Raw genomic sequence first — 143,024 nt, forward strand, 5'->3', positions numbered from 1 at the left:
GCTGTGTATTTGCTATTCTTGCTTGTGATTGAAAGAGCAACCTGCACTCAAATCCTCCTTCAGGTAACTAGGAACTGTGCAACTTTTGTCACATAGCTTTACCTATTTGAGTTTATACAAGGGGACTTCAAAAAGTTCAAGAAAATTGTGTAATAGAACAACATATGCATGTATTTAACAATAGTTTTGTACCCAAACAAACTTATCTTTTAATTTTGTTTTTCCACAAACTCTTTGAAATGATTTTGCTTTTTCTTCCACTGGAAGTTTGGGGTAGTAGGTGCAGGCGTCTGGCAGAGCAGTTAAGATGTCACCTGGGGGGGCCAGTGCTGTGGCATAGCAGGGTAAAGTGCTGCCTGCAGTGCCGGCGTCCAATATGGGCACCGGTTCAAGTCCCGGCTGCTCTAATTCCAATCCAGCTGTCTGCTATGGCCCGGAAAAGCCATCTAAGATGGCCCCTGCACCCATGGGGGGGACCCAGAGGAGGCTCCTGGCTCCTGGCTTTAGATCTGCGCAGCTCCGGCCGTTGTGGCCAATTGGAAAGTGAACCAGTGGATGGAAGACTTCTCTCTCTCTCTCTCTCTCTCTCTCTGCCTCTCCTTCTTTCTCTGTGTAACTCTGACTTTCAAATAAATAAATAAATGCTTCTTGGGATACCCACGTCTCATGTCAGAACTCCTGGGTTCATGTCCCAGCTCTGCTCTTGATTTCAGTTTCCTGTTGCGGAGCAGCATGTGATGGCTGGGAGAGAGCATGTGATGGCTGAAGCAGTGAGGTCCCTGCCCTTCACGGGGGAGACCTGCGTTACATTTCTAGCTCCTGGCTCCAGCCTGGCCCAGTCCTGTCTATTGCAGGCATTTGAGGAGTGAATCAGCAGATGCAAGCTCCATCTCAGTACTGTCTTTCTATCTCTCCGCCTTTCAAAGACAAAAAAAACCCAAAAACCAAACCAAAACAAAAAAGATGGAAGTACTAATACTCACCTCAAAGGATTAAGCAAAATAAGCCTGGAGGAATAATGTGGAGAACATAGAGAACATTAAGACATTAGGCTCCATGAAATGATTCTGGTGGCCTGGATGGAGGTGAGAGTCCAGCCTCATGACAGGGCTCGTGGTAAAGAAAAGAGGAGCAGAAAGCCCAAGAGCAGGACAGACCCAAGAGGATCCTATCTAAAGCCATAGTGATGAGGCCAGGAGCAGAGGTGGGGAAGGCACGTGTTGAACAGAAATATATTTTTGGTGAAGTGCTCTGTGCCTTTTCTCCTTGAATCTTTAAGAAAGTTACCCAAGTCATACTATATACTTGGTGTGCTGGATTATTATTATTTTAAAAATTGCTATTGATTTTAGGAGCAGATGCCCCCCCCCCCAAAGTGCTCCCATCTTCAAGTTTGTTCCCCAAATGACTGTAATAGCCAGGGCTGGGCCAGGCCAAAACCAGAAGTTTGGAACTCCATCTGTGTCTTCCACATGGGTGGCAGGAGTCTGAGTACTTGGGCCATCTCCTGATGTTTTCTCAGGCACATTGAGCAGGGAGTGGGATCAGAAGTGGAGTAGCCTGCACTTGAACTCAAATGGGATGCTGCTGTTGCAGGCAGTGGCTTAACCTGCTGCACCACAATGCTGGCCCCCAGTTGGACTTTGCCAAAAGCTGGTGAAAGGGTTGAATTTTGGATCAAGATCATGAGGGGACCAAAACAGGATCTTCTTCAGGTGATAAGTGCTTAAAACGGTGGCTACTGCCATCTGCTTTATTATAGCAGGTGCTTCAGTAGACAAATGAATGAGCTGTGATAGGGCAGAAGAGTATAGAGCTCAGCTAGCCTGGGTGTGTCTGGCCTTAATTACACTATCCTTTTTTTTATGTATTTGTCTTTCTGAGAGCAGCTTATTTCACTTAGCATAAGTTTATCCACACTGCTTATCCTCATTGTTCGAATGATATAATGCCTTTCTTTTCTGAGACTGAATAATATTCTATTTTTCTATGGGTGTATACCATATATTCCTTATCCATTCATATATTGATGAACATCTGGATTGGTTACACATATTGATTATTGTGAATAATGCTGTAATGAATATGGAAATGCAGATACATCTTTGAGATTCTGACTTTGATTATTTTGGATATAAATGCAGTAGCGGGATTGCTACATGACCTGGTAACTCTAATTTTTTTTTAATTTTTTTTCCTTTTTTTTTATTTAGTAAATATAAATTTCCAAAGTACAGTTTATGGATTACATTACCCCCCCCCCCATAATTTCCCTCCCACTCACACCCCTCCCATCTCCCGCTCCCTCTCCCATTCCATTCACATCAAGATTCATTTTCAATTATCTTTATATACAGAAGATTGATTCAGTATATATTAAGAAAAGATTTCTTCAGTTTGCACCCACACAGAAACACAGAGTGTAAAATACTGTTTCAGTACTAGTTATAGCATTACTTCACATTGGACAACACATTAAGGACAGATCCCACATGAGAAGTAAGTACACAATGACTCCTGTTGTTGACTTAACAATTTGACACTCTTGTTTATGGCATCAGTAATCTCCCTAGGCTCTAGTCATGAGTTTCCAAGGCTATGGAAGCCTTTTGAGTTCTCCAACTTCGATCTTATTCCAACAGGGTTATAGTCAAAGTGGAAGTTCTCTCCTCCCTTCAGAGAAAAGTACCTCCTTCTTTGATGGCCCGTTCTTTCCACTGGGATCTCACTCAGAGATCTTTCATTTAGGTCCTTTTTTTTTTTTTTTTTTTTTTTTTCTCCAGAGTGTCTTGGATTTCCATGCCTAAAATACTCTCATGGGCTCTTCAGCCAGATCCGAATGCCTTAAGGGCTGATTCTGAGCCCAGAGTGCTATTTAGGACATCTGCCATTCTAAGAGTCTGCTGTAATTACACTATCCTTAAACACTTGTTCCAGCTAGAGATTTGCTAACAAGAGCCTTTGTTTAAATATCAGAGCTCCAAAATACTTACAGCCTAGGCTCTAGAAAGTTCTGTCCACTGGGATTCTGCATGACTCTGAGCTGGATGAGCCCTTGTGTTTATTAAAGGATGTTCTGGGAACATAAAGCTGTTTGTCTTCATGACAAGCCAAGCAGCTCTTGGCCAGTCAAGTTCTCTGCCACATGTCCTCTTAAACTTTCTAATCCACATACAAGATTGATTTTAGCAGCTCCTTGACATTCGCATTGAACCCTATAATGTTCTTTGCTGGGCCCCTCCTTTGCATTGCTGTATCCCACTGTGTTCACTGCCGTTTGCTGCAGTATTTTCTTCTTGCTTTTTGAATCTGTGCTTATTACCGCTTCCTGCTTCTTTCTTGGACATCACCATAGCAGGGGGTACCACTCTGAGCTTGAGAAGGGTCCACCAGTTGTGGTGGAATGAGAAGGCCATGCCAAGATGGCCGCTGGCAAGTGAGCATCAGTTACTAAGGAATGGCTTCGGAACCCACCTGGCAAAGGAGCCTGTCTGGCAACAGGCTGTGATTGGTTAGGGCATAAACTGCCTCTTGACCGGATTGGCTGCCTTGGCTATTTAAGCTGCTGTACCAACTGAAATAAACGAGTCTGCGAGCTGCTTGCCTCTGGCCTGCTTTCACCCGACTCCCGGGATCTATGTGATGACTCCATGCCTCTTGCCCCCACCGCGCTCCTCCTCCCAGAACGAATCCACCACAATAACCAGTTGAGACTTGTCCAGGCTTTGCTGTTGGATGTGAAAACAGCCTCCAGAAATCCATCTATGGAGTCAGTCTCCTGGTGTGGCAGAGACTGGCTGTGTGTTCCCCTAACTCATTTCCTTTTCTTTCTAGCCTCACACCTTCCTGGCACACATATACTGTGTTGGAGTGCTGACCAAATAAACACCGGCAGAGATATTGTACACTCGCTGCAGCCCTGGCCTCTAATGATTTGTGATTCAAATCGCCCAGTGGAGGACTCCAAGGCTCTGGGGTTGCAGCAATGCTGGATGGAAGGACCCTGGGAGGATTAGCATTGCCTACCCCATCCCTGCTTTGACTGTGTCATAGCAGACATGAACTTGTATTTTTTTTGACAGGCAGAGTGAACAGTGAGAGAGAGAGAGACAGAGAGAAAGGTCTTCCTTTGCCGTTGTGAACTTGTATTTTCTAAAACCACCAAAATGTCGCAGATGTTTGTTACAGCAATTACCTAGCCCTGATTGACTCACTAAGTAAAAATGGAAAGCTCTATCTAATAACAAAGACTGCATTTGCCCTCGAGGGGTAGGCAGCATAGCATTGGTCATTTTATAATACAGTGTAAGCCAGAAAGAGGAGAGAGGCAGCCTTCCCCGGTTTCCACTGCACTGCACTGCTTTTCTGTTTCACGACACTACAACACTACGTGGCTGTGTGACAGACCTGCATGGAGTTGACTGATGAGAGGCAGAGGAAGCAGTAACAGTTTTTGAAAGGAGGCAGAGAGGAGTATGGGTCTGGCATGCTAATGTGTCTGCGTGGTGAAATCCAGGATGGTCGGGACCAGCAGATGTGCACATGGTGTTCAGGGAATGGCAAGTATTAGATAACCAGTTTGGATCATCCCTTAGTCAAGTGCAGGACACTCAGAGATTTGGAGCTTTGAGTTGATTCTCTGATTTGGAGAATCACAGGGTAAAAAGAGCCAGTATGTCTGGGTTCTTTGTGTCATTTGAACCTGAGCGGGTTGGGGAAGAAAACTCCCACTACTGATTCATGTAGGGAGAAGAGAAGGTGCTCTTTTGGCTTCCGAGGTGATTTTGCCTTAATAGGCACGCTGTCCCTCCCCAGCCACCTTTGTTTTACTGTTCAGAGTGGCAGCTGGGTTCAGAAGTTAGGGAGGTTCTTCTGTTTGTATGGTCTGTGGTCTCAGAGCGGGGAGGGGAGGAAAAGGCATTCACACCCTGCCAGGCAACTGGAGAGGAGCCCACAGGTGTTCACTATAGGAAAGTCAAGGATCCTGACTCATGTGGTGGCCACTCGAACTTTTTTCTCTAACTGAAAGAAAAATTCAGTTGCTCCTCAATATCCATGGGAGAATGGTTTCAGGACTGCCCCCCCCCCCGCCCCCGCCAAATATCCAAATCTGAGAGCACTCAAGTCCCTTATATAAAATGGTGCAGTACTTGCATGTAACCTGCACAATCCTCTCACAAGCTTTAAATCTTCTCCAGATTACTTGTAAGACCTAAAACCATGTAAACGCATTGTAAGTAGTTGTTATACTGTAATGTGTAGGAAATAATGGCAAGAAAAGATGGGTACATGCACAGTTGGAATTAAAAAAAATTTTTTGACGCACAGTTGGTTGAATATGAGGGATGACTGTACATTAATTTTTAAAGTATTTGTTTATTTGTATCTACTGGAAAATGAGAGAGGGAGAAATATTGATCTTCCATCCACTGGCTTATTCCCCCAAATGCCCACAACAGTTAGAGCTGAGCCAGATCAGGGCCAGGAGCCCAGAAATCCATCCAGGTCTCCCATGGTGGTGGTAGGGGCCAAGCACTTGAAAGATCATCTGTCAGAGTCTGCATCAGCAGGAAACTGGAGTTACGAGTAGGAGGTGGGATTTGAACCCAGGCACTCTGATGTAGGATACAAGCATCCTCACCAGCATTTTAACCACCAGGCCAAACACCCACCACGTAAGCTTATACTTCCATCTTTAAATGTTTATTTTTTTTTTTTTATTATTTTCATCCACTTTAAAGGCAGAGTGACAGAGAGACAGACAGACAGAATCTTCCATCTGTTGGTTTACTTCCCAAATGCTGACAACAGCCAAGGCTGGGCCAGGCCAAAGTCAGGAGGCTGAAACTCCATCCAAGTCTACCATGTGGGTGGCAGGGACCCAGGCAGTTGAACTGCATTCTCCCACGTTGGATAAGCAGCAAGCTAGATTGGAGGAACAGTTTGGACTTGAATGGATGCTTTTATCTGGGATGTGGGCATCCCAAGTGTTGGCTTAACCCACTGTGCCACAATGCCCTTCCCATACATTAAATTTGAGAAACACTGTTTTGAAGCTCCAGTTTCTACTTTTAAATGGAAAAGCCATGTGGAAGGATGGGAGTGATTTCTAGAGGGGTCAAGGAAGACAAAATGGAGAAGGACCAGGGAGAAAGGGAGGGAGGAATTCCTTGGCATTTACTTCCCCCTTGAAAATTTTGGGAGGGACCAACACTCTGGCTAGGCATCTGTTTGTGGCGCCAGCATCCCTTATGGGTGACGGTTCTAGTCCCTGCTGCTCCTCTCCTGATCCAGCTCTCTGCTTGTGGCCTGGGAAAGCAGAAGATGGCCCAAGTGTGTGGGCTCCTGCACCAGTATGGGAAACCAGGAAGAAGCTCCTGGCTCCTGGCTTCAGATTGGCACAGCTCCTGCAGTTGTGGCCATTTAGGGAGTGAACCAGCAGATGGAAGACCTTTCTCTCTCTCTCTCCCCCTGTCTGTAACTCTGCCTCTCAAAGAAATAAATAAAATATTTTAAAAAAATATAATAACTCATATTTATGCTTGTATTTTTTTTAAAAAGATTTATTTATTTACTTAGGAGGCATAGTTACAGACAGAGAAAGGTAGGGACAGAGTGAGGTCTTCCATCTACTGGTTCACTCCCCAAATGGCCACAACAGCCAGAGCTGAGCTGATCCAAAGCCAGAAGGGAAACTTATTCTGGGTCTCCCACTCAGGTGCAGAGGCCCGAGCACTTGGGCCATCTTCTGCTTTCCCAGGCCATTAGCAGGGAGCTGGATTGGAAGTAGAGCAGCTGGGACTTGAACCAGTGCCTATATGGGATGCTTAACTTACTACACCTCGGTGCCAGCCCCAATAAATAAAATGTTTTTTAAAAAAAATCTCTTGGGAAAAGCTGGAGTGATTCTGGAGAGAACTGGAATGCCAGATAGATTAGGTGTAGGAATCTGAGGGCTGGAGGTGCCATGTCTGTTGGCTGTGTATACATACACAGTGTGCACACAGGTGCTAGGGGAAAATATATGTTGAGGCAGTTTTTAATCAAACCTTAAATGACACACTTTTGTTTTACTTGAATGACACAAGAAGGGACTCTCCTGGAATACACTTTGTCACTAAGAGAAATGGACAGATTTTTCCCTTTCCTCCTATCCTGTGAACCTGGTTGTTCCAGTCTACCTGCACCTTCTCTGAGAAACTCAAGTTCTTGTTCTTCTGCCATGAAAATGGCATTTCCTACATCCTGTTCACTTTTAAAGGTTATTTTTTCCAGTCTTGATATCTCAAGAATGCATTCTGATGAACTAATCTGATACCAGACAAGCAACAACCGGTTCATTGTGACTTGTAGCATTGCTCCTCTTAGGTGACCTACATAGATGTTTCATCTTGCTTGCAGAGAAGAAGCAAACACAAGAAATTTGATGTATTGTGGAATGCTTAAATAATGAGTAAATCATTACATTACCATTAAATTTACTATTTGTTATTAAGTAAATATTTAAATTTTGGGACTGGTGTTGTGGCAAAGCAGGTTAAGCCCCTGTCTGCAGAGCCGGTGTCCCGTGTGGGTGCCAATAGGAGTCCTGGCTGCTCTGCTTCCCATCCAGCTCCCTGCTCTTGGCCTGGGAAAGCAGCAGAAGATGGCACAAGTGCTTGGGCCCCTGTCACCCATGTGGGAGACCGACCTGGAAGAAGCTCCTTGCTCCTGTCTTCAGCCTGGGAATGGCTGTTGTGGCCATTTGGGGAGTGAACTAGTGGAGAGAAGACCTCTCTGTCTCTCCCTCTCTCCGACTTTTAAATAGTAAACAAACAAAAAAGACAAAAAATTAGGCTATTTTTAAAAGATTTTTATTTATTTATTTGACAGGTAGAGTTACAGAGAGAGAGAGAGAGAGAGAGAGAGAGAGAGAAAGGTCTTCCATCTGCTGGTTCACTCCCCCAAATGGCCGCAACGGCTGGAGCTGCGCCGATCTGAAGCCAGGAGCCAAGTGATTCCTCCTGGCCTCCCATGCGCGTGCAGGGGCCCAAGCACTTGGGCCATCCTCCGCTGCCTTCCTGGGCCACAGCAGAGAGCTGGACTGGAAGAGGAGCAACTGGGACTAGTAGCTGGTGCCCACATGGAATGCCGGCGCTGCAGGCGGAGGATTAATGCCCCCTCCCCCCATTTAGATTATTAAAACATTGACACATTATTAATAAAAAGAAGAGCTAGCATTAATAAAATTCCAGGTGCCAGGCACTGATCTAAGTGCTTTCCATGTATACATTCAGTTCTCAGGGCCACTCTATGGTATAGCAATCATTTCATTTCCATTTTGCAGATGAGGAAATTGAGGCATGGAGCGATCAAGCAATACGGTCTAGGTCTAGCAGCTGGAAAGCACTGGAATAGGGATCTGAACTCAGGAGGCCTGGCTTCAGGGTCCCTGCTCTAACACAGCCGGTGGCGTATGTTTTTCCATGGTGAAAAGGGAGGTGGCGACGGTTGCTGTGTCTCACGCATTCCCAAGGCACAGTCTCAACTGAAACTTCCCAAGGGAACGAGGCGACCTCCAAGCAAGTGGTATCCCGGAGCTTCTATTCTGACCCCGAAGTCATCCACCTTTCTAAATCTGTTTTCTCTTCCAAAAAGCAAGGAGGGTGAGACTACCCGGCCTCTAAGACCCTGCCAGTTCTTAGGTAACACAGCCCTTACACGGCTGCATTAAATGGCCAACCTCAGGGTGCTGGCTTCTAGGACCTTTTAAGCTAGAAGCTGCTGAGCGGACCTGGAAAGAGCTTGGGGCAAGAAATGAGACTGCAGCTCCGGGAAACTTTAACCTGTGCCTAAGAAACCTAAACACCCTTGCCAGGTGCCTACTGTGTGCGGCGCGTGGCAAACAGACGATACATTCGCGCGGCAAGCTTGTGAGGTAGGTAGTACTGTCTCCATTTTTAAAACGAAGCCGAAGCTTACACGCACCAAGCGCCTTGCCCAAGATGGCCCAGGTAGCAAGGATGCAGGGAGGACTCAAATCCAGTCTGTCCGATACCAAACCCCACGCGCATTTCACAGCCCACGCCTCCTTATATGTCTATCTCGTTCCAGTCTTACTGCTAAGCCCACGTCGTAGCTATCGTCTGTCCCAGTGAACTGATGCGGCGAGCGGGGCTCGCAGCGCCCGAGGGCCGTGGGCGTGCTCGTGGGCGGGGCGGCCGAGGCGCCTCCCTCAGGCTCGGCGTCCCCAGCGGCTCCCACCTTTCCAGGTCCCAGCCCCGCGGCGAACTACACTTCCCAGCGAGACGCGGGCGCGCGCACGCGCACCGGGGCCTCCACCATGGCGACCGTGCTGTCCAGGGCGCTCAAGCTCCCGGGTAAGAAGGCGTCGCAGCCCCTCGACCACCCTGCCCACGCCGGGCTTGGGAAGACGGGGAGGCGAGGCTGTCGGGGCAAGGCCATGCGAGGCCTGGGCGCAGCTGCTGGCGCCCGGAGGCGACGCGGGCGCAGTCCCCGCGGGCTGGGGGGTCCCTGCTCCACCACGAGGCGGGAGGGGCGCCCGGCGGATCGGGGGTTGCAGGCGCGCGGCAATCGGGGGAGACCCCGGGGAAGGGCGGCCGGGGGCGCGCGGAGCGGGTGACCGGGAGCCGACGGCAGCCGCTCCGGCGGTGACCGTCAGAGCGCGCTTCGCCGGCGTCTCCTGCGAAGGGTTGGGGAAGGGAGCATCCTTCCCCGAGCGCCGAGGACGAGGTACCGCGGAGGACTGCGGCAGCTTGTGCCCTGTCCCGGATCTGGGCGGGAGCAGGGGGCGACTGGGCAGCTGGTGACCCTCCGTGGGACGGCCTCTCCTCGTAGTGACAGCAGTGACGCAGCCGTGAGCTAGGTGGGACAGGTATGTCTCTTCCGAGTTTACAGAAGGGGAAAATAGGAAAATTAGGAAAATGGCTAATTAGGTTGTCCAGGGTCACCCAGGCAGTGCTGGAAACCTTGAACCTCAGGGGTCTTTTGTCTGTAGATCCCGAGCTTTTGGTACCACTTGGTCAGCTCCTGGCTGTCCAGGCCGAGCATGGGGAATGATTTGGCACCTGTAAGTTGCAGCGAATGTGTGGAATGTTCTTTAAGGAAACACTAGTGCCGGTAACAACTTCCAGAGCTGATTCAGTACTTTGGGCAGCAGCTCCACGCTTTTATTTATTTATTTTTCCTTTCATTTCTCTCTCAAGCCGTCAGAATAGGACTGTACAGTTAGAAACTTGCTGTTTTGATAGAAGTGCGTGTATTCTGCCTGTGTAAATTGTAAACATGAAGGCTTTCGAAAAACTTGCTGTTCTGCCTCAATAAATGTTGACCATTGGAGATAAACCTGTGTTTGCAGGTAGCTTAAGTTGTTAGAGGGAAAAGGAGTTGCTTTCGCTGGCATGGCTGGGTGTTGCAGTATCCAGTGTGAGGTTACCGGGGCCTTACACAGTGCCTGTGTGCTAGGGCCTAACAGTCTGCAGCATTGAAACAGGCCTGGAGCCTGGGATGATGACACATTGAGTGTATGATGAGCATAAGTACCTGTTCCCAGACTTCACGACCTGGGACAGATTTGTTTTTCACAAGGGCTCACAGGGACATTGGAAAGAACGTTGATAATATCTGTCTTGGAATGTGTGCATAACATTGACATGAAATGGAAGACATGTCCCTATACTTGCAGGATTGGTTTCCTTTGAAGAGGATAGCCTTAGTGTAGGGTGATAGCTTCCCAAAGGGGCAATGAAATGTTAGATGTGCTTAGTTTTCTTTCTTTTTATCCTTTATCATTTACAAAATTTTTTTTCAGCATAGGCAACTGTTATTCTTTGATGATGAGAATACAAGAAAGTCTTGCTTTAGAAACTCTTGAGTTGTGGCATTGTTACTGTCGGTAACTAGGGCTGGGTAAAAGGATTCCCGTAGCCTTGCCCTTGGACCTGGGTTTGGAGGTATGTCATGCTGTGGCTGTATGTGTAGCCTTTTATGTGAACTGAGCTTTCTTTTCAATTGTAGTTTTGTTTGTCTCCCTCCTGCGCCTTCTCCCTTCCACTCAAAATACAAGTTTTAGCTTTTGTATTAGAAGTTGCTTCCTTACAGTTCTCACTGGGTACCCTATAATTGGGGCTGCGGAACTGCTGTTTGGGCTGCTGTGTCATATTACCTTGATTAACAGCCTGACTATTTTTGTGTGTGTGTGTGATGGCAGCTAAGAGAAGACGGGCTCAGGTTCAGATCCAGCCTTCAGCTAATTAATTCCTTAATCCCAGCAAGCTTTGGTTTTCTTTTCTTTTTCTTTTTTTTTTTTAATGGCCGCTATGGCCGGCACTACACCAATCCGAAGTCAGGAGCCAGGTGCTTCCTCTTGGTCTCCCATGCTGTGCAGGTGCCCAATCACCTGGGCCATCCTCCACTGCCCTCCTGGGCCACAGCAGAGAGCTGGACTGGAAGAGGAGCAACCAGGACTAGAACCAGTGCCCATATGGAATGCCGGCGCCGCAGGCAGAGGATTAACCAAGTGAGCCATGGTGCCGGCCCTGGTTTTCTGATCTGCAATGATAGTGTCACTGTGGAACAGTCACTTTCTGCACATGCTAGTCTGCATATTTACCTTTCGGAATAGTGAAAGGGATGGATGTACTTAAGAGGCTTATTATTAACCTTTGAGACAGGCTGATGACTCAATAAATGTTAGCGATTGTTGTTAGCGCCTTTAGCACCATGCTCACTGATGAGTGTGATACCTGAAGAAGGCCCGACGCAGTCATGAGTGAGCTAATGATGGCAACCTCAGGAGGAAGGAGCAGTTTCTAGGAATGTATTTCAGTGGCTCCCATCCTTTCACCAAGTGCAGGATGGAAAGCTGGCTCTCATGCATCAGGTGAGGTTAATTAGTAACAGGCGCATAGTGTTGACATGCGTAAAGCCTGTGGCACAGTTATCCTGCTTTAAAGTTTGAAGGTCAAACACTGAAGGGGCTATGAAAGCATAATATTATTGTTAAGGTTTGTTTTATTATGTGTAACCTAGAGTGATTATGTGCCCTTGGATAAACTGTGCCATGATATGAATTACTTACCTTTAGTTGTACTAAAGTGTATGGTATAGTAAATGTATAGATTAGCATATATTATAGAATAAATAGGCTTTGGTAGCGTGCCGTGAAAAACATTTGGGGATGGTATAATTGCATCACTTTCTCATTTATGTTTGCCTCTGCATCGCTTTGTAAATGCTGTTAACCAACACCCCTAGTCTACTCAAGAGGAAAACCAGTGGTGGTAGAAATCTCATTTATATTGATGTATTGTGGGGTTAATGCCATCCGCCTTATTCTTGGAAACCTTTGCATTCATTAAAAATCTCTCTCCCTCCCCTCTCCCTCTCTCTCTCCCTCTCTCCCCCTCTCCCTCCCCCCCCTCTCCCTCTCTCCCCCTCTCCTCCTCTCTCCCCTTCTCTCTCCCCCTCTCTCTCCACCTCTCTTTCCCCCCCTCCCCCTCTCTCCCCCTCTCTCCCCCTCTCCCTCTCTCCCTCCTCTCTCCCCCTCCCCCTCTCCCCCCTCTCCCCCCCCTCTCTCCCCCTATCTCCCCCTCTCTCTTCCCCTCTCTCTCCCTCTCCCCCTCTCCCCCTCTCTCCCTCTCCCCCTCTCTCCCTCTCCCCCTCCTCTCTCCCTCTCTCCCTCTCTCTCCCCCTCTCCTTCTCTCTCCCCCTCTCCCTCTCTCTCCCTCTCTCTCCCTCTCCCTCCCTCAAGTATTACTTTCAAATAAATAGATAAATCTTAAAAAAAAAAAAAAAATCTGGGCCGTGGCAGAAAGCAACAAGAGTAAGGGCTGAGTGTCCTAAGCTTTGAAGCATGGATTTGATATCAAGCTCCTCAGGGTGAGTAGGACTGAAGGAAACTCAAAGGGCTTCTTCGTGCTTTCTTCTCTCCTGTTGTCTTTATGTGAGTATACAGAGGGAGAAAATGTTTAGTTAGGGTTTCTCTAATCAAAACCTGCAGTCTTGGAGCAGGTTAGCGTAGTAGTTGAGATACCCGCATCCCACACAAGAGTGCCTGGGTTGGATTCCTGCCTCTGGCTCTGGTTCCTGAATGTAGCTTTCTGCCAGTGCAGACCTTGCAAGGCAGCAGTGGTGGGTCCCTGCCACTCATAAGGGAGACTTAGGTTGTGTTCCCAGCTTCTGGCTTTATCCCTAGCCCAGCCCTCTCTGTTGTGGGCATTCGGAGAGTGAACCAGTGGATGCAAGATCTCTCTCAGTTGTCTGTCTCTCTGCCTCTCAAAAAAAAAAAAAAAAAAAAAAAAAGAACTGGCAGTCTGTAATAATCAGGCTGAGGCTTGTTTTTACATGATCTGAATTATATATAACATGTTATTGTCAAAATAAGTGGTTAGCCTTCTTGAAAGGTTGGTGAAGAACTGGCCCTGAATCACCTGTGGTCTTCCAGAGGAAGACACAGGAGACGGGTAGCTCTGAGCTCTCTCACGCTGGCCTTTGTGCTTCAGAGATGACATGGCCAGGTCAGAGTTCTGGAACTTTTGCCACCTGTCCTTTCTCTGAGGATGTGTTAGGTATTGCTCTTTCAGCATTGTATGTTCCTGGGGAGAACTTGCCTGTGCTTTGTTTCCATCCTTGGTGACTTCGCTCTTTCCTTTGGCCTGGCTGCCCTGTAGGATTCCTTTTTGCCCTTGAATTCCAGGATGTGTCTCGGAAGTGATAATTTTGTGTGCATTTGTTTGGGGACTCTCTGAACTCATTACTCTGCAGCTTTAGGGCTTTATCGCAGGAACTTATAAAAACATCTCTTTGAAATATTGCTTTTGGTTTCATTTTCTTTTCTGTTCTTCAGTTATGCCCATATTGGCTTACTGTTTTCTCAGTATCTGTCACTTTCTGGTCTTTTTAAAGCCTTGATCTTTTCTATGGGAGCCACACAGACAGCCAGTATAGACTATAAAGCCAGACTGCCAGGGTTTAAACTTGCTGTTTAACCATGGCTCACTTGCTTCAACTTCCAAACTTCAGTTTACAAATATCCAAAATGGAGATTGTGCGTCCATCTGGAAGAGTTATTTGGATTTACTGAGAGAAGACATGGAAGGGGCTGGAAGAGTGGATATTAAGTGCTCATTGATGTTACTTCCATTTTGTTTTCCTTTTGCCTTAATTTTCACATGGTTATCCTTTGTGTCTCAGACTCTGTTTTTGGCAATGTCTAATTCTTTATGCTGATTCCCATCATGCTTTTTTTTCTTTTTTTAAAATTAAAAAAAATATTTGACAGATGTAGTTAGACAGTGAGGGAGAGAGAGAGAAAGGTCTTCCTTCCGTTGGTTCACTCCCCAAATGGCCGCCACGGCCAGCACGCTGTGCTGATCCTAAGCCAGGAGCCATGTGCTTCTCCTGGTCTCCCATGCAGGTGCAGGGCCCAAGCACTTGGGCCATCCTCTGCTGCCTTCCCGGGCCACAGCAGAGAGCTGGACTGGAAGAGGAGCAACTGGGACTAGAACTGGTGCCCATATGGGATGCCAGCGCCGCAGGCTGAGGATTAGCCAAGTGAGCCAAGGCGCCGGCCCATCATGCTTTCTTTTCTAAACTCATTGTGTTATTTTCTCCCGCTGTTTCACCTTGCCCTGCTTGTTTACTGTTTGCCTTTTCAATTGAATTGTCATTTCTTCTTAGAAAGATGATATCATCCCATGAATTCCTATTTCAGCGGAAACCATTTTTAATTTCTTGAACTCTGTTGAGTGTTCACTGTTTCTTCCATCTTGATATGATTGCCCAGCATTCTTTCTTTGGCTGATTTTGTTCGCTTTATTTCACTGTCATTTCTTCCTTGAATATTTGCAGAACTCTGAAGAATCTTCTGGAATGAGTACCAATGGTAGCGGTTCCTTGCTGGTTAATGCTTGAATTTAAATGGGGCAGTTGTTTTCCAGCTAGCAGTTGGCTGATGCCTGGGGAGAGAGCCGAGGGCAGAAGGGAGCAGGAACTGAATCTAGGCTAACTCAGATCCTTTTCCCACTGCTCTTCCTTGTCATGGCCAACCGGAGGCTACCTCCTTGTCACAGGTCTTGGAGTGCTGATGGAGTGTTTGCTTCTGTTTGTTGTGCCAATTATCCGTGTATTGCCCCGAACTCCAAATTCACCTTTGTTTCTTGATCTCTGAAAGGGAATCTGGGCCCTTTTCAATGCCAACTTTGTCTTTCTTTGGTTATTGTCTGTTCTGCTCCCTTCTTTATATTGGCTCTCCTGTCATTGCTTAATAATTTTATAATGTGACACTTAACCCTCTTTGAGTTTGTTGACTGACCTGTGTTTCCTGATGGGTCTAGTATGCTTGTTTTTTTCTTTCTTTCTTTCTTTCTTTCTTTCTTTCTTTCTTTCTTTCTTTCTTTCTTTCTTTCTTTCTTTTTTTTTTTTTTAAGAGCCTCTTCAGAACTGATTGTGCCTCCAGTTACTTTCCTGACCTGATGTCCTGTCAACTTTCCTTCTTGCAAAGATATCAGCTTGCAGTGTTTCTCATTCAGTCTTACCTCGTTTTTAACTACAGGGTGTTGAAGGGGGTTATTGGTGCTTCGGGGACCCCTGTCCTTGTCTTTCCAAGCGGGAGATGACTGTTTGGGCTCTGTGTCACAAGGGAGGTAGTGTAACTTGTTGGTGAGAACAAGTGGATTCTACAGTGAAATACCTGGGTTTGAATCCTGGCTTTTCTTCTTGTTAGTGCTGTGATCTTAGGCAGCAGTTTACCTCTATTTTTTAGATTTCTTCTTGATTAAATGAGGATAATACCCACCATGTAGGGTTGTGAGGGTTAAATGAAGCAATACATGTGAGATGATTAGACCAGTATCCAGGATAGTAGGCACTTAATGAGTTTCCAGTTATCATCATTATCATTAATTCTTTGAATCCTGCTCATTGCTTAAGATCTGCAGAAAGATTTGCCAACTCTTACTGTGCTTCCTCAATTCTTAGGAATCTTTTTTTTTTTTTTTTTAAAGGTACAGAGGAAGAGAACAAGGGAGCTACTGTCTGCTGGTCCACTCCCTAAATGCCTGTAATGGTTGGGGTTGGGCCAAGCTGAAGCCAGGATTCAGGAATTCAATCCAGGTCTCACCTGTGGGTGGCAGGGACCCAATTACTTAGGCCATCACTGCTCTCTCCCAGGGTTTGCGTTAGCAGGAACCTGGAATTGCAGGTAGATCTGAGACTCAAGTCGAGGTACTCCAGTGAGGGATGTGGGCATCCTAATTGCTGTCTCAACCACTGCCCCAAATGTGCACCTCTGGTTCCATTCAGGAGTAGTTGTTCATAAGTAGTTGTTTGGGAATGAAGCTGTTTTCTTTCTTTCCCCCATTTTATTTGAAGGAAGAGAGTATGTCAGAAATGCCTTCCTTTGCTATCATCAACTAGAAACCTGTAATTTTTCAACAAAGACTAATTCAGTAGCAGCTGCCATACCTCTCAAGGGTTGTTTATGAAGTATTATTAAGGACTTTTAAAAGATTTTACATTTTTGTAGCATATAGAGCCAAGTTCTCTTCCTTCTTGTCTGTGAACTATCATTGAGTAATATAATGTGATAAAAATGAGTTTCCTTTCAATTCTTTTGTTAGCGGGTATTTTATTAATGCTACCACTTCGGCAAAGATGCTGTTTTAGGCTGGTGTGATTGTTGCAGATATGGAAACTGATTAGTGAGATTGAATTAAGTAGATGTTGATACTGAATTTTTCACTTGATACTAAAAATCCAATTGCACAATTACAGAATGGTCTGAGTATGCGTTTAAATGCTTGGGAGTTTTGCTTGAATTGGTGATGTTCTGTGACTGCCAACAGAACTAAGATTACAGTAATTGCTTGGTAGCATATTTTCTGGAGTAGGGAGAACTGTCCTTCCCTCCTGTTCTCTTGTCAGACCCCACCTGGGATTGGATGCAGTTCTGGGCACCATCCTTTATCCAGCACTGACAAATCATTCTGTCCAGAGGAGAGTGACCAAGGTGTTGAGCGTAGCTGAGACAGTACTTCTGGGTTGAAAGAGGTAGAGATGTTTAACCTGGAGATGGGGAGACCTGGTGAGGTCAGTTGGGAGCCAACAATGGTAATGGTAATGATAATAATAGAAGCTAAAATTTTTTGAGTATGGTGATAAACCAGCCACTAGGAACCATGCATATATTATCTTATTTAATCCTCATAACAATTATATAAAGTAGGAATAGTATTCCATTTCATATAAAGGAAAAATGAGACCCAGGAAGTTAAGAAATTTGAGGGCATGTGTATAATAAGAGAGAGAGCGAGGTTGGGCTCCATGTTTGTTCACTTGTGAAGAGTGAGCTCTCAAATACTGTGTGATTAGTCTCTGTGGCTGATAGTGTCAAGCTTCTGAAGGACTTGGATGTGGCCGAGGAATCCAGAAATTAAAACGAGGACAGATAATGGGCAGCCACCCAGAAGCAGATTGGTGACTCAATGTAAAGAATCGTTTTCCAGATTGGAGGACAACGGTTTGCTTAAGGCTGGATACATGTGGGTGAATGCCAAGTGACTGCCTGGTATGTGTTTGGAAGGAAGGAGTAGTAGGTTTGGAATAAGGGGTGGAGAGGGTTATGTGATCTTTAGAGTCTCTGCCAGCTCTGAGATTTGAGGAGTCTGTGTGTGTTTTCTCTTTGTTAGATAGTCTTTTTGAAAAATTGTTTTTAATTGTGGTAAAATAAACATACCATAAAATTCACCATCTGAATTCTGTTCTTGTTACTGTAACAAAGTGCCTGAGGCAGGCAACTTTATAAAGAAAGAAGTTTTATTTAGCTCACAATTTTGAAAGTTCAAGGGCATGACACCTGCATCAGCTTAGCTCCAATGAGGACCCCCTTGGCTTTGATACATGATAGCCATGGCAATGCAGGAGCCTGTGCAAGAGGACGAGATCATGTCTCAGTACAGGGTGCCAGAGAGCCGGGAGGGGCCAGGCTTTGGCTTTTATAACAACCCTTGAGAACTAACCAAGGCCTCATGAGAAATGTTCTCCTCCCTTTGCAAGGCAGGACCCCCAGTGACCTGGCTTCCCACTGGGCCCTACCTCTTAAAGGTCTCACCTCTGCCCAAGCTTCCAGTGCATGGAACTTTTATTTATTTATTTATTTGACAGGTAGAGTTATAGACAGTGAGAGAGAGACAGAGAGAAAGGTCTTCCTTCCGTTGGTTCACTCCCCAAATGGCCGCTACGGCTGGAGCTACAAGTACTTGGACCATCCTCCACTGCCTTCCTGGGCCGCAGCAGAGAGCTGGACCAGAAGAGGAGCAACCGGGACTAGAACCCGGCACCCATATGGGATGCCAGCGCCACAGGCAGAGGATTAACCAAGTGAGCCACAGCGCAGGCCCCCCAGTGCATGGAACTTTGTGGGGCACTTAAGTCATCCGCAAATCAGAGCACCCTCTTTGTTGTTTGTAAGTGCACAGTCAGGAGTATGTCTGCACTGTTGTGCAGTCAACCACCAGAACCTTTTCACCTTGTGAAGCAGAAATGCCACATTGACAAAAGGTGACTCCCCACACTCCCTGCTCCAGACCCTGGAGACCACCGTTCTTCTTTGTGTGTCTCTGAGTATGACGACTCTTGATGTCTTACGTAAGTGGAAGCTCACGCTGTTTGTCTTTTAGACTGGCATGATATCTTCAAGGTTAATATGGGTTGTAGCATGTGTCAGAACTTCCTTCTCTTAAGGCTGAATAATATTCCATCATACATATATTCCATGTTTTGTGGCTCATCATCAGGTATATTTTAGTTTTTTAAAAAATAAAGCAGGGGCCTGCACTGTAGCTTAGCCTGTAAAGCTGCCGCTTGCAGTGCTGGCATTCCATATAGGCGCCGGTTCAAGTCCCAGCTGCTCCATTTCCAGTCCAGCTCTCTGCTGTGACCTGGGAAAGCGGCAGAGGATGTCTCAAGTCCTTGGACCCCTACACCCAGGTGGGAGACCTGGAAGAAGCTCCTGGTTCCTGGCTTTGGATTGGTGCAGCTCCAGGCATTGCAGCCATCTGGAGAGTGAACCAGCGGATGGAAAACCTCTCTCTCTCCTTCTCTCTCTCTCTCTCTGTCTCTCTAACCCTGCCTTTCAAATGAATAAGTAAATCTTAGAAAATAAAGCAACCTCTTTAGAACATATTGGAGTTATTTTAATAACTTGTGGCTATGTTTGCAAATTACTACAAATATCTGAGATGGTTAGGGAATGGTATGCACTAATTAATAAAATAATTGATTTGTAATAAAATAATTTGATTTGTAGAGCAGCAATGTGAGTTGTAGGAGACTGTCCTGAACCTGATGACCTTATGACATATCCTGGAAGTACTGTTTTGAATTACATTCCTAATAATAGGTTTATTTTCTTATAATTTGCTCCTTTAAAAATTAAATTGAATATTTATTAGATAAAATGATTAGCTTTGATAATGAAATAAAATATCTTCCTTTTTTTGGAAAGTAGTAAATGTTGCAAAAGTACTTCTTTGGATATTCATTTTTAAAAAACAGTCATTGATTGATTTAGTATGTGCCAAATACTAAACTTCACACTGGAATTTGACTGCCCACCTCTGGCCTCCATGCAGTGTTTTATTACTTCATTCCATGAGTTGAGCAAACTGAGATATAATCTATGAAATGACATCATTGCAGTGACCCAGAGACAGAGATTTGCACCAAGAATTCTTCTTGGGATCAGTGTTTATATTAGCACTTGAGACACTGCTTGGGATGCTTGCATCCCAGATCTGAGTGCTGGGTTTGACTCCTGGCTCTGCTCCGGATTCCAGCTTCTGAGTACACATCCTGGGAAGCAGCAGGTGATGGCTCAAGTAACTGAGTCCCTCCCACCCACCTGGGTGACTCCACAGTGAATTCTGTTTCCACCTTGTCCTGACCCCAGCCTTGGCTTGTTATGGGCATTTAGATTAGGGAGTGAACCAGGGGTTAGAAATGCTTTCTTCCTCCCTTCCCCCCTTTCTCTCTCTCTCTTCCTCCCCCTTCCCCCTCCCTCCCTCCCCTCCTCTCTCCCCTCCCCTTTCCATCTCCCCTCCTCCCTCCCCTCCTCCCTTCCCTCCTCTCTCCTCTTCTCCCTCCCCTTTCTCCTCTCTCCCTCCCCTTTCCCCCCCTTCCTCCCTCCCCCTCTCCCTGCTTTTTTAATCAACTGGGTTGTGTTTTATTTATTTCTTTTTCAATTTCTGAGCAAAAGATTATACAAGAAAGTTTGTTAGTACAGTTAATTTCCAGAAAACAGAAACTTTCTTGGTTATATAGCATGAAGCAAGGCTGTAAAATCATTCAGTGAGGGCCAAGGGGTGGAGGGGTGCACTCAGGTTCCCTGTAATTTCTCTCTCTCAGCCACCCCAAATCAACATACAGTCAAAGTAAAGCACGGAGCTTGCTTTGCACACCAGCTTCAGGACAGGTCCTCCAAGCTGCACTCCTGCTCCACTGCCCACCCTCCCCCCAGCACTGTGGTAAACCCTGTTTACTGGCAGGGCGCTGGCGTCACAGTGGGAGCAGAGGCGAGGTTTCCGTAAAGCACCTCCAGCTGACGTGCAGCATTAACTAAGCTGTTTCCATAGAAACACTTGGGAAGCCAGAAATATTGGACTGCGAGGAGCAGCGCACAGAGCAGAATTGGAGCAGCGCACAGAGCAGAATTGTTCTCGAAAGTCTCCCAGGAAGGATTAGCATATCACAGCTCTAAGGAAATCTATGGTAGCCTGCACACTGGGTGTATGGGAAGTTGATTCAGGGGCCATGGTGTTGTTTATTACTGAGATGCCAGCAAGTAAGAGTATTCTTGAAGATTTCTTTCTTTTTTATTTATTTGAAAGAACAACAGAGAGAAAAGGAGAGAGAGAGAGAGAGAGAGGAAAGGACACTGAGGGAGAGATCTTTCATCTTTTCATCCCCAGATGGCTGGGGTTGGGCCAGTTTGAAGCCAGGAGCCTGGAACTCCTTTGAGTCTCCTACTTTGGTGGTAGGGACCATTGCCATTGCTTTCCCAGGAGTTTTAGCAGGGAGCTGGATGGGAAGTGGACTAGTTGGGACTCACATTGGCACTTCCTGTGGTAGTGGCTTAACCTGCTGTGCCACAGTACTGATCCCATTGGAAGTTTGCTGTTTTCTCTGTCTCAACCTCAGGGAGGCAGTCATTCTGGAGCACTGTGCTTTTCTTTGTCCCTCAAGCCCTCTCCCTCACCCCCATTGCTGGTGTATGTTTTACGAGAGCCACCCAAGCCCAGGCCTGATTTTTTTCCATCTGTTCTCCTAGGTATTTGCAGTTGCCATATGTATGAGGGGTTTTCAAAAAGTTCATGGAAAATGCCTATGATGAAAAAGTTATGCATGGATTTCACATGTTTTTGCCACACAAAAAAAAAACCCTTGTCATTTCATTTCCTGCTGTTTGATGTACCCTTATCTTAGTTTTTTGCTGCTATAATGAAATAGCCAAGGCTGATGCTTTATCAAAAGAAGAGATTTATTTAGCTCATGGTTCTGGAGGCTAAAAGCTAGGACTGGGTGGCCCCATTGACTTGGCCTCTGGTACGGGACCCTGGCTGCATCCCATACAGCACATGGTATCCTGGAAGAGGGAAGATCCCATGGTGAGACCAGAGGCAGAAAGGGGAGGGGCCTGACTTGTTCTTTTGTGCGGAGGTGAGGAACGTCCAGCCCATCAACTGTACACAGCCTGCGAAATCATTTAGTTTGACCCTGCCAAGGCAACTGCAGGCAGGACTCAAAATTTAGTACATCTACAGCAGGCTGATTTTTGGATTGATGCTTTTCTGTGGACTGTGAAGGGTATTATAAATGTGTAAATGGCTCTTGGCAGACAAAAGGTCCCCCACCCTTGTTGTGTAGCAACCCCCTTGTGGGAACTAACTCAGGGTCTCATGAGACCTACATTAATCCCTTCCCAGGATTCTCACAACCTCTCAACATCTCCACCCTGAAGACCAAGCTCTCCACAGTGAACCTTGGGGGCCACACTCAAGCCCTGTCATGCTTGGTGAGAACTTCTTCCTAGGCCTCCCTGACCTCCTGTCCTGGTGTCTTTCAGGGAAGAAGAGCCCAGACCTAGGGGAGTACGATCCCCTCACACAGGCGGACAGCGACGAGAGCGAGGATGATCTTGTGCTTAACTTGCAGCAGAAGAACGGAGGAGTCAAAAATGGCAAGAGTGCACTGGGGGAAGCCCCCGAGCCTGACTCAGACGTGGAGGCTGCAGGGGCTGCAAAACCACACCTTTCAGAAGTCACTGCGGAGGGGTTCCCCTCTGAGCCCCTTGGGGGCCTGGAGCAGAAGACGACGTCCTCGCTCGTGTCCTACGTGCGCACGTCTGTCTTTCTGCTAGCGTTGGGGGTCTCCATGATCCTGGTTCTCCTGTGTGCTTTCCTGATCCCCTGTCCCCCCCGAGATCTGCACAGCACTTGGAGCCGCCGCTTGGGCTCCCAGGCAGGTGAGCTGCAGGATCTTCCACCCTAGTTCTGTAAAACTTCATGGTCTGTCTGATGGCACTGAAATTTCCCTCCAGGTCTTACAAACTGACGCGTGTCCTACAGCATTCTGCTTGGTGTGTGTGTCGGGGAGGCGGGTAGTGGTGGGAAGGAGGTGAAGGCTGGAAATAAAACCACCAGATGGAGTTTACACCTGTAGACTCTTGGGAATCACTCTTTTGTGTTGTGGTCTTCACTGGGTTGCATCAGGTTGGCACTGGGTTGCTGGTTCCTGGAATGCAAAGCTGCAGGAGGGCCATTTACAGAGGAGTAAAGCCCATGGCCAGCCCTACTGAGGGCTGCTGCTTCTCTCTGATCCCCGGGCCTCTGCTGACTTCATTTAGGTTTGAAAATCATCTCATGTAAAAGCGAGTTGCCATCTTTTCTATGATTTTTGTCTCCCTTTGGAGCAGACTCAGTTAACCCTCTTGCTCGGGACTGGGGATTGTATGGGAGCCCTGCTGAGCAGCCCTGTCACTTGTCTGCTGTAGAGGGCTGTCCCCAGGCTCCTTGCGTGGTCTTGATTTGGAAATGTTTTATCTCTGATCACAGTTGAGTTCACTTCTGGAAAAGTTGCTGTCTTCATCTTTTGTTTCTCCTAATACGTGTGTAATATTTATATGCTGGGTGAAGATTCATAACAAGGTGTGGGTATATCCCCCACCCAGCTTAAGCTCTAGAACATTCTCGAGACCTTTGTGGTTCCTCCTGACCACATCTTACTCTGCCTAGCAGAGGGTTCTGCTATCCTGCATTTGGTGTTGGTTGTTCCTTTTCTTTAACGTTTTACCACACCAATAATAAGAGTGAGGCCAGCTTTTCCTGGGATTGTTTTATTTGCATTTATGGCATGTCTGCATTGCTGGCTTCTCCAACCCCCTGCCCGGGATATATGAAGCCAAAAGCAAACCCAGGGCACTAATTAGATTGTCATGCCTCGGGTCTTAAAGTCTCTAGCTGGTCTGTCTTCTTCTCTGCACCTTTCTTATGTTCGGTTTCTGTATAATGTGCAGGGTTTTTCAGTGTACTCAGTGGGAAGAACAGGGAGAAGCAAGTGTGTCTTGTTGAGGACCAGGAAGTCTGCCTGATTTCTCTGCAGGCACCATCTGCTTTCTGGCTTGGCAGCAGAGAACTGGGTGGCAGTAAATGCCCAGGACCTTTTTCTTTATTCTGTGTGTTTCAGGTGGGGACCTGTCTCCCTTGGAATTGGCTGATGTGAATGGAGATGGCCTGCGTGATGTTCTCCTCTCCTTTGTGACATCAAGGAATGGGAGTGCAGTTGGTAAGAGACATCTTCTTTTGGTTGTTTTTTTTTTTTTATAAAGATTTATTTATTCATTTGAAAGAGTTACAGAGAGAGAGAGAGAGAGATATCTTCTATCCTCTGGTTCACTCCCCAAATGGCTGCAACAGCCAGGGCTGGACCAGGCTGAAGCCAGGAGCCAGGAGCTTCATCTGTGTCTCACACATGGGTGCAGGGGCCCAAACACTTGGGCCATCTTCCACTACTTTCCTAGGCCATTAGCAGGAATAGCAGGGAGCTGGATTGGAAGTGGAGCAGCCAGAACTTGAACTGTTGCCCATATGGGATGCCAGTGCTGCAGATGGCGACTTTACCTGCTATGCCACAGTGCAGGCCCCTGTTGTTTTTTTAATGATTTATTTATTGGAAAGGTAGAATGACAGATATCTTTCATCCAATGGTTCACACCTCAAATGCCCACAATAGCTGGGGCCAGGCTGAGCCAATGCCAGGAATCAGGAACTCAAGTTGAGTCTCCCAAGCGGGTAGCAAGGACTCAAGTGCTTTAGCCAACATCTTCTGCTTCCCAAGAGCAGTAGCAGGGGAGCTGGACTGGAAGCTGAGTAGTCAGGACTTGAACCAGCACTCCAGCGTGGGATCCCATACAGTGGCTTAACCTGCTGCGCCACAGGGCCCAGCCCAGAGGTGTCTTTGAGGTTGCTCTAGGAGACGGTGAGCTAGGAGAAAGCCATCGGAGTTTTGTCCCTAGGAGCACTGCAAAAGAGGGTCTGCCGTGAGTAGAAAGTCACCCAGCTGCCATGCATGGGAACCCTGCATTTAAATAAAGTTCAGTGCAAGACATCTGAGAGAGGTATAGCTGGAGGGGACTATTAGTGGTCACCCAGGCCAGTGAAGAAAAAGCCAGAGAGAAGTGACTTATCCACACACCTCAGTAACTTAGGGTTCTCAAGTCCTCTCCCAGTTCTATTTACATCACTTCTTAGAGTATAAAGCACACCACCTCTGTACTCCCTCTTGCTCCTGGATCACACAGCTTTGCACACATACATCGTGGCTGGGTGTTTTCCTTTCCCTGCTCAGTTTACTCTTCTAACTCTTTGTATTTTGGGACATGGACACTGACCAGTGGCTTCCACCTGATCTAGGCCAGTAGGGTGCACAGGCAAGAAATTGTGGGGACCCTACTGGGCTCCCTGCAGGGTGGCAACATCTGTGACTGCGGGACGTAGCTCATCTCAGGGTGGCCTTCTTTCGGGACTTTCTTCTGGATTGCGAGAGTTGTTTCCTCTCCTTGTCCCTATGGACCTGCAAGCAGTAACAGTTCTCAGGCACTGTTCTGTCATTTGGGTGCCCCAACACGCTGCTCAGATCTTAGTGCAGAGTCTCCTTGTTAAGCCTTCCACTGCTTACCCTGAGTGTGCTGTTTGGGAGACCCCAGCTGCTACATGCATGCACTGAACAAAGGGTTGCATTTCTAGTGTGGGTACGCAGGGCTTTCTGTTTGTCCTGCAGCCTCACTGAAGTGGAGCTGAGCTGCATGCTGTAAGCTGATGCAGGAACTCTAGCTGGAGGCCAAGGATGCCAAGTCACTACTCTTTAATCATTTAGGCCAGAGTGGGGAACTTTTTTCCTGCCAAGGGCTTTTTGGATATTTATAACATCATTTGCCAGCCATGCAAAATTATCAACTGAAAAATTAGCCTACTATAGATATATTAAACTTCAAGCCCTGTCTGCAGTTGCTTTGGTAGAGCCCACGGGCTGGACATTCCCCATCCCTGAGTCAGGCCCTGGAATAAACATCCAGGTAAGTTTTGGAGATGTGATATATTGACACACCCTGGGCAGCGTTCTATCACAGACAGACCCTGCAACCTAGAGGTGGATTTTCAGATTATAGAACCCTGATTCCATTTTTTCTACTTGTGAACCTTCGCCATAAAATTTCCTCCTTCAGGGCCAGCTTTGTGGCATAGCAGTTTAAGTTGCTGCCTGCGATGCTTGCAGGCTGGTGCTGGTTTGAGTCTCTCTGCTCCACTTCCAATCCAGCTCCCTGCTAATGTGCCGGAGAAAGCAGTGGAAGATGGCCCAAGTACTTGAGTCCTTGCATCCATGTGCGGACCTAGATGAAAATCCTGACTACTAGCTTTGGCCTGGCCCAACCCTGGTTGTTTTGGCCAGCTGGGGAGTGAAACAGTGGATGGAAGATCTCTCTCTCTCTTTGTCTCTGCTCTTTCTGTAACTCTGCCTTTCAAATAAATAAATTTTTCAAAAAAAATTTTCCCCTATCAGATTTCTGATTCAGATTTTTGTAGTCAATTGGTATTTTATGTGGTGTACTGCATATCAAGACTGACAATGGCAGGGCCATGGGATGGATACAGGGTGGACCAGCCTGATTTGCCCACAGATTATAACAATGATAGCTGGTTTGTGGTGCTGTATGTATGCTATGCGCAATTTTAAGCATGTGACATCTGTGGATCAATTTATCCCTCAGTACACTCCTAGGAGGTGGAGTGACATTATGATCCCCTTCTGTAGACCATGGCAAGGCCAGGGAACTTGTCCCAAGGCTCAGAGCTGGTAAATGGTAGAGCCAGGATTCAGATCCAGGAGTCTGACTCTGGAGTTCATGACCTTAACTCTCAAGTCACACTGCTCTGCCCTTAACCTACTAAGCTCTGTGTCACTGCACATAGAAGGACTGAGGTTTTTTTTTTTTAAGATTTTATTTACTTATTTGAGAGGTAGAGTTACAGACAGTGAGAGGGAGAGACAGAGAGAAAGGTCTTCCTTCCCTTGATTCACTCCCCAAATGGCCACCAGAGCTGCGTCAATCCGAAGCCCGGAGCCAAGTGCATCTTCCTGGTCTCCCATGTGGGTGCAGGGGCCCAAGTATCTGGGCCATCTTCTACTGCTTTCCCAGGCCATAGCAGAGAGCTGGACTGGAAGAGGAGCAGATGGGACTAGAACCAGCACCCACATAGGATGCTGGCGCCATAGGCAGAGGATTAACCTACTGTGCCACAGCACTGGCCCAAGGGGCTGAGTTTTTAAGTTGTTCACCTGTTTATTGATTCATTCACATTTTGAATGCCCGTGGTATGACAGGTGCTATGTGCCTTGTCTGGGGGTTTGCTGGTGTTACAGAGTGCTAAACAAGTGGAGCCTGGTCTCTGCCTCAACCAGCTGTGGTCCCATGGGGAAGGGGCCACCATCAGCACTTAGGAACGGAATTGATATGGAATCAGCAGGACCCTTAAGAAGGAAGAGCAGCCCAGGTTATTAATCTTAGTCTTGTTGAGGTATCTGGAGTCTAACACATGTGACCACTGTTGTCACATCTGTCTGCTTCAGCCAGTGAGCCAGTTTGTCACTTGTTCTTAGGTCCCAGATTTAATTAGTGATGCCAGGAAGAGAGAGAATAAAGCTCTAAAGCTTACGTTTCCTTATTGGTATCAGTTGTTGCTCCAAGTGGGAGGTGTGTGAGATGATGCAAGGAGCCCCTGTTCTAAAAGTGAAAGTAAAACTGGCAGAAGGAAAGATACTGTTCTGATATTTTACAGAGGGACATGCAGGCTTACTGACCACAGAGGTGAGTGCCTCATCCCTGTGGGCTACCCTGGGACCTATGGGTTAGGTTTCCTGACTGGGGCCAATTCATTGGATTCCATGGACCTCTAGATAGCAGTGCCTTTTGATCATTGCTGTGGAGGATGTTTGGATTTATTACAACACAGATGTTCTTTTTCTACTCTCAGGGTGCATTTGCAGTGATGATTGGGACTAAGGTATTTGGCGCCTGCCCTGCACATGTTCTGGATCAGTCTCATGTTTCTGAGCGTACACTTCCTCCTTGGTTATTTGTTCCCCATAGCTGCTTTGCCATATTGTTGATTTTGCTCCTTTCTTTTATTGAGCAAATGATGGATTGTTACATGAGCTAGGCACTTTGCAAGGGGCTGAGGATACAGAAGTGAAGGAGACACCCTTTCTCCTTGAGTGTGTCACTATTTAGTGGGAGTGGTGTGTATGTGGGGGGCAGACAGGTGCACAGATGTGTCAGGAGAGGTGCGAAGTGCAGAAGTGGATGAGGCAGTGCCGAGGGGGCCTCAGCATCTTGTTTTCCGTGAGAAGTGTGTTGGGCAGAGGTGGCAAGTCCTCACTGTTGTTGGACTTGCAGGAAGGCGGCGAGCATACAGTGTGAGGGGCCGTCTTTCTGCCTTCTGCTTTCTACTTCCTGGCCCCTTGCTCATCTCTGCCTCTCCCGTCTCTGCCTCTGTTTCCTTCTTGCCTCTCAGGTGTCTCCAGGCCAGCTGCTAATCTGGTGTGCCTCTCCGGCATGAATGGCAGTGCACTGTGGTCCAGTCCCCTTCCCGAGGAGGCTCGAGAGATCATGTGTTTGGACCTGATGCCAGGAAGCCTGGCTGAAACCACCTGCCTTGTGACAGGGATACACAAGATGCTGAGTGCATTCAATGCAACCTCAGGTAAGGAGTGTTTGCCGCACAAGACCCTGAACCGTAACTTTGGACTACAACAGCTCAGTGGGGAGGGGACATTTCCATGCTAACATGGTGGGAAATCTGATTTACTGCTTGGGGAGGTAGATACTAAGGGAATCAGGGAAAAGGTTGGACAGATTGAGTAAACAGAGCCACAGTTCAACCTGTTTGGAGATAAGACGGGCCCAACCTGAGTTTCCCCACCAGAAACTACCCTGAGGCCTCTGCTTTATGAATAGCCCCTCTCTGTTCTCTCACAGAAGAAAACTGAGCTTTGTCTCTTCATACTTGATGCAGGTTAGTTTTGTGCATAAACTTGGACAGCAGCCACTTAAAATCTGTCAGTGAAGAAAGCAAGGTGTGCAGAGGCATATGGACTTGGCATTTTAGCATCTTGTTGCACTTAGATGTGAATGTACTTCAAAAAGTTTGTGGAAGGACCAGTGCTGTGGCATGATGGGTAAAGCCATTGCCTGTGACGTTGGCATCCCATAAGGGCACCAGTTCAAAAAAAAAGTCCTGGCTGCTCCACTTATGATCAAGCTCCCTGCTAATGCACCTGGGAATGCAGCAGGAGATGGCCCAGGTGCTTGGGGTCCTGCATCCATGTGGGAGACTCGGAAGAAGCTTCTGGTTCCCGGCTTCAGATCAGCCCATCTTCAGCTATTGTAGCCGTTTGAGGAGTGAAATGGTGGATGGAAGATCTCTCTCTGTCTCTCCCTCTGTCTCTCTGTAACTCTGCCTTACAAATAAATAAATAAATCTTTAACAACAACAACGAAAGTTTGGAAAATGGAATAAAAAAGTAAATTTATTTTGGTGCAAAAAATTTTGAAATCCATGCAGATGAGGAGTCTTAAAAAGGAACATGGAAAAATGGGTATTATGAAAAACGTATGCATGGGTTTAAAAGTGTTTTGCAGTAAAATAAACTTTAAAAATTATTTTTGTTTTATTTGAAAGAGAGAGCGAGTCTGAACACTTGATTTTCTTTCCTTTTTTTTTTTTTTAACTTTTATTTAATGAATATAAATTTCCAAAGTACGACTTATGGATTACAATGGCTTCCCCCCCATACCGTCCCTCCCACCCACAACCCTCCCCTTTCCCACTCCCTCTCCCATTCACATCAAGATTCATTTTCGATTGTCTTAATATACAGAAGATCAGCTTAGTATACATTAAGTAAGGATTTCAACAGTTTGCTCCCACACAGAAACATAAAGTGAAAAATAATAGATGATTTTTTTAAATGATGATGAAATCAGATCAGACCTATTGTCATGTTTAATCCCAGTGAGAGTCAAGTTGGGAGTTGATAATTTTTTTTTTTTTTTACAGAGGATCAGTTTAGTATGCATTAAGTAAAGATTTCAACAGTTTACACCCCCATAGAAACACAAAGTGAAATATATTGTTTGAGTACTCGTTATAGCATTAAATCTCAATGCACAGCACATTAAGGACAGAGATCCCACATGAGGAGTAAGTGCACAGTGACTCCTGTTGTTGACTTTACCAATTGACACTCCTGTTTATGGCATCAGTAATCTCCCTATGCTCCAGTCATGAGTTTCCAAGGCTATGGAAGCCCTCTGAGTTCTCCGACTCTTATCTTGTTTAGACAAGGTCATAGTCAAAGTGGAGGTTCTCTCCTCCCTTCAGAGAAAGGTACCTCCTTCTTTGATGACCTGTTCTTTCCACTGGGATCTCACTCACAGAGATCTTTTTGCCAGAGTGTCTTGGCTTTCCATGCCTGAAATACTCTCATAGCCCTGACTGTTAATGAACAACTTAATACATTATCCCTCTTAGTAGTTTTTTTGTCTTGTTCTACTTAATATGACTGGTTTAATTCTGTAATTAATACACAGTTATTCTTAAGTGTTGAAAATTAACTGAAATGTGATCCCTGTTAAACATAAGAGTGGGAATAAGAGAGGGAAGAGATGTATAATTTGGGACATGCTCAAGCTGACTTGCCCCAAATGGTAGAGTTAGAAACATACCAGGGGATTCCAATTCAATCCCATCAAGGTGGCATGTACCAATGCCATCTCACTATTCCAAGTGATCAATTTCAGTTCACAATTGATCATAATGAAAGGACTAAGAGTCAAAGGGAGCACATAAACAAGTCTAGTACCTGCTAATACTAACTGATAGAATAAATAAAGGGGAGAGTGATCCAACATGGGAAGTGAGATACTCAGCAGACTCATAGAATGGCAGATGTCCTAAATAGCACTCTGGCCTCAGAATCAGCCCTAAAGGCATTCGGATCTGGCTGAAAAGCCCATGAGAGTATTTCAGGCATGGAAAGCCAAGACACTCTGAACACTTGATTTTCTATCTACTGGTTCACTTCCCAAATGCTTACAACAGCTAGGGCTGGTAAGGCTGAAATCAGGAGTCCCCCACATGGGTGCTAGGGGCTCAGTTATTTGAGCATCACCTGCTGCCTCCTAGGGTGTGCATTAGCAGGAAGCAGGAAGTGGAAGTGGAGCCAGAACTTGAACTAGGCATTCCAAAATGGGATGTGAGTCCCCTAGGTGATGTGTTAACCACTATGCCAAAAGTCGGCCCCAACTTGGCTTTTAACCATTTTCCTCTAAACTTAAAGTACCCTCTTATATGACAAAAAGAATGAAAAAAAAAATGTAATGAAGCCTCCTTACAGAATCTTAAACACAGGATAATATGCTTGTAACACCTTGGACCATACATGCAAGAAGCTGCATAAATTATGACATTCTTCTCAGTCTTAGCGGTGGGAAATTGGTAGTGCGATTCTTTTGAGTGAAAAAAAATGCGAATTCAGTGAACTCTAGAACTGAGATCATCTTGAACACCTCTTGTGATTTCTCTGATGCTTGCCCCTGGATGGTCCCTTAATAGTTGTAAAAACCTCCAACAGGTCAATTCCTTCTCCCCAGAAAGTGGCCGTTCTCTCTTGGGGCCACTTCAGCACCTCCCTCTTGTGTAACAGATCCAGATGTGAAGTTATTACATGGTTTTTTAGCTGGATGCTTGAGGGTTTCTGATCAAAATCCCTGCTCCCCTACTCCTCTGTAAGATGAAAACTAAAGGAAAAGAAAGTAGGAGGCTGTGGTGTGTGCAGCCCCTTGGGCTTCTCTTTTCTGTCCTGGGCGTGTGGCCTGTCTTTCCCAGAGGCAGGAAGCAGTAATGGTGACCAGCCTGTTTGTCTTTCTCTAGGGAAAGCCATTTGGACTTTAAACCCCAGCTCCTTGTCGAATGGCACCTTGGCCGCCCCAGTTGCAGTGCTGCCGGACTTGGATGAAGACGGCGTCAGGGATCTTGTGGTCCTCGCCATCGGGGAAGTGCAGGTACACCTGGGATGTGGCTAGTGTTTCTTACAGGGAATGCTTACATTTTAGTTCTCTCTGTTCCTAGTGTTGTTATAAATGCTGTTTGAAACTTCCTTTTTTCAAGGGGTTTGGTTTAAATACATCTTCTTTGTGGGAGATTGAGTGCCTAAATAACCTCTATAAACCCATCTTTCCCAGCATTCTCATTGTGATTCCATGGACTGTTGGGTAGTGGATCTTTGGAGCCATCTCAGATTGCATCTAACTCCCCTTCACCACCTCATAGCCTTGTGGCCTTGGACAAGTCATGGAACTATCCAACCTCCTGTTTCTCCATCTGTAGAATGGGAATATCTTTTCTCCTTGTAGGATTGTTGTGTTAATTAGCGTTAGCATATTAAATGACCTGGTATAGTGCCTGTTTTTTTTCTGCCAGTTATAAATATTGTTAGTTTTACTGTGTTACATATATTGGAATTTTATTTCATTTATAATAGGACAGACTGATGGGCAGTTGATAGAGAACAAAAATCTAAGTCAAGTGATGAAACAGTGATCAAAGAAAGGAGGTTGTGGCACTTGTCTGGGCAGTGGCGAGATGCTTTGCTGCTAGTCCAGTGGCTGTGGAATTACAGTGCGGAATCATGCTTTGCTAGAACTTCCTTGCCCTGGAGTCAGTCATTCTGTGCATAGATACGATAATTGGTGTCTTTCTCCAAATTGCAGGAAGTGATACATTACAAACAGAATTACATCAATTTTAAGTTTTTGTTCCTCGAGCTTTTTTTTAGAGCTTTTGTCAGTTTCTCTAGGACTTTTCTGCAGACTTCTTAGTGTGAATCTGCCAGGGAAATGTTGGGGGCAAAATAACTGAACACCTGGCAAAGAGGAATCATCTTCGTGGAAAATTACGGATGCAGATAATTTTGTCTCTTTGGTAGCGTATCTTAATTTTAGCAGAGCGTGTGTTTACTGTTGTGTTTTCTCATGCTGCATATATGGAATAGTTACACATTCTGCAAGCAGGGCCCAGTGTGGTGGCACAGCAGCTTAAGCTGCTGCTTGAGACACCATCCCATGTTGGAGTACCTGTCCAAGTCCCAGCCGCTCTGGTTCTGGACCAGCAGATGATGGATCAAGTGCTTGGGCCCCTGTAACCCATGCGGGGGGCCTGATGGAATTCCTGGCTCCTGGCTTCAGCTTGACCCAGACCTGGCTGTTGCTGCCGTTGGGTAGTGAACTAGAGATTGGAAGGTCTCTCTTCCTGCTGCCTCCCCCCATCCCCGTTGCCCTGATTTTCAAATAAATAAATTTAATCTTTAAAATAAATAAATAAATAGATAAATATTTAAATAAATAAGTTCTGCAAGTACAGTTGTTTTGAATAGAATTAAATCTATCCAAATTTTATGGCTTTCTGCCAAAAGCACCACAAACTCAAAGTGCTCTGCCAGTTTGATGGGCATCGCCAGAGACTACCAGATGATGCCTTATGTTTGTGACATGAGAGGAAAGGAAAGATAATGAGCTAACTCTCTGGAGTTTTAGGGGAACTTTCTGTTAGTTGTCTTCAGCTCAAAGTGAACCCAAGTCAAGCATTCAGGAGTTACATAACTTTTTTTTATCCCAGTCATTGTGAATCAAGATATTGGAATCTAGAGGCAATTTCAGTGATTCCCCCCAGCAGGAACTGATTTTCTGAAGGTCCCCAAGGGGAAAGTGTGTCTGAAGGGGAGGGTTTTCTTTTAGTGGAATCATAGTCAGTACAGGCATAGCAAGGCATTGAGCAAGCTTATAGGCCCTGAACACTTCTGACAGTCTTGGTCCTATTACTCCATCTGGCTTCTTTGCCAGTGGTGGTTGATGAGAAGGTGGGGCCTTCAGACCCTGCATAATAAGGGGGCTGCTGTTGGAGGAATCGGCCTCTGGTCTCTCAGCTGCTTGGTGCCTCTTTCTTTATCTTTATTTTTTCTTGTCTGTACCCAGTGTATTGCTGGCTTACCTCGTAGAATTTACCCATTTGTACAGTGGTGTGCCAGTGTAGAATAGTCTCTCTTCTGTTCAAAAAGTAATAGTTCTAAAAAAGTCTTGGCACTGGTGTTGTGGCATAATGGGTTAAGCCACTGCCTGCAATGCCATCATCCCATATGGGCGCTGGTTCCTGTCCCGGGTGTTCCTTTCCCCATTCAACTCCCTGCTAATGCACTTGGGAAAGCAGTGAAAGGTGGCACAAGTGCTAGGGCCTCCTGGCTTCGGCCTGGCCCAGCACCAGCTGTTGTGGTTGTTTAGGGAGTGAACCAGTGGATGAAAGATAGTGTGTGCTCTCTCTCTCTCTCTCTCTCTCTCTCTAACTCTGCCTTTCAAATAAATAAAATAAATTTTTTAAGAAAAGGGAGGAAAAAAAATAGAAAAATCTTAAGAAGCCAATAATTTTAAAGTGGTAGCTTCATCTTTGTTCTGACCTCTATGCCAAGAACCAAGAAGCAGAGGAAGCTCCTTAAACTGCAGCTATATAGGGAGGGAAACCTATTAGGTCCATGGCAAGGGTCATTGCATTCTTGGCTCTGCTGTAGAGCCTGGCGGCCTGGGGAGAGCTGCACCTGGTTTGGGATGAGGGGGCCTGGTCTAGTCCGTGAGCAGGAAGGGACTATAAGAGCCGTGAGGTCATCCCTGTCAGGCCGCACTGTGCCCTGTGACTCGGCCTTCCCGATGCATTGGCTCCCATGCTCTCCTTGGGTGCCCAGGCTGGTGGAACAGCACTCATTGGTGAGGCAGGCCATTTCATCTGGGGCCAGCTCTGGAAAACCCTGCCCTGTTGATGAGAAAGCTGCCTTCTCAGAGGTTCTGTTCATTGTTCCAGCTTCTGTCCCATGGAGCTGCTCTGAATGAGACTAATCCCCTTTCTCTATGAAAGCCCTTGTGCCATTGGCCTGGTCCCTCTCAGCCTGCTTCTCTCTAAATAGCCCTGATTTCCATATCAAAAACCATATTTTATTTGTGGTTTAGCCAGTTATATCAACCTAAGGAAATTGTTACTTTTAAAAACTTAGTTTATTTTGTTTTGTTGAGAGAGAGAGACAGACAGACAGACACTGAGGCTGACACTGACTGAGACCTCCTAAACGGGTTTGCTCCCTAAATGTCTGGGAACCAGGAACTCAATCCAGGTCTCAATCTATGATGCAACTTGACTGCTGCACAAAGCATCTGCTCTGTTACTTCTTTTGATGCAAACTCTATATGAGACCATTTCATAAAGCTCACAAATGGAATTAAAAGATAATACACATTTTCCATGAACTTTTTGAAGAGTCCTTATATTTCTGTGTTTGCAGCCAAAGATTATAGTAGGCTAATAATCAATTTTTGTTTATGATCAGTTAAAGCACCCAAATCTTTCTTTTTTAAAAAAGATTTATTTATTTGAATGGCATGAGTTACAGGGAGGGAGGTCCTCCCACTGGTATACTCCCCAAATGGCCCCAATGGCCAGGACTGGTACATTCCAAAGCCAGGAGCCAGAAACTTCATCCAGGTCTCCCACATGGGTGGCAGGAGCTCAAGCACTTGGACCATCATCAGCTGTTTTTTCAGGTGCATTAGCAGGGTACTGGATGGGAAGCAGAGCAGCTAGGACTCAAACTGGTGCTCTGATAGAGGATACTGGCATTGCATGTGACAGGTTGACCCACTGTGCCACAGTGCCAGCTCCAGAAAGCACCCACATCTTTCAGTCAGTTTTAAATAGTTTTTAATTAATTAAACCAGTTTCTTTTTACAGATTGTGACTTACCTTCCAGTCTAAGGCCTTTTTGAATTTTGAGTTTGTCATACAATATACTAACTGTGCCTCTCGGCATCATGGCAAACTTGAATTCTGTTCATTCACGTCTTGATTAGAGAGATGATTGCAGAGTGCCATGATATTGCATTAAAACCCTCCCTGTAAGCCTAGTATTGACCCTGTAAGTACCTTTTTTCTGCATACGCTGCAAACCACACTGCTGTCTTGTCCATAAGCATGCATAAAATAATAAACCCTGTCAAAAAGCTTCACTGCAGATAAGGAAAACGTCCCGTATTTCCCAACTGGTGATTCTTCCCGCGAAAGAAAATCCTCCAGAGATGGAGTTGGGAAATGATGGCCTGCAGGCCACAGTGGGCCCCTTGCTTGTTCTTGTAAATAAAGTTTTATTTGGACACAGTCACGCCCTTTGATTCTGTGTTGTATGTGACTGCTTTTACCCTAGCACAGCAGAGCAGTGTTTATGACAGAGACCATCTGGCTGGCAGAGACTGAAATATTCACTGTTTGGCAGCTCACAGAGTCAGCTGATCTCGGTGTGTGAATGAAGCTGACAGTGGCCAGGGCAGGCTTCCACTGTTAGGATGAGACAGCTGTGCAGCATTGACTTGAGCTGGGGATTTCTGGGTGTGAGAGGAAGGACTTGGGTTCAGTCATCCTGAATCGAGCTCATGTCTTGGGGTGTTCCCTGAGTACCAGTTGTGCTTGAGAAAACTTACCTGAGTTGCGGTCAAGGTGCCCTTTGTACGCATCTAAGAGGGGAATGGACCTTTGGTTTCCTTTCTGACTCCCAGGTAAGCAAAGTGAAGCAGGTTCGGCTCTGTGCATTTCAGCTCTGGGAGGCATTTCTGAACAGCTAATGAGATGGCACTATCTGGGGAAGTTTGGTTAAGAAATCATATGGCTTCTGCTCACTGGACCACCCCCCCTCTCTTCTCCAGCCAGATCTCTGCTTCCTGCTGGTGTCTGGCCGGACAGGAAGTCCACTGGGCCGGCCAGTCAAGTACAACATCGTGGGAGTGGGGAATCTGATTGGTCCTCAGGTTTACATCACCGCAAATGGGGCTGTCTACATCCTGTTTGGCTTTGGTAAGAAGCAGTGCTCACATTCGTTACTGTTCTTGCTGGAGGGTGTGATTGGGAGACAGGGCAGCTTAGGACTTGCTGACACCTGATGCCAGCCCCTTTGTTGCCACCCACCGCGGGGTCTCTCGCTCTTCCCGACCCCACTGCCAGTTACTAATTCTGCTTTCCCTCGCTGCATTCTCTACAGAGAAGACTGTGTCCAGCATTGGCCTAATCACTTTGCCTCTTTCCCAAGGCACTTTCCCAGCCCCGTGCCCTGGGCCAGCCCGGGTGGGCTCTGCTAGACCCTTATGTCAGGCTCAGTGTCTTTTGCTCAGATCCTCACCCTGGGGTATTTCTGTTGAATTCAGCTTCTCAGTGTTGGTTCTTCCTGTGGTGCTAGGAAATATACAAGCTGTGGCTCTGCGGGACGTTTTTGTTCAGGCCCAAAATCGAGACAGCTCACCACCTTCCCTGCAGATAGAAGAGCCAGAGTGGGAGAGGCGAAGATCTGTCAATCTGTCTGAGCTCATCGACATTTACAGGTAGGGCAGGTGCCATCTGTGAACCCACACGCCTTGGAGTCTCTCAGTTTGGTTGGGCTGGTGAATATGTGGGCAGAGGTTTGGGACAAACAGTGCTGGCTTTCCTATACCGTCCTCTGATCCGATTAACATGCATGAAATGCCTTTTTATTTCAGTTGTTATTTCTCTCTTGTGTATTTGAAAGGGAAAGAGAATGAGAGAGAGAGAGAGAGAGACAGAGAAAATGAGTGAATTCTCCCATCCATCAGTTAGTTCACTCCTCAAATGCCCATGACAGGTGAGGTTGGGTCAAGCCAAAGTCAGGAACCTGCAGTTCAGTCCAGATCATGCATAATGGTGCAAGGGACACAAGTACTTGAGCCATCACCTGCTGCCTCTCTCAGGATGCACCTTCGCAGAAAGCTGGAGCTGGGAATTGAACCTGGGCACTCCAGTGTAGGACACAGGTGTCCCAAGTGGCATCTTAAGCACCACTGTGCCAGTTGCCTGCCCTAGAGACATTTTCTTCTCTTGGTAGTACAGTGTGTTTATCTCTGAGTGTGTGTCGCTGACCAGGATGAGTGATCCCTTCACACATAGGTTAGAGGCCTCTGAATCACAGAGGAGCAGGATGATGAGGCTGGAGACCCTCTAGGTAGGGTGGTTTATTTATTCAGCAGTGCTGAAGTACCTGACCTACTTCTGCCCTGTATTTTTCTCTTAGGTGAAGAATTATTTTGACACAAGCAAGCATAGCAGGCATGAAAACTTATTTTTTATTTTATTTATTTCTTAACTGAAAGCATGTATTTGTTCTAGGCAGTAGATTTTACCCATTTAATTCCAGGCATGGGTAGTAATTATTTTGTTCTTTTCTATCAGGAGTTTCAAATAATTTTCTAATGTCTTCTTTGGCAGTGTAATTTTATCTTAGTGAATATGACAGGTATTAAATGGAATGGTCCCAGTGGTACAGGGAAAGAAAGAATTTAGTGAAGGTAATGTCATGGGCTGCTGCCCAAGTTTACTGAAAAATTTTCAAGTCTCCTGTCCTCATGTCCATCTGCCTTCCCTGCCGTTATCTTTGCTCTGTTACTGTTTGCCTCCATGTGAGAGATGTTACCCTGTAGTACTCATATGAATTCCTATTGAACTTGCTTGTAATTTTCCAGGGATCCTTGATTCCTAAGGGCTCAGGATTCAGTAGGAATGACAGGGCATCTGTCTTGCTAAGGTAATGGTGAGACATGAACACCAGAGCATGAGTCTGCTGAGAGAAAAAGGCAAAATAAATGGCTTCAGGTGTCTTCTGCAAGCCACAGACTAACCTCTGGGGTCTGCTTGGTGCAGTGATGGCGTGGAGCTGCTCCAGTTGGTGAAGGCACCGGACTCCAACTGCAGCAACCTCCTGATTACAACCAGACAAGGCCTGGTCCTGCTTCGTGGCCAAAACCTGACACCCTATTGGACACTGAGCCTTCCAGGCCTGCGCAGGTTTGTAAGCTGTCCCTTCCCACATCTGCTGTTTTGAAAAATGAACTGCAGCACTTGCTTGATATATGTGGCTTATGCAAGAGAAGGGCAGGGGTGGGGGCAGGGGAGTCCTTGTTTTCCTGTGTGTCTCACTCACTATTGATGGCTTCCTTGTCCGTTGCCTGCAGCCAGCCTACTCCTGGATATTTCACCGATGATCAGACGCTAGACTTCCTTCTGCAGATCCAAGATGGAACTGGGATGAAAAAGGTAAAATGCTGGACTTAATCCATACATACAAGAAGTAAATGCTTTGTGTCCAACCATGTCCTATGCACATGAGGAATAAAAAGAACTTAAAATATGGTCTCTTGCTTCAGAGAACTCAGCCGCTCTAGCTGAACAGATAAAATGCAAACTCACAGTCAAGTGCCAAAGTAGGTAATCATGGAGCTTCTTAGGCACACCTCCTTCCTGTGCAGGAGTTACTTCTGGGTCCCTTGCTCACACTGAGGCCATAGTAGGAGCCTTCTGGATTCTCTTGGTGGGGAGGATCAGAAACAGGTAAATGCACTACTTCGGATCTCAGAGGCAGGCTACCGGTGGTGGCTGGTTTTTAAATACTCTATTTATTTATCCATTGATTGATTTATTTAGCTGCTTAACTACCTACTTGTTTGTTTATTTGCCTATTTCTCTATTTGTCATTTATTTTCTATCTATCTGTCTATTTATGAATGAAGCAGACAGAGCTCCCCAAATGCCTATAATGGCTGGGGCTGGGCTGGGCCAAGGCCAGGAGCCTGGAGTGCAATCCAAGTCTCCCACATAGGTAGGCAGGACTCCCAACTACATGAGCCATCACTGCTGACTCCCAGGGTCTGCATTAGCAGGAAGCTGGAGTCAGGAGTTAGAGCCAGGGGTCAAACCCAGGCTCTCCAACCTGGATGACTTAACTGGATGACTTACCCTGGAACCTGGATGACTTAACTGCTAGGCCAAATGCCCTACCCTGGTGACTGGGTTTTTGTGGGAAACTGTCAAAAGGAGGTAAATATGAGCAAGGCCTTTAAAATTGAATTGTGAGGGACTGGTGTTGTGGTGCAGTGACTTTAACCTCCACTTGCGACCCTGCCATCCTGTATCAGAGTGTAGGTTTGAGTCCCGGCTACTCTGCTTCCCATAAAGCTCCCAGCAAATGCACCTGGGAAGTGACAGATAATGGCTCACATGCTTGCCACCCATATAGGAGACTCAGATGGAATTCCTGGCTTCAGCCTGGTTCAGCCCTGGCTGTTGTAACCATTTGGGAGTAAGCCAGCAGATGGAAAAGCTCACTTTCTCCCTCTTTCTCTGATAAATGAATCTTTGAAATAATTGCATTGTATTTGTGTGGAATAGAAGCTTACCAGCTAAGGAACCCAGAGACCGAGGCTCGGGGGCAGAAATGATAGAGCCTGTATTAGGGCACTGAATGTGGATCTTTCTGGTTTGATGTGAGGTTGCATATTGTGAGGATATCAGGGTTGGACACAATTTCCATTCCTTCAACATTATAAGCAGAATACAAGAGGTTTTCTTTCCTTAGAGTTAATTTGAAAGGCAGAGTGACAAAGAGAAGACACACACACACACACACACACACAGAGATATCTGCTGATTCACTGCCCAAATGCCTGCAATAGCCAGGGCTGGCCAGGGCAAAGCCTGGAGCGAGGAACTCTATCCAAGTCTCCTATATTGGTGGCAGGAACTTAACTACTTAGGCCATTATCTGCTGTCTCCCAGGTGCATTGACAGGAAGCTAGATGGAAAGTGGGGATGCGACTCTATCCCAGGGCACTCCAATATGAAATGTAGGCATCCCAAGTGGTGGTTTAATCCGTACACCACAACACCTGCCCCAGATTACAGTGCCTTACAATTGCCTTTTTGTTGTATAATTGATCTAATTTATCTTCTCTGTAAAAAGGGTAAGTATATGTGGATAGGTAGATGTGCATTGCCCACTGTTCTTTCAGAGAGATAATGAAATCCAACAGTCATCCCCTCGAATGTGTGCCAAGTGCTATGCTAGATGCTGGAAACACAAATGAATGAAGGCAGGGCCCCTGGTCTTGTGTGGTTCACAGTCCCCTGTGGTACCTGGAGCACAGCACGTGGCTCTGCCGCATCATGGAAGGTGCAGCTGCCGAGGTTTGCACTTGTTGCTGGGACCATGGGAGCAGGTGGAGTGCAGGAGAGCCGGGCCAGGGCGTCAAGAGCTGCTTCATGTTGGTGATGAGAAAAGCTTTGGTGGATGGAGAGCTAAGGAGGGCCTGAGTAAGTGCGTTCCTGCCGGGAAAGTCAGAGTGAGGCCAGCTTTTCAAGGGCCCTAAAAGCAAGGCTGCAAATTTGGATGAGATATGGGAGGCCATGGGATGATTTGGTCACGGGCAGAGTTCAGATCTAGAGATGGAAGCGTCTCTCCAGGGAGTCTCCCAGCAGTGTCTGACTGTAATTCAAAGGATAGAGAGGATAGAGATCAGCATTTTCGCTGGTGTTCCAAGGGGGATTTAGGGGAGAAGGGTTTATCACAGATTGGTTAGGAGCTGAGATGCTAAGGGTTTTTATTGTTGGGTTTTAATCCTGACTTCATCACTTGTTGTTGACCTTAGAAATCGTGTATAATTTTGCCTAGCTGCTGTCTTCGTGTCTGTGAAACAGAAGTGAGAGCATTGCTGTCTTCCTGGGTTACTGTGCCAGAAAATGACAGAACTCATGGATGCGGGTTGATGGGCTTCCTTAGTGCAGTGTCTCTAGACTTCTTTCCCCACTCAACCTGCTGCTGGTCTGTCTTCGCCCTCTGCTGCTCAGAAGAGCTTGTCTCAGCCAGGTTGGCCCCAGGACGTTTTGTGATGCAGTCTGAGTTTGAGCTGAGATGGGCAGGACTCGGGACACTGGAAGCCAGGCCAGATGATAGGGGCCTGAGGCTTTCACTTCCTGCAGACCTGGGACACAGAGAAGACAGGGAGTGAGACCCTTGGGCTGGAGATTGGGGGGAATTGCTTGGCTGTTTGCATAGTGAGGAGCTCCAGATCTGTGGGGTCCGAGGTACTAGGGGAAGAGCAGATCCATGTGCAAATGCTGCCAGGGGTTGAGTTTGACCCCCTTAGTCATCCTGTGGAAGATGCCACCAGGCAGTGAAGTCCCTCTCTGCTTGTTTAATCTATTTCCCTTCGATCTGAGTGCACCCTAGGACGGAGCTACCTGTGCCCTGGTGTCCAAAGCAGACCCACAGAGCTTGTCACAGTGCATGGGACAGAAGACAGTCATGGACGGTTGTTCCTAAGAGGTTGCTGCAGCTGTGGGAGGGGAGGGGCAGGAATGAGGCGCTGCTGTTGGCCTTGAGTTTCAGTCCCACGGGAGCAGATGGCTGCTGTCTCTGCCCGAGACTTGTCACACACGTGCTAGCCAGTTCGCTCCCTGTCCTTGATCCTTCATCCCTCATCTGTGAGAAGAGGGGGCCTCGGTGATTTATAACATCCCCCTCCCACAAAAGCATCATACAGTCCTGTATGGACAGCAAGGGCTGCTGAGGTTTGGGTCCTGGTTCCTGTCGTGACACCCGTTCTGTTCAACCTGTTATGTGTGTGTGAGCGAACATCTGTGTGTTTTCTGTTTACTGTGCCCCGGCCTGCTGCTTCTCGGGGGCTGGCCGTATTCACCCCTCGCCCCCTGTTTTGCAGATGATGGTGGTGGATGGCAACTCCAGCTCCATCGCATGGAGTTACAGTGCCCCGTGCCACGTGAAGGACATGCCAGCCACCTCAGCACTTACCGCAGACCAGAAGTCCGTCTTCCTCTTCTGGGCAGAAGGGCAGTCCGCTGCAGCTCCGAATTCGGTGAGTCCCTGGGGGCGTCCCTGTCTGCAGGGCTGACTGGGGCTCAGTGACCTTCAGAGAGTTGGGGCGAAACAGGCCAACACGCACTTGAGAAAAGCAGGAGTCTCGTTTCCTCCCTAGCCACACTTGCCACCTTTGCCTCACGGCCCAAAGTGTGAATGCTGACAATAGCTCCTAACTACAGGCTGTAGCAGTGGGAGGCTGGATGAAGAATTTAAAAAAAATCCTCTCCAGAGGTCAGTGGGTTAAGCTGCCACTTGTTGACACTGGTGTCTCATATGGGAGCGTTGATTTGAGTCTGGCTACTCCTCTTCTGATCCAGCTGTCTGCTAATATGCCTGGGAAAGCAGCATGTGCATGATGGCCCAAGTGCCTGGGCCCCTGCCATCCATGTAGGAGACCAGAATGGAGTTCTGGGTTCTTGGCTTTAACCTGTCTCAGCCCTGGCTGTTGTGGCCATTTGGGGAGTGAATCAGTGATGGATGATCTCTGTCTCTTTCTGCCCTTCTGATTAATAAATTAGACTTTAAAAAAGATCCTTGGGGCTGGTGCCATGGCACAGTAGGTTAATCTTCCACCTGCGGTGCCAGCATCCCATATGGGCGCTGGTTCTAGTCCTGGCTGCTTCTCTTTCAATCCAGCTCTCTGCTATGGCCTGGGAAGGCAGTGGAAGATGGCCCAAGTCCTTGGGCCCTCGCACCCACATGGGAGACCTGGAAGAAGCACCTGACTCCTGGCTTTGGATTGGCGTGGTTCTGGCCTTTGCGGCCATTTGGAGAGTGAACCAATGGGTGGGTGGAAGACCTCTCTCTCTGTCTCTCTCTCTCATTGTCTGTAACTCTACCTCTCAAATAAATAAATAAAATCTTTTAAAAAAATCCTGTTTAGATACTAGATCCAAATTAACAGTTAATTCCTCTTTTTTTTTTTTTTTAAATATTTATTTGAGAGGCAGAGAAAAAGAGAGACAGATGGACACACAGAGAGAGATCTCCCATCCTTTGCTTCACTCCCCAAATGCCTACGTCAGCTGAGGCTGGACCAGGCTGAAGCTGAGAGGTAGAAGCTCAATCCAGTTTTTCCGTGTTGGGGCAAGGACCCATCTTCAAGCCAGCATCTGCTGCCCCCGTGGTGCACTTAGGCAGGAAGCCGAAATCGGGAGTGGAGCTGGGACTCGAACCCGGGCATTCCAACATGAGATGCAGGCGTCCCAAGCAGCATCTTTTTTTTTTTTTTTTTTTTTTTTTTTTGACAGGCAGAGTTAGACAGTGAGATAGAGAGACAGAGAGAAAGGTCTTCTGTTGGTTCACCCCCCAAATGGCCGCTACGGCCACTATGGCCAGCGCTGCTCCAATCCGAAGCCAGGAGCCAGGTGCCTCCTCCTGGTCTCCTATGCGGGTGCAGGGCCCAAGCACTTAGGCCATCCTCCACTGCCTTCCTGGGCCACAGCAGAGAGCTGGACTGGATGAGGAGCAGCTGGGACTAGAACCCGACGCCCATATGGGATGCCAGTGCCGCAGGCAGAGGATTAGCCAAGTGAGCCACGGCGTCCTCCCCCCCGCACCCCCAAGCAGCATCTTAACCAGGGTTGCAAAATGCCTGCCCCTACAAGACAATTCCTATGTGCTGCGGTTGTTGAGGAGAAGAAATTATTATGACTGACCTGGAGGGGCCGGAGGGAGTTTTGAGGAGGGGTAGAGATGGCTTTGGGGTGAGTAAACAGACCGCAGACACCTGCGCAGGAATGGGGACAAAGCAGTGGAGGGGAACATTGACTGGGCTACAGCCAGGAGGTCAGCAAGGAAGCGAGGGAGAGCAGACCTGACACGGAGCAGGCAGAACCCAGAGTCATCAGTGTGCTGCGATGTTTGAGTGGGGCTTGTGAGGCGGCGGCCTCCCAGGACAGGTACCTGGAAGCTTTAGCAAGGCCCACCCTGCCCTCGTTCCACAAGAAGTATCTTGACTCGGCTCTCACTGTGCACCAGACCCTGTGATCCCTGTGGGGCTGTAAGGACAAGAGAAACTGTCTCGGCCCCTGGAGAAGACACATGGTCCACGCGTGATGCGGGGAGCCTGATGGAGGCAGAGTCTTTTTTCTTTTTCAAAGATTTATTTTATTTATTTGAAAAGTAGAGTTACAGAGAGAGACAGAGAAATCTTCCATCCACCAGTTCACTCACCAAATGGCCACAACAGCTGGGGTGGACCAGGCTGAAGCCAGGAACCAAGAGCTTCTTCTGGGTCTCCCATGTGGGTGCAGGGACCCAAGGACTTGGGCCGTCTTCTGTTGCTTTCAAAAGTGCATTAGCAGGGAGCTGGATCAGAAGTGGAGCATCTAGGACTTGAACCTGCATGCATATGGGATGTCAGCATTGCAGGCAGTGGCCTTACTCACTATGCCACAGCGCAGGCCCCAGAGGCAGAGTCCTGAATTCATCAGCCACACACACTCTCAACAAGTGATTTAAGTTTTATTATTTTTTTTTAAATTTGAAAGGAAAGGTGGAGATACAGAGGAAGAGAGGGAGAGCACGCTTGCTTTCACTGGTTCACTTTCCAGATGGTCCATTAGGAGGGAGCTGGATGGGAAGAGGAGCAGCCAGGACTCGAATCATTGTTCATAGGATCCTGGCATCGCAGGCAGTGGCTTAATCCATTGCACCACATACTGGCCCCTCACCTTTTGAGCTGCTTGTTCTTTTTCCATTCATGAAGGTTCTGTTCTATCATTTTTTTTTTTTTTTTTTGACAGGCAGAATTAGACAGTGATAGAGAGACAGAGAGGAAGGTCTTCCTTCTGTTGGTTCACCCCCAAATGGCTTCTATGGCCGGTGCACTGTGCCGATCCAAAGCCAGGAGCCAGGTGCTTCTCCTGGTCTCCTATGCGGGTGCAGGGCCCACGCACTTGGGCCATCCTCCACTGCACTCCTGGGCCACAGCAGAGAGCTGGACTGGAAGAGGAGCAACCGGGACAGAATCCAGTGCCCCAACCGGGACTAGAACCCAAGGTGCCGGCGCCACAGGTGGAGGATTAGCCTAGTGAGCCACGGCGCCGGCCCTGTTCTATCGTTTTTAAGATCAGATGGAACCAAAATCTAGATATAATTCTAACCCTGCCACGGGCCTACCATGTGGCCATGGGCAGTTTACCTGACATTGTAACTTCCTGGTTTCCTTGTGTGATAACAGGGAGGGGACTGGACCAGGTGACTGTCCCGGTAAGCTTCTGTAAGTACCTGCAGAGGAAAGGCACGCTACAAAGAGCAGATGGGAAATGTAGATGGAGGCTCAAAAGGAGCCAGTTACTCATTTTGCCCGGGGCAGTCAGAGAGATTGTCATGAGAGAGATGGATTCAAGTGGGGCCCTACGGAAGGGAAGCGTGTTGATGTCCATGGGTGGGGAGCACGGTTGGGCAGTCCAGGGGGAACATGATAAGACCAGCAGCAGTTGGATAGAGCCGGAAAGGCGTGTGTTCAGGGTGATAATCAGATATGCTGCAAGCATGGGATGAGTAGGTACATAACGGCCATGGAGATCTAGAGAAGGCAGACTTCGGTTAAATGGTGTGGGGCTGTGGTTTTCATGCTTGGGAACTTCGGTCTCATCTGTTAGGCAGCCAGGAAGGAGTTTGGCTGTTGTTAGCCATCTTAGCTGAGCCAGAGATCCTGGGATCCTAAGGGTGTCCCTTAGAAAATGTGCCTTCTGTGTGGGCATGGGCAGGAGCAGGATTGCAAGCTTCCTGCCCACGTTTCTCTTCCCGTGGCAAACTTCCTCTTCTGGGGTTGAGAATTTGGAAGTGGAGGTGACACTCCCCCCAGGGCTTCTGTTTCCTCCATGAGGGAAGACCCAAGGTGGCCTCTAGATGCTCAGTGGAGCAGCTGTGTACTGACGTGCACAGAGGTATTGGTGTGCATTAACCGCCGTGTGGCTGCTTGTGCGTGCGCCTGCACAGACATCACACTGACAAAGGTAGTCCCCACATGCGTGTTTTCTGCTGTGGTGACTTGGAGACTGACACTTGGACCTGGGGATTTTTGTTTTATAATTGATTTACTTCTGTTTGGGCAACAATCTGTTTATTCAGGAACTGATATGTTTGTTTGTTTTAACTTTTATTTAATGAATATAAATTTCCAAAGTACAGCTTATGGATTACAATGGCTTTTTCCCTCCTGTAACTTCCCTCCCACCTGCAACCCTCCCCTCTCCCGCTCCCTCTCCCCTTGCATTCACATTAAGATTTTCAATTATCTTTATACAGTAGATCAATTTAGCATATATTAAGTAAAGATTTTAACAGTTTGTACCCACACAGAAACACAAAGTGAAAAATACTGTTTGAGTACTAGTTATAGCATTAAATCATTTTATAGCATTAAATCACATGTATAGCACATTTAGGACAGAGATCCTACGTGAGGACTAAGTGCACAGTGACTCCTGCTGTTGACTTAACAAATTGATACTCTTGTTTATGGTGTCAGTAATCTCCTTAGGCTCTTGTCATGAGTTGCCAAGGCTATGGAAGCCTTTTGAGTTTGCCGACTCCAATCTTATTTAGACAAGGTCATAATCAAAGTGGAAGTTCTCTCCTCCCTTCAGAGAAAGGTACCTCCTTCTTCGATGACCTGTTCTTTCCAATGGGATCTCACTCGCAGAGATCTTTCATATAGGTTTTTTATTTTTTTTCCCAGAGTGTCTTGGCTTTACATGCCTAAAATACTCTCATGGGCTCTTCAGCTAGATCCGAATGCCTTAAGGGCTGATTCTGAGGCCAGAGTGCTGTTTAGGACATCTGCCATTCTATGGGTCTGCTGTGTATCCCGCTTCCCATGTTGGATCGTTCTCTTCCTTTTTTATTCTATCAGTTAGTATTTGCAGACACTAGTCTTGTTTATGTGATCCCTTTGGTTCTTAGTCCTATCATGATCAATTGTGAACAGAAATTGATCACTTGACTAGTGAGATGGCATTGGTACATGCCACCTTGAAGGGATTGAATTGGAATCCCCTGGCATGTTTCTAACTCCACCATTTGGCGTAAGTCTGATTGAGAATGTCCCAAAATAAGATGTTTGTAGTTTTTGCACCTAATGCTTGCAATTAGCTTTGCTATCCAATGGAAAAAAAATTGCTTTTGGCTCACTATTATTTTATTTTATTTTTTTAAAGATTGATTTAGAAGGCAGAATTACAGAGAAAGAGAAATAAATCTTTCATTCACTTGTTTGCTTCCCAGTGGCCCCTCTGGGGAGCTTGGAACTCTGTCCTGGTCTCCCACGAAGGTGGCAGGGGCTGAAGCACTTAGGACATTTTCTGCTACTTTCCCAGGAGGATTAGCAGGGAGCTGGATCAGAAATGGAGCAGCCAAGACTTGAACTGGTGCTCATATGGGATGCTGGATTGCAGGCAGCACCTTAACCCTTTGTACCACGGCACCGCCTGGCTCACTGTGTTTAATAAGTGGATTTTGTCTCCATGAGCCCCACCTGCTGCCAAGAGTTGACCCTATATTCCACTCTTCACACAGGCAGAAGACTGGGGTGCCAGGTGGCAGGGTTCCAGTCTCTACATCAGATTCCCCTCTTGAAGGGCACGCGTTTCCTTTGTCTTGTGAGAAAGCAGTTTCTAGCCATAGCTGGTGGTGTGAAGAAGTTAGTAATTGGTAGTGTTTTGAGCTCTTTGAAATAGCTCTTGAAATAGCTTTGAAATCTCTTATATATGAGTTTCAAACACAACCTTCTTTAAAAAGAAAGAAGATTGATTTATTTATTGGAAAGGCAGAGTTAGAGAGCGAGAGAGGGAGAGACAGAGAGAGATTCAAATGGCCACAATGGCTAAGACTGGACCAGGCCAAAGCCAGGAGCTGAATCTCCACCCTGGTCTCCCATGTGGATAGCAGGGGCCCAAGGAATTGGGTCATCTTCTTGTGCTTTCCTAGGTGCATTAACAGGGAACTGGATTAGTAGGGGAATGGCCATATGGGATGCCGGCATTGCATGTGGCGAGTTAATCCTCTGTGGTACTATGCCAGCTCCAACAAACACATCTTTGTTGCTGGGATCTGGTTTTGCCACTAAGAGGAATGAGCTACCACCCTCTTCCCTCTTCTTTTTATCTGTGGGGATGTCCAGTGACCTCTTCTCTTCATTTTGCTGCCTGTTGCCAGGATATCGTGCCAGGAACTGAGCCACCCCGTGTTTACCACCTTCACCTCCTGCACCCAGCCTTCCCCTCCATTCTTCTGGATCTGGCCAATGCCACGGGCACCGTGACAGCTTCAGAAGGTGAGGCCCGGTGTTGATGGGTGTCTGGGTACCCGGGGGAGGAGAGAGTGTGTGGTTGTGTATGAGAATGTTGCTGCCTCGCCCCAGGAAGGACGTGGGTACGTCCAAGGACAGCAGAAGTACTTCTCTGGTGTCCCTAATGCCAGGGGCATTGCCAGGGTGGACAGTGGCACTGGGCTTCCAGAGCCCCTTCTGCTCTGAATTTGCCCAAACCGGCAAAGGGCGTCTACATTTCAAAGGCTTTGAGATGATGCGGCCACTCATGCCACACTTGTTGAGTGCCAGCTGTGAGCTAGGCTCAGCACTAGGGGCTGGCAGTACAAATAAGAGGAGGTTCTTGCCCCTCCTGAGGCTTGGGATTTGGAATTTTCCAAAAGGGATTTGGAGGTAGAATATGTTTTATCTGGGCATTGATTTAGTGGAGACATTTCTGTTTTTGAATAGTGAGCAGACACACTGAATAGAAATTGGAGCCAAGAGAAAAATCAAAGGAAAAAAAATTGCCCATAGTCTGGCCGCTACTAAACCACTTTAACATTTAGAAGAGTCTGCTTTCTATTATCTAAATAATGCTGTAAAGCAGTATTGGGATCACATGGTGGAGACTCTCACTTCAGGAAGCAGAGCCCTGGACGTGAGCTTGTTGGGGGTCCTCTGGTCTCACAGAGTCCTGGCCTCATGGCATTGGTTCTTCCCGCTGGGGGGCAAGGAAAGGGGAGGACCAGACTGGCTGTTGCCTTTCTTTCTTTCCACATCCTCTTGCTACTTGCAGCCTTGCTGCCTGCATGTGAACTCATTTGCCTTGAGTGGAAGCTGGCACTTCGATGTATTGAGGTGCCCTAGGAGCGAGAGCTGGTTTAGAACTTGCAGGTTCACCATGCGGGGGCAGTGTGTGTGCTGGGGGCTGCCCATGGGGAGTTGTCAGACACCTGTGATTGGATCTGAATGAGTAGTTTTCCTTTTTTTTTTTTTTTTTTTAGAAGTGGGGAGAGGGGAGAGAGAGAGAGAGAGGAAAGAAAAAGATATCATCCACTGGTTCACTTCTACTCACCTAACGCCCATAGTGGGCCTCCTGCTAGAGCTGAAGTTAGGAGCCAGGAACTCAATGCAGGTCTTCACATTGGTGACAAGAACCCAGTCACTTGGGCCATGACCTTGAGCTTTCCAGGGTCTGTGCTGGCAAGAAGCTGGAGCCAGGAATTAAACCCAGATGCGTTGATGTGCAACGTGGGCATCTTAACTGCTAGGCCAAATGCCTGCCCTTGCTTTTCAATGCTAGTATAAAATAGTATTAGTGAATATTATTACATAGTGATAATTAAGACTCTTAAAACCATTTTTATTGCAATTTTATTTTTAAAGATGAGACAAAATAAGTACTAAGTAGGTAAGCAGCTTACATGGCCAGGGAGTACTGACAACCTAGGATTTCTCAGGCTTGCTGGGGTGACTTTTTTAGCAGATACTTGCCACCGTGAGCATATCCTCTCATTTCCTGTGTTGAAGCTTTCTTGGAAATAGCTTTAGAGAAGCCAAGATGCCAAGGCCAATGAAAATGTGCTGCTTTGCTGGCTTCTAGCATCGCCTCTCTTTGCACCATCTGGTTCACGACCTGGCATTTGTTAGGTGCCCAATAAATTTTGTGTTGAGTAAATGAACGCATGGGTTCCTGAACCAGGCCTCTGCCCTGTAGAAGCTAGCCGTCCTTGCTGACTACTCGTTTTTGTCTTCCCCAGTTGGAATTAATGACCTCTGGAAGGATGCCTTCTACGTTACCAGGATGACAGGGCTGAACTCTGAAGGGCACCCAGCGCCCCTGGTGGTCAGCAAGCTTAGCCTGAGGTGGGCACTGATGGAGGGCCAAGTGGTCCAGCTAAAGGAGACCACTCCCAAAATTGGTCGTGGTGAGCTGCGAAGGTTCCTCTCCAGGATAAAGTTTGTTGATTCTCCCTACCAGGTGAGCGTCTACTAAAATAATTGGTCCCTCCTAAGAGTTTAGGATACCCACTACTAACTCCAGCTTTGCTCTTGAGAAAGTGGGGAAGGAGGAGCTTTCTTTAAAAAAAGAAAAATAATTATTTGGAAGGCAGAGCAACAGACAGTGACAGACAGACACACACAGAGAGCAGTATCTATCCACTGGTTCACTCTCAGATGCCTGCAACAGCTGGAGCTGGACCAGGCCAGGCTGAAGGCAGGAACCAGAAACTCAATCCAGGTCTCCCGTGTTGATGTCAGGGACCCAGGTCCTAGAGCCATCATCTCCCGCCTCCCAGGCTGCATACTAACAGGAAGCTGGATCAGAAGCAGAGGTAGAACTCTAACTCAGGCACTTGGATAGGGTGTCCCAAGTGGCATCTTTTTTTTTTTTTTTTTTTTTTTTTTTTTTTTTTTTTTTTTTGACAGGCAGAGTGGACAGTGAGAGAGAGAGACAGAGACAAAGGTCTTTCTTTTCTGTTGGTTCACCCCCCAATGGCCATTGTGGCTGGCCTGCTGTGGCCAGCACACCGCGCCGATCCGAAGGCAGAGCCAGGTACTTATCCTGGTCTCCCATGTGGGTGCAGGGCCCAAGCACTTGGGCCATCCTCCACTGTACTCCCGGGCCACAGCAGAGAGCTGGACTGGAAGAGGAGCAACTGGGACAGAATCTGGCGCCCCAACCGGGACTAGAACCCAGGGTGCCGGCGCCACAGGCGGAGGATTAGCCTATTGAGCCGTGGCGCCGGCCTAAGTGGCATCTTAACTGCTACGCCGCAACGCCCAGCCTGGCTGCTTTCCTGAGTATATAGGTATCAGTTCTCAGTTTGTTTGCATAGGATTCTTTGCTGAGTGTGGCCCATGACAGTGAAGAAATGGTTCTCATTTTCAGCCAGAAATGATACCATTCCCGTAAGGGACCATTTGGAAATACAGGGTCATGGTGTTTATGGTCCCAATGACTGAGAGGGGTCGACACTACTAGAATTGTCTGGCTGGAGCCAGTGACACTGCCAGCATGCGGGGCTTATAGCAGTTACATACTGAGAAGAGTTATCTCTGGATTATGGAAACACCAGGACCCTCCCTGCCCCGGGAGTTCAGAGTTTAAGAGCTCATCACGGAGGACGATGTCTGGGCCTTTCTGGAGGGAGGAGAGATACCAAGCACTGGGCTAAGCAGAAGCCCAGGAGAACAGCAGCATATTTGCCCTTTCCAAGTTTCCTCCGTCATACTGACACTTTTCTCTCTCCTGAGAGACAGAGGGTCTCTGACACCCCATTTCCCCCCACAGATCTAGTCTGATGGAGTCTGCAGTTTCAGAAGGGGGAACACAGCGGATGCCAGGGTGGAATCCCTCCTCGTCCTGGAGAGAAGACGTCAGCCACCTCCACCACCTCTGTGTGACTGGCGCGTGGCGCTTGGGGAGGTGCCCATCGCATGGCCTGAGCTCTGCCATCCGCACGCCTTCCCCACCTCCCGCCCCTCTAGGAACTCCGTGTGCAGAGTTTGCAAATGGGTTATAAGTGGTTTTTTTTTTTTTTTTGTATTTCTTAATTTATAAATTTTTGCTGGGAAACCAGTGAAGGCTATGATTAGCCTGCATTATGCTGTGTGCATGGAGTGTGTGTGTGTGTGTGTGTGTGTGTGTGTGTGTGTTTTGTTTGTTTTTGAGTGTGGTAAAATTGTTTTCCAGGTATGTCCTCAACTTCAGGGATCCAGTTCCTTGTTCTCTGTGAAATCTTTGTAGTCTGTTGTCTTGAGACTTGCAAGTGGCCTGATTGTGAAGGTCACTTGTAAGTTCTCCTCCTCTCCCCACTTTCCTGTTGGTTATTTCCCAATTGTAGATAGCAGGTGCAAAAGACTGAGGTAGCCACCCCAGCATTTTCACCTCTTCCTTGTCTTGTGTATCCTGTTCCCTTGTACTTTCCACCTCTACCTAGGAAGTGACCATAAGAATAACCTTTTCCCATCACAGAGGGAGCAAGAGAAGTAGTTTCAGTGACCCTCTCCAACCAAGTCCCCGTGCTGTGTTCCACGTGGCTTTGATGGTCCTGCCAGTCGTGACCATTTTCCTGCCGTAACCTCAGGAGAGAGTGTGTGCATGCTGTCTTCAGCGTAGAGGCGGCCAGCAGTCAGGAACCATGCAGGCCCATGAATTGCTGCTGCTCTCTCAGTGTCTTTTTCTAGAAGGCGTCCTCCTTGCCTCCTCTTGCTTTTGCTTCCTCTTTTATTCAGGGATATGTTTCTGGACTTTTCCTTCTGAGTCCAGTATGCAACCATTTTCCTCTATGCTCCCCTCCCTTCTGATAGACCCTTTGAAGCATTATATTTTGAAGAAATTTATAGGTAAATAACTTTGTAAATGGTTAGGTTCTTTAGAATTACCTCCAGGGCTTATTCCCCCTTCTTCTATAGAAATTTGTTCTATTAGGTTCTTCTCTGTACTTGTAGGCCACTGCTCGCATGGCAGAAGACTCCGCAGTGGCTGGTGGAGAACAGCTTTCTTCTTGAAGAATTCTGACCAGACATCCGTGAATGTAAATCAGGCTCTCTCATTACTTAGTTATCTTTTTAGCTTATGCTAATAAAGGGATTCCAGAAAATGACGGACTGCAGATTGAAAGGGATATCTGTTAATTGCCAATGAATAGGCATTATGACATCCCAGGAGGTCAGTAGTGATGGGTCCAAGCTGGCACGTTGTTCTGGCCTGCAGATGGCCCTTAACAAGGTTACTGGCCATCTCTGCCTCAGACCCACATTAGCAACTTTGGCTTCAATGCTTTGGGAGTTGTGTGCAGGTCCAGCTTGAATTTTGTGGCACAGTTAAAAGGAGACTCAAGTATGGGGATGATTCCCAGATCTTTTCTAGGGTTTGAGTCTATTTGATACTAAGGGCCTAGGATCTAGTGTGGTTTAGTGTAGAATTCTAAAGACTAATTCATAGTTGACTCCTGTGGCCTGACTGAGCCAGCTAGGCCTGACCAGGTTACTGACCAAGTTGCTGCTGGCTGGGAAGCTAGCCGTGCTGGACGGGAGTGAAATACAAGGTTGCTTACTGGGGACATGTTGGGGACCACTGTTTTGGGCAAGGGTGGTCCCAGAAACAGCCAAGAGGAACCTAGAAAAATGCAATGTCACTGAATTCGTTATGGTGCATGAATTTGCAGACTTAACATAGATTCTGACTGTGGTAAGGTTGCCTCCTCCCTTGCTGTTAAACACGGTGCCGGCTTCAGATTTCTTCCTCCTGCAGCTGGCACGGAAGCGGGTGAGTGGTGGCTGGAAATTGAGGAAGCTTCATCTGACCCACGGGGGTGCTGGTCTCTTGTCAAATGTGTCCCCAGACTTCCTTCTCCTCGCAGGCAGCCACTAGCCAGATGATGTCTGGGCTAGCAGGAGCTCCTTCCCTCCCCCTCTCCTGACGTGAGGGTGCCAGCCAAGGCAGTGTGAGCATGACTTAGAAATAGCGACGACTTCTGCAAATGCGAGGGTCTGCCCCTCCTCCCGGCCTCTCCTCTTTCCTCTCCTCCCAAACCTCCCCGCTCTGCCCTAGACAACCCCCTCACCGCTCCCCAAATGAGTGGCATGGGGATCCTAACAGCCCTGTGAATGTGAATGTGAATGTGAATGTGAATGTGAATGTGAATGTGAGCTCCCCTCATTGTGCACATGAAAGAAGAGCCAGCTGGTATATTGTCAGGAAGCACTATTGAAAATGTGAACTGTTACAGAACAAATAAAAACCGTGTTCCAGAATACGCCTGGTGCTGTTCTCATTCTTAGCCATCAGAGGTGGCTCATGTTCCTTATGGAAAAGAGAAAGGGCAGGTGGGTGGTTGGCAATCTAAATGGGGGAAATAGTAGGTAAGTTTCTTGGAAGGGAATCCAGAGACGAGCCAAGGCCATAGCCTCGTTCACTGGAGAAGCCCCTGTGTGATCCTCCACAGTCCCATCTGAGTAACCCTCGTGAGCCATTTCTGGAAATGAACCTGACCCTGTGACAAGGCTGGAAGAACCTCATGTTACACTACTCTTCAGATGGTTTCCAGGATCCTATTTAATAACAGTTATTGGTACCTGCTTTGGACACAGGACACTATGACAGGCAGATGGAGGACATCTGTCTCACACACCAAAGCACTCAGCAGTGTGCTTTGCCAGTGTGTGACTTCCAGAAAAATTCAAGTTCATCATGGAAAATGGAGCCACAAACAACTATTGCTTCACTCACCTCCATTTCTCTGGTTCCCAGACCAATAGCTGGATTGATAAGACCCTTACGGACAGGAGCTGTATTTTACTCCTCTTTTTATCCATTGCAGAGACCAGAGCCTGGCACACAAGCAGTAAAGGGAAGAAAGGAATTTGGGGTGCATGAGATATTGGAAATGGGTAGAACTAGACAGAGCCATAGAAGGAATGGGAGCAATGGCACCCAGGCACCCCTTTGGACTTGGACCTGAAGAGCCCCTGGTATTCTTAGCCTCTAAAAATGATGCTCAAGAGACAAACTTTGGCTTAAGCAGATGTTGATGAGAAACAACATGGAAGGTAGGGCTCAGCCAGCTCTCCAAATCCACTTAGTACCTAACACTGTTCTTCCTCTACAGCGGCCCCAGTCGCTTCTTTTAGCTCCTGGCTGGTCCCTTGTTGAAACCCCTTGTTTTGTAGCGCTGAATAGAAGTCAACTCCTTCAGAGACCGAGTGGGGCGGCTGATTGGGGTACTGGTGGTAGCTGGGCAAGGGCCCTCCCGGGTGGGCTGCACGTGACAGCTGCTGAAGGAAACACTGGTGGTGGTGCGGTAGGCACCCTGGGTTTTCTTTGAAGCTCTTACTGTGCCGGCACTTGAACTCCAGCACCATCCTGGTGTAGGTGTTGAAGGTGGTGACAGCTGATGCCATGCAGCAGGTGAAGGAGACCCAGGCCATGCTAGGGACAAATGAAGAAAAAAATTGGACAGTAAGAAACAAGCCATGATCGCCTCCTGTGGTGGGCTAGGCTGAGCCTCGAAGCAATTTAGGGATGATCTGCGTGTTCTGCCTTCTCCCACGTTTCAGGTAAGCTGTGAGCAAGAGCACTTAATTGGGTCCATCTTTGGGCATTTCTCAATGTTCTGAAAGACAACTGATGTAGAACTAAAACCAGACACGGAGAATTAAATGGGTTTGTTTCCACTGAATTGGTAACTTGTCAGCATCGCGCTATTTTATACCTGGTGTGCCTATTGTGTGTGTGTCTGTGTGTGTGAGTGTATTTCCTAAGCTACAGTTACTTCTGTAAAAATCTCTAAGATTCTACAGGCCTACAGCTCAGCCATATGCAGGGGACATAGCCTAATGCACTCCCTCCCTCTTTATCCCTTTTCCTCCCTTCCTCTATCATCCCAATACCTACTGCCAAAAATTTCCCTTTGGTTCCTCAGATGGCCAGTCAGAACCATTCCTCTCTTGCATCTTCCGTTGTTTTGAACTTAGCAAGTCTTAGGTTCCCCAGACTGGAGCCTCTGAGAGTCACTGAGCAAAGTATTTACTACAAATGGGCGGTATTTTGCTTGCACAAATGGAATTTGCTTATTATGAGAACAATGTGGTTCTTGGCTTAAGGAAGTTCATGATGGATAGAAGAGAAACTGGAGATTAAGAGAAACTGGGTGGATTCAAGAAAGGAAAACAGACACGAGGGAACTATATCAAACACATTCCTGCAAACTTGGAAAGTAAAAGCCCTAAATTGCCCCATGATTCTGGGAAGATTAGGAAACAGGAAATTTCGTGAGGTTAGGGAGGGATTCCATGAGGCCAAGTGATGGTCAAAGCCAGGCTACATGTGGGGACTGTGTGTTCCTATTTGTTAAACAAAGTAGATGCAGGCTGGGATGCTTCTGAGCCCTACAGTTTTAATGCCAAGAATGGCTTGAAGATGGACAAAGGTGAGACACGGTGGGCCTGGAAAAAGAAACTAATGTGATTGTTGGTAGAGTAGGCTAAAGACTCTTGAATCAATTAACATTCTATACCATGGAGGAAGGAGGAAGGGGCTAGGATCTCATAACGGCCATATTGAGGCTTTCATCCTGCCCAGCACTGTGTTTTTTCAGGGCTGTTACTGTCTGCAGGATTCACACCAGATAGCTAATGCAAGTCCAAACTGGCAGCTTTGCGGTGCGTGCTCCCCAAGGGAGAAAGTAGGAAGCTTTTAAATAAAGGAATTTTTTAGCTTGAGTGCTTGTTTTGTCATGCTTGTTGATCCTCTCTAAGAGAAATCTGTAATGACTGACCTCTTTGTTTTGACGGGTTAGAGAATGACTATGGTCTGGGAGTTTTATTTTTGTCAGTTTGGTAGAACAAGAATGGAGATAGGAGCAAGAAGTTGCTCTTGGCTTCAGGGAGTTTATAATGGATAGCTGAGAATTCAGCTTATGATCAATTCAATGGCATTGACAGAACTCAGTACAAATCTCAAAGCTAATTCTCCATTCTCTGCCCTCCAATACCTTGAATCATAAAAAAGGACAGAATACCATTTCCATAAACAGTACAAAATCAGACTCATTGTTCACAGACAATTGCCACAGCTGGCAAGCAGAAACACTGGACAAAACAGCCTCATGAAACCAACCAGAGGAATCTTCTCTGTACCTCTGAGCATGCAGGAAAGGGAACTCCGTGTCCCAGAGATCCAAGCCTGGGTCTGGTTGATAGGCTTCTGGGATGAAGAAAAGACAGGAGGACATAGGAGCAAGCATCTAGCTGAGGCTAGGAGATCTAATGAAGGGCGGCTGGGGCGGGGGCTGAAGAGGTTTGGGAAATGAATGAGAAACACTTACTAGAAGGCCCAGCCATAATTCCAAGTATGTGGTCTCCAGTCTTCTGGACCCAGGTTGGCAGTTGCTTGGAAGACTTGTGAGTACATCATATGGGCTACCATCCCTAGAAGGCCTACAGAGGGAAGAGGCAAGTAGAGCCCTTAGAGAAAGGCTCCCACCACCATCTCCTGTGAGCCTGATTTTAGAGTGAGGGCCTCAGTTTTACTCAGCCTGTGTTGGGGCACCCATTCTTCTTCCACCACCGCATTTCCTGGGAGATTGAGCTACCATGGCAGCTTCTCCTTGAATGCACATCTCTACAGTAGCTTACCCCAGACTTGAGGCTGAGAGCTGTGGGACAGCATTTAAGTCAATGCTGCACCCAGAACTGGGGCTCCCTTTGACTTCTTCCTATCCTTTCGTCTTCCTCTTACATACTCCTCTCACTTCATCCAGCAGAGGCAGGCTTGAAAAGCTGTGTATGTAACACAACTGGAAAATGAACCAAATGGCAGATTTTACGTACTGAGAAAGCCTGCCAATAAAGGAACTCTGAGGCGAGTCACTATAGCCCGGAATGATCCAATATACAGTTTCACTTGTAATTTCAGTTGAAACTAAAGATGTCTGTAATGCATCTCCTACTGCCAGCTTCGTACCACTTTGGGCTTTTCCTTCCTCTCTTCCAGGATGCATGGAGACTCAAGCCCTCCAGCCAGTGCTTCAGAGATGGCTGGGCAGCCACTCACCTGACAAAACAGACGAAATGGCAGCAAAGGCGCTCAGCTTGAGCCCACGGCCAGGGTTCCCAGTGAGGAGCAAGTCTGTTAGTAGCAAGAGGAAGCTGATGAATTGAAGTCCGATGTAGGTGATCTGGGCTCCCAGTGATAACCAGAGGATCTCTGTAAGAAACGGGAGAAAGAAGGCTACCTCACCTTGACGAGAAATACTGGACAAATGTGAGCATAGGAGTCCCACAGAAACCAAGAGCCCGATAGTGTCCGCCAAGGGGAGAGTGGACGGGGTGGTGATGGGCTGTAGACATGGCTAGGGAGGTCTGAGCAGAAACTGCTGAGGTTCCACAAATCCTTCAGGGACGTAACTGCTAAGTCACCTCTTTGTCTCTCTTGTTCCCTATTTCACTTGGGGACAATCATGTTGACTCTCTTCTCCTTCCCTTTATTTTACAGGAAAAGAAAAGTCTAAGCTGCTTCCATGGTTACTTGGCAACAAGAGAGGTTGGAGGGGTTGGTGATTCTTGATGTGAACTTTACTTCTCCCTGCACTCCTGTGTTGCGTGCATGAAAGCCGGCTGGAGGATGAATGGGTGTCCCCACCATGGGACTCAGAAGAAGAGAAGAGCAGGAGCTCACAGCGCAGGTAAGATCCAGAGAGGCCCCACTCAGTGGTAAATGAACAAACACATACTTGCCATGAGCCCCAGGGGGAGGTGGGGGAGGAAGGGCTTCTCCATCAACCGCTTCCCTCCAAATCGGAGAGCGGAGTGACATGGGCCTTGCAACGCGGCAAATTCCAGTAGTCCTTTCTCACCTCTCTCGGTTGGTGGTGTGAGTTCAAGGAAACTTCGGCACCTCTCCCCTGAAACATACAAGGTACAACTTTGTGGAGGTGCTGCCTTGGGTGGGTGGAACCAAAGCCTTCCTCAACCCCCATCCAGGGCAGTCTCCAGAAAAACACCTCCTGCCTACAGAGCAGGTGGGTAATAAATGTCTCTTTCTGGAAGCAGGGAGGAACATATGGATGGCTGACAGGCACAGGCTATAGTCATCCAAGATCAATTTCTCCTCCATTTCTGATTATGAAGATGTTTCCTGGCGAGCGCCTCCATGGGTGAATGTCTGTATTGCTCATGTTTGAAAGGGCTCACCACACCAAATGGTAGCAAAGTGTTTCCAGGATTGGAGTGGAGCAGGCTTAGGTGGCTCAATAAAGAATATAAATGCAAGTGCACGTACGTTTTAATTCCCTGTCCATCTCTTTGTTTCCCTCAGTGTAAATCAGAAGTAGCAGATCTCAAATTGCACATGACTCTTGATTAGGAAAAATTCACCACCAGGTGCTCTCTTCCCAGGCCACAGGGTGGCCTTTGCTCTGAGCAGGCAGACGGTGTCCCCAGCCCCATCTGCCCGCCTGAGGACTGCATCTCGATAACACACATGGACTCGGTGCCTGCGCGCTGGATCCCACCGGGTGGCAAGGGACCTGGGAGGGTTAGTCATCAGCTTTCCCAAGGGTGCCCCCTCAGTTACCCTCTAGGGGACTCCAGACTTTTAAGATTTTAAAAATTCTAACAATAATTTTTAAAATGAGAAGGTCCTTTTTGGAGGTGAGGGGGAGGAAGAGACTTTAAAAGATGATCTCCGGCGATCCTTTCTGCTACCAACTGAGAAAACCAAGGCCCATAAAAATGAAGTTACCTACAGAAGGTCACAGAGCTGGAGCCTCCCCTACAATACTCCTCCCTTTCTGTTTTGTTTTAGACAGCAATTCTAGCTTACGAGGACAGAAATTCTCGTAATGTGAAAGGTCTGGAAGCAACGCCCAAGGTTAATGCTATTACAAACGTGCTATTTTTAAACCAGCGAGGCTACTAAAGAGAGAGGAGGTGAACAACAGGACTTTTGACCTTATTAAAAGGGAAAACCCAAGGAGAAGGGACTCACTCAGGTGCTAGGTTGGGGGCTCTATACTCCCACTGCTGCCTCAGCCTTAAACGGTCTTAACTGATTGGCTTGCCTGCAAAGGAAGATCCCTTGTCCCCCCTAAAAAATACCGGGCAGCTGGGGAGATGGGGCTACCTGGTTCTTCCATGATTTCCTCACAGGATAGCCACATGCCACTGCGGAAGGTAAGGAAGGTGAACCGGTCATCCCCAGCCTCCCAGCTGTATTGCACCACCTCCTGGGATGATGCGTTGGGGATGCCGCCATCCACGGGCACCGGCACGTCAAAGCACTCGGTTGCCAGACCTTTCCCGCACACGGGCTTGGGCACCTTCTGTGTGCCCACAAACCAGTAGCTGCTGAGCAGGGATGTTGTGGAGAGGCTGAGTGATAGCAGGCTGAGGACGGCAGATAGGCGTGTCCGTTGGCCAGAGGAGCCCTGCGGGAGTTCCATCTGTAACACAGACACAAGGGGAGGGGAGGGGAGATGAGTGCCCGAAGACAGAGCCTCCTCAGACACACGTGGGCCCCTTCCCGTGGCTCCCCCAGCCTGAGCCATATCCCCCCACACCCACAGGCACAGTCAGCCTCTGAGAGCTTCCCAGGCACTCCGCTCTGGGAGTGGCCTGGAGCCGGCCCCATCAGATGATCTGCACCTTGTAGGGTTTCTACAGAAAAGGAGCAGTGATGTGCATAGATCTGATAATGGCAGGGACTGGACTCTGGCCAAGATATACAGCAAGACACAGAAGTAGGGGGAAACAGATCCACCAGATAGGACAAATTATGAGAATACTTTAAAAAGTTCACGGAAATGGAATGAAAACACGAGTTTATTTTGGTGCAAAAAAATTGAAATGCATGCCTATGAGGGGGTCTTCAAAAAGTTCATGAGAAAACTATGCAAGAGTTTCAAACTTTTTTTTTTTGCACTATTGATTTGTTTGCTTATTTATTTAAGATAGAGAGCCAAAGAGAGCCAGATATCTCTCTCTCTCTCTCTCGGAGTTCCTATAAATATATCTATCTTGCACATTAGCAAGAAGCTAGAATCTGAAGCAGAGCTGGGACTTGAGGCCAGGCACTGTGAAGTGAAATGTGGACACCCCAGGTGGTGTCCTAATGACTGTGCCAGGTGCCCACCCGACACGTGCCTTCTCATTCCGTTTTCCACAAACCTTTTGAAGTCCGCTCTTAGAATGAGGCATGCAAAGTCAGAACTGGATATGTATCTGAGTCTTCTAGTGCTGCCTTAAGAGCTGAAAATCGTGTGTATGGGGCCCCCAGCTGGCAAACCCTAGGAGGATGTGCCTGTGTACCTTTGTGGAAGAGCTACATCTTCCACTGGAAGTCGGCTTTGGAAGGACTTTGAGGCTTGGTTGTTGTCTCCTCGGTGGTGGTGTCTTCCCACTTATTTGTGCTTACATCCTAGCCCCCCCCCCCCTTCTAAGACTTACAAGTGCCATCAGGCAAATGTGTCATTTTTTTTTTTCATTTTTGTCTTCTCCACAGTGGCTGGCACAGTGTTTTGCACACTGGACACTCAATACTAAACTGATTATTAAACTCAGGATGGTCTGAAGGAGCATCAGATAACAATAAGCTCAGTGTGCGTATGCCACTGAGGCTGTTATAGAGAGAGCTTAGAAAAAGAGTTGGGAGTGCTCCAAATGCTCTTTGTGGTTGCTGTTTTTGGCTTTGTTTTCATTGAAAATCAGTAGCACTAACTTGCTGAGGTCTGTGTTACTGTAACAAAGTGAGTTGCTGCATGAACTCTTCTCTGCCTCAGAGGAGGAAAAATGTTCGGCAGTGCTCATGCCCTGGGGAGCACATGGAAGCTACAAGACATGGAGGATTAAGGGGGCAGTGAACCAGCTGGCATGCAGGGCCACTGAAACCCCTGGAGATGGGGTGGGCACGTGCTTGGTGCAGTGGTGAAGAACTACTTGGCACGTCTGCCTCCACTTCCAGTTCCAATACCCGTTTCCTACTAATGGACATCCAGGGAAATAGCAGGTGATGGCTCAAGTACTTGGGCCCCTGCCATCCACATGGGAGACTTGGATGGAGTTCCAGACGCCCAGCCTTGACCTGGCCTATCCCTATCTGCCGTGGCCACTGGGGGAGTGAACCAGTGGAAAGGAGATCCCTCTGTCTGTATCTGTATCTCTGGAGAGGAGATGGCACTTTTAAGCTCGAAGGGAGGTGAGATCTGGGCCATCTTCCATCAACTGCCACTGACACTGCAGACTCTCGGATGGGAGGTGGCTGCCTGGTTGTGACCACAGAGACACAGGGAGGTCCCCAGAGTCGAGCTCTCAAGGCAGCAACTGTGCCTGACTCAGAGTGGGGACACATAGTGTGGCCACAGAAAGAACCCCTGTTTTCTTTATAACTTCAGCCTAAGAGAAGAGGAAGATCATCTATGGATCAGCTTGCTCGGTGGTGGCCTGGAGCAATTGAATTTGATTTGAATTAATAAAGCAATCTGATAGGCCTCACACTCGGTGTTTGGGAGCAGGTTGTGCTGTTGGGCGCATACTTCCTGCCCAGAGAAGCCCACGCTTAGATGATGACAGATGCTTCTTAAATTGTCTAGAGATTTCTGGGGGATCCCTCGTATCAGAATTAATCAGCCCTAAATCTGCTTAGCTTAAGAGATGTGAATAAAACCATTGCTAAGTGGACAGGCTTGTAAATCTGCCTCTGTCATTACCCTCAGCTTAGCAGCTTTTACATTTAACAGAGAATATTATCATAGAGATATAAGTTTGTGCTTCATAATGTACAGGGACTCAGTTCATTCAACAGACAAAATATGTATTACTTGTGGCGATCAGAAATACATAAGGTTCACATATATATATACATACATATGTATATGTCAACAGACAAAACATTCAATAAAATAGCTTTTGTTATACAACTACTAATTTGATTTTTTAAAAAGTACTCAAAAAATTAAATCAACCAAGAATTGTCAGTCAGTCCTTGCAAGGCTTGGACTGACCTTGGCTAAGGATGAAAAAAACCCACAGCACCTGGGAGAAGGAAAGATCTTATATTGCTTGATATGGAGTTATGAATTGCCCTGTCTTCCAAAAAGAGTATGCTTTTCATGTTTTATTTATGAAAATAATATTTATTATAGTCATAATATATTCTTGTATCCATTGTACAAATAGGAAACGGACTTCCAGGTAATGCATACTCACTAATCATTCTGTATAACAGCTGAATTAAGGATTTAGGCAATCCTGAATGTCCTGATAGGGTTCATTGTAAGAAACAATTTTCAATTTTCTTTGGTTTGGAAATCAGTTTACTATCACATCTCATCAAACTGGAACTCTGTTCACAATCTCAGGTTACACACAGTTAGAAGTTATCCTCTTGGTTATTCAGAATAAGCAATAATGAAGCTCACACCAAAGTACATCCCACTTTGTGGCACCACCATGACACCTCCCTGAAGGAAGAGGAGACTTGAGAAATAATGGAAGATGGAACAGAGCACAAACTGAAGCTCACAGAAGCACTTTATAGAATGAGTGTCCACGCAGGACAGGCATAAAGGAACCCATACTCAAGAATCACCATCTTGGTAACTGATGATAATCTCACTCAAAACCCTGTCAAGAATTATCTTAAACTCCTAGAGTATCATGCCCATTATTACATATTTCATTCCTTTCCCCAAAATGTGCCCTTTCTCTCTAGGATCCACGTAGCTCTTGAGTCGGAAGAACAAATCTCATTTTGCGATGGTTTCCTTAAAGATCCTGAAGAATTAGCAGTCATCAGAAAAGCTTCATCTTTGCATAGGTGACACACGCCATGCAAAGGTGACTCTTGCCTCTCTAGAAAAAAAACCAAGTGGCTTCTCCAACACCCAAGGGGCTTAGATCACCAGGGAGTACATAGGTGTCAATATATCCGGAATCCTTCCATTAACATATTTTAACAGAAAAATTCAGCATCAGCAAAGGTTAGTAAGGACAACAAACGGGTGGGATAGGCACACCTCTTAAAAGAACCACATGCAAAATAGCTGTGGGAAGTATCTGCTAAGCAAGAAGAAGAAGAGGTTGGTTACCTTGGCCATGGTCAGCGTCTTGCGGTTTGTCTGGAGGGACCAAAGGATGCCATCTATGCTCCCAGTCCCTTTGGTTAAATGTGGCGAGAATGAAAGCTGCCTGCCCACCTCCCCCCTCTCCTTCCCAGCCCTCCCCTTCTATCTCATATATTTTAGATTGCCTCATGATTAAATGCTGCCTTGCAGGAGACATGGGCATTTAATAATTGACAATGCAATCACAGGCCAGCTGTTCTGGGAGATTACACAAGAGAGCTTGCCAATGGGGATCTGGAATTAAGCACGAAGAAATAGGGACCTGCCTTTGCAGAGGGACATGTCTTTCAAAAGTTATCTGGTGGTTTAGTTTCTACCTAACTGCCATTCCTTAGGTAACTGGTGGGAATGCATTGGGCTTGGTTTTGTGGGCAGACATGGAAATTATTATGGGGTCACCAATTCTTTAAAAGTGCTGTTGAATAGGGTTTTACATCCCTTTTGAAGGCACTCTGTTCTCTGCAATGTCCTCAGGAACACAGTGATAAGAAACAACTTCCTTGGGCCATGGGTGGTCTCTGACTTCTGGCTAGTGTTGTTAGGATTATGGAAAGTGCCACGCTCCACACCAGATGCTGAAGGCGAGAGAGCGGTGGAATGCTGGGGATGGGCATGAGGACATGGATGGAGTAGGGTTGGAGATAAATACCAGCCAGGGTCAGTACTGCTATGGCCGTATACCATTTCTTTTCCAACTGTTAGGCAAGGAAAGAATATTTTTTACTTTAAAAAGTAATCCTGCAAGTCAACGAGTTGATTAGCATCTTGCCACCAGTTAGAAGAACAAGTTGTTCTTTCTGTCTTCAAAATTGCACACAGCCATTGGAGGACAAGTTTGGGAGGCATTCTGCAAGTGCTTGGGATTCCCTAAACACTCTGTGGACTTCATCTGCCACACCTTGGTCGAAGCTTTTCCTTCTGTCTCCAGTGCCTTGCATTCCTCCTACCTGGGGAATTGCTTGCCTCATCAAGACTGGAATGAAATGTCACTCATTCTTTGAGGATGTTTCAATTTTTCCGAGACAGATAGTTCCTTCCTCTTTGTCCTTGTCACTCTGCTCTCAACACTTTCTAAATTCCATTCTGATTATTTGTCATAACTGTGAATTCCCCCAAAGGCCCCTCCTTCATTTTAAAGTGACACTCTCAAATAGGACCAAGCATCAGAAAGATCTCTGGAATGTGGGGGACTATGCCATTTCTTGAACCCCACCCTGAGATTCCACAGTAGTCCTGGGGTGAGTCCCAGGAATTGGTCATTTTAAAAAGCTCTTAATATCCATCCAGGAAATTAATGGAAAATGACACCTGTTTGACTGATTGGGGTTTAGTTTTAATGCAACCCTCTAAATCCTGCTCTGCCTTTTCCCATCTCTCCCAGGTAAGCCACGAAGTCATGTTTCTCCCTTACTGTATTTGTGCAGTTAGTTTAAGGGATCAAAATCAGGTTCCCTTTAACTTCAATGTTTGTCCATGTCTGTCCAAGTGAGTCTCTTTGGATCCTGCTTTTGTCACCCAATATAGTCTCAGATTGATGTGAACGAGCTAAGTGGATAACATGGACGGATGTCCAGGCACGTTTTCTGTCTCACCCAAACGACCCTTTATCCGGTCTGACAGAACAAGCAGGAATTCTGTGATCACTTTTACAGTTGAATTGGCTCTGGGCTTCCTGGCTCCACAGAGCCAGGACAACGCTGGGTGGTGCTATCCCCTCACACTTCTTTCCTCTTCCTGCTTCCTTCCACATCAGGGAGATGTGGGTGGAGGTGGCCCCTCCTCCCTGTAGGACTGCTCTTTTTCCTCCTCGGGCCTGCTCCCTGCACACCCGTGCAGGAGCCCATGTGTCAGCCTGATGGAATTCACCGCTCACAGTGAACTCTGGGGGCATCCAGCCACTCCCTGGGGCACGTCTTGTAGGATTGCTTCCTGTAGCACATTTTTGTGTGGCCAGTTCCACTTTGCAGTGACTCCAGAGATCCTCAAATACTTCCCATGGGAAATCCAACAGCACACTATCAGAAAATACGGGCAGCCAAGGCTTCCTGATGAGCTTTCCTCACATTTTTCTGTCCTGAATGGTGTCCTCATTCCCTCTCCACCCCAGACCCCTGAACACTCCTTTTTCCTCCTCTGCACTTACACCCTTCAAATACTTGCAGACACTTCTCATATCCCGCTTGAGTCACTGGTTTGGCAGCCTTGTGTCTTTGGTTTTTATTGCCTCTGCTCATAAACCGCACCCCTTGTGCCTTAATAGCCTGAAGTTTGCCTTCTCCAGGGAAAAGGGGATAGGAGGGTGGAGTCATTCATGTGTTGCACGAGGAAGCCCAGAGGTAGATTTAGAGTGAGTGGGAGGAAACCCCAGCTTTGTGGCTGCCCGCTTGGTTGGGCCCCTTCCAAGACCCTGCTACCTAATTTCTACTTGTAATTTTATTTTTCTTAAAAAAAAAAAAAGATTTGATTTTAGGACTCCACAAAGCCTGGATCCTCCCAAGGAAGCGGTGTGTGTTTTGTGTGCGTGCTGGCCCGGCTGTTACACACGACTAGTCTTGTGCTACCCCCTCTCCAAGGACTCTGTGCCACAATGTCCAATTTCCTCTTTGTGACAAAACATGGGTTTCTCTGCCTGGCCGCAAAAATCGGAGCCCAGCATCCCACTCACTTCCTTTCATTGTAATTTGGGCATGTTAATATTTTTTTTCTTCCCTTTCCTCTCTCAGAAAAAGTAATTGCTAGTCAATGCAACATAAATATAATTAGGCTAGGCTCCGAAGCTCATGACTCAGTACAGACACAAAGATTCCACATCTCAACACAGTATTTAACTTTTGTGTGTTCCCATTTCAGGGTGCCTTCCACAAGGATATGTATGCACCTCACCATTTGTGACATCACAAAACCTAGAGGTGGGACTGAGCTGATTTACTGAGGTTCTCAGTCACTATTCCTGGGGGTGTTTGAAAAAAACTCCACATTTATTAGGTAGTTGCAAGGTGAAACAATGGTCTTGGGCACCAGCTGTCCTTTGTAAATGGGATTCAGTGCATTGCTTTGTGAGTCCGCTGTGGATTAGAGGGGATCCCAATGATCGAATGATCAGTAATGCTGAGCGTCAGCAGGTTGTGCACAACATCATTCCTTCAGTGCCACAGCCTGGGGGTAAGGATCCCAGTGTTTGGTTGAGTTTGTTTATTATTTGAAAGGCAGAGTTACAGAGAGGCAGAGAGAGAGAGAGAGAGAGAGAGAGAGAGAGAGAGATTCTTCCATCTGCTGGTTCATGCCCCAGATGGCCGCAACAGCAGGAACTGGGCCAATCCGAAGCCAGGAGCCAGGAGCTTATTCTGAGTCTCCCACATGGGTGCAGGGGCCCAAGGACTTGGGCCATTCTCTACTGCTTTCCCAGGCCATAGCAGAGAGCTGGATCAGAAGTGGAGCAGCCGGGACTCGAACAGGCGCCCATAGGAGATGACGGACGGCACTGCAGGCAGTGGCTTTACTTGCTATACTTGCTATGCCACAGCACCAGCCCCAGATTTTTTTTTTTTTCTATATCATCCACACTGGCACTTCCTTTAAGTTTCATTGACCTTCCCTGGCGATGATGCCTCTGTTCACCCTGGAGACAGATTTCTGATCCATGTTTATCAACTCCTTTCTGTTACTAGAGGAAAGACCGGAGTCCAGTGTAACCGTTTTGACTGTCAGTGAGTTCTCTGCTCCTGTTCCAGCACGCACCTCTCTCATGGGAATCATCACACGGCTGGCTTGTGTATTAGGATGCTCATGTGACTTTAAGTTGCTGGATAGAGTAGCAGCTGTGTTTTACTCATGGTTGAGCCTCAGGACCTAGCACTGTTTTAATACTCACCAATGAATGAAAGAGGTTCGCAACACAAATAAGCCTCAGGGGTTCACTTAGGGAGCCTCCAGGTAAAGATGTGAATGAAGCAGTGTGTCCAAACAGCGACCAGATGATTCCTCCCGACTCACACTCACAAGAGCCGAGCGGCTACCAGTGTCCGTAGATCCAGACACACCCTACGCCTTTCTACGCAGATGCCCCGAGTTTCACTCGATTCCCTGCCAAGAGATTTCCTCCCACCTGTGGAAACATTCCTGCTTTTCAATGAGCAAATCCCAGAAAACAGCAATGATTTAATGAGCAAGCATTCTCTCTAGTTCACAGAGACCAGGGAACAAACAGAGCACTCAAAGGCCAGACTGGAAACTCTGTTTCGTCGTTTCGCTGGCTGGGTGATTCCCTACTCATCAGAGCCCCACTAGATGTGTCTGAAATGTCACTCCAGTGCCGATGCTGGAGTCCTTCACCGGTGGGTGAAGGCAAGCACACGGGAGGGAAGGGCAGAGTGTTTGCCACCAAAACACTCTTGCTGGGTGGCCAAAATGTCTACAACGGCCACAGGACACAGCTCTGAGATAATTAATTATTCTCAGCTGTAATCAGTGTCAAGGATCCACAGAACTCCAAATGCTCAGGGAAAACGACCCCAGTCTTTCTAAGGTGGGTGCGGGCGCTGGAACACTTGCACTCGCGTCAGCCCGGGGCCTCTCGCGCGCCTTTCCCTTTCCGCTGCTGCTGCATTGTTGGAGCGCTTCTGCGAATGCAGTCACTTCCAGGAGGGGAAGCCGTCCGTCGTCCAGGCCCCAGCAGCTGCAGTGAATCACCGGGCCCGCCATATTCGCACATCCTGTGGGGCAATCGCTCACGCCGGGAACGACACCCTCGGGGCTCGGGCTTGCGGGCTCTCGGGGACCGCGGGGCGGGGGAGGGGGGCAGGGTGCGGCCGCCGGCGGGCGTGGTCTGGTCTTCCCATCCCCATTTCCGTGAGCTCCCCCCTCATAGTCCTTTCCCTGCTCGCGCCCTCGCCGCGCTCTCGCGTTGCCTGCGCCCCGCCCTGTCCTGGCGGTGAGTAACCGCCCTCCCCACCCTCGGTTTACTACGGGCCCTGGTTGCCTAGCAGCGGGAGCGCGTTGCTAGGGCGCCGCGCAGGGGCGTGGTTTACATTGTGCGTCAGGCCCCGCCCTAGCGGCGGCTGCGCTCTGGACCTCGGAGCGGGTGTGGCGGGGCGGCGGCGCGTCTGCTCCCGTGGGCCTCCTCGTGTCCGCTGAGAACCGGGACCCGAGGCCTTCTCAGGGGGGGAGGGCGGCGCGCGGGAGCAGGCCGGCGGTTGCTGTGGAATCCAAGGCATGCCCTTCCTCTCCTCCGGCTCCTCTCACGAAGGAAGGGCGCGCCGCTGCCTCCTTTGTGGGGCTGCAGGCCCCCGGGGCCCTCAGCGCCTCTGAATTGTGGTCACTTCTCTACCCACGACCCCCCCAGGGGTTAAATGTGCCCTCAGGAGTCAATGAGGGAAAGGGTTGTGGTCCTAATGGGAGCCAGACTTTACACACAGCTCCGGAAGGAGAGACGCCGGCTCCACTCCACTCCACAGGGGACAGTTCAGGTCCGGGGCCTTCGACCTGCCCCAGGCCGCAAACCTAGCAATGCCGGGCGGGCGTCAGCACTCAAAACTCTCCCAAGGCTGTGCACCTGACCCCGTCCCAGCCTGCCGCCCAGCACGGGCAAGGCCCCGTCATCTTTAACAAAAGTCACAGGTTACAGGCCAGGCCACAGAAGGGATTATGTGTACCTGTACTTTATACTTTTCAGGTGCCTGTCAACAAACAGACTCTCCCATATTCCCTGCTTCACTCAGAACACCGATGGTAAAAACAATAAAATGGACTCTAGGCCACCACTGGCTTTTTCTGTAGCAGCACATCCACTTCTGAGGGCAGCCTTAATTATGGTCTGTGTACTTCTGGCGGGGTCTGGGGGGTGCTGCTCTGCAGAGCCCACCCTTGTTGCCCGAAGTGCCTCTTGCTCTGGTCCTGCCTGGCCTGGCTGCTCTAACTCCCCACTGCGCCACGGCACGCAGCCTGGCACCTCTCCTTCCTGTCTGTGTGTTTGGGTTTCCTGGCTTCCCTGAATTGTAAGCTTCATTTATGCTCTCCTGAGAAGGGCAGGAGCTTTGAGAACGAACACCGTTAAGTAGCTCTCCGAGGCGGAAGCTGGCAGCACCCTGTGTAAAGGGAGGCTGGTCCTTTCTGAATGTGGGCCCAACACAAGCTCAAGCCGAGCCATCTCTGCTGGCCGTGAGCCTCCTCGAGTGTCCTGAAGGATCTCTGGGTCCCGAGGTTGTACAGTCCTCTCTAAGTTATAGAGCTGAGCTGGCTTCCAAGTAGGACCTCCCCATTCTCTGGCACAGAGCTCAGTGTTTGCCCTTTCAGTTCCCTAGGCTGATCCCCATCTCCGTCCTTGTCCTAGCACTGAATTTTGGCCACTGGAACCAGACAGATGGAAGGCAAAAAGAAGAACTGTAGGGTTTTCAGCAGCCTTAGGAAGGAAGAGAAAAAGGAAGAAGAAATAGAAATTTTAATGGGAGACAAAAGAGCAATAGGCCAAGGTATGGGCATGCCAGACTTATCAATTAAAAATCGGGCTCGAGTAACAAATTTTCATTCCATTTTGCGTAATCCTGTTGTGTGGTCCCAAGTGCCCTGCTGTGGGCCTGTGAAATATATGATAGTGAAGGATTAGTATCACCTGTATCACACATAAGAGATCTCAGAATCTGTACCTACCTCCTGGGTGAGATAAACATTTTGAGTTAGTTGAGAGGGACTGGTCATCCACTGTTGATCTGAGGCAAACAAGGTTCTGTTGCGTTCTTGCTGGATCTTGATCAGCTGGGTAGTGAGTGCTGATGTAAGGATGAGCCAAGTCCCCTCTTGCCAGCAGAGGGATGTGGTGGTGTGGGTGGTGGGCTGGAGAGGATGGAAAGGATGTCCCTCAGGCAGGACACCTGCTTAGGTGTGGCTGGGTGACCCAGGGGCCCACTCTGTGATGTCACAATGGCAGGCAAGGATCTCCCTGCTATGGCCCCGCCTCCTCTCTCACCTCCACGCCCACCCTGGGCATGCTGGGTATCCATCTAAGGTCTGGTATCTTCCCAGGCCCTCCAACTCAGTGCTTCTCTTGCTGTGTGTGAGAATTGCTTGGGGAGTTAAGTGTGAATTCTGAGGGTCTGGGGTAGCTGCTGCTTGCTGCAGACCAGGCTACAGTGAGTTGTAAGGTTCTGGACCAGTACTATGAGAGGGAAACTCAGTGTTGGCCACATTTGTAGTTTATAGTCTTCTAGTAGCCGCATTTTACCAAGTAGCCCTCACACACACGCTGCAGTATGATGACATCTGACACAACGGTATGCCTAAAGTAGCATGTAGCCCTCCCCAAGCAGAGCTGGGTTCCATGGAAATACACATGACACTACTTCCATTTTAAAATTCACACTCAAGAATTAAAGAGGGCTGGGCACTTGGCACAGTGATTAAGCCACCACGTGGGATGCCCACCTTCCATATTGGAGTGCCTGGGTTCAAGTCCTAGCTGTGCTGTCCAACTAGCACCCTGCTAATGTGTACCCTGGAGCCAGCAGGTGTTGGCTCAAGTAGTTAGGTTCCTGCCATCCACATGGGGGACCTGAGTGAACCAGTAGAAGGGATCTCACTGTCTCTGTCTCTATCTCTGTCTCTCTCCTTCTCCCCCTCTCTCTGGCTTACAAAAAACTTCATTTAAAAAGGTTTAAATAAAATCATTCCCCTGGTTGCACCATGCACATCATAATGGCCTAATGGCTAGGAACTACCACATTGGCTAGTACATCAGAAAAGGTAATGAGGTAGAGAACATGCCGTCCTCGAGGACTAATGTCTAGGAATCTAGTAGACATTCTTTAAGATAATTTTAAGGAACATACAGATGGGATTTGGGAACTACCTACTCTGAAGCCCACGTCTCTGAGGCTTGAGGGAAGGGGGGCTATTGGTTTCCCTAGCCCTCCAGCTGGGTGAGCTTGGGCCTTCTGCCCTGTGACTTGTGTCTCTCTCAGTCCACCTCTGAGCTTTTGCTTTGTGGGGTTCCTTTTTCCTCTTGCCTGCTCCATCTACATCCTACATACCCTTCAGGGCACGTGACTCCAGTCTCAGTACCTTGTCATCCCCACTCTCGCCCTCACAGCCTTTTTACTCTTTTCTCTGAGCTGCATATCTGGTTTGGCTGTGCTGCATTTGCTTTGCTTTGTGTTAGACCGTTTGCTTTGCTTTCTGTTAGAGTGTTTCTCTCATGGAATTCTAGGCTGCTTGAGAACGGAGTCTACTTCTTCACTTCTGCAGTGCCTAATGTAATGCTAGGGCATAATACTTGCTCAATAAATGCTTATTATTTTATTGAAGGACCTAGGATGCCTAAGTAAGTGTCCAGGAGAGATTGTCCACCCTGGAAATGTCAGTAACTTGAACAGAAAGAATAACATGCCTTGTTCTTGGCATGACTCCAGTTGATCAAGATTTTGTTTCTCCCTAAATTTTGTTTCATTTAAAATTTAACATAATCCTGATTCAAATACTAATGAACATTTTAAAAAACCAAGATGAATTGATATTAAAGTTCATATGGGGATAGGCATTTAGCCTAGTGGCTAAGACACCAGTTAAGATGCATGCCTGTGTCCCAAATGGCATTTGTGGATTTGATGCCTGGCTCTGGCTCCCGACTTCAGCTTTCATGCCAATGCAGACTGGGAGGCAGCAGTGATGGTTCGAGTAGTTGGATTCCTGTCACCTACACATAGGGGATCCAGAATGAGTTCACAGCTGCTGGTTTGAACTTGGTACTCCCTCTGTTGTGGGCACTTGGGTAGTGAGCTAGTGGATGGGTGTTTTTCCATATGTTTGTGTCTCCGTGTCTATGCCTTTCAGATAAGTTAATACATAAAGATCACTGTCTCCAAGTATAAAAAGCTCTAAAATTTTTCATTTGGGGATAAAATACACAAGAGTAAGTAGGAAAACATGGCAAAGGAATAGCTCTGAGGTGGGCTTAGCCCTATTAGATATTGAAGCATTCTCCTAAATCTGTATGGTGCATGGCTAGACAAGCAGATTAACAGAATAGAACAGAAAGTTCAGAAATAAACACAGCTCCTTTCAGGCCTCCTGTCTATGACAGAGGTGGTGTCTAATCCTTAGAGCCAAGATGAGCCTTTTAACAAATGTTGTTGTTATAAACTGAATAGCAGTTTAGAAAAACATACACTGTGCTCATTTTCCCATGTCCTGTGAAAGAAAGTTTCAAATAAAATTTAAAATTATGCAAATACCAGAAGAAAATATGGACAAATTCCTTTATAACCTGCTGTACAGAAAGACTTTCTAACGATGACTAAAAATCCAGATAGTTGATAAAAAAAAGATGGATAAATTTGATACATTAGAAAAACACACCCCATAATTCTGTATGGAAAAAACAAAGTCACCATAAACAAGGCCAAGAGCAAATTGTATATTGGAAGAGAATATTTGTAATACATATCACAGGTAAAAAATCTAATATCTCCACTATAAGAGGACATTTCAAAAGGTTTGTGGGCCGGCGCCATGGCTCACTAGGCTAATCCTCCGCCTTGCGGTGCCAGCACACTGGGTTCTAGTCCTGGTCGGGGCGCTGGATTCTGTCCCGGTTGCCCCTCTCCCAGGCCAGCTCTCCGCTGTGGCCAGGGAGTGCAGTGGAGGATGGCCCAAGTCCTTGGGCCCTGCACCCCATGGGAGACCAGGAAAAGCACCTGGCTCCTGCCATCGGATCGGCCGCAGCGCGCCGGCCACAGCGGCCATTGTAGGGTGAACTAACGGCAAAGGAAGACCTTTCTCTCTCTCTCTCTCTCTCTCTCTCTCACTCTCTCTCACTGTCCACTTTCTATTATGAGAAAAGTGCATGGACTTCAAAAAATTTTTGTAACAAAAAATAAATTTATCTTTGAATTCTATTTTCCACAAATTTTTTTGAAGTACTTTCATATAAAGAACTGTTAAAAAGAGTGGGAAAAAAAAGTCAAAATTCTGTAGATACACGGGTCAAATTTGAGAATAGACAATTCACAAAAATAGACATACAAATGGTCCTAAATATATGAAAAAAGACATTCAAAATCACTTATAATAAATGTAAGGCAAATTAAAACTGAGATGAGCTTTCACTTTTCATGCACCAGACTGGCAAAATTAAAAAGTTTGTTAATGAGGCTATGGGAAAGCAGGCCTCTCATACATTGCTGGTGGCAATCCTACATGGTACATCCCTAGGGAGGAGAATTCGGTGACATCTGGCACAACCACGTGTGTACTCACCCTCTGACCCAGAAACCTACTTAAAATAATTTACTTGGAAGATACACCTCCAACCATATGAAAATACATTGCATAGAGTTATTCATTACAACAATATTTGTGGTCATAAAACAATGGAAACTACCTAAATGTCCAAGCATAGGGAACAGGTTGAATTCAATACATTACATACACATGGTGGGGTACTGTGCAGCTTTGAAAAAAAAGCAAAACTAAATGAGGGAGATTTCTATGAACTAAAATGGAATGATATCTAGGAAATATTAACTGAAAAAAATTAACTTTGAAAAATTCAAAGTACAGAAGAGGATTTAGAGTACCTTAACTTTTGTGAAAGAAGGAGGGGGAAATGCTACATGCACAAGTCATGTGAGTGTCTTACTGGGTGTATGCTTATCATTACCAAAAGAAACACAGGAAGGATCGTCCAGAAAACAATTAATTATTGGAAGGAGGGAATGGAAGTGATTCCAAGGGAGTAGGACTGCTCCAAGGACTTCTTTTTTGGTATAGTTTCCCATTTCAACTTGTAGAAGCATGTTCTATATATTCAAATATAAAGTTAAAGGGAACACACATTTAGCCTAACAGTTAAGACTCCTAAGGATTGGTGCTGTGGCGTAGCAGGTAAAGCTGTCGCCTGCAGTGCCGGCATCCCATATAGGAGCTAGTTCAAGTTCTGGCTGCTCCACTTCTGATCCAGCTCTCTGCTATGGCCTGGGAAAGCAGTAGAAGATGGCCCAAGTCCTTGGGCCCCTGCACCCACGTGGGAGACCGGGAAGAAGCTCCTTGCTTTGGATGGGCACAGCTCCGGCCGTTGCGGCCATTTGGGGAGTGAACCAGTGAATGGAAAACCTCTCTCCCTCTCTCCCTCTCTCCCTCTCTCCCTCTCTCTCTCTCCTTCTCTCTCTGTGTAACTTTGACTTTCAAATAAATAAATAAATCCTTTTTTTTTTTTTTTTGACAGGCAGAGTGGATAGTGAGAGAGAGACAGAGAGAAAGGTCTTCCTTTTGCCGTTGGTTCACCCTCCAATGGCCACCACGGCCAGCACGCTGAAGGCAGGAGCCAGGTGCTTCTCCTGGTCTCCCATGCGGGTGCAGGGCCCAAGGACTTGGGCCATCCTCCACTGCACTCCTGGGCCACAGCAGAGAGCTGGCCTGGAAGAGGGGCAACCGGGACAGAATCCGGCGCCCTGACCGGGACTAGAACCCGGTGTGCCGGCGCCGCAGGCAGAGGATTAGCCTATTGAGCCGTGGCGCCGGCTAAATAAATAAATCTTAAAAAGACTTCTACATCTGTCATTGGAATTCCTGGAATCGATTTCCTTCTGCTTCCTGTCCATTAAGACCCTGGGAGGCAGTGGTGATGGCTCAAGTAATTAGGTTCTCATCTACCACCTGGGAGTTCCTGGCTTCTAGCTCTGGCCCTGGCTCAGACCCAGCTGATGGGGCATTTGGGGTGTGGACCAGCAGACCGGAACTCTCTGCATTTCTCTGTCCCTCAGCAACAACAAAAACAGAAATTTTTTAAAAATTAAAACAAGATGGGAAGGGAAAGAAAAACCTAAAACTGAAAGCAAACTGAAACAAGTGCCCTCAATTGCATTCGAACAAGTGCTGTAACCACGTTAAAGGGGGAAAGCAAAGGAAAAAATAAATGCAAGGAGGCAGGAATGCAGTGTTTGACCATCCATGGTCAGTCTTGGGTGCGGTTGAGTGTGGGAGAATTGAACCAGCTCCTGAACTCTGTAGTGTAGATACCTTCTCCATCTTGGGGTCCATGTGTGAAACAGTTTGGAAACTATTTCAGGTGTGCTGTGGGACCGGGCAAATGAGGAAATATGTTAGTGTTGTTGTGAGTCAGCATTCTCGTTTTGGAAAACAGTGTCAAAATATGGAATGAAGAAAGGCAAGAAAGAGCCATATGGGGTAGATTGGAATAAAAAACATCCATGTGAACTCATGAATTCCTATACAAGGGTCTTTAAAAAGTTAATGGAAAGTGCTTTTTCTGAAAAAGCTGTGCAGGGATTTCAGACATTTTTTTGTACCAGGATGAACTTTCCCTCTCTCTCTCTCTCAAAAAGATTTATTTGAGAGAGAGAAAGTCTTCTATACGCTGGTTCATTCCCCAGATGGCCCCAATGGCCGGGGCTGGGGTGTACCACATGGGTGGCAGGTACCCAAGTACTGGAGCCGTTACTTGTTGCCTCCTAGGGCGGAACGCTGGATTGGACGCTGAGAAGCTGGGGTGTGAATAAAGCACTCCAATATATGATCTAAGCACCCCGTGCAGACGCTTAGCTGCTGCGCCACATGCCTGCCCTGCCTGAAGCTTTTGTGAAGCTCTTGAAAGTCAAGGCGAGTAGTCTCATCAGTAGCATATCCAAGATCTTCCCACTGGGGTCTGGAGAAGGCAGTGTCAATAGAGCTAGATAGACTTTAGCAGCAAAAGTGGTTGCATTAGGCTGAAACTCTCTCTCTACCACCACCACCAAAACAAAACAAAACAAAACAAAAACAAACCAGATCCAAATCCCTGGAACCTGTGAAGGTTACCTTATGTGCTAAAAAAGAACTTTTGTAGGTGTGGTTAAGGATATTGAGATGGTGATTATCCTGGGTCATTGAAGTGGGCCCTCAGTGTAGCCATGTATATCCATTTAAGAGGGAGGCAGAGGGGGATTTGATGCACACAGAAGAGAAGAGAAGGCATGGCGACTGCGGTGGTGGAGACCAGGGAGTGATGCAGCCATAGGCCAAGGGATGCTGGCAGCCACCAGAAACTGGAATGAACAATGAAAGATTCTCTCCTGAGTCCCAGAGGGCTGCAGTTCTATACATATACCTTCAGGAAGGCATGTGCTCTCCAAGTCTTACTGCTTTTAATTTGTAACAGAAAAATTAAAAATATAGGGATATTGTGTATAAAGCAACAAAAGTCTGAAAGACACAACTTGTTCATGACAGCCTTTCCTTTCTCCCTAGGTATGTGTTGCCCAGCTTCCATATTCACAGACAGATATGGCAGGGTCCAGAGAAGTGAGTCACCACGTCAGGCACCCTGAGAGTGGGTAGGACATGCATTCGGAGAACTCCAATGGAGTTGGGAATCTGCTATACCATCCAGAGGTAACTGCTGTTTAAAAACGGATCAGTGCTCCAGGGACACAAGGATCTGACTTCTGGCATCATGTGGCTTAGAGAAGATACCAGGGCCAGACTTTTCTCAAAGGTAAACAATTTCCAACTTGCCTGTGAGGATTCTAAACCATCTCATTCTCTACTGGGTAAAGGACAGAATTGTTAACATTTGGGCATGCCACTACCCATATGGCAAAGAGCAATTAAGCATGCATAGATTGCTCTCCTGTTCATACTGCAGGCCCAAGGCTAAGTATGATATTCTGGTTTTCCCTTTTGATGCAACTAGTTGTTGGTGTCATAGAAAGATGATGGGATGGGTTGTAAGTAAAGCAGAGTGGAGGGCTAGTGCCTTACTCTCAAGTAAGTCATTGGACCTTTGGGAGATAATCCATCTTTTCAGATGGGACTAATAAAATCTTTCCTATTTATTTCATAAGGATGTCATAAAGTTAAAAAGAAGAAACATAAATTTCTAAGTTTTGGGTTTAGACAGGTCTTGGTTTAAGTCCTCTATTTTTTTCACACTTATAAGCTAAATGACTTCGGGCAAGTTTATTCAAAATCTATCTAGTCCTCAGTTTCCATACCTGAAGAGTGGAGATAATAAAGGCTACTTTATGAAGGTAAGTTAATAAACATAGCAATTCTAGAAGTACCGTGCATAGAATAAGCAGTTAATGGAAGTCATTATTATCAATGACCCTAATTGACATAAAAGGGATTAAAAAGTTAAAAAGGAATTGTACGGAATTTTAGCTGTAGTAGTGCATGTTAAGCTTCTGAAATTAAAACATGCAGGTGAAAATGTGCAAGTATGGTTTGATTTAATAATGGCAGCAAGCAAGGCAAATAGGCTTGTTCTAGCAATTAGTTTCAGCCAAAGAAGTAGAACCAATCCCTAATGCTTTTCCCTTGGTTGAGATATCGTCCACCTATATTTAGACTCATGTCCTGGCATTCCGTGAAGGATGTTATGCCCTGTGTATCTTGATATACATCTCCTACTTCCTTTGAGGAATGTAAATTCCTTGAGGGCAAATAAAGACAACAGTTTCTCCATGGCCATAAAAACCCCACGGGGCTTGGTGGGACCGTGTGGGTGTTCAATATATGAAGTGCTAATTGGTGCTGCAGGGAAGCTGGGATTGTTATTGACTTTTCCACCAACCTGCTTCTGGGGAGTGGTGTGTTGCATATATGGGGAGCTTGTGGGAGAGGCAGGAGATTTACCAGGAATTTGGAGCCTCTTACAGAGGAGCATGCTCACAGCTGTCTCCCTGGGGCTTTCATCCATAGAGGCTAAAATGAAAGTGAATTCTGGCAAGTAAAAAGAGGATTGGTTCTGCCTCCTTTTGTTCTCTTTTGAAACACTGTCTTTCATTAACTGAGACACCAAGGTTCACTCTCGGACACTGCCTGGCTATGAGATCACAGCTCGTATATGTCATCAGGTCACTTGGGGCCTCCGTTTTATTATTTGTAGAATGGGGATAGACAATCAGTTCTACTGCACACCATTGCCATGAGCCTCCGATGAGCTGGCATACCTAAAAGCTATGCCTTCTAGCTGTGTCAGGTACTATTATGATGTTACCCAGCTGAGGCCTGAGTCTCTATTGGTGGCCTTGTGTGTCAGCTACATTCAAATCATTGCATCCAGGAGGGATGGCTGTACAGAGTCCCCTTGGGGATGAGCCCTCTCGGTAGAGGCCTCAGTTCTCCAGCACACAGGTGGGGCTTCCAGTGCTCCCAAGCAGCACAGACCAAACTTACTAGCTCTTCTTAATATGTTCTGATATGTTCTCTCTTCTGACGCACGTGTGTTTGCACTACTGGCCCCTGTTTCACTCAGGGCCACCTAGGGTCTCTGGCCAGTGTGTCAGCAGCAGCTAGCTGTGAGTAGAGGGGTGTTGAGGACCCCAGAACAGAATTTCCATGTCCAGCCCCCAACTATTCTGCTCCCTGGTGCTTTCTGGATCTTCCATAAATATTTCTAACCTGATATCTCCCCTGCCCATTGCACATTTTGCCAGATTTCTCCTTCCAAATTCTTTAACTTAAGGTACTAGGTGATCCACTTGTACATTGGCCCATGGAGCGTTAGCCCTGAGCTTGTTAGTGACAAAGGCAGTTGCTGATGCCAGTTTGGTCTCCTGTTCATGCCTCATCAGGTCCCTGGAGAAAGGGACACCATCAGCTGACACATTACCACCCAGCTCGTCTTTGTTTAGTGATCTCCTGATGAGAGTGGGCCATCCAGCTTCCTTTTGCCCCTCCCATTGGCAAGCTGCAGACAGAGGAGGACAGAGGAAGCTGATCCCTTGGAACAGTCTTGGGGCTTTACTCATTGACTCTTTTCCTTTTACAACCACTTCAAGAAGCTCCTGGACAAACTCCCCTTCTGCTGTTCTCTCATTTTCATTACTTCACCCAGAGGACAATGTTTCCAGGGTGATCCAAGCTCCTTTGAGTTTAAATCACAGGCTCACTGCACTCCAAGTTTGGAGGGCCTTGGAAGCAGCTCTCTGAAAGGCTTCGTGGGAGTGTGACCCTGAAGCTTGGAGAGGAGCTGTAGTTTAAGTCCCTTGACTGAGCAGACGAAGGGACTCCCAACAAGGTGCTCCCTAACCTCTCACATTGCACTGGACTGAAATTCCTCTTTGCAGTAATCAAAGAAGCATGAACTGGAGAAAACTTGCAAGACTCTTGCTCCTCTCCTGTAGATGAGGTAGCACAGGTCTGGCACCCAGAAGGTGGGGTCTCTATTGACCTCTCTCACATGACTTTGTTTTACTGCAGTCTCTTCCCAATTCCCTCCTGCCCCCTGCTTTTTTTTTTATTATTTAATAAATGTGAATTTACAAAGTGCAACTGTTGTATTGTGGCCCCCCCCCAACCTCCCTCCCTCCCGCGCCCCTCCCCTCTCCCACTCCCTCTCCCATCCCTCCCTTCATTGAGCTTCATTTTCAATTACCTTCATATACAGAAGATCAACTTAGCATCTTCTGTTAATTCCCTCCTCCCTATAAACTGCAATTAAAAGCAACTATTTTAGCCACTAGGCATGTGTTGCATTTTCTTAAAAACAACAACAAAGCAAAACAGAGCAGCACTACAAAATGAAAGAAGCTGTGTCTCCGGATGGATGCTGTTTCCTACCTGAGGACACCAGCCTGGGCCCTTCTCGTCTTTCCTGCCCTTGCTTCCCATTTGATTTGAACTTAGATCCCTTCCCCAAGTTCCCTAGGCCCCAAAGAACACACTGTTCAGAAAGCTCAGCCTGTTGCAGGCCGTGGACTTCCTAGCCCAGCTGTGCTTTCCTGCCTTTCTCATTCAGCCCAACATCACTGGGCTGGCTTCCGCTGCTGGCACAGAGCTCCCATGGAGAGGGAAATGGAGCAAAGCTTTGAAGGACTGTGTTCAGTTACCACAGTGGGAAAGATGGAACCGTAGATAGAAAGTCTGCAGCATGTGGTTACAAATCATTAAAAGGATTGATAGCTCAAAAATTCTCGCATATGCAGTTAAAAATTACATGTTCAGAACTATTTTGAGGCCTACACAAGTGACCCAGGAGCTAAGAGCTGTGTTCCCTATCCTGAGTGATCTTTTAGGCTCCACCAGGACTCTTGGAAGATTGTTTCTGGCTTGCTTTCTAGCTTGTGTACATTTGTGGAGATGAGAGTCCACTGTGTTCGTGCAGCTCTGTGCATTCACTGAGGTTAGCTTCTTTGCTTTGGTGTGAGCTTTCCCCCTTGGAATGACCAGGCAAGGAGAGCCTCAGTCCTCAAGAGAACAGATCAGGTGATGGAGGATGGTCTCTTGTCTTATAAGTCTGCTTCTCCATGCTGAAGACCTCTGTAAGCCGTGTTAGTGCAGTTTCCTGGCCTCTCACTGACCTGGCCATTGTTCCGAATGAGCCCTCTGTGTGTGTGTGTGTGTGTGTGTGCCTCCACCTGATCTGACACAGCAGCAGCTTGGACAGACTCGAGGGCCAGGGACGCTCCGTAGATCCCCCCTTATTTTCTGGAGCTTCTTTCGCATGCTTTCTTGGGCACAGTGATGCACTTGGAGTTCATCAGTGACAGGACCTGAGTTACACAGGGAGGAAGCAAGGGCAGCCAGATGGGGCTGTGTTCATACCTGAGTTGGTCAAATCTTTCATGAAATGAAACAGGATGGAATCCTTGCTTCTTTTTAAACATTTATTTATTTATATTACCTGAAAGGCAGAGAGACAGAGATCTCTCTCTCATCTGTCTCATCTGTTGGTTCATTCCCCAAAGGACTGCAACAACTGGGGCTGGGCTGGACTGAAGCCTGGTGCTCAGAACTTATTCTGTGTCTCCCACATGGGTGGTAGGGACCCAACTAGTTGAGCTGTCACCAGCTGCCTCCCAGGCTGTGCATTAGCAGGAAGCTGCAACGGGGAGCAGAGGTAGGAGTCAAACCCAGGCATTCTGATATGGGATATGCATGTCCCAAGCAGGGTCTTCATGTCTACACCAGTGCCCTAACCCTTTGTCTCTTTTTCTATATCGAGTACTTAATTTCCAGAATCAGATTAGGTATATTCAAATCCTGTCTATTATATCTTATCAGGATACTTTGGGAAGTTCTTAGAAAAATGAAATTTAAAAATAATTTTATTTTAGTGGTTCAAAAACAGTTGAAATTCGTGCATAGTTTTCCTTGGCACACATTTTCCATGAGTTTTTTCATGTAAACACAAAACTTCTTGTATCCATGGATTTCAAATTTTTTATGCAAAATAAACATCTTTAATTCCATTTTCTGGAGTTTAAAAAATGTTTTTGTTTATTGGAGTGGCAGAGAAAGAGAGAGAGAGAGAATGAGAGAGCTCTCTCGCTCCCATCTGCTAGTTTACTCCAAATATCTCCAGTGGCCCAAGGGGTGGAAGACCGGAGCGGAGAAATCCATCTAGGTCTCTTGTGCACATGGAGGAACCCAACCATTTGAGCCACCATTGCTGCTCCCTGGGTCTGTATTGGCAGGAAGCTGGAATTAGAGGTTGGAATTGAATCCATGCATGCTGATATGCGATGTAGGCATCTTAACTGTTAGATCAAACGCCTGCTTCCTCCACAAACTTCCTTAAGTCCTCTTGTATAAAATGTTTAAATTTGAGCAAGTTACTTAATCTCTGGGTGCCTCTGTTTCCTCATTTGGGAAGTGTAAAATGCTGGTGTTGTCAGGATTGAAACGGAAAGTACGGAGAGCAGACAAGATGGTCAGCCTCGCCCAGGCGGTCACTATTGTGATTGTTACTGTTTATTAAGGTCTCCTTTTCTCTTGGTGCCATTGGTCACCCCTCGTGAGATTTTCCGGAGCAGCAATACTGCACATCACCTGAGTGTTTCTGGTTAAAAACTCACCTGCTGCCCTATAGATTGCAGGTGTCCCTGTGGGAGGATAATAACACCTGAGCTGATCATTAATCCCTTTCAGCCTCCTGGGGCCTTTCATCTTGAAGGATTCCAAGGCCCTTAAATAAAAGAAGTAAAAACATTCATTAAAGTATTAGCATTTGTATGGCAGGGATGGCAGGTCGCCCTGATATAGCCTGTTACAGAACAGGCTTGTTATCAGAAACATTCAAGTGGATTTAAGAGGTTAGCTTATTCCAGGTAATCTTTAAATATCAGTGATCTGAAGAGCTTAACCCAGAGCTGCCTTTATATTTTCCTTCCCTCTGGCAAACAAGTGGCAAAAGCGTGGCCTGAGTGCCTCCGTCTCTGTCTTTTTGGATGTGCAAAGCCAAAAGAAAGCACAGCACCCAAGAAGAGGATGGTGATGCTGACTGCCTGCAAATTATCATTACAAACAGCAGAGGGAACTAGGCCTTTCATTTTATGATCTCAAAGCTATTTATATTTGATGTTTCTGATATCTGATGTCAGGTATAATTGCACTTAATTTATAGTGAGTCTTTTGACTTGGCCAGTGTTAGAGTTTCACTTCTCAGGTGTAAATGACACAGCAGTACTGTGTTGGCTTGTGAAAGGATCAGTCCATTGTTTCTGATTTTTCATTAACTCTGCAATATTCATCAAACAGGAATGTGCGAAAGATCTGTTCCAGACCCAGTTCTGGGCAGCCTGGTTGGCCTTGCTGCTTGCATTGGAGTGACCTAATAGAGGGTCATTTGGGGGCTGTCACTGGCACAAACTTGAATGAGTGAAAGCTAAATCTGAGTCTCATTCACTAGCACTCCATTGCGTTACAGGTCCCTCATGCTCTGGTGAGAGAAAGTAGTGGCAGTATTTCACTTTCCTATCATGCATTATTGATCAGTGTTAATAGGGCATGCAGCTGCCTAGAGATAAACTGAATTTATCAGAATGACTAGGGTCTATTAATCCAGGCAGATCTTTTCACAGCACTGGCATTTTTGAAGATGTGTGTTTGCATCTCCCATGGCAACAGATGCCATGGGAGTTTCCCCTTGGCTTCTGCCCAAGTGGGTATTACTCTTGCCTTCTTTTCTACACAAGGCCATTAGGGATGGAGTTAGTGATCATTGAAACTGGCCACGGTCTCTCATTGGAACTACTGTCTTGGGTTTGGTTGCATAGTCTTAACCCTAATTTCTGCTTTCTTTAAGTAAATGGAAGAGAGAAGGGTGTTAACACTCAACAGATGCTTATAATGAGTTAGACACATTAATCCTATCCATTTCATAATGTTCCTGAGATCCCTAGTTCTTTTGAAAAATACAAATGGATACCAATCACAATGGACAAAACATATAGTTTAGATCACATCATAGATAAAAGTGTTCAGAGATAGATGGACTAAAAGGCAGTTAGCTCTCAGAATGAGGAGAGGGGAAGTCTTTTTTAAAAGGGTGCAAAATGCTTGCTTCTCCCCAAAAGCTACAGTTAGCAAGATAAAAGTGCCAAATCCTATTCCTCTGAGTTTCCAGTTTTATAACAAGAATAGCAAGGAAGTAGTGATTTTGCCCTTCTGAGTTTTGGTTTTTCATTAGAAAGGAGAAGTTACCAATCACACATTAATAATGGCTTTTTATTTTATCCTGAGCAAGCTAGATAGGATTACAAATCTGGCCTTTTGATGGGTTTTGTCCCCACCCTCTGATTGTTAGCTTCTGTTCTGGTTTTTTTTTTTTTTTTTTTTCCCTAAAAAAATATTGTGCTTAAAAACTTGACCATGGTGGTGGTGGTGGGGGTGTGTGTGGCACTGTGGCGTAGCGGGTTAACGCCCTGGCCTGAAGCGCCAGCATCCCATATGGGCACTGGTTCGAGACCCGGTTGCTCCACTTCTGATCCAGCTCTCTGCTATGGCCTGGGAAAGCAGTACAAGATGCCCCAAGTCTTTGGGCTCCTGCACCCATGTGGGAGACCAGGAAGAAGCTCCTGGCTCCTGGCTTCAGATTGGCGCAGTTCTGGCTGATGCGGCCAATTGGGGAGTGAACCATCGGATGGAAGATCTCTCTCTCTCTCTCTCTCTCTCTGCCTCCTTCTCTCCCTATGTAACTCTGACTTTCAAATAAATAAATAAATCTTAAAAAAAAAAAAACACAAAACTTGACCATCACAGTTTCTCGGGTCTGCCTCTCTTGGAGCCCCACTTCTGGCTGCTGCATCAGGAGGTTTCTGACTTAAATAAATCTTGTTTTGCTCACTGCCTTGTCCCCATGGAAAGTCTTCTTTTAGGTGAGACAAGAATTGAGGTTGCCTTTCTTTGCTGCTGTTTTAGCCATAACAAAAGGACCGGGGTACTCTCTGCTCTCTGGATTACCTCCTCTATTCTTTCTGCTCACAGTTGATAGCATTGCCAAAATGTTCAGACTCTCATGTTGATATACGTCTGCAATTTGGGCACTTGTAAGCTGTCTCTTTTAATGACGAAAGCACTTTAGATCTATAGTGGTGACTCTGTGGAAATAATTTAGTGTCTTCCATATAACCCCCTGAGAGAGCATTCTCAGTTTTTAGTTAATCATGTGTCTGAGGATCATAGCTCTTAGGTTGCAGTTAGAACTAGGCCTGGGCTACTCACTGCTGGACAGCTAAATCACCAGATAAGAGCTGATGCCAGGAAACAGGTTTATTCAAGAGGCTAGCATTGTTGGGGGAAAAGCAGGTCTCTTCAGCCTCAAAAGGGCTTTTCCCAATTTGCAAGTCAGCAAGAAGACTTAAAAGGAGAAAAGAGAGTTGGGGGGAGGTTAGGGAAGATAATGGGCTCAGTTGATTGATTGTCAGGCAAGTTCCCAGGGTCAGTTCCAATAATCATCTTGATTAGCTGGGAGTTCCTTTGGTGTAAAGCTTCACTGTTTGCAGCTGTTACTAAATTCTTGACCAGGCAGTGGTGTCAATTAAAATTAGACTTGGTGGTAGCAAATTCCTTCCTGATCTGAGATCTGCCTTTGTAACCATTTCCCTGCGCTCAGTCCCTGGGTTTCTAAACAAGCATCATTCATCTGTTTACATGAACACAGGTTCTGATTAGTCCCAGGGTCAGCATTTAGCTTTTGTTCATTAGAATGTGAAAAGGAATGGAAGATGTATTCTCTTCACCTTTGCAGATGTATGGTTAGGATGTCAAAAGGGATAGGAAGATGTATTCTTTATAGCTACAGTTAGAACAGGAGACCATGCCTGAGGCACCTCTTCCCACCTTGCAGGACAAGTATCTTGGAGGAAATATACTGCCTATCTATAGTACAAGATATGAGGCAGGCAATACCGTAACCATTTGTAGTATACCCTTAATTTTGGTTCCTGTTGCTTTAGTTTTGCTTTTGCTCGTAAGAATTATTGCTTACTAACCATAATAGCTGAGACCTTGATTCCATTAACATCTTTTTGGAAGAGATGACACGCTTTGTGGCTCTGGGATCCCAGGATCAGAGCAATGATGTGGCTTCCGAGGTTTGACCCTGACTGTTTCCTGTGGGTGAGCAGATGGCCTGTTCCACATGATGGGTCGCTAGAAAGAACTAATATGAATTATTGCAATTTACTGTGCATATCTAAGTACTTAAGTTTGTGCTTAATAATACACTTGATGCAAATATCCTATGAACACATTAGCTGCTAATTATCTGTTCAGCCTCAGATAAGTTCAGTTGGCTTTCCATTCCACAAACAGTTTTTATCAACCTATCCTCTCTTCAGGCTTGAAAACCTCTATTGCAGACAGTAAAGCTGATGAAAAACTATTAACACTCTTCCTATTAACTTTTCTTAAGCTTCCCCTGGTAATAGATAGATAGCATGGTGGCTCGTGAGACTGGATGAGTTTACTAGTGTTGACTTGCTTCTACCGTAAAGCTCAGAATAGACGCCTGGTCTAGAAGAGGTGGGAAATGTGATCCCTGCCCTTCCTTGTATGCAGATAATCAAGTCATGGAGCTAAAATAACAAAGAAGTAAACATTTGTATAGATATGGGACCATTCTCTGGTCATCACAGAGATAAAAAGATGAACTGGGCCTCCTAGATCATGAAGGTTTGTGTTAGTAATGATAATTATCTATAATATAGTACATTAGCATTTATAGTATGCTCTTTTTAGTTTTTTAGAAGGAGTGGGGACAAGTTTTTGAGAAGATTTATTTATTTGAAAGGCAGAGTGACTGAGAGAGAGGGAGAGACATACAGAAACCTTCCACCTGCTGGTTTACTCCCCAAAAGCCTTCAACAGCCGAGGCTAGGCAGGCTAAAGCTGTGCGAGGAACTGCACCTGGATCTCCCACATTGGTGAAGACACTCAGATACTTGGGCCATCATCCACTGCCTCCCAGTTACATTAGCAAGAGGTTGGATCAGAAGTGTGAAACAGCAGAGACTTGGATCAGGCACTCCAGTATGGGATGTGGACTTTCCAAAAGTGGTGGGACCCATTGCACTATAACACCCAACCCCAGTGAGCTCTTTTTGTAACTCCCCTGAGATAAGTGATAGAAAGAAGCAGTGGAATTTAGGAAGCAAATGGCCAAAGTGGTCCAGAGGACACCGTATACCTCATTATCGGAGAGGAAGCTCTAACTTAGGGAAAGCAACTCTCTTATAATGGACAGTACGCCTTCTGGACTGGGCAGTAAGCCTGCTAAACTCCTGTTTCTTTTTCTTTTTTAGGTTTACTTATTTTATTTGAGTGGCAGAGCTACAGAGAGTGTCCATTTACTGGTTCACTATCCAAATGGCTACAATGGCCAGGGCTGGACCAGGCTGAAGCCAGGAGTCAGGAACTCCATCCAGGTCTCCCACGTGGGTACAGGGGCCCAAGCACTTAGGTTATCTTCTGCTGCTTTCCCAGGCATGTTAGCAACTGAGCCTACGGAACAGTAAGGGAAGTAACAGGATAAAGGCCTGGATGGGCAGGGCAGTATCCAGGAGCCCCTGCAAGTGTGACCAGTGGACCAAGTACAGTGGCACATCTGGGATCGAATACATAAAATACAGGTATAATGCTGGCCAAGAGCAACTTGTGGTAAGGTAGCTGAATTCTTAGAACTATGGTACTGGGTCCAAGACCAAAGCAACCACTTCTTCCTGAAGGAATGAGATAGGAAACATCACAGGAATGGGGTCCAAGATTGGATGTTGGTTCCAAAGAGAAAAGAGTATGATCCACTTTATAGGGATGCCCCATATGAAGAGGCTCAGTTGAATCTGTTTCTTGGGGTATGGTGTCTCCTCCCCTCTGCTTGTCTCACCTGTGCAATGTGTTCTGTTACTCGGTCATTATCTTGGTGCATTCAGGCAGCTATAGCAAAATACCAGAGACTGGGTGGTTTATAAACAACAGAACTTTCTTTCTTTTTTAAAATATTTATTTATTTATTTAAAAGTCAGAGTTACACACACACAGAGAGAAGCAGAGGCAGAGAGACAGAAGTCTTCCATCTGCTGGTTCATTCCCCCAGGTCTTCCATGAGAGTTCAGGGGGCCCAAGCACCTGGGCCATCTTCCACTGCTTTCCCAGGCCATCAGCAGGGAGCTGGATCAGAATAGGAGCAGCTGGGACATGAACTGCACTCATGTGGGATGCTAGCACTGCAGGCAGAGGCTTAAACTACTATGCCACAGAAATGGCCCCAGTACATCAGCTTTGGAATCACATAGAACTGGATTTGAATGCTGAATGTGCTACAGATGAGGTGTGTGACCTTGAAGCTTTCCTCTATGTCCCTGATTTTCTCATCTAGAAAGTTGTGTAATACCTATCTCCTGGGGCTGTTACGGGGATTATTGATAATACAGATACAACCTCTTAGCACAGCAACTTCTTATTTTAAAAGCTCAGTAAAGGATAGCTCTTAAATATTTATCCTTATGGGATGCTAACCCCAGCAAAGAACATAGAGCACATTTCACCTAACCTATTTTTAGACATGATAAGCAAGGATGCACAGGGTGGACAGCAAAGTGACCCATTTGTCCAACCTGGCCACAAGTGACAAACTGCTAGCCATGGAGCACTTGTGCCTTACCAAGCAGCACTCACTCGTATGCTGAGACATTTATTAGTAGGTGATGGCTGCCAATAGTCAGCCACGTGCTCTGGAGCCCCAGACGGAGTTTGATTCTGACGTACCCCATGGTGGGGACACTTTTCTGTCTTAGCCATGGCCTGCTTCCATGTAAAACAGTCAAGTGTTCCTAGCATGTGGCCAGCCTGCCAGCAGCCTCAGCACCTCCTTCAGTCCCTCCAAGGTGCCTCATTCTTTGCTGTGACTTAGAGCTGGTTCCTGCTCATTCTTTAGGTCCCACCGTAAGTGTCATTTTCTCAGTGCAGCCTTCCCAGATGCTTCTAGCAAGGAGAGGCCGCCTGATATGGGCTCCCATCACGCCCAGTGCTTCTCCCTCGCCAAATTCCTTGTGCTCCTGATAACATCATCAATGCCCATTTTCGTGTTAGGTAACCTCTGGAGGAGTAGCAATTCACAGTTCACTGGGTTGGTCTTATTCACTGGGGCACCTCCAGAGTCTGGCAAAGAGATAGAATGTTGGTTAAATAACAATACAGTTTACTAACTATGATAGTTGTTCTACAATTTTGGAGTTGCTCATTGGGTTGGAAAAAAAAATACTCCCAAGATGGGAAGATAATGATCTCAGGAAACAGAAGAGCTCTTAAGAAAGGCCATTAGAAAAATGATTCTGAAGGTACATATTTATGTAATATCTATGATAACTACCTACACACAAGCATTGCCCATATTTCCCTCATTTTATCTTACAGTGACACTTCATCAGGGACCTACCTGGTCCAAGGACTGGCATTTGGAAGCTGCTATCTTAAAAGTCATAGTCATTAATTAACCGTAGCAATTGCCACTGATCCACAATGCTGACGAAAGCAAATTTCAGAGCCCAAAGGTCTTTGTGACAAATGTGCCAAACCTACATCCATCTTTTATTTCCTCTTGGCTCAGTTTTTATGCTAGTCCTATTCTATTTTGTTGTCCTAATGAAAACCCCACCTTGCCTTGGTGGCTTGTTTAGTTCCAGGGCAGGGCTCACTGTTGAGGAAAGGGGGGCAACAGCCTGTGGATAGGGAGCATCCCTTTGGGAAGCATCATTTAAGCAATGTGGAACATGACCCCCTGCAGCAGCTGAATCCCTTCCTGAACTAGGGGTGACTTTAGATCTGCCCAGTGCTGCTTCAGAGTGACAACTGTGCATACCCATGCTTACAAAATGGGGCTTGGGAGCAGCTGTGCAGGCTTCCCCTGGCCAAGCATCCCCAGCTGAGGGGTGAGTGGATTCTCACCAAGTTATGTACCCAAGTCGGGGTCTGCGTCTGCTAGGAGAACAAGGGCATGGATTTCCAGTTTACACAAAGGAGAAAAGGCTGGACTGGTGATGGTCCAGTGATGAGTACAGTGTGTTGATTCAGTGGCTGTGTGCTTGGCAGGCAGGGACGCAAAGGTTTAGATCTCTGACTCCTTATATCTGTGTGACTTGGGCAAGTTTGGAAGCTTCAGTTTCCTCACCTGTGAAACAAAGCTAACAACAATGATAGTAACAAGTTTCTAAGGCTGTTAAAAGGTTTTGATGAGATAATGGAGATAATACAGGCAGAAGGCTCAGCAGAATGGCAAGGCTTCCTGAATGTTGCTTGTGTTGACCATTAATGGTCTGTGAAACCCATGGCCATCCAGCAGTTATGGACACAGAGCTCACCTGCTTTTCACACTGTCCTCATTCTTTATCTCACTGCCTGGTGCCTTCCTTTCAGTCTCCAGCATTCTTATTTACTGAAGCCAGAAACCCAAATGTCACCCTCCTCCCTTCCCTCTATCATCCAACCAGAAACCCTTTTTCTGCCAAGGGATGTTTGGATATTTATAACGTCATTCACCCACCATACAAAATTATCAACTTAAAAATTAGCCCACCATAGATTTATTGAATTTCAAGTCAGTCATGCCTATGGTTGCCTTGGCAGGAGCAGACTAAATGATTTTGGTGTCTTAAAAGCCTGGAGGCTGGAAGTTCCTCACCCCTGAATCCTAAACATTCATTGAAGTCACTGAATTTTCCCAGCTCAACCTCCTTCCCACCTATCTTATCCCTTCATCTTGGTCCAGATCAGCCTCATTCCTCTCTTGGAGAACAGCTGCCACCTCCACGCTGTCTCTAACCCTAATTCCTCAGAAACGTAGATCTGATCTCCTGTTTTGCCTTCCTTAAGACTATCCAACCGTTCCCTGTTTATCTACGAGATAAAGCTCAAATTTCTGTGGGTGTAATTGTGCTTCTGCTTGACCTGGCTGTCTCCTTGCTCCTGCCTCGATACCTGTGTTCCAGCAGCAGGTCACTCTCTGAACTCCTAACGGCGTGGTGGGCTTTCCATCTCTGTGCCTTGGACATCCTGTTCCCCTTTCCTAGAATGCTGCTGCAGCTGCCACACAGGGACATGAGGGTTACCACAGGAATGGTCAGTAGAGCAGCATCCGGGCTCAGGGCTTTACGCTCATCATCTGTCTTTCCCCGATCTTGGTCACCTGGTCAACTCATCCAGTATAATTATCATCTTTTAAAATAGATCCTTTGTGCTTTTCTCTGGAGGGAGAGAAAAGCGCCAGCCCCCACTCATTATTTTTTAAATTTACCCACTAGACTATGGGATTTTTGGGAGGGGAGAAGGTTATGTCATTCATTTTTACATTTTCAGGGTGAAGCATTAATTATTTAGGTATTAATTAGGCATTAGTTAGGTACCTGGAATCCGAGTGTTGAGTGAACTGAAGGTACAGAAGAAGGACACACTTGAGTAAGAGACCCCTGCTTCCCTCAGAAGCACCGAATGAGGTTTTCCTTCATCAGAGGTAGTGGGAAACACACTGTACTCATCACTGGACCGTCACCAGTCCAGCCCCTTCTCCTTTGTGTAAACTGGAAACCCATGCCCTTGTTCTCCTAGCAGACCCAGATCCCCACTTGGGTAAATAACTTGGTCTTATCCACCCTTACTGGGACACAGGTATTTTGGGCATATCCCAGATGCAAGCTATCTATCCCCACTGGAGAAGCAACAAGTGAGAAAGAGGCTGAGTGGCACCGTAGGCGGGGCAAGAATACTCATAAAATGCTCTGAGGGTCTTATGGCCAGAGTCATTTTCATTGCCTGCATATCATCTTCTAGAGTGTGTCCTGTCTCAACTCTTCCTGCTCCTCTTCACTTCTCTGCATGCCATTTACCTAGAGTATTCACTCTGAAGGAATGATTTACCATTCTGTCTACCTCCACAAAGTCTCTTGTTTACTGACTGGAGCTGTAAGTGAACTGACATGTGTGTGCCTAGATGGCAAAATTCCTCCTGAATTCTTTCATGGGTCAGAATTGCAAAATGAAGCCAAAACTTTTCCTTGCTCTCTCCTCCTCCACCTCGACCTTCTTTCTGTTTTTTTTTTTTTCCCCCTTCTTTTTATCTTCAGCTCTTTTTCCATAGGCTTGCAGTGTTTTTGTAGAATTCGCTCCTCCCTAACCCCATCTACTCTCTGGCATTTAGCTCAGAATATGTTTCATTATATTTAAGGACACTTCTTGCTCAATAGGGCTTCTATTGAGACCAGACACTGCATCCAGAGTTGGCTAAGCCCTAGGGGAATGAAGTTGGGAGAAGAAAGAACTTTCACATGATTTGTGGGCTTGTGACTGTTTGACTTGTAGACATGAATGTGGAGACATTCAGATGAAAAGTAAAGAAAATCCCCCAAAAGATCACCAGATGTTTTGTCTGTAAGACTTCAGGCTTTTGATGTTAGGCAGGAAAAAATATGTGAACTATTGACTGAATTTTGAAGTTTGCACGGGATGTTTTAGGGATAGCTAGATAATTGTCATTATTACATCTTGGGGTTAGTAAGGTAATTTAGAAAATAGCAAGGTATTGCATGCTTGTGGTAAGATGTCCAAATAATATAGAAGTCTATATAGAAGGGAAGTTTGTCTTATTTATTTTCATTTTATTTGTAGAGCAGAAATACAGAGAGAGAGACACATACACACACAGATTCTCATCTGCTGGTGGAGTCTAGCTGGTACTGTGCTAGACCAAAGCCAGGAGCTTGGGATACAATCAAGGTTTCCCATGTGGGTGGCAGGGACACAAATACTTGAAGCCACCACCTGTTGCCTCCCACGGTGTACATTAACAGGAAGCTGAGACCTAAAATTGACCTGGGAGTCAAATAAGGCACTCCAATATCTGATGCAGGTGTCCCAAGTGGGGACTCTAAATCACTGTGCCAAACACCCACTACCAGGGTAGCGATGTAAAGCTTCCTTCAGTCTCCTCTCTTTCTCTTCTCAGTATCATTCTCTCCTTAGATGAATTTAAGGATGTGTAGTTTGGGACATTTTTTTCCTCTACATTTGCCAACACTTATAATCTTATTTTTCTGTAAATGATTCTTTTATATATTTCATTCTGTAATGTTCTTTTACAGATGTTTATTATTTATTTGGATGGCAGAGTGACAGAGAAGGAAAGCTGTTTCTTCTGCTGTTTCTCTGCCCACTACCCCCCTAAAATGCACACAACAGCAGGACTGGGCCAGGCCAAAGCCAGGAGCCTGGGACTCCATCCACATCTCCCATGTGGCAGGCACTCCAGTACCTGAGCCATCACCTGCTGTCTCTCAGGGTGTGTGAGTAGGACACTGAATTGGAAGCAGAGTAACTGGGACTGAAACCTAACTCTGATAAGGGATCAAGCGTGACAAATGGCAGTTTCACTGCTTTGCCACAATGCCCACCCCCTGTGACAATCATTATTTATTTGTTTGAGAAGCCAAGAGAAGGAGAGAGATAGACATATAGAGATCTCTTGTCTGCTGATTTATAACCCAAATGTGTCCAACACATTTTATTTTTTTCCATCTTGTATTTGAGAATGATCTAAGCTTTCTGTAATTTTGCTGAGTCCAAGTAAAGTTAAGCACTATTCTTTCTTTTTTTCTTTTTAAAGATTTATTTTATTTATTTGAAAGAGTTACAGAGAGGTAGAGACAGAGAGAGGTCTTGATCCACTGGTTCACTCCCCAGATGGCCGCAACGGCCGGAACTGTGCCAACCCGAAGCCAGGAGCCAGCAGGAGCTTCTTCCAGGTCTCCCACGGGGGTGCAGGGGCCCAAGGACTTGGGACATCTTGTACTGCTTTCCCAGGCCATAGCAGAGAGCTGGATCAGAAGAGGAGCAGTCGGGACTCAAACCGGCGCCCATATGGGATGCCGGCGCTTCAGGCCAGGGCTTTAACCTGCTCTGCCATAGCACTGTCCCCAGCATCATTCTTTCCTTTTGATCTGCTATTTTTTTTTTTTAATTTATTTGACAGGTAGAGTTATAGACAGTGAGGGACAGAGATAGAGAGAGGTCTTCCATCCACTGGTTCACTCCTCCTATGGCTGCAACGGCCAGAACTGTGCCAACCCGAAGTCAGGAGCCAGGTGCTTCTTCCTGGTCTCCCACACGAGTGCAGGCACCCAAGCACTTGGGCCATCCTCCACTGCCTTCCGGGGCCACAGCAGAGAGCTGGACTGGAAGAGGGGCAACCAGGACTAGAACCAGTGCCCATATGGGATGCCGGCGCCGCAGGCGGAGGATTAACCAAGTGAGCCATGGCGCCGGCCCCTGCTATTTTTCTTTATTCCACGTTGTCTGTTAACATTCTTTGTTTACTGTTCCTTGAAGTTGTATTTATTATCTTATTAATTTTAGGGGGCTCTTTCCCCATAGTTTTGTTATGAATATTTTCAAGCATGATAGAAAAGTTGAAAGAATTGTATAGTAGACATCCATGAATATACCATCCAGAATCTAGAATTAACCTTTTGCTGTATTGGCTTTATTACATATCTTTTTATCTGCCCATCCCTTTATTAATCTATTTACCTTATTTTTTTGCATTTCAAAGTAAGTGGCAGATACTAGTACTAAACATTAAAAAAAATGTATGATGGTTATCAAGAACAATTCAGCTTTTGTTTACAGTCCTTGAATTTTTGAGGTAAGATTTACATTTGGTAAAGTGCACAAATATTAAGGTACGATTCAATGTAGGGAGCTTTTTATAGATGGAGAAGTAATCTAATCATATATAATTCTATATATAATACTATATATATGTATATATGTGTATACATATATAGTATTTTCTCCAGATGAAAGAGATAAATTGGGGCTGGTGTTGTGGCACAGCAGATAAAACTGCGCATGCAGTGCTAACATCTCATATGAGCACCGGTTTGAGTATTAGTTGCTCTACTTCCAGTCCAGCTCCCTATTATTGCTCCTGGGAAAGCAGAGGAAGATGGTCCAAGCACTTGGTCTACTGACACTTACATGGGAGATCTGGGTGGACTCCAGTGTCCTGGCTTCAGCATGGCCCAGCCCTGGCCGTTGTGGCCATTTGGGGAGTAACCAGCAGATAGAAGATCTCTCTCTTTCTGTCTCTTTCTCTCTGTCACTCCCTCTCTGTAACTCTGCCTGTCAAATAAATAAATTTAAAAAGCTTTAAAATTACCTTCTGAATTTGTTTGATATCTTTCACATGCAAAATTGGACAATATATGTATAACTAATCTGTTAATTAATCTTTGTTTTAGAAATAATTTTTAATGGATTTTAGGGTTTGCATCTTCCTTAGGGAGTTTTCTCTTACTTAACCCCGATATTATTTTTAAAGTTCAGTTTTTCAGTGCTTTGATAGTTCTAGTTTTAATTTTTTTCAAATATTTATGTTTATTTTCATCTGTTTGAAAGAGTGACAGAGAGAGAATGAGAGTGACAGCGAGAGAGCAAGCAAGAGGGAGAGAGAGCAAGAAAGAGGGATCTCCCATCCTCTGGTTTACTCCCTAAATGCCTGCAACAGCGGGGTTTGGGCCAGCCTCCATCTAGATCTCCCACATGAGTGGCGGGGCTCCAAGCACTTGAGCTACCATCTGCTGCCTCCCAGTATGCATCAGCAGGAAGCTGAATCAGAAGCGGGGTAACCGAGACTTGAACAGGTACTCCACTATAGGATGTGGGTGTACCACGCACAGCTTACCCTGATGTACCGCAGTGCCTGCCTCTCTATTTTTAATTTTAAAAATCCGTATGGAATTATATTTTTGTGTAGGAAGTGATAAAACCTAACTTTTTCAGTGAGAAGTCAGTTGTCCCAAAGCCCAAAACTCTTTTTTTTGGAATTATCTGTGGTAGACTTGACAGGTTTCTCCTGAACTCACAGACAATTGGAGAAGAGTAAAGAAAAAAAAAAAAAACAGGGAGAAAGCAGGAGGAAGGATGGAAGGAAGCAGACTTTTAGAGCGAAGATTCTAACGGCACCACTAAAATTTTTTCACAATAATTGAATGAGATTATTTCTGAAAGGAAACAGTAAAACATGCCCGTTTTATCTTTAGCAGTGTCCTGCCCACATATTATTTTTTAACTTAAATAGCATGGTAAAGTGACTCAGAGCTGGGGAATTATATAAGAAGCAGTTTCTGTATTTTTTAAAAAATTATTTTATTTATTTGAAAGACAAAGTTACAAAGAGAGGTAGAGAAAGAGAGGTCTTCCATCTGCCAGTTCACTCCCCAGGGGTTGCAATGGCTGGAGCTGAGCCGATCTGAAGCCAGGAGCCAGGAGCTTCTTCTGTGTCTCCCTCATGGGGGTGCAAGGAGCCCCAAGGACTTGGGCTATCTTCCATTACTTTCCTAGGTGCATTAGCAGGGAGCTTGGAAGTGGAGCAACTGGGACCTGAACTGGCGCCATTATGGGATGCTGGCGCTGCAGGCTGGGGCTTTGACCTTCTGTGCCATGGAGTTGGCCCCAGTGTTTATATTTTTTAAAAATTCCTTTTATTTGAGAAGGGGGGAAGGAGTGAGAGTGAGAGAGAGAGAGAGAGAGAGAGAGAGAATGAATATCTTCTATTTGATGGTTCACTCCCCAAATACCCACAACAACCAGGGTTGTGCCAAGCTAAAACCAAGAGCTGGGAACTCAATCAGTGTCTCCCATGTGGGAGGCCAGAGCACCATCCGGGTCTCCTACGTGGGTGGCAGGGACCCAAGTACTTGAACCATCATCTGCTGCCTCCCAGGGTGTGCATGAACAGGAAGCTGGGTGGGAAGTAGAGTTGGGACTTGAATCTAGGCACTCCCATGTGGGATGCAGGTATCTTGATTGCTGAGCCAAACACAAAAACCACCCCTAGTTTCTGTCTATTTTAAGTGCAGACTTATCTGTGAGACAGTTATAGTCAAGGTATGAAATTTGTGTGAAATGAGAGAAAGAGAGAAAGGGAGAGGGCAAAAGAAGGGTGGGGGAGAGAAGCTAGGATCAGGCAAACGGAGGATCTGGTTTATACTTTGCTAATTCACTTTCTAGGTTGGGACAGTGTGGCCTTTGGTAAGGGGTATATCCTGGGGTACCTGTTGCCCTTTGAGAAACAAGGGAGCAAAGAAACTTGGATATGTATGTTTTTCTCAGAACACATCTGGAATGCCTCATTGAGATTCAGAAATGTTAGTATTGTTTAGGGAGACAATTGGGGTAAATCAAAGAAAGGAGAGAAGAGATTACTTGTAAAGATATTTTAAGATAATATATGCAAAATAATTTTTCAAGTTGTATTGTGCAACACAAAAGCAAATTCTTCCCATTATTGTCATAATAGAAGGAAAGAAGAAAATGTAAGTGTTTTGGTTCCATGAGAAACACACGCAGACATGAAAAGAACTGTATGTAGGAATTTGCATGTGCCATGCCTTTCTTTTATTTATTTATTTATTTATTTGACAGGCAGAGTGGACAGTGAGAGAGAGAGACAGAGAGAAAGGTCTTCCTTTGCCGTTGGTTCACCCTCCAATGGCCACCGTGGCCGGCGCGCTGCGGCCAGCGCACCGCGCTGATCCGATGGCAGGAGCCAGGAGCCAGGTGCTTTTCCTGGTCTCCCATGGGGTGCAGGGCCCAAGCACCTGGGCCATCCTCCACTGCACTCCCTGCCACAGCAGAGAGCTGGCCTGGAAGGGGGGCAACCGGGACAGAATCCGGCGCCCCAACCGGGACTAGAACCCGGTGTGCCGGCGCCGCTAGGCGGAGGATTAGCCTAGTGAGCCGCGGCGCCGGCCTGTGCCATGCCTTTCTACAACACCGTATTTATTCATTTGGGTACTTACCCAAGAGAAGTGAAGATATATCCATACAAGACTTGTACACTGTGGCCTACAGTGGCTTTATTTGTAATAGCACCAAAGTGGAAAGAACCTATATGCCCATCAACAAATAAATAAACTACTGTGGTCAATCTACACAATGGAATACTACTCTTCAGCAATAAAAAGTAATGAACTATGGGTGAGCATTTGGCATAGGTGCTAAAGTGCTAATTTAAAATACCCATGTTCAGTATTGGAGTGCCTGTGTTTATATCCTGGCTCTGGCTCCACATTCTATCTCCTGCTAATGCAGACCCTGGATGGCTCAAGTAATTGGGTTTCTGCCACCCACAAGGAAAACCTGGATCAGGTTCTGGGTTTATGGCTTGGACCAGCCTCTGGCCTACCCCCAGCTGTTATGGCAATTTAAGGAGTGAACCAGTAAGGGAGTGCTCTTGCATTCTCTCTCTCCATGTCCTTCTGCCTCTCAAAAGAAAAGTGATAAACTATCATGTACCCAATAACATGGTAAATCTTGAAATAATTATGCTGAGTGAAGGACACCAGACAAAAAGAGCCTGAGCTTTGTAATTCTGTTTATATGAAGTTCTAGAAAATGCAAACTATAGAACAAGGGGAGATAATGAGATCTAAAGCCCTTTTGGGGAGGTGACCTTGAGTCTTTGCTTGTGACCTTGATTCTGATGATGGTTGTTGCATGGATGGCCATAAACATCAGAAATTCTGAAATAGTACAAATTAAACTTTGTTTTATTATTTATCAATTATATCCCCCAATAAAGCTATTAAAATGGTAATGTTAGAATGTAGCATTCATTGGGGTCGGTGCTGTGGCATAGCAGGTAAAGCTGCTGCCTGCAGTGCCAGCATCCTATATGGGCGCTGGTTTGAGTCCCAGCTGCTCCACTTCCAATCCAGCTCTCTGCTATGGCCTGGGAAAGCAGTAGAAGATGGTTTAAGTCCTTGGGCCCCTGCACTCGCGTGGGAGACCTGGAGGAACATCCTGGCTCCTGGCTTCGGATTGGTGCAGTTCCAGCCGTTGTTGCCATTTGGGGAGTGAACCAGTGGATGGAGGACCTCTCTCTCTCTCTCTCTGCCTCTGTCTCTCTCTCTCTGTAACCCTGCCTTTCAAATAAATAAATAAACAAATCTTAAAAAAAATTATAAAAAAAGAAGGCAGCATTCACTTTGAAAAATATGATGCTTTCTAAAATATTCAGAGTTAAATCTAGCGAGATTTATGACTATATTCAATTCACATTTTGATTTAGAAAAATCTAAGTTATACCAAATATTTTCAGAATCAAAAATTTTCAAAGAATTTTTCTTGGAATTGAAGGAGTCCACTTAATCATCTATGAGATGTAAATTTCTAGAGAAATGTCAGAGGTTTATAAGTGCAGCTATTTGCCACAACACTCTTGGGATTATAGAATTAGTTTTCCTAAAGGAAATTATAGAAGCTCCATTGCCATGTCAATCAAATCCAACTGCACAAAGACCTCATCTAAGAACAGAGCTCAGAACTTATAAATGCTTTCATCTGAAGACACAAGCTTTTCCAAACACTAATTACCAACATCTCACGCTGTGCCCTGGGCAGAGGTTTATGATCTGTCGTTTTACAGATGGGGCCCAGACAGCCTGCTGGAGGTCACCTGGCGAGGCAGCTGCTGACTCACAGGCAAGGCTTGAGAATCCTGTCTCCTGGCCCTGCCCTGACTTACTTCAGCCAACAGAGAGCTCTCTGGCCCTCAACCAGACTTAGCAGGGGAAGGAACCTCATGGTATAACCGGTTTGCTTTGGAACTGAGATGGCACTGGAGGCCACACCAAGGGTGGGAGTGAGCAGCTCACATGCTAAACCCACCTCATTTCCTGTTTCCTCCCTCCCTGTTGGGACTCATTCATTACTGTCTTCATTGGACTCTTTGTGACTGACAGAAGATACTACGGAAGGCTAACTTATTTCTTGGTAAATCAAAATCAGGACTTTCATCCACTGGTTTTTCCTGTTTTTAGAGAGCCTTTTGGCAAAAAGGAGAGATTCTCACTCCTCCATGGGAACTCTGGGAAGCTCAGTCCTGCAGGATTGGTTGTGTGACAGGTTTGGAGATGCGTGGACCCAAAGGGGAAAGACTGTTAGACCCCAGGCACTACAGTGAATAGAAGGTTTGGCCTCTCCCATGAAAGACTTGCCCCTAGGTTTTGAGGAATGTTGTGGCCATCAGATGTATCAAGGTCTCCCTTTCGTCTGGAGTGGGACTCCTTGTTACCTTGGGCTCACAGTGTGGAGGAGCCCAATGAACTGGGTAGTGAAGCTCTATTAGCAGGTGTGATCTTTTCCTGGATGACGTGTGGCGAGATGTTCTAACCAATGGAAATGCATTTATTGTGAGTTTTTATTGTAGCTTTCATGGCAATACTTGACTCATCTGGGGGTTATTCATATAGCAGGCATAGCCATCTGAGCCACAGCTGAGAAACCAAAAGAAAGCAAAAAAGGCTTTCGGGTGGCCAACGTGAGCTTCAAAAATTCACGGAAGTATTCTGCCTCTCTTAGACACTATTCACTTTTATTTCAGACATGATCTAAGTTTAATTCTGATCTCCAGCAAATTAGAATCAGTGTGTTTATGGGTCAGGGGAGCTTTTAGAAACAGAAGCAAGAAGCTCACAGCTTTAAGATGGTGAAAGAGACAGGAGAATTAACACAGCACAAATAAGAATGCAAAAACTGGGGTTGGTGTTTGGTGCAATGGTTAAGATGCCACTTGGGATGCTCACATCCCATATCAAAGAACCTGGCTTGATTCCCAGCTCTTCTGCTTTTGATCCAGCTTCCTGCTAATGCAGACCCTGGAAGGCAGTTGGGTCCCTGCCACCCACGTGGGAGGCAAGGATTGAATTCCTGGCTGTTGTGGGCATTTGGGGGAGTGAACCAGGGGATGCAAGATCTCTCTGTCTCTGTCTACCTTTCAAAAAAAAAATAAGAAAACAAAAAAGAAGTTAGGATTTTTGTATTAAAAGAAAGAATGCAAAAACCATAACAATTTATGTAAAGGCAAACAACTGTCCATAATTTCAAACCTGAAGAGTTTATTATTTTTCTTCATCACAGGTCAATATTGAAGGTCATAATTATTGTTCTGTAAACATACATTGGAGCCTGAATACTCCATCAGACACTGGCTATACAATGACACAGTACAATCAGTTGTATTGGGTGCATTCCATTTAGAAGAATAGAGAATGATACAATCTATTCAGAAAGATTTCCATAACACAAATGTTAAATGATTCGATTCTTAAAATTGTAAGCTCCAGGAATCTGGGAGAATCAATTATGTAGAACAGCTCATTCCCCAGGAGACATCTTGAATGAGGCATTAATTATATTAGCATGACATTGTTATTAGTTTTAAATTAAGAGCGGTATGCATATGTGTTATTGTCTGAAGACACAGATGTCTGCCTTATCCTTTAATTATTGCCAACTCCTGTGACATGATATATTTCAGCTCGATTACTGCAGAGTTCTCCTCGGGAGGAGCCTGGGCGCAGGCTCAAGAATGTTTGATGATTGGAGGCGACACATTTCAGGGAGGGGAAAGCGAAGACTGAGAACACGGGTGCTGGGAACCCTCAGTTTTCTTTTCTCCTTTTTGTGGATGGCCCTGGGTTTATCAGCTTCTCTCTCTACCCTGTGTCCCAGTCCTCCTCTCTGCTGCATGAAAAAAATGTCCAAAAGGAATAGATTTAATGGAATTAGAACAGAGGGTGGAGCTGCCTGAGGATGTATTGTGCATTTAAAATAAAACAAAAACAAAGTGCCTGTTGATTACCAGAACAGGAAATTTCTGCCCGACTGGAAGGGCTGGCTGCTGGAAGAGGGGCCTTTCTGGAAAGGCAGGGGGAGGTGTGGCTGTGGGAGCGCTCCCCTAGGGGACCACACCCTGCTGCGGACTGGCTGGGGAGTGAGTCAAGTACAGCAGGGATGTCAGGATGGTGAGATGAGTGTGACCCAGCTGAGGGACCTGCTTGGAATGTGACCACACTCTGCCAGGGTCATCTCCATGTCACGGAACACTGGGTGCCCACGGGCCAAAGGTGGTTGGGTTGAATGGCTAGCTGGTGTAGAGCCAGAATCAGGAGCAGAGCCAATCCATGGGGACCTCCTCTCCACTGCCTCGGACCACAGCCCTTTCAGTGTAATTTGCTCATCGTTGTGCCCCTGGTGTCTAGCACAGCCCCTGGCAGAGGCAGGCGCTCAGCAATGTTGGATGGATGGATGGACGGTTGGATGCACCAAGGAAGCTTCTTTGCTACCCTCTTACAATGTACTGTATGTTTCTGAGACTTCTTACTGTTCCTGATTTAAAACAAACTTGCAGAGGTGGCTTGGCCTAACAGTTAAGATGCTGGTTAGGATGCCTGGATCCCATACTGGAGTACTTGGGCTCAATGTCTGGCTCCAGCTCCTGACTCCAACTTCCTGCTAGTATACACCCTGGGAAATAGCAGTGATGGCTCAAATAATTGGGTTCTTGCCACCCATTCCCAGCCTGGCCCCATTCAAAGGGCTGTTGCAGGCATTTGGGGAGTGAATCACCACAGGGGAATTCTAACCACCCCCACTCTTCCCCACTTTTATTTCTCTGCCTGTCAAATACATAAATAAAAACATTTTTTAAAAAAGTTAATAAAAGATCCACAAACACACACATGCACCATTCCCAAGAAATTACTCACACACCCACTTACCTTGAACATCTCATACAGTCAGATGCAAGGAAATTAATCCAATGGTAAGATCTGGAGAAACTGCCAGTTACTCCCATATAATTATTATCCACCACTTCCCCAAAAGTCCCAAAGAATGAAAATAAATATTGACTTATTTTACTAGCAAAATATCTGATGGTTTCCTGTTATTACTTTATTTACCCTTACTGATGAAGTATGCACGCAGAAGTTTGTAGTTAGACAAGTTTCACCTGGAGGAGTTTGCAGTCTAATTATAATGAAGACAAACATAAGTGCTTTTCTCATGGAAATAACCTCCAGGCAGGGCCTCTGTTCCTGGCTTCTGAATATTTTTCAAACATGGCATCCAGGATACTAGTCTGTTCTGGGCATCTGTAGGGCTGTGAGACTCTATTCTGGGCAGGGAGATGGTAGCTCTGCCTCCTGGGAGACCCGACCTGTGGGCCCACGGGTGGATGCAGCTGTCCTTGCCCCCTGCACTGTGTGGGCAGGGCTACTCAAAGTCAGCCATGGAGAGCAGGCCACCAACTGCGCCTAGTCTATGAGCATGTCAGGTGCTTGAAGCAGAATGTAAACCAATGATGTCACCAAGCACACTTTTAGGTTCTGTTGGGCTTTTTAGAATGGGACCTTCTAGATCAGAGACTGGACAATGGTTTCTGTAAAATGCTGGAATCAGTATTTTAGGCTTTGCAGGACAGGCATTGTCTGTCACAACCTCACTGCTGGTGAGTAGTGCCACCACAGCCACAGGCACCAACGTAAACCAGTGGGTGTGGCTGTGTTCCCATGCAACTTATTGTTGTTATTTTTATAAGAAATGGCACAGGTGGGAAGATGGCGGCGGGGGAGTGAGGATAGTAATTCGCTGACTTCTGTTCTCGATGAAGGAAGCTGTTTTCTGATTACTTTCTGGTGCAAGCTCCTTCTCATGACAGTCAACCCCCTGAATCCCACGGGACTAGTTGACCCATGAAGGGCTGTGCCAGGCAGGGTTTCCGGAGAAGCATGCCGCTTTTCTCTGGATATACTGCAAGAACAGCATCTCCCCTCCACCCCCAACCTCCTACTGCCTTTTCCTTGATGACTTCATTGTCACTGTCAATTTCGTGACTTCAGGTGGTAAATGCCCACCTCCTCTTCACCTGTCTTCTTCTCAGTCCTCCTTTCTATGACTACCCACCTCGTTGCCTCTTCTCACTTCTAGTTCTCTGTTCTGCTTAACCTAGTTTTTGGTCAGTGACCTCTGCTTCCTCTTTCTGCCACCCACAGTGCCACTTCTTGTCATATCACCTAAGGCCAATGTTCCTTTTCCCATCTGTAGTTACAAGACTCCCAGGGCCAGGTGTTTTTTCATCCTTCTGTTTATGTGTCCAGACCCTCTGTAAAGTTTTGTGTTATTTAGTTCTTCCACCTCTTACTCCCCAGGGCCCTGGAGCTTTTTTTAAAGATTCATTTTATTTATTTGAAAGGCAGAGTTACAGAGAGGGGCAGAGACAGAGAGAGAGGGCTTCCACCTGCTGGTTCACTCCCCAAATGTCCATAATGACAAGGGCTGGGCTAGGCTGAAGCCAGGAGCCAGGAGCTTCTTCCAGGTCTGCACACAGGTGCAGAGCACAAGCACTTGGGCCATCCTCCTCTGCTTTCCCACGTGCGTTAGCAGGAAGCTGGATCAAAAGTAGAGCAGTCAGGACTTGAATTGGTACCTGTATGGTATGCCAGTGTTGCAGTCTGGGGCTTTAACCACTGTGCCACAGCACTGACCCCAGGTCCTTGGATCTTAAAGATTCCTCTGGCCTTTGTCTCTTCTAAGACCCCAACTCCAAGAGTAAGTTTCCATGACATGCTTCTCTTGCTGAATGGTTCTTGCCCTTTCCATCTAGTTTCCACTGGAGTTCACCTCTCCATTTCCCACAGTGCTCCCCTGACCACATGAACTTCTCTGTAGACTGCCATAAGAAACACGAATTTTCCCTGTGCGAGAAGTTACACAATTGACCCTTCTTGTCACCTTCTTGCTCCATTTAGTCCCTTTGATGTTGAGCCTTCCTATTGGTTTGTATTCTTATAATCAATGCATTGCACCGTAGTTTTTGCAGGAGCCAGCTTCCATTATTGGGTTGACAGAGGCTTTTTTATTTTTATTTTTTTTAACCTTGAACCCTTAGCATCTAACTGATCCCTGGAATGTATTTTGTAAATTCCTTAGGCTGAGGAGGGTACAGATCTACCCCAGGCCCATGGTTTCTTTTTGCTTTTATTTATTTATTTATTTGAGGTAGGGGGGAGGGGGAGGGGGGAGGGGGAGAGAGAGAGAGAGAAAGAGAGAGAGAGAGAGAAAGAGAGAGAGAGAGAGATCCCATATGGGGTGCAGGGACCCAAATTCTCACATCATCGCTATTGCCTCCCAGAGTGTACCTTGGCAGGAAGCTGAAATTGGAAGCAGAGCTGGGGCCTGAAGCCAGGCACTCTAATATGGGCTGCTGTCATCTCAACTGCTGCACCAAATGCCCATGATTTCTTGTAACTGGGCAACAGTGTAGAACACGCAGGGGTAAGGCCCCAGAGGAGTTGTATGGCGAAGGCCAGCTAGGCTCTATGCTGAGTTTGTCGTCTGTCGCCCCTCCTTTGCCACATCTGTCCTATCTTCTTAGAGTGATCTTTGATAATCCTGAGTCTCAACAAGAATGTCCAGAGAGGCTAGATGGCTGAACGTGTGCACCCGAACATGGTGGAGGATGGTGTTGGGATGGGGATGGAAGGTTCTACCTTCTCCTTTTCTCATCCCAGTGATGGGATGCTTGTGTGGGACACCTGCTCCTCCACAGGGATTTTTGTTGGTGATTGCTTCTACCCTCCATTTGTCACCCAAGCCGGAAATCCAGGTGTCCCCTAAGGAGACTTCCTCTCCCTCACCTGCTCACATCTGACCCATCCTCCAGTCCTATCATCATAAGTCTTACCAGCTACTTTCCTTCCCAGTGCCATTACAGAGTTCAGTGGCTGTCAGTGACCAGGGAAGTCCTCTTCTCTCTGATCTCCTCGTGTCCAGTTTGAATCTCCCTAACTCCTTGTCCCCAGTGTAGCCAGAGTGACCTTTCTGACGTGCAGACCTGACCCTTCAAGGGCTTCTCATCTTTTCAGGTTAAAGGCTAAATTTCTTAGCCTTTCCTGACCTGGCTCCTGGTTACCTCCCCAGAATCACCCCTCCCTACTCCCCAAGACCATTGCCAACTTACTTCTCTTCTGCCTGTGATAGCTGTCTTTGGGTCCCAGCTTCGATGTTACACAGCCACTCCCCACCCCACCCCCCCCCATCTCTGGAGGGAAGAGCTGGGTAGTTGTTAGGAGCTCAGGCTCTGAAGTCACCCTATGTTCAAACTCTGGCTTTGCCATGTACTAGGTGTGATGTTGGATAAATTGTGGACCCTCTTTGGGGTTCAGGTACTGTTTTTCATTCTTATAAAGTGAGGATGATAAGCTTACCTAGCTCATAACATTGTATAAGAATTGAGTAAGTTGGGCCGGCACCGTGGTGCAGTAGGTTAATCCTCCGCCTGTGGCGCCAGATACCATATAGGCACCAGTTCTAGTCCCAGCTGCTCTTCTTCCAATCTAGCTCTCTGCTATGGCCTGGGAAAGCAGTAGAGGATGGCCCAAGTGCTTGGGCCCCTGCACCCACGTGGGAGACCTGGAAGAAGCTCCTGGCTTCAGATCGGCGTAGTTCCTGCCATTGCGGCCAATTGGGGAGTGAACCAACAGAAGGAAGACCTTTCTCTCTGTCTCTCCCTCTCACTGTCTGTAACTATACCTCTCAAATAAATAAATAAAAAATCTTAAAAAAATTGAGTAAGTTAATGTATATAAAGTATGGGGAGCAGTATCTGGCGCACAGTAAACACTCATATACTTTGGTTGTTATTTTGTCATTTTCTGTTCCAGTTTGAGGGTAAGGGTCTCCCATATATGCTTTTTCTGTACTATATGATATGATCCTTTTTAGGTCTCCCTCTGAGACTGTGAGCTTCTCCACAATGATCAGGGCAGTGCCTGGGCCAGGGTGTATGTACGAAAAACTCTCCTTGACTTAGGGAGGAATAAAAAGCAAGAAGGCTTAATTGCCTAATAAAATGGAGTGGAAGGTGGGGATGTGAAGGAGAAAGAAATGGTAATCAAACACTTTAAGGGGCCTTGCTGCTCCACACACACACACACACACACACACACACACACATCCTGCGTGTCTCCGGCCTCTGGAGTTTCATCTCTTCTTGGCATAGCTGAGTCATCACCAGCTTAACCCTTCCAGGTCCTCATCACTCCTTGGTCCACTGTTAAGGGTAATCAAGCGTTGATTCACCACCCAGAAGTACTTTCCTCTTTCATGCCATTGTGACTTCCAGGTTCATAGCCATTCTGAGGATTGAGAGGCAGATTTCCAGATCACTGGAGTTGAAGAGCAGATTGACTTCTCAGCTGTGGGATTGAGGATGGCATGGCCCTCAATACCTAGTCATTTCCCAAGGCCGGATTACAGAAAGCCAGTGTGATTAACTACAGTGAAGGCTTCTGGCTCCATTAGTGATTCATCACTGGTGGTGGCAGCGGAAGTAGCTCCTTGCTGCTGTGGGTGCCATAAAGGGGACTCTGGACCTTCCCTGTTTTCTAATAGTGGCACCTATTCCAGCAGCCCAGGCTGCTTTGGAAGGTGAATAACTCATGTTTCAACACCTCCAAAGAAGGGACTGAGTGACAGCTTGGAAATACTGAGTTGGGTAGAGAGTGTGCCCTAATTCCTAGCCAAAGGGTGGCCGGTGGGAAACACTAGAACCACTCAACTTTTTTTTTTTTTTATATTTGAAAGTCAGAGTTACACACATACACACACACACACACACACAGAGAGAGAGAGAGAGAGAGAGAGAGAGAGAGAGAGGTCTTCCATCCACTGGTTCATTCCCTAAATGGCTGCAGCAGCCAGAGCTGAGCCAATCTGAAGCCAGGAGCCAGGAGCTTCTTCCAGGTCTCCCACATGGGTGCAGGGGTCCAAGGACTTGGGCCATTTTATTCTGCTTTCCTAGGTCATAGCAGAGAGAGCTGGATCAGAAGTGGAGCAGCCAGGTCTCAAACTGGCGCCCATATGGGATGCCAGCACTGCAGGAGGCGGCTTTACTCGCTACACCACGGTGAGGCCCCACATCACTCAACTTTTCTTGCAAGAGATATTTGTTGAGTACCACGAGTACCACCTATGTCCCAGGCACTGTGCTAGGCTCAGAAGGTCCCCAAATGAATAACACAGTAAGTTCCTGCCTTGTAGAATCTCACAGCTTGGAAGAAGGGACCACTGGAGAAGTCATCACTGGACACTATGCAAAGCAGCCATGTTTCATTCAGAGACTGAACCAGTGTCAGTATGGAACCTAAAAGGATAGATGGCCCAGAAAATCACCTCCTCAAAAAAAATCTCGTAAATCAACTCCAAGTCACTTCCTGCTAGGAATTCCCTTAACATTCTTAAAACAGGGATAATATACTTTTTTGTTAGGGGATAGGAAATTTAAAGAAGGTATCATTTCTTTTTCCTTTCCTCTCTCTGTTTACTGAGTGCCTGCAATTCAGTTCATGCACTACCTGGGCACAGGATGCAGCAGCTTGGCAAAACATGGAAGTGTGTTTGAATACATACAATTCTTTGGAAGCACAAGAAGAAATGTTCTAATATTTGTTCTAAATTCTAGGAAGCCTTTACTGAAAAGGTGTCATTCAAACCTATGCAGGTAAGAGCGTTCTAAACACAGGGAACAGCTTTAACAGAGGCCTGTTGCTATGGAAGAATGTGGCTTAGTCAAGAAAGGGTGTAGGGTTTATGTTTAGGGCAGGGATGATAGTAATGGAGACAAAGAAGGGATCAAAATGTACCACATGGCTGGTGTGAGTAGAGAAAAGAGGGGAAAGGGGGCCACCGTGTCCACTCCCTGGCAGCCCCTGTACCCCACCCTTCTTTTTCTCCCGAGTCCCACTTCCCTCCCCTGCTCATTACTCCCTAACAGGCTGGCGACACCATTCTGTCTCGGTCAGGTTGGGCTGGCGCTGACTCACGGAGTGTTGTTTTCTAGCTGAGGACAAGGATGTGTTTCTCCTTCCTAAGCCTCTTTTCATCTAAGGATCACCAAGTCATCTTGAAGACATTGAATCCCTACTAATCTCTAAGTTGGCTCTAAATGTAGGCGGGTCTTATATTTCCCTCTAAGAGTTAGACCTTGGCATAGCTGTTCTCAGGGAACCCACAGACCAGGATTTAGCCTGGATGAGAACCCAGGTGATTTCCACTGTGCTTTGTCAATATGGGACCATGGAAATACTGCCTTCACTTCCCTATGGAGAAAGGGAAAGTGGGTTCCACATTTAAACACCTCTGGAGAAATGAAGGAAGTAAATGGAATTTCTGGACCAGAATTTTTTCAAGATAACTTGATCTGTTATGCCTAAAGACTAGAGAGAAAATCAAATCGGGGTGCATGTAACAAAGACATAAAAATATTTGTTTGAAGCAAAAGAGAAATTTATTTTCCTTTTACATTTCAAACTTCTAGAGGAAGGCAGTCTAGGACTGGTGCAATCAGGCAGATTGTCAGGGAGCCAGACTCTATACTTAGTTATACTCTTCATGTGGCTTTCATTTCATAGCTCAAGGTCCAGCCACCACATCTGTATTCCCAGCAGCCGAAAGAAGAAAGAGACAATAGAGTGGGGAGAAAATGCCCTCCAAGAAGTGTCTTATACTCACATTTCCTGGAAGCTGCCATATATCACTTCTGATTATAGTACATTGGCCAGAACTTAGTGGAGGTTGGAAAATATTTCTTTGGATGGCAGAATCAAAATAGATAAAACAATAGACAGTCAGGAGCCTTTGCTATAAATCCTAAGAGCAGGAACCAGCACTGAGACATGGTGGGTAGGCCCAGGCCTGGAGCACCAGCATCCCATATGGGCACTGGTTCAAGTCCCAGTTGCTTCATTTCTGATCCAGCTACCTGCTAATGGCCTGGGAAAGCAGCAAAAGATGGCCCAAGTGCACATCCACATAACCCTCACTTATTCCAGGCAGGAATGCCAGGGCTATCGCAGAATTACTTTCTCAGATTCCCTCGTTATTCCTAGACCCTAGGAGGCATCTGGCATCTTTCTCCGCAACAGTGAGCCTGAATTTCCTCTAACTGAGACAGTACATGTGGGAGTGGTGACTGAGGAAACAGCCGGGGAACAGGAGAAGAGGAAGTGAAAGTAGCAGGTCCCGTAGAGAAGCCATGGGAGGCAGAGAGGAGGAGGAAGGAAAAGGGTGGGGACAGGCCAGCCGTGCACAAATATGCAATTGACTTTGCTTTCTTTTCACTGTCCGTCCCTGTCTTGGGATACGGTCCCCTTCCCTTGCTCTCCTGTCCTCACACCCAGCTGGTCACCACCCTTCAGGCCTTCCTTAGTGCTGCCATGACCAACGCTGCGCATGCTGTATCTGAAACTGAAGCAACTTGTGCAGTGCTGTCGTTAGGGATTCACGTAAGAGATAATGCTCAAAAAATACCAAGGAAATTGTAGTCCCTCAAAATGTTATATCTACCCACTGTCCCCAGTGGGTTGATAAGCGTATTCACTTCCATAATGAGTGAGATAAGACAGTGCTACTCCTGGAAGTCATATTTACCTTGTAAGAGTGATTGAGACACAGAGACACATTCATTGCTGTCATTAAAATCCACGGGAAGAGAAAAGGCTGGCTAGGAGGTGCCCGTGCAGGGCCAGGGTGTGGGTTCCAGGGCCCTGCAGGAAGGAGGGAGGGGTGACATGGGGTTCATTCCACTATGAACCTTGTCAGCTCGGCACTGAGTGGACGAATGCACAGTGACTGAGGACCTGCTGGGAGGTGTTACAAAGCGGCCAGGGCTGAGAGGACCAGGCAGGGCTGTGCAGCACTTGAGAAGCCAGAGGGCTGCCAGACGTGGGGACAGCTGTGGCTGCCAGGGAGGGGCCCCTGGGCAGGAGCCATGGCATTTGGTAGAAGAATACCACCACTGCCTGCTGCTCCAGCCTTGGGGAGATGGTGGGGGTGGGGGTTGTCACAACTTTAGGGACCTCTGTCTCTTCCCACCATCAGTCTGGCCCTGGCCACACCCACCGGAAGCCAGAGGTGCCACAGAAAGAAGGGGGCAAGGGACCTGGAGAGGCGAATGGGCCGTCTGGCACAGCAGCCTTTACAAGTTTGTGCTTGACTTCCAGGGAGAGCCCGATACACACATCATTGTAATGAAAGGCAGTGAGAGAGATCAGAGGAGACGGCTTCATAGAGGATCCTCCTTGGGAGCCGAGGCAGATAAAGTGGCAGAGATATTAGGACCACTTAGTGGAGGCAAAACGTGACACGGCAGCCACGGGGGGTCTTCAAGAGAATGTGTCTGACTTGTTTTATAAGCAGTGTTCTGTGGTTTCTGCAGGTCCTGAGTGTGGTCTCGGATCAGCTACAACTGTCAGAGTACCCTGGCTCCCTCCCTCCTTCCCTCCCCCTTGCTCCTTTCCCTCCCTCCCTTTTTCCTTCCTTCCCTCCCTTCTCCCTCTTCCCTTACTTCCTTCCTCTGTTCCCCTCACCCTGCCTCACCCCGCGCTGTCCCCTGTATCATTGGAGTCCCTGGCACGCGTCCACCCATCTGCTCCTGGGTAGTCGCAGCCCTCCGCTGACCCCGCATCACCCTTGCCTCTTTCTGTCTGTCCCCCCAGGCTTTGCAGACCCTGGGCAGGTGACTATGACTGCGTAGGCAGGGAAGAAGTGAAAGTGTTTCAGAGGCAGGAGTGGAAGGGAAGGCTGGGGTTCTGGAGATCTTGGACTAGAAGGAGAGGCTGTGGGGCAGTGGGGGAAGAGGAGTGTGAGAGATTGAGTCAGATGTTTTGGGAGAGACACATCTCAGGGTTAGCACATGTCCCTTCCCTTCTCCACCTCTACAGGTGGTGGCAGAGCCTTCTCTCGGCTCACTTGACCTAGAACTGACCCTTCTAGATTTACATCAGGAATTAAGCAGTGTGCAGGATCCATTGAAATGGGCCCAAAACCATTAAGCTATGCAGACAGACTCTTGGACCCTTGGCACGAGCATCAGGCTGTTCCCCTTGCCAACACGCCTCCCTCCCCCTGTCTGCAGGGACCTGCCTGTTTGTCTTCCCCTGCGCCTGCCAGTGCCCAGTGGTCTGATTTCATCATTTCTTTGGAGAGCTGTTTTTCAGTCTGTCCCTCCTCTGTCCCTGGGAGTCACTCACGGCTCCTTAATAACTCAGTGTGTCTGGCCAGCCTGCTCTGAATATCCCTGAGGCATTCTTCTAAATTCGTGTTTGGAAGGAGGAGCTGCTCTAGGCTGGGTAATGCCTTTCACTGGTTTTCTAGCTTCTCCTCCCTGTTCTCATGAGCTTTCAGATACCAGCAGGGTCTTCCTCTTCGTCTCCATTAAAGAAATCTTTATTTGAGAGGCAGATGGACAGACAGACAGATGGAGAGCTCCCATCTGCTGGGTCCCTCCCCACACCCAGCAACAACTGGGGCTGGGCCAGGACTGAAGCCAAGAGCTGGGAACTCAATCTAGGGCTCCTAAGCACCTGAGTCCCACACCACGTGGGTGGCAGGAACTCATTTACTTGAGTCATCACTTGCTGCTTTCTAGGATCCTCATTAGCAGGAAACAGGAGCTGGAGGCGGGGATGGAATGCAGGTCCTCTGATATGTGACACTGTTATCTTAACCAGGATAGGCCAAACGTCTACCACTTCATCTCCATTTTTAAAAAAGGACTTATTTATTTATCTGAGAGGCAAGTGACACACACACACACACACACACACACACACAGATGTTTCATCTGCTGCTTCACTTCCCAAATGGCCCCAACATCCGGGACTGGCCCAGGCTGAAGCCAAGAGCTAAAAACTCCATCCAAGTCTACCACGTGGGTGGCAGGGGCTGATACCTGGGGCCATCTTCTTCTGCTTTCTCAGGCACATTAGCAGAGATCGGGAAGAGAGCAGAGCTGCCGGGACTTGAACCGGTGCCGGCATCAGTGCCAGCCCCCGTTGTCCATTTTTCACAGCACGACCACAGACTGCCTGGTGTTGAAGTCTCCCTCTGCTATTAGCAGCAGTGATCCTGGAGTCTTAGTTTCCTTGTCTGTCAAGTGGAGATAACAATAGTTCCAGTGTTGCTGGAGGACTGTTGGGGAAACTAAATGAGTCAAAAACGATCAAGTGCTGGGCCTCTGTCCGACCTGCTGGGAGTTCTCGGTACTAATATGTTTGTATGATTATTGCTGTTGGCATTAGTATGATGACCCAGCGCACAGTCTAGTCCTCGTTGGAGCACTGTGTGCAGACTTCACCTCTGAATGGCTCTCTCTGCTCATGCAGAGGTCTTCCCTAGCGTTAGATGACTTAGCTCCTGGATTCGTCTCTTCATAAAATCCCATTGTCTGAGGAGGAGGAGATCAGGAAAAGTTCCCAGGCTCATTGAAAGTTACTGTAAGTTTCTTCTAGAGCTTCCTTGTAGCCAGAGAACCAAATAACATTGGAGCTGAATGTCTTTAGTGCATTTCTCATATGAAAAAGCAAAACAAAGAGATGCGCATGTTATAATCACACCAGAACCTGGGAAGCCTAGACTAGAAGCTGCTGGTCCCAACTCCCATCACAGCACTCTTTCTATCCCACTGGGGTTTTTCATGTCTTATGGGGGGGGGGGTGCCTTCAAAAGTTTATAGAAGTGTGAATTATGAAAAAATATACATAGATTTCAAACTTTTTTGCACTAAAATAAATTTGTCTTGAAAAAATTACTTATTTGAGAGAGGCTGGGGGTTGAGGGTGGGGAGAAATCTCCTATCTGCTGGTCTACTCTCCAGATGTCCACAGCAGCAGGTCTGAGCCAGGGCAAAGTCAGGAGCTCAGAATTCAATCTGGGGCTCCCATATAGGTGATGGGGACCCAACTACTTGAGCCACCACCTACTATCTCCATTGGTTGTGCCTTATCAGGGAGCAGGAATTGGGAGCAGATCCAGGGATTAGAAACCAAGCACTCCCATGGGATGCAGTATCCTAAGCAGTGTCTTAACCACTACACAGAATGCCTGCCCCAACATTATCCTTTATTATTTTTGAGACTGGTGCTGTGGCGCAGTGGGTTAAAGCCTCAGCCTGCAGCACCAGCATCCCATATGGGTGCTGGTTCAAGTCCCAGCTGCTCTACCTCTGGTCCAGCTCCCTGTAAATGTGCCTGGGAAAGCAGCAGAGGATGGCCAAGTCCTTAGGCCCCTGTCCTCATGTGGAGACCGAGAAGAAGCTCCTGTCTTCTGGCTTAGGAATTGCTTAGCTCTGGCCGCTGTGGCCATTTGGGAGTGAACCAGTGATGGAAGCTCGCTTGCTCGCTCTCTCTCTTTCTGCCTCTCTCTGAAGCTCAGTCTTTCAAATAACTAAAATAAATCCTTTTTTAAATTGACCTTAGCTTGTCTGAATTTTTTATAATGATTTATTTTATTTATTTCAAAGAATAATGAGGGGGACACATACACACACACACAGATCTTCCATCTGCTGATTCACTCCCCAAATACTTGCAACATCCAGGGCTGGGCCAAGCTGAAGCCAGGAGCCAGGAACTCCATCCAAGGCTTCCACACGAGTGGCAGGGACTCCAGTACTTAAGCCATCCATCTGCTGCTTACCAGGTGCATTAGCAGGGAGCTGGATTGGAAGCAGAGTAGCTAGGACTCCAGCCAGGCACTCTTATATGGGATGCAGGCATCCCAAGCAGCAGCTTATCCCATTGTGCTGTAATACCACCTTCAGTATTACTTTATAATTCCATTTTCCTATGAAGTTTTTGAAGTATCTTAATATAGTCCTGTACCTGTCCTTTACCTATTTACCTGCTTGCCTATTTCTATACCTTCATCTATTTCATTGACCTTAGCTTGTCTGAATTTTTCCCCTGTAAGTTGTATCTTCACCAACCCCCACTTTATGAGGAAGGAAAGCTGAGCTACTTCGGCTGCAGGATTTTGCTGCTGCACACTGGCCTTTCTCAGCCCTCCATAGCATCCCTTGAGACTGCCCAGAGTACCATCAGAACCAGTACTGTGTATCTGTTTCTTTGACATGATTTCAAATTCCATCTTTGGATCCAAGATTTCTGGTACATGGAATTTTGGAAGCTTTTCTGTCTTAAAAGGAGAGCTGTCTACCAATATTCTTCATATGATACATGGCAAATGAAAAAAGTTTTGGTCTTTCCAAGGATCCTGAAGCTGGCCTGACTTTGAACACTAGCCAACATTCTGTAGGATAGGAGAGTCCCTAAAGCAAGTAGGCCTACAACCCACTTTTGTCAACTCACGTATTTCTCACCTCAGCTTGCAGCACACCCAGGGTAGAGTTCCAAAAATTCTTGGCTTCTGTATTTACTCAGTTACAACTGGGTCAGAAGGGGTCTTGGCACCGGAAGCCTGCAAGGAAAAGGCTGTTTCTTTCAACTTTGTTGCTCAATTTTGCAGACATTTTAGGTTCAGATAAGGTTGTGGGTGGCCCGTCAGTTATTTGTACATGTTGTTCTGACGTGAACTCAGACTCTGCCACCTTCTGAGATTGCCTGGTCAAACCATAGCAATAACCAGCTAACATTCCTGGTTCTGAAGCCAAGTTTCCCTAAAGGCTGTTTCTCCTCAGTGCTCTTTCTCCCAGACACAAACTTCTCTTTACCTGCAGGTTGTGGGGAACGGTTGTCTGAGTCTCTTGCTCCAGCCCCTGGGAAGCTGCTGAGAGACATCGTGTGTGTGCCCTCATTCTTCACTCATGGGAGCATGTGGAAAGAAGTCTTGGGAAGCATGGTCTTGGCTTTCTCAGCCACAGCTTACTTATTTTTTTCCCCTTTAACACTTTTACTTATTTACTTATTTTATTTATTTGAAAGGAAGAGGGACAGAGATAGAAAAAGAGACAGAAACAGAGATATTCCATCCATTGGTTCCCTCTCCAAATGGCCACAACAGCAGGGAATGGGTCAGACTGAAGTCAGCAACCGAGTCTCCCACGTAGGTGGCAGGAACCCAAGCACTTGACCCATCTCCTCCAAGGGGTGCACATTAGTAGGAAGATAGAGTGGAAAGTGGAGCCCAGACTCAACCCAGCCACTATGACTTGGATGCATGTATCAGAAGTGAGCCAAATGCCTGACCTTGTACTTTTAATTCACGAGACTCTGCCCTGGTCTGTTGAGCCTTCCATGCAGGGGCTATAAAGAGGGCCATGGGTACAGTTTCTTTCCTACGTCAAGCAGCTGTGTACATACACATGCACGGTCCTTACTATATCAGATCTCTGCTTCCCTCTCAGAGTTAGAGATGGAACCAGCCCGTGAGACCCGAGATGTGGACTTCAGTGGATTATCTGGCCATATCCATGGACACTGGTCCGTAGGGCTGCCCTTCAGTCCAGGAGGTAACTTAGTAGAAGGTTTTTATATTTATTTATTTATTTTTTGACAGGCAGAGTAGACAGTGAGAGAGAGAGACAGAGAGAAAGGTCTTCCTTTGCTGTTGGTTCACCCTCCAATGGCCGCCGCAGCCGGTGCGCTACGGCCAGCGCACCGCGCTGATCCGATAGCAGGAGCCAGGTGCTTCCTCTTGGTCTCCCATGGGGTGCAGGGCCCAAGGACTTGGGACATCCTCCACTGCACTCCTGGGTCACAGCAGAGAGCTGGACTGAAAGAGGGGCAACTGGGACAGAATGTTTTTAAATGGTGTTGGGGGTTCTTGATGTTCATCCATGCAGTCATTTTTTTAATGCATAGTATTTTCATAATGTGCATTTTCTTTTTAAAAAAATTTAAAAATTATATAAAGGGAACAGATTTCATATATTTTATATATACAGTTTTAAGAACATAATGGTACTTCCAATCCTACCTTCCCCTCCTTCCCTTGCTCCTACCCTCTCTCCTCATTCCTTTCTTATTTTTTAAAATTTTTACAGTGATATTTTCAATTTAATTTATTATCACAAGCTTAACCCTATACTAAATAAAGAATTCAACAAGTAATAAGTAGAAAAACCACTGTTCCTCAAGAGTATAGACAAGGACTATAAATAATAATGAAATCTGAAAATGTCAATATACTTGTTTGTACTCTGTATATTATTATAAATCAGGGAAAACGTGTAATATTTGTCTTTCTGGGACTGGCTTATTTCACAAAGCATAATGGTCTCCAGTTGTATCATTTTGTTGTGAAAGACAGGATTTCATTCTTTTTTATAGCTGAGTGGTATTTCATCATGTATATATACCACAGTTCCTTTATCCAGTTACAGTTGATGGAAATCTGGGTTGATTCCATATTTTAGCTATTGTGAGTTGAGCTGCTCTAAGCATAGGGGTACAGATGACTCTTTCATATGCTGATTTCATTTCCTTTGAGTAAATTCCTAGGAGTGGAATGGCTAGATCATATGGTATATCTGTTTTCAGATTTCTTAGGAATCTTCCATGCCAGTTTACCTTCTCATCTACTGTGTTTTAGGGTACCTTTCCCCTCATATCCTCACTAGCGTTGGTTATTTTTTGATTGTTGGATGATAGTCATCTTAAGTGGGGTGAGCCAAAGCCTCCTTGTGGTTTATATTTGCATTTCCCTGATGGCTAGTGATCCTGAGCATCTTTTCATGTGCCTGTTGGCCATTTGTGTTTCATCCTTTGAAAAATGTCTGTTCATAAGCTTAGCCAATTTCTTTTTTTTTAAAGATTTATTTATTTATTTTGAAAGGTGGAATTACAGAGAGAGAGAGGAAGAGACAGAGAAAGATAGCTTTCATCTTCTGGTTCACTCCCCAAATGGGTGCAATGGCCAGAGCTGGGCCAATCTGAAACCAGGAGCCAGGAACTCCTTCCAGGCTCCCACATGGGTGCAGGAGCCTAAGCACTTGGGCCATCCTCTGCTGCTTTTCCAGGTGCATTAGCAGGGAGCTGGATGAGAAGTGGTGTGGCTGGGACTTGAACTGGTGCCAATACAGGATGCTGGCACTGCAGGAGGTGGCTTTATCCTCTATGCCACAGCGCTGGCCCCCTTACCCTATTTCTTAACTGGTTTGTTGTGTTGTTGTTGAATTTCTGGAGCTACTTATATAGTCAGAATTAAACTTTTATCAGATGTATAATTTGCACATATTTCCTCATTCTGTCAGTTGCCTCTTTGAGTGCTTCCTTTGCTATGCAAAAGGTTCTTAGCTTGATGTAATCCCATTTGTCTATTTTTGCCTTTATTGCATATACTTCTGGGGTCTTATCCAAGAAATCTTTGCCTAAGCCAGTGTCTAGTAGTGTTTCTCCCCTGTAGTAATTTGATGGCTTCATGTCTTAGGTTTAGATTCCTGGTCCATTTTGAGTTGATTTGTGTATACGGTATAAGGTAGGAATCTTGTTTCATACCTCTGCGTGTGGAGATCCAGTTTTCCTAACACCATTTGCTGAAGACTGTCATTTCTCCAGGGACTGATTTGAGCTCATTTGTCAAAGATTATTTGGTTGCAGATGTGTGTATTACTTTCTGGAATCTCTAATCTGCCCATTGTTCCACATGTCTATGCTTGTGCCAGTACCAGGCTGTTTAGATGATAACTTCCCTGAATATGTCTTGAGATCTGGTCAGCTTTATTTTTATTGTTTAGGATTGCTTTAACTATTCAGGGTTGCTTGTAATTTTGTATGAATTTTAGGGTTGTTTCCAGATTGGAGAAGAATGTCTGGTATTTTGACAGATTACACTGAATCTGTAAATTGCTTTGGGTAGTATAGACATTTTGATGATACTCATTCTTCCAATCCATGAACATGGAAGATTTTTCCATTTTTTAATGTCTTTTACTATTTCTTCCTTAATGCTTTGTAATTTTCATTGTAGACATCTATCCTTGGTTAAATTTATCCCAAGATATTTAAAGATTTTTTTGTAACTATTGTGATTGGGACTAATATTACAAATTCTTTCTCAGGCATGATATTATTTGTATACATACAAATGTTACTGATTTTTGTGTGTTGATTTTATATCCTGCAAATTTGTCAAACTCTCTTATGAGCTCCAGTAATCTCTTAGGGGAGTCTTTTGATGCTCCTATGTATAGATCATATCATCTGCATACAGGGATAATTTGAATTCATTCTTTCCCATTTATATCCATTTGATTTATTTTTTTCTATCTAATGGCTCTGGTTAAAGTTTCCAGAACTGTATTGAATAGTAATGATGAGAATGGGCATCTTTGGTTCTGGATCTTGTCATATATTGTCTTCATTGTGTTGAGGAATATTCCCTCTATATCCAATTTGCTTAAGGTTTTTATCATGAAAGAATGTTGTGCTTTATCAAATGCTTTCTGTACATCTATTGAGATAATCATATGATTTTATTCTTCAATTTATTATTGTGATGCATCACATTTATTGATTTGCATATGTTGAACCATCCCTCCCTGAATACCAGGAGTAAATTCCACTTGGTTGGAATGAATGATCTTTTTGATGTGTTATTGGATTCTATTAGCTAGTATTTTTATTGAGGATTTTTGCTTCTGTGTTCATCAGGGATATTGGTCTATAGTTCTTTTTCTTTGTTGTCTCTTTTTCTGATTTTAGAATTAAGGTGAGGCTGGCCTCATAGAAGGATTTTGGGAAGATTCCTTCCTTTTCAATTGTTTTAAATAGTTTGAGAATGGAATTAGTTCTTCTTTAAGAAGTTGGTAGAATTCAGCAGTAAAGCCACCCAGTCCTGGGATTTTCTTTGTTGGGAGGGTCTTTATTACTGATTCAATCTCTGTCTTAGTTATCAGTCTATTTAGGCTTCCTATGTCTTCATGCTTCAATTTTGGTGGATTGCATGTATCAGAAATCTGTTTCTTCTAGATTTTCCAATTTGGTGGCCTGTAACTGTAGTAATTCCTGATGAATTTTTTTATGTCTGTACTATCTGTTGTAATATCGCCTTTTCAGACTTTATTAATTTGGGTCTTCTCCCCCTTTTTTGGTTAGTTGGCCCAATAGTGTATCAAGTTTGCTTGTTTTTTTCAAAAGAACAGCTCTTCATTTCACTGATCTTTTTTTGTTTGTTTGTTTCAACTTTGTTTATTCTGTAATTTTTATTATTTTTTCTATTAATTTGGGGTTTGGTTTGTTCTTACTTTTCTGGATCCTTGAGATGCATTGTTAGATCCTTTATTTGTTTCCTTTCCAATTTCTTGATGTAGTTATTAATTGCTATAAACTTTCCTCTTAACACTACTGTATCTCATAAGTTTTGATATGTTGTGTTGTTACCTGTATTTATTTCTAGGTTTAGCTTTTGATTTCTTCTGTGACCACTGTTCATTCATGTTGTTTAGTCTCCATATATTTGTATATTTTCTAGAGTTTCTTAAGTTATTAATTTCCAGCTTCATTCCATTGTGTTAAAAAATACATCGTACAGTTTCAGTTTTTTTTTAAATTTGTTGAGATTTGTTTAATGGCCTAGCATATGTCTATCCTAGAGAAAGCTCCAAGTGTTGATGAAAGGACTATATATTCTGCAGCTGTCAGATGAAATTTTGTATAGATATCATATTGAATCCATTTGGTCAATAGTGTAGATTAGCTCTGTTGTTTCTTTGTTGATTTCTTTTATCTAGTTGTTCTTTCCATTGAAGAAAGTGGGTTGTTGAAGTGCCCTAATATTATTGTATTGGAGCCTATGTTTTCTTTTAGATCCATTTACATTTGTTTTAAATAGCCAGGTGCCCTAGCATTGGATACACATACATATACTACAGTCACATCTTCCTGTTGAATTAATCCCTTAATTGTTGCATAATGCCTTATTTGCATTTTTAATAGCTTTTTCTATTTTGTCTGATATTAGAATGGCTACTCCTGCTCATTTTTGCTTTCTATTAGCTTGGAATAGCTTTTTCATCCTTTCACTTTCAGTTTGTATATATCTTTGTGGGTGAGATGTGTTTCTTTTTTTAATTAATTAATTTATTTAAGAGGCAGAGTTACAGACAGAGAGAGGCAGAGACACAGAGAGAGGTCTTCTACCCACTGATTCACTCCCAACGTGTCTGTAACCCATTGGTTTGCAATCAGCTGGAGCTGGGCCAATCAAAGCCAAGATCCAGGAACTTTTTCCAGGTCTCCCATGTGGTTGCAGCAGCCCAAGCACTTGGGCTATCTTCCACTGCTTTCCCAGGCCATTAGCAGGGATCTGGATTGGAAGTGGAGCAGCTGGGACTTGAACTGGTACCCATATGGGATGCCAGCACTGCAGGTAGAGGCTTAACCTACTACACGACATCACTGGCCCTGAGGTGTGTTTCTTGTAGGCAGCCAATAGATGGGTCTTTTTTTAATCCATTAAGTCAGTCTGTGTCTTTTAATTGGAGAATTTAGACCATTTGTATCCAAGGGAGCTGGATTGGGAGCGGAGTAGCTGGGATTTGAACCGATGCCCATATGGAAAGCTGGCACTGCGGACAGCAGCTTTATCCACTACACCACAGTGCCAGCCATCCTTTGTACTTTTACCAAGAAATTTTCTGCCTTTACATTCTCTCATGACTCTGATCATCTTTCTCTGTTTCTGTGTCGTGGTGAGGATCTTTTCTGGTCATGTCTATTAGGAGTTCTATGTATTTCCTATACTTGGATGTCCTTATGTTTCTACAAATTAGGGAAGTATTCTGCTGTTATTTCATTGAATGGTTCTTTTAATCCATTCTCTTTTCTAATACACGCATGTTTGGTTGTTTGATGGCATCCCGTAAATCTTGAACATTATTTTCAATCTTTCTGATTTTTTCTTCTTTTTTTGTCTGAAATATTTCTGAAGATCCATTTTCTAGCTTATACATTCTTTTTTCTGCTTCACTGAATCTGTTGTTAAGACTTTCCACTATATTTTTACTTGTATTAAATTATTATTCTGTAATATTTCAGTTTGATTTTTCAATATCTCCATGTTCCAGCAGAATTCCTCGTCCATGTTATTTATGAATTTCTTTTTTAAAAAAATTTTTTGATAGCTAGAGTTAGACAGTGAGAGAGAGACACAGAGAGAAAGGTCCTCCCTCCGTTGGTTCACCCCCCAAATGGCCACTGCGGCTGGAGCTACGCCGATCCGAAGCCAGGAGCCAGGAGCTTCCTCCAGGTCTCCTACGTGGGTGCAGGTGCCCAAGCACTTGGGCCATCCTCCACTGCCTTCCCGGGCCACATCCAAGAGCTGGACCAGAAGAGGAGCAACTAGGACTAGAACCCGGTGCCCATATGGGATGCCGGCACCACAGGCAGAGGACCAACCATGTGAGCCATAGCGCTGGCCCCTATGGATTTCTTTACTCATATATTTGCTTGTCTGTGTTTTTGAGTAATCTTATGATCATTCTTTTGAGTTCCTTTTCAGGCATTTCATCAATGTCTTCATTTTCAAATTCTAATATTGAACTGTTGCTCTGTCCCTTTTAGGGAGTCATTTTGTCTTCCTTGTTCATATTTCTTTTATTTCTATGTTTATTTTTAGGTATCTGTGGAAACACTGGCTGGTTTTCTCCTTTGAGGGCTCTTATCTTTGAAATCTGCCTCTCTGGCTTAGTGGAATATCTGCTCCTGCAGTGGATATCCAGAGGTGTGTGCTGGGTGAGGCCAGGAGCTCAGGCCAGTGCTTGAGGGTGGGGCAAGAGTCCAGAGTGACACCCAGGTTGGGTGTGGTAGAGCTCCTCTATCATGAGCAGTGGGGAGGGTATGATTTCATCAGCTGGTGTGTTCACAGCCTCAGCCCTCTCTGCCAAGGTGAACTACCCAGGGTGAGCCCATAGTGCCCACACAACCTACCCATGATGGTGCATGAACTCCACAAAGGATCTGTGCACTCTTCATTGTGAGTGTGGAGTCCTTTGTGGTGACCCACCCCATCTATGGAGACAGACCCAGTTGTTGTCCAAAGACCCAGCCACACCCCATGCCCTATCACACAGTCACAGGATTCCCTCAGTCACAGGGAGCTGGAGGTACACTCGGCCCTGTGAGCCTCCCTGTGTACAGAGCGCCGGGGCATTCCTGGAGCCAGCTTCCTGCCCAGCGGAGTTCGCTTGGTGCTGTGCCTTGGCATGTTGAGTCTGGAGCCTTTATAGACTGCGGGGAGGGGAGCAATGTGCCCTTGCTTCACAGACCTAAGTGGGTGCCTCACCACTTGCTAACCCTCCAGGTCAGTCCCAAGTCAGTGGGGTCTGTGAATTTGTAAAATCCCCCAGTCACATGCAGGCCACACTGGGCTCTACTTGCCTTTCAATTAGAAAGATTGAAGATAATGTTCAGGCTGCCGCCGCGGCTCACTTGGCTAATCCTCTGCCTGCAGTGCCAGCACCGTGGGGTTCTAGTCCCGGTTGGGGTGCTGGATTCTGTCCTGGCTGCTCCTCTTCCAGTCCAGCTCCCTGCTGTGGTCCAGGAAGGCAGTGGAGGATGGCCCAGGTCCTTGGGCCCTGCACCCACAAGGGAGACCAGGAGGAAGCACTGGGCTCCTGGCTTCGGATCAGCACAGTGCGCCGGCCACAGCACGCTGGCTGTAGCAGCCATTTGGGAGGTGAACCAATGGAAAAGGAAGACCTTTCTCTCTGTCTCTCTCTCTCTAACTCTGCCTGTCAAAAAAAAAAAAAAAAAAAAAAAAAAAAGACAATAATGTTCAAGATTTATGGGATGCTATCAAACAACCAAACAAGATAGCACTTCCTCCTTGCTAATCACAGGGAGGTGCCTTGGTGGAGGGAGTGGAGGAAAGCAATGTATTCTCCCTTCATGAGGTTAGGTGGGCACCATGCTCACCGTGAGTGCTTCAGGCTGGACTCAAAAGTCAGTGGGGACTTTGTTCTCCCTCAGGCAATATCACCAGAGGCATGAGCTGCTGCAGATTCCTCCCCCTTGCTCCAAGAAGATGCATCCCCGCGGGACACCACCTGCAGGAGTGTTTGTTCCCAGCAGTGTTCTGTTCCCTGCTGCATGATTGTACCATCCCCACTGTTCCACAGTGTCTCTCTTCTTTCTGTAGATTTTCCACTGTAAACTTCTCTCCAACTGTCTCTTGGGAATGGGGTTCCCCACCTGCTCTTGTGGTATCTTCTCATGGTTAAAATCAATACATCTTTCCCCATTCAGCCCTCTTAGATCTCTCATAATATGAATTTTTTGTGAATGTTTAGAAGGCCTTTCATATGCATGGATTTTGATTTATTTTTCACCAAAATAAAGCATTTTTTGTTTTTATTTTTTAAGCTTCATAATTCTTTATTCAAGAGGCAGAGTTACAGACAGAGAGCCTGACAGAAAGGTCTTCCATCTGCTGGTTCACTCCCCAAATGGCTGCAATGGCTGGAGCTGGGCTGATTGGAAGCCAGAAGCCAGGAGCTTCTTCTGGATCCCCCACAGAGATGCAGGGGCCCAAGCACTTGGGCCATCTTCTACTGCCTTCCCAGGCCATTAGAGGAGAGCTGGATCAGAAGAGCAGCTGGGACATGAACCAGCACTCATATGGGTTGCTGGGGCTACAGGCAAAGGCTTAGCCTACTACGCCACAGAACAAGCCTTCCCATCTTTTATTTATTTATTTATGCAAAGTAACAAGGTTTTATTGGGGATAGGGCATCTGTCAGAATGGAAGAGACAGAGAGAGGGAGTGCCCAGCCATTTGGACTGAGGGAAAGCAAGGTTATATGATTGAATGGAGAGAATATACCTGGCTGCTCAGGCAGGTGGCTCAGCAGAGAGCAGAGAGCTGAGCGTGCAGTGTTCTGCTTAGACTCCCAGTTTTTAAGGGAGTCTCTTTATTCCCTCCTCCTTCTTTTGTGGAGAGTGAGTTAGCAAATTTCTCCCCAGGTTTGCTGGTGCTGAGCCAAGCTGGGCAGAGGGGCTTCCCATAGGGTATCTGTGAGGGTTTTATTGCCCCATGTTATCAGGTCAGGTAACCCATTTGGTCCTGAGGAGAGAGAATTCTGGGAGCTTTCCTTGGGGGAAGGGCTAGGACCACCTGGAAGGGTATCAGGGTCTGGGCAGGACTTTGAAGTACAAAATGCTGGGCTTCTGGGGCTTCCACAGCAGATGTTGGTTTCCTCAGGCCCTTATCACACAGGCTAACTTCCTACCTAACATTTCCCCCATCAAGAGAAAATCCCATAATCTTATGGGGATAAATGGCAGAAGGTCTATTTTCTGTAGTTGCTTTGGAAGCTGACAAATGGGCATCGAGATGGATATGGGTATTTTTCTTTAGCCATCTGTCCTATGGTGTTGGAGAGTGGCCTCAGGAAGCATTGTCCTGCTTGGTCCAGAGGGCTGGTCATCTTGTCTATGATGAGGTAGGCTGGAAGCCCTGTCTCAGAAGCACCTGGAGCTGGATGGCTCGTCTTCTGTTAGAGACAGAACAAACAAAGACACAGCAGCCTACAGAAGAGCAGAATGAATGTGGATGCTATGTCCCCGAGGAGAGCCAATGACCAGGATTTCCATGACCAGATGTCAGGCCAGATATTTTAGCCTTGTCTGATCTGGTCCTGGAGTTGTCTGGCCTCATACAAAAAGCATGAACATGATTTTGTACCCATCTGGTTTGACCTTGGTTTAGGGGCACTTTCTTGGGCAGCAGTTAGCAGGTCTAGGGCCTGCCTGTTTTGAAGGACTGAATTAGCAGTCCCTTTGTGAGAGCCCTAGTCATGGCAGCTTTTCAGTGGATGAAAGTTGTGCTTTGTTTGTTTTTACAAAAGGAGGGGGCTCTGCTTTGGCTCCCTGTTGAGAGCCTGATTTAGGGTCCTTGTTACTTCCCAGTATCTAGGAATCTGTAACCTGTTAGGGAAATGCTGGGACTGCCTGAAATTTGCAGAAGTAGGGATTTGCTGCCGGCGCCACGGCTCACTAGGCTAATCCTCCGCCTTGCGGCGCCAGCACACCGGGTTCTAGTCCCAGTCGGGGTGCCAGATTCTGTCCCGGTTGCCCCTCTTCCAGGCCAGCTCTCTGCTGTGGCCAGGGAGTGCAGTGGAGGATGGCCCAAGTACTTGGGCCCTGCACCCCGTGGGAGACCAGGATAAGTACCTGGCTCCTGCCATCGGATCAGCGCGGTGCGCCGGCTGTAGCGCGCCGGCCATGGCAGCCATTGGAGGGTGAACCAACGGCAAAGGAAGACCTTTCTCTCTGTCTCTCTCTCTCACTGTCCACTCTGCCTGTCAAAAAAAAGAAAAAAAAAGAAAGAAAGAAAAAAAAGAAGAAGTAGGGATTTGCTGCATGGCCCATATGTTCTTTGGGGCTGGCTTTCTCTCCCCAGGGATGAGGATAAGGGTTAAATAATTAACTTTCTAGTGGACTAGCTATGCTTTTTTTTCCTCCGCTTTGGATGCCTAGTAGCTACACTTTGCTAAGAAGTTAAGCTAATGCACAAGACTAGAGTCTCAGGCTGGGAAAGGAAAACAGACTAATAAACCATTTACATTAACCATCTACATTTTGGATTATTTGATACCCCCCTCAAGAGATAAATTCTTTAAGGCCTCAAGTGAGGACCTGTCCAGATAGGTGCAGGACTATCTAAATTAGCTGTTACTCTAAGCCCTGTTTTTAGGAATTGCAGGAAGGGCTTTTTTTTTTTTTTTTTTTTTTTTTTTTTGACAGGCAGAGTGGACAGTGAGAGAGAGAGACAGAGAGAAAGGTCTTCCTTTGCTGTTGGTTCACCCTCCAATGGCTGCCGTGGCTGGTGTGCTGCGGCCGGCGCACCGTGCTGATCCGATGGCCGGAGTCAGGTGCTTTTCCTGGTCTCCCATGGGGTGCAGGGCCCAAGCACTTGGGCCATCCTCCACTGTACTCCCTGGCCATAGCAGAAATCTGGCCTGGAAGAGGGGCAACTGGGACAGAATCTGGCACCCCGACTGGGACTAGAACCCTGTGTGCCGGCACTGCAAGGCAGAGGATTAGCCTAGTGAGCCGCGGCGCCTGCAAGGAAGGGCTTTTTTTTAAGCTTAATAATATTTGGATAGGCTTTAAGGCCTGGCCAGGTATGTGTGAGGCCCAGACCTATCCATGGGGTGCTAGAAGAGAATTATAAGAGAGATGTGAATCTCCTTAAGGGAGGTGCCCTGTCGACTTCCATTACGTGGCTGGACTAGGAGGAGAGCTGAATAGGAGGCTAGTACAAATAGGCAACTTACGTTTTACTGACCCTGGGCCATCCCCTCAATAGCAGTTGTTAAAGTTGGAAGCTGGGCAGAGGCTGGGCAGAACTAAAGGTTGAGTGGAGAGAGTACACCTGGGCAGGCTAGGTGGGCGGCTCACCAGAGAGGCAAAGGGCTGAGCCGCCCTCTCCTCTTGCCAGTCCTATTGTCCATTAAGATTCATTTTCAATTAACTTTATACACAGAAGACCAACTCTAAACTAAATAAAGATTTCAACAATTTGCACACACACACACGCGCGTGCACAAACTAAGAACTAGTTTTACAGTTAACTCTCATAATATAACTCATTGAGGACACAGGTCCTGCATGGGAGTTAGTGCACAGTGACTCCTGTTGTTAATTTAATAATTAACATTCTTATGTATGATGTCAGTGACCACCTGAGGCTCTTGACATGAGCTGCCTAGGCTATGGAAACCTTTTGAGTCCACAAACTCTGTCAGTGTTTGGACAAGGCCATAAGCAAAGTGGAAGTTCTCTCCTCCCTTTAGAGAAAAATACATCATTTGATTTCCACTTCTTTCCACTGGGGTCTCACTCACAGAGATCATTCATGTAGAACATTTTTTTGCTACAGTGTCTTGGCTTTCCATGCCTGAAATGTTCTCATGGGCTTTTCAACCAGACCAGGAAGCCTTAACGGCTGATTCTGAGGTCAGAGTGTTACATAAAGTGATTGTCATTCTATAAGTCTGCTGTGTAGACTGCTTCCCATGTTGGAACATTCTCTCCTTTTTAATTCTATCTATTATTATTACCAAGAACTTGATCCTATTTATATGATCACTTGAACACTTAGTCCTATCCATATGTTCACTTTAACACTTAATATGATCACTTTAACAATTAAGATGGCATTTTTTTTATCTTTTATTTAATGAATATAAATTTCCAAAGTACGACTCATGTGTTACAATGGCTTCCCCCCCCATACCGTCCCTCCCACCCACAACCCTCCCCTTTCCCACTCCTTCTCCCCTTCCATTCACATCAAGATTCATTTTCGATTATCTTAATATACAGAAGATCAGCTTAGTATACCTTAAGTAAGTATTTCAACAGTTTGCTCCCACACAGAAACATAAAGTGAAAAATAATAGATGATTTTTTTTAAATGATGATGAAATCAGATCAGACCTATTGTCATGTTTAATCCCAGTGAGAGTCAAGTTGGGAATTGATGATTTCTTTTTTTTTTTTACAGAAGATCAGTTTAGTGTACATTAAGTAAAGATTTCAGTCGTTTGCACCCCCATAGAAACACAAAGTGAAATATACTGTTTGAGTACTCGTTATAGCATTAAGCCTCAGTGTACAGCACGTTAAGGACAGAGATCCTACATGAGGAGTAAGTGCACAGTGACTCCTGTTGTTGACTTTACCAATTGACACTCCTGTTTATGGCATCAGTAATCTCCCTATGCACCAGTTATGAGTTTCCAAGGCTATGGAAGCCCCTTGAGTTCTCCGACTCTTATCTTGTTTAGACACGGTCATAGTCAAAGTGGAGGTTCTCTCCTCCCTTCAGAGAAAGGCACCTCCCTCTTTGAAGACCTGTTCTTTCCACTGGGATCTCACTCACAGAGATCTTTTTGCCAGAGTGTCTTGGCTTTCCATGCCTGAAATACTCTCATGGGCTTTTCAGCCAGATCCGAGTGCCTTTAGGGCTGATTCTGAGGCCAGAGTGCTATTTAGGACATCCGCCATTCTATGAGTCTGCTGAGTATCTCACTTCCCATGTTGGATCACTCTCCCCTTTATTTATTCTATCGGTTGGTGTTAGCAGATACTAGACTTGTTTATGTGCTCCCTTTGACTCTTAGTCCTTTCATTATGATCAATTGTGAACTGAAATTGATCACTTGGAGTAGTGAGATGGCATTGGCACATGCCACCTTGATGGGATTGAATTGGAATCCCCTGGTATGTTTCCAACTCTACCAATTGGGGCAAGTCAGCCCGAGCATGCCCCAAATTATACATCTCTTCCCTCTCTTATTCCCACTCTTATGTTTAACAGGGATCACATTTCAGTTAATTTTCAACACTTAAGAATAACTGTGTGATAATTACAGAATTAAACCAGTCATATTAAGTAGAACAGACAAAAAAAAAATACTATGAGGGATAATGTATTAAGTTGTCCATTAGCAGTCAGGGCTATGCTGATCAAGTCACCATTTCTCATAGTGTCCATTTCACTTCAGGAGGTTTCCTTTTTGGTGTTCAGTCAGTTGTCACCGATCAGGGAGAACATATGGTATTTGTCCCTTTGGGACTGGCTTACTTCACTCAGCATGATGTGTTCCAGATTCCTCCATTTTGTTGCAAATGACTGGATTTCGTTGTTTCTTACTGCGGTATAGTACTCTAAAGAATACATATCCCATAATTTCTTTATCCAGTCTACCGTTGATGGGCATTTAGGTTGGTTCCAGGTCTTGGCTATTGTGAATTGTGCTGCAATAAACATTAGGGTGCAGACCGCTTTTTTGTTTATCAATTTAAACTCCTTTGGGTAAATTCCAAGGAGTGGGATGGCTGGGTCGAATGGTAGGGTTATCTTCAGGTTTCTGAGGAATCTCCAGACTGATTTCCATAGTGGCTTGACCAGTTTGCATTCCCACCAACAGTGGGTTAGTGTCCCTTTTTCCCCACATCCTCGCCAGCATCTGTTGTTGGTAGATTTCTGTATGTGAGCCAAGATGGCATTTTTAACCACCAAGCTTAATGGGATTGGGAGTCCTGTGACAGGTTTTTTTTTTAATTTTTAAAATTTATTTGACAGATAGAATTATACAGTGAGGGAGAGAGACAGAAAGGTCTTCCTTCCATTGGTTCACACCACAAATGGCCACTACGGCCAGAGCTACGCCGATCCAAAGCCAGGAGCCAGGTACTTCTTCCTGGTCTCCCATGTAGGTGCAGGCGCCCAAGCACTTGGGTCATCCTCCACTGCCTTCCTGAGCTACAGTAGAGAGCTGGACTGGAAGAGGAGCAACTGGGACTAGAACTCAGTGCCCATATGGGATGCCAGTGCCGCAGGCAGAGGGTTAACCAAGTGAGCCATGGTGCCAGCCCCCGTGATAAGTTTTTAAACTGTACCCTTAGAAATAAGTCCATAGGGCCGGCGCGTGGCTCAATAGGCTTATTCTCTGCCTGCGGCACCAGCACACCGGGTTCTAGTCCCGGTCAGGGTGCTGGATTCTGTCCCGGTTGCCCCTCTTCCAGGCCAGCCCTCTGCTATGGCCCGGGAGTGCAGTGGAGGATGGCCCAAGTGCTTGGGCCCTGTACCCGCAAGGGAGACCAGGAGAAGCACCTGGCTCCTGGCTTCGGATCAGCATGATGCACCTGCCGCAGCACGCCGGCTGTGGCGGCCATTGGAGGGTGAACCAACGGCAAAAAGGAAGACCTTTCTCTCTGTCTCTTTCTCTCACTGTCCACTCTGCCTGTCAAAAATAAAAATAAAAAATAAAAAAAAGAAATAAGTCCATAGGAATTATGTAGAACTACATAGTTTTACAGTTACAAACTTTTTCCTCCCTCTCTTATTCCCACTGTTATTTTTTACTGAGATTTATTTTCAATTGACTTTATACACATATGGTTAACTCTATGTTAAGTAAAGAGTTTAACAAATAGTATGAAGAAAATAAAAACAAACAAACAAAAAAAAAAAAACAAAAAAAATGAAACTGTTCCTCAACAATCAAGACAAGAGTAGCTCAAGTCATCCCTTATTGAAGTGTCAATTTCACTTCTACAGATTTTGTTTTAGGTGCTCTAGTAGTTCCCATAGATCAGGGAGAACATATGGTATTTGTCCCTTTGGTACTGGCTTATTTCCTTAAATATGAGGTTTTCCAGATTCATCCATTTTGTTGTAAATGACCAGACTTCATTTTTAAACCACTGTGTAGTATTCCATTGTGTACATATCCCATAATTTCTTTATCCAGTCTTCGGTTGAAGGGCATTTAAGTTGATTCCATGTCTTAGCTATTGTGAATTGAGCTGCAATAAACATGGAGGTGCAGATAATTCTTTTATTTGCTGATATCATTTCCCTTGGGTAAATTCCCAATGGCTGGGTCATGTGGTAGGTCTATATTCAGAGCTTTGAGGTATCTCCATACTGTCTTCCACAGTGGCTTTACCAGTTTATATTCCCACAAACAGTGCATTCAGGTACCTTTTTCCCCACATCCTTGCCAGCATTTGTTGTTTGTTGATTTCTGTATGAAAGCCATTCTAACTGGGGTAAAGTGAGACCTCATAGTGGTTTTGATTTGCATTTCCCTGACAGCTAGTGATCCTGAACAATTTTCATATGTCTGTTGACCATTTGGATTTCTTCTTTTGAAAAATGCCTGTTTAAGTCCTTAGCCCATCTCTTAACTTGGTTGTCTATTTTGTTGTTGTAGAATATCTTGATCTTTTTGTATATTCTGGTTATTAATCCTTTATCAGTTGCATAGTTTGCAATTAATTTCTCCCATTTGGTTGGTTGCCTCTTCACTTTCCTGACTGTTTCTTTTGCTGTACAGGACTTCTCAATTTGATGTAATCCCATTTGTTAATTTTGGCTTTAACTGCCTGTGCCTCAGGGGTCTTTTATTTTTAAAAACTTTTTTTAATTCATTTGGAAGTCAAAGGGACATACACAGAGATATCTTTCATTCACTGGTTTACTCCTCAAATGCCTCCAATAGCTAGAGCTGGGCCAACTTGAAGCCAGGAGCTCAGAACACAATACAGGTCTCCCACATGGTGTCAGAGACCCAAGTACTTGGACCATTACCTGCTGCCTCTCAGGGTGTGCATTAGTGGGGATCTAGAATGATAAGTGGAGGTAGGATTCAAACCCAGCCATTCCAATATGCGATGCAAGTTTCCCAAGCAGTATCTTATCTACTACACTAAATGCCTGCCCCAAACTTGTCTTTTAATTATATTTTTTCATAAAATGTTTAAAGTACCCTCATAGGAAACTTTAATTGTTATTTAAAAATATTTTTATTTATTTATTTGAGAAGCAGACACACACATGGAGACAGGTAGACAGGGAAAGCTCCTGTCAGCTGGGGCAAGACCAGGCTGAAGCCAGAAGCAGGGAGCTTAATCAGGTCTCCCACGTGGGTAGCAGGAACTTGAGGCATTACCTGCTGTCTTCTAGGGACTGCATTTGCAGGAAACTGGAGTCAGGAGCTTGAGCCAGGCATCAAACCCAGACACTCCAATGTGGGACACAGGCATTTAACTGCTGGGATAAACACATACCACTCTACTTATATTATTTTATCAGAACAAACTAACAGGCTTTATGCAGTGCCTTTGTGCACATTTGTAAAGGTACTGACATGGGGGTTATGTCAGTTTTCTGGGCAATTGACTCTTTTTTTTTTTTTTAAAGATTTATTTATTTATTTGAAAGAGTTACACAGAGGAGAGGTGGGGGGGGGGCTTTCATCCGATGGTTCACTCCCCAGATGGCCACAACGGCCAGAGCTGTGCTGATCTGAAACCAGGTGCCAGGAGCAGGAGCTTCTTCTGGGTCTCCCACGTGGGTTCAGGGGCCCAAGGATTTGGGCCATCTTCTACTGCTTTCCCAGGCCATAGCAGAGAGCTGGACAGGAAGTGGAATAGCCGGGTCTCGAACTGGCACCCATATGGGATGCTGGTGCTTCAGGCCAGGGCGTTAATCCGCTGCGCCACAGCGCGGCCCCTGGGCATTTGACTCTTCATTGAGACTGTGCCTTTGGTGACATTTGAAAAAGAGCCGTTTCCTCTGAGCAGATGCAGTCTTGAGCCAGGGAGCACAGGTTGGCGGGAAAATCACAGGCCAGATATCAGTCTCTACTTGCCCTCTTGACATTTGCACCTGTGCAGTGAACGACTTGCCTCACCATAGGAGGTGGGCCTGCCAGCCGGAGAGACAAAAATGTGCTGGGTCATTAAATATATTCAAAGACATGGTCCAGTCACTTCCACTATTGACTCTCCAGCCTAGGGTGGACTTATGAGGCAGGTAAGCACTCCAAACCTCAGTATCTTCATCTGTGAAACAATGAAAACTTTACTGTATTAGTTATCAATTGCTGCATAATAAGTTATGCTAAAACACAGCAGCTTAAAAAACAGTAAGTATTCATGATTTCCCATGTTTTCTGTGGGTCAGGAATGTAAGAGCAGATTAGCTGTGTGGTTCTGGCTCAGAATCTCACATGAGGTCATGGCCTAGATTGTTGGTGGGTCAATTAATGTAATATGAGATATCAATAGAATAAACACCAACATGTTCGCCATCAACTCAGGAGATGCAGAAAAAGTGTTTGAGAAATCCAACACATGTTTATGATTTAAAAACTCAAAAAACTAGGGATGGAAGAGCACTTCCTAATCTGGCAAAGGGTATTTACAAAAGCCTACAGCACCATCATATTAATGGTGAGAGACTGGATACTTTCCCCCCAATGTCAGAAACAAGAAATTATGTTGCTATTGCCATTTTTATTCAGCATTATATTTGAAATTCTAGCCAGGGTAACGAGGCAAGAGAAAGGCAGACGTTCAGATCAGAAAGGAGGAAATAAAATCATCTCTATTCATAGGTTATGTGATCCTGTATATAGAAAATCTCAAGGAATCCACCAAAAAACTGCTAGAATTAAAAAATGAGTTCAAGAGTTATAGAGCACAAAGTTAATATACAAAAATGCATTGTACAAGTATTTCTCTATACTTGTAATGAACAAACCAAAAATAAAATTAAGAAATTAATTCTAAAAAGAATAAAAACACTTAGATATAAATTCACAAAAGAATACCAAATTTATACTCTAAAAACTACAAAACATTTTTGAGAGAATGAAGTCTAACATAAATGAAAATCATCCCATGTGAAGACCACAGTGCTTCCTAAACTGATCAAAAGATTCAACAATATTCCTATTAGAATCCCAGTTGGCTTCTTTGTAGACATTGATAAGCTGACTCTAAAATTCGTATGGAATTTCAAAGGACTAGAATAGCCAACACAATCTTGGAAAAAAGAATTGAGTTTGAAGACTCACTTTTTGAGTTCAAAACTTAGTGAAAAGCAGCAGTAATCCAAACAGTGTGGTAGACATAAAGATAAATGGAATATAATTCAGAATCCAGAAATATACCCTTGTGTCTATGATCAAGTGATTTTTAAAAAAGATTTATTTATTTATTTGAAAGGCAGAGTTACAGAGAGAAAGGAAAAGTGAGAGAGGAGAGAGATCTTCTATCTGCTAGTTCACTCCCTAAATGGCCAAAACAGCCAGGGTGGGGCCAGGACAAAGCCAGGAGCCAGGAACGTTTTCTAAGTCTCCCACATAAATGCAGGAGTTCAAGCAGTTGGGCCATCTTCTACTGCTTTCCCAGGCACATTAACAGGGAGCTGGATCAGAAGTGGAGCTCTGAGACTCGAAGCACTCATAGAGGATGCCGATGTCGCAGACAGCAGCTTAACCTGCTACACTACAACATCAACCCCGGCAATTAATTTTCAACAAAGGTGCTAACATACTGAATGAAGAATAGTCCATTCAACAAATGATGCTGGAACAACTGGATATCTACCTGCAAAAGAATGAAGTTTGGGAGCTGGCATTGTGATGCGGTAGGTTAAGCCACTTCCTGCAGCATAGGAGCACTGGTTTGGATCCTAGCTGCTCCACTTCTGACTCAGTTCCCTGGGAAAGCAGTGGAAGATGACCCAAGGACTTGGGCCCCTGCCACCCATGTGAGAGACCAGAATGAGTTCCTGGCTCCTGTCTTCAGCCTGGCCCACCTCGGTGCTTATGGCCATTTGGGGAGTGAAACAGAGGATGGAAGATTCTCTTTCTCTCTTTCTCTGTAACTCTGCCTTTCAAACAAATAAAATAAATCTTATAAAAATAGAATGAAGTTGGACCCTTACATTACTCTATATATAAAAATTAATTCAAAATGAATCAAAGACCTAAATGTAAGAGTTTAAAATTGTTAGAAGAAAATAGGGATAAATTTTCATGACCCTGGATTTGGCAATGGTTCATTTATATATGACACCAAAAAGTATGAGCCAGAAAAGAAAAAAAAATTGACAAATGAAACTTCTTCATCAAAACTAAAATGTTTTGTATATCAAAGAATAGAATTTAAAAAGGGAAAATACAATCTATGGAATGAAAGAAAATTGGAAATTATGTATTTAATGAGACTTGTATCTCAAAAATTTAAAGTATATAACTAAAAAGTTAAAAATAAATAATTCAATTAAAAATAGGCAAAGGATTTGAATAGACATTTCTCCAAAGAAGATATACAAATGACCAATAATACAGGAAAAGGTATTTGACATAGTAAGTTATCAGATAGAGCAAATAAAAATCACAATGAGATGCCATTTCACATACACTGATAACTAGAAGCAAAAAGTCAGATATAACAAGTGTGGGTGAGTATGTGACAGTATCAGAACCCTCATATAGTCCTGGTGGGGATATAAAGTGGTACAGCCACTTTGGAAAACAGCATGGAAGTTCCTTAAGTGTTTAAGCATGGAGTTATCCTACGATCCCACAGTTCTACCCATATATAGCCAATGAAAGTCAAAACATATATTCACACAGAAAGTTTATATAAATGTTTACAGAGCCTTTATTCCTAATAGCTCAAAGTTGGAAACAAACCAGGTATTCATGAACTGATGAATGGCTGAGCAAAAATTTGTATATACAGTGGAACGCCATTCATCCATAAAGTGAAGTTCTTGCACATGTTGGCACATGGATGAATTGGAAAAATTATGCTAAATGTTAGACATCAGTCACAAAGTGTCCCATACTCTAAGATTCAATTTTTATGAAATGTCCACAGAAGAAAATACTTTGGTAGTTACTTAGGGCTGAGGCAGCAGAGAGAGAGAGAGAGAGAAAGTTCTCCCATCTGCTGGTTCACTTCCCAAATGCTCACAACAGTTGGGGCTGGACCAGGTCAAAGGCAAGAGCCCAGAACTCGTTCTGGGTCTCCAACATGGATGTCAGGGAACCAAACACTTAAGCCATTACCTGCTGCCTCCCAGGGTGTGTGTTAGCAGGAAACCAGAATCAGAAGCAGAGCCTGGCCTTGAGCCCAGGCACTAGGATGTGGGATGCAGGTGTCCCAAGAGGGTTTTAACCACTGCACCAAACACCCACCCCCAGGGTTTCTTTTTGAGGTGAAGAAAGTATTCTGAATTCATGGTGACAGTTGCACATATCTTGAATAAACTAAGCATCATTGAGTTGTACCTTTTAAGTGGGTGTGTTATATGTGAATTATATTTCAAGAAGCTGTTACTAAGAATAGATGTTGGGAGTGCCCACAGTTATCTGAAGGCATGATCAGGACTGGAGGATCCACGTCCAGGGCACTCTTGCCTGTCCTTGGGAAGCCTCGGTTGCTCATATGTGGAATTCTTCACTGGGTCCTGACATTCTCATGAGATGGCAGCTCCAAAGGGAGTGACCCAAGAGAGTAAGAGGCAAAAGCTGAAATATCTGTTATTACCTAACCTGGGAGGCCTTGTTCTAGCATTTCTGCAATAGTGTCGGCTGTACAGGTCAGCTCTGTTCAATGCGGGAGTAGCCGGGGTGGGTGTTGTGGTGCAGCAGACCAGCCCACCAGCACCCCATATTGGAGTGACCATTTGAGTCCTAGTTACTTCACTTCTCATCCAACTCCCTGCTAATGTACCTGGGAAGGCAGTGGAAGATGGCCCTAGTATTCGGTCTTCTGCCACCCATGTGGGAGATCCAGATGAAATTCTAGACCCTGGCTTCCTCCTGGTCCAGTCCCAGCTATTGGGGCATTTGGGAAGTGAACCAACAAATACATCTCTCTCTCTCTTTCTGTTTCTCTCTGTCATTCGGCCTTTCAAATAATAAAGTAAATAAATCTTTAAAAAATGTGAGGGTGGCTACAAAATGTTATTAATTCCAACAGGTAAGAATTGTTCGGAACCACTCGCACGCTGGCTACCACAATGCCTGCTTCACGAGGCAGCTTTCAGTATCAGATGAGGTGGCCGGCGCCGCGGCTCAACAGGCTAATCCTCCGCCTAGTGGCGCTGGCACACCAGGTTCTAGTCCCGGTCGGGGCGCCGGATTCTGTCCTGGTTGCCCCTCTTCCAGGCCAGCTCTCTGCTATGGCCTGGGAGTGCAGTGGAGGATGTCCCAAGTGCTTGGGCCCTGCACCCCATGGGAGACCAGGAGAAGCACCTGGCTCCTGGCTTCAGATCAGCGTGATGCGCCGGCCGCAGCGTGCCGGCCGCGGCAGCCATTGGAGGGTGAACCAACGGCAAAAGGAAGACCTTTCTCTCTGTCTCTCTCTCACTGTCCACTCTGCCTGTCAAAAAAAAAAAAAAAAAAAAAAAAAAAAAAAAAAAAAGGTGACGAGTATAGAACATTTTATAAACTTTAACCTGCTATATACATGTTAAATATTAGTCATTTTATTATCGACCTGGGCTGTGGTGTGGATAGGGTTTGAGTCTTCCAAGGTTTGTGGCTTGGAAGCTTGGTGCCCAATGTGGCTGTGCTGCAAAGGGAAGAACCTTTAACAGATGGGGCATCACGTAAGGTCATTAGGTCACTGGGGACACTGCCCTTGAAAGTTCTTTTGGAATCCTGATCGGTTCTTGTCAGAGGTCATAAAAGAGCAAGACCAGCCCCTCCCTGTGCTTTCTCCCTTCCTGTCTTGCCATGTGACAGCTCTCTCTCTTGCACACATTCCTGCCTCGTTGCCATTGGCCAGTAGGGGCCTCACTAGAGGCCAAATCCATGGGGCCACCTGATCTAAGACTTTCAGTCTCCAAAACCATGAGCTAAATCAATCTCTTTATGAAGTACCCAGTCGCAGGCATTCTGTTACAGTAATGGAAAACTGGTGAATACAGCATGATTGGTCGCCCAAGGCTACCAGCAGTTTGCTTTTTCACGTCTACTGCATAGGAACTCCGGATTATTACAGTGTGCGGGAATTCTGCAGCTACCTCCCAAATCAAAGTCTGTTTTTGAGACTCCATGTCCTTACTGGCATTTAGGAGACAGGAGGGAACACACATAGGGAAAATCTGGCAGCGGTAGGATTTACTAGAAGACCCAAAGGACCACTTCTGTTCAAGTCTGCATCCCTGCTGACAGCTCAGCACCTTATCTGTCTGCTCACAGCTTTATCTCAAGAAATGAAAAGAGGCAACAAAGCAACACAGCATTTCCCTAAGGGACTGTCCAGAGAAAGGCACTTTGCACCCCAATTTGTATGGGATCTGGCCCAGCTTCCGGCCAGCCCCGGGGGTGCGGTCTCAGACAGGATGGAGCTGAGGGTGTGGCAGGACTGCAGCCAGATGTCTAGGAGTAGCCAGCGCCCTGCCCTGACAGCCACCCCTCCCACCCTTGTTTATGGCTTCAGCAATACCACACTCCCAGCCCTTGGAGCCCAGGACAGCTGTGGACTTCAGGCTGTGTCCTGGGGTCCCTTGCTTAAGAGTCTTTCAAGGCAGTGCGTGGAATTTACATTCAGAATAATGATAAGACCGGAACCACAGCTTCTTGAGTTAAGGGCGGAGTCTGGCCACTCAGATTTCTTAATCGGCCTGGGTGCTTCCTTGCAATGTTTTGAGTCTTGCCTTTCCTCTGTGAGGGGCTGTCTTCAGAAAAAATCTAGTGTCTCCCTCGTTTACTCCAAGTTCACTCCCTCAGCTGTCTGAGACAAATATTCTTTCACCTACCCAGGCATTTTTTATTACATTTTAAAATTTATAAAAATGGAACAAATTTCATGAATCTCTTCCATACAGTTTTTTTGAAAAAGATTTATTTCTTTATTTGAAAGGCAGAGTTACAGAGAGGCAGAGGCAGAGGCAGAGAGAGAGAGAGAGAGAGAGAGAGAGAGAGGTCTTCCATCTGCTGGATTTAGAAAATGGGCACGTGACAGCTTGAACAATTTGTCTAGTGGTACACAGCTCATAACTGGCTCTCCACTTGGGACTCTCTGGGCTTCCTCTTGACTCTGTCCCTTTTTTTCCAGCCCAGACACTGGGGTTTCCCTTCACCTGCAGCATCCCTCTTCTCTCTTGGGGAAGAAACCTGGTGCAGGTAATCAGAAGATGTTTGTGCACGTGGTGCAGGGCTTTCTCCCCGGGCATTCTCTTCTGGTTTGAGTCATTCCCAGGAACTACAATCTGGCCCCTTTAGAAGTGAATGGAAGACAGCATGAATCCTGGGAGTAGCCAGAGACCCCTGCAGGATGACCTTGGGACAACTCAGAATTAAGGTCAGGTCTGAAACCATTCCCACTTTCTGAGGCTCCTTCCAGAGGGCACCTGGATTGGGTTAGGCCCCATCCTGGTGTGGATTGACAGGTGAAGACTGGACCATCCTCTGTGGTGTGTACTGGTCGGAGGGAGGATACAGTTATGCCTTCAGTAGAGAGCTAATCACTCTTATGTTCGTGGCTCTCCGTAGCACCTAGCACAAAATATCACGGAATAGACAATAAATGACTTCTTGAATGTAATTGAATTGTAGTCAGTATTTTGTTTCTCCCATCCAGGAAACCACTTCTCCAGATGAAATGCACTTCGCTGAAATCCCTCCCTCCTTTCCTTCCTCCCAGCTCTTTTGCTCTGCTTTTCTTCCTTGCCTCTCTCTATGCCTCTGTAACGTTTATATAGAATGCTATTGTTTTCTGGGTCAGCATGCCTTCCTAGCTCCTCAAACCCTGTGCAAGGAAGGGTAGAATATAAACAAATAATGAACCTTTCCCAAATAATCTCATTTGATCTATAGGTTTTGCCACTTTAACCCAAAATGCCTATCAAGTATAAGTGACCAATTAATATGTTCCACCCCAGATCTAGTGTTTGCTCTATTTTGTTTTTCCACTTCCTGCATTAAAAAGCTATTGTTCATCATGCTCCACTCCCACCCTTGGGAGAAGGAGGGGGAGAGGGGAGAGGAAGCAACACAGCCCCTGGGTTTCTGTGGGTGGCCTGGGAGGGCTTCTAAGCAGATGTTCAAGGAATTAGCTTTCAGCTCCTGAGGTTGTGGCTGGGCCACTTCCGTGAGCTGTGAGCATTCAAGTAGTTGCTCGCTGAGAATCTCCTCCCCTTGCCTGTCTTCCTTGTTCCTTTCAATCCAATAGAATTAAAACATAATTTTATTTTGATATAAAACAATTGCAAAATGCATGCATACAAAGGGTCTTCAAAAATTCATGAAAATGTGTTTTATGAAAAAACTATGCATGGATTTCACAACTTTTTTTTTGCACCAAAAATAGACTTATCTTTTCATTCCATTTTTCCACAAGCTTTTTGAAGTACTTTTGTGTGATTTAAATGAACCTCCTGCTTTCTGAGAAGATAGTTTCATATAGCATTGAGTAACAGTTGCCTAACTTCCAGGGAAGACTTTAAATTAATTAGATCATGGGGCTGGTGCTGGGATTTAGCATAAAGCTGCTGCCTATGGCACCAGCATCCCATATGAGTGCCAGTTCTGGATCCAGGTGCTCCACTGCTGATGCCGGGAAAGCAGCGGAGGATGGCCCAAGTGCATGGGCTCCTGCACCTGTGTGGGAGACATGGAAGAAGCTCCTGGCTCCTGGCTTCAGATCGGCCCCACTCCAGTGGTTGCTGCCATTTGGCAAGTGAACCAGCAGATGGAAGATCTCATGCTTGCTCTCTGTCTGTCTCTGTCCTCTGTGACTCTGCCTTTCAAATAAATAATCAAAAAAATCTTTTAAAATTTAATTAGGTTATATTATATGCTGAGAATTCTATTCTTAGCCTCAAGGAAATGAGAGGAGTACACGGAGACACTCTTCGCTATGGTCCGTACCTTGCTCTGAACAATAGACCCAAATTTGTCCAATACAGAATGCAACAGCAGATCCCAAGCATTTCTGCTTTTATCTGCTTTGGGAGGAGCCAGCCCTGAAGTGATGCAAAATTAATTCCCAGGCCCTTTTAGGGAACATAGTCCTCGAAGGAATAGAGGTACAGAAGTCAAACCACTGGAGTGACCACACACGCTTAATGTGATGCCCATGTTCTGGGAGTGAGGATTTGAGAATTTTTAAAGATTTATTTATTTATTTATTTATTTGAGAGGTGGAGAGACAGAGAGAAAGGTCTTCCATCTGCTAGTTCACTCCCTAAATGGCTGCAAGGGCCGGAGCTAGGCTGATTCGAAGCCAGGAGCTAGGAGCTTCTTTTGAGTCTCTCAAGTGGGTGCAGGGGCCCAAGGACTTGGGCCATCTTCCACTGCTTTCCCAGGCCATAGCAGAGAGATGGATTTGAAGAGGAGCAGCGACTTGAACTAGTGCCCATAAAGGATGCCAGCACCACAGGCGGCAGTTTTACCTGCTTTGCCACAACACCCAGCCCCAGGATTTGAGAATTTAAATGTGGCAAGCTAGTTAAAAGTGACCATTCAGGTACAAACTATAAAATGTGTGACTGTGAATGATGGAAAGAGGAGGCCTATAGAAGAAGAAGAATGAACATCAATCAAGTGGCTTCTAATTGCTTAAAGCCTCCCCTGGGGAGGATTTTTTTTTTTTTAAAGATTTATCCACCTACTTGAAAGTCAGAGTTACACAAAGAGAGGAGAGGCAGAGAGAGAGAGGTCTTCCATCTGCTGGGTCACTCCCAAACCGGCCACAACAGCTGGAGCTGCGCTGATCCAAAGCCAGGAGCCAGGAGCTTCTTCTGGGTCTCCCACGCGGGTGCAGGGGCCCAAGGATTTGGGCCATCCTCCACTGCTTTCCCAGGCCACCGCAGAGAGCTGGATCAGAAGTGGAGCAGTCAGGACTAGAACTGGCCCCATATGGGATGCCGGCGCTTCAGGCCAGGGCTTTAACCTGCTGCGCCACTGAACCAGCCCCTAGAACTCATCTTTTAATTCCATCTCCTGGGAGACCAGATGAAGCTCCTGGCTCTTGACTATTAGCCATGCAGACATCTAAAGTATTAGACTGAATGCCTGTTCCTCTTATATTTTAATAAATCATTCCATTGGAATAGTCTGTTTTGCCATCATCCTTGTTGATATTTGCTTCAATTTTTTTTTTTTTTTTTTTTTTTTACTGAGCTAACTCTCCAGATCTCCATTTGCTGGTGGCTTTGCATGTGATGTGTTGGACTCTTCAAGCTCCCTCTGGTGCTTCCTGAGATCTTGCAACTATGGAGACACAGATAATGAATACGTGCTGGGAACTCAAGCACCCTGGGAAACACTGTATTCCATGTCTACACCCTATATTACCACTTAACCCTATACCACAGTTACTTTTTTAACATCTTAAGAGTTCTTTAGAGACGTCATCTTAAAGAAATGACTACCTAACGATCTTTCTTATTTGTGAACTGTAGTCTATAATTTACAGCATAATTTCTTGATACTTGCATATTTTTCTTTTTTTGCTATTATAAACAATGTAGGAAATATGTAACACCTCTGAACTTTGTTATAGTCTTGTTTTTGTTGCAGCTAGATACCCAGATATGTAATTCAT

At 46.0% G+C, this 143,024-nt stretch overlaps 2 protein-coding genes across 6 annotated transcripts; one reads left to right on the top strand and one right to left on the bottom strand.

The window, feature by feature from the left end:
• The first annotated feature begins 9,174 nt into the window (after window positions 1-9,174).
• On the top strand, window positions 9,175-54,436 carry FAM234B (family with sequence similarity 234 member B). Of its 2 annotated transcripts, none has more exons than XM_008259606.3 (13): window positions 9,175-9,359; window positions 22,121-22,519; window positions 23,740-23,838; window positions 28,125-28,313; window positions 31,545-31,675; window positions 36,404-36,551; window positions 36,931-37,072; window positions 38,403-38,546; window positions 38,714-38,795; window positions 42,254-42,409; window positions 48,580-48,697; window positions 50,434-50,654; window positions 51,969-54,436. In XM_008259606.3, the coding sequence occupies exons 1-13, from the start codon at window positions 9,323-9,325 to the stop codon at window positions 51,972-51,974; spliced, it is 1,872 nt and encodes a 623-aa protein (XP_008257828.2). In that variant the 5' UTR covers window positions 9,175-9,322; the 3' UTR covers window positions 51,975-54,436. The 2 variants fall into 2 exon arrangements, with proteins under 2 accessions (XP_008257828.2, XP_069904560.1); XM_070048459.1 differs by lacking the exon at window positions 9,175-9,359 and adding an exon at window positions 9,686-9,874.
• A 756-nt stretch (window positions 54,437-55,192) lies between these two features.
• On the bottom strand, window positions 55,193-71,204 carry GSG1 (germ cell associated 1). Of its 4 annotated transcripts, none has more exons than XM_051850794.2 (6): window positions 70,948-71,204; window positions 60,306-60,624; window positions 59,038-59,085; window positions 58,236-58,388; window positions 57,508-57,619; window positions 55,193-55,610 (listed from the first exon to the last, which is right to left on the bottom strand). In XM_051850794.2, the coding sequence occupies exons 1-6, from the start codon at window positions 70,993-70,995 to the stop codon at window positions 55,268-55,270; spliced, it is 1,023 nt and encodes a 340-aa protein (XP_051706754.2). In that variant the 5' UTR covers window positions 70,996-71,204; the 3' UTR covers window positions 55,193-55,267. The 4 variants fall into 4 exon arrangements, with proteins under 4 accessions (XP_051706754.2, XP_002712690.3, XP_069904561.1 ...); XM_002712644.5 differs by having other exon boundaries at window positions 58,915-59,085; window positions 70,948-71,201; XM_070048460.1 differs by lacking the exon at window positions 70,948-71,204 and adding an exon at window positions 64,267-64,290 and having other exon boundaries at window positions 58,915-59,085.
• Window positions 71,205-143,024: the final 71,820 nt, after the last annotated feature.

Source organism: Oryctolagus cuniculus, chromosome 9 (genome assembly GCF_964237555.1).
Source record: "Oryctolagus cuniculus chromosome 9, mOryCun1.1, whole genome shotgun sequence".
NCBI classification, from domain to species: domain Eukaryota; kingdom Metazoa; phylum Chordata; class Mammalia; order Lagomorpha; family Leporidae; genus Oryctolagus; species Oryctolagus cuniculus.

Excerpts from the sequence above, each read along its gene's own strand:
- FAM234B (XM_008259606.3), top strand. The coding sequence starts at position 9,323 with ATGGCGACCGTGCTGTCCAGGGCGCTCAAGCTCCCGG. Across the intron at positions 38,547-38,713 it reads AGCCTTCCAGGCCTGCGCAG|CCAGCCTACTCCTGGATATT; the intron begins GTTTGTAAGCTG and ends CGTTGCCTGCAG. Across the intron at positions 38,796-42,253 it reads ATGGAACTGGGATGAAAAAG|ATGATGGTGGTGGATGGCAA; the intron begins GTAAAATGCTGG and ends CCTGTTTTGCAG.
- GSG1 (XM_002712644.5), bottom strand. The coding sequence starts at position 70,995 with ATGACCAGTCCCTCTCAACTAACTCAAAATGTTTATCTCACCCAGGAG. Across the intron at positions 60,625-70,947 it reads ATGTTTATCTCACCCAGGAG|ATGGAACTCCCGCAGGGCTC; the intron begins GTAGGTACAGAT and ends TCTGTGTTACAG. Across the intron at positions 59,086-60,305 it reads GGAAATCATGGAAGAACCAG|GGGAGAGGTGCCGAAGTTTC; the intron begins GTAGCCCCATCT and ends TGTATGTTTCAG.